Consider the following 144,179-nt stretch of genomic DNA (forward strand, 5'->3'; position numbering starts at 1 on the left):
GTCTAGGAGGTTTTTATTTGTTAAAAAATTCCTATGCAATAAATTTATTCCAGCATCTTTCTTTTTTTTAAATAAATTGGATGAAATATATTTATAAATTTGAAAAAGTTTTTTTTTAAGTATTAAATTTACGCAAGAAACTCGCACACTCACCGATTTTTAATCAGTTTAAACAAAAAACCGGTTATAGTTTATTTAAAACTTTTAATTTCTTATCTCTTTAGCATTAACAAAGAAACTGGCTGCTATATAAATCATTGTTCACTGTTGCTGCACATAAAGCAGACATAAAAATATAGCATTTACATAATTTTCTAATGCTAACAACTTTGGAAAAATAATTGAGAATGATACATTTTATTTGCTGAAACATTTAACATGATAATACACCATTTTTAAATAAAATGTATTTTTAAAACTATGCTTATCAGTCTATTACTTCCACAGACCCACCTGTCTATTTCTCAATTAAAATTTGGGACAAGCAAAACCATCAGAATTATTGGTTGTAGCTGTTCTATTTATTTCAAGCTTAACCAGTTTTTCATTTAAAATTGAAATTGTTACAACATCAGTATATAATATAGAAATAGTAAAATATAAGTAACCTAAGTATTAAGAATGACAATAGCACAATGCTTTGCAATTAAGGCAAATTTTATTTTATTTTGATGTAAATATTGGAAAAAATGGCTTGAATAGCAATCATATGAGAAATATGAAAAAAATTCAAAGGTGAATGACATTCATTATATACAATTAGCCTATTTCTATTCACTTATTTTTTAACAAAAAAGCTCATTTAAACAAATCTTGCTTCCGATATTTCTTAAAATGCTTTACAACTAAAAACTACTTTGAAAAAATATAAATATGGCATTGTACAGGCAATTCGAAAATCTCTGTAAGCTGTCCTTTCACTTTTCTGTACTGGCTGCATCACTAAAAATATTTTATATTACCTAATCAGAAATCAGGTGAAACTAGTAGTTCGCTGTAACTTACAAAGTCATAAGGTTTGCTGCAGAAATGTTATTTTTTGTAATAAAAAAAATTTCTTAGCTATTTTAAGAAAGTTTCTCACATTTAAATTAGATTTAAGGGAGAAGTGTGTATGATAATACAAGGTTCTTGGAAAAGTCTTGACATTGTATAAGTGGCAATGGTAGCAACTAATGTCAACTGCACATGGTGAAATTTCTTACAATGTCGTATAACTTTGTAATTTTTTAGAACTAATTTATTATTATATGTGGTTTAGACCACTTGGTATTTCATTCCAACCTCACATTCACCAATTTTAAAGATGATACTCCCTAAAAAATTCCTAGTGTTTTATAACTGATATAAAATGTAATTTATTGTCTTACCCCAGGACCTTATGGAAAAAAGTTTTAACATTTAAATGCTTAAAAAATGTTAAAACGCTGATGTAAATAATATTTAAGAAAAAAAATTAAAGGTACTGCTTAAAACTGGTCACAGTTGGAGGTAAGGGTGGTTAAGATTAATAATAAAATCAGACATCAGACGTCAAACTGGTCGAGTTCTTTGTACATCAATACATTGTTGAAATATAATGTATTCAATTTTTACAATAATAATAAATTAACCATTACATTAATCTAATTATACAATAAAAATAATTTTAAAAGATAACATAATTGTTTATTAATTAACAGTAACGCTAGCAGATTTATCCTTAATCATTTCTTGTGACTCACCTTCATTATTTGTACAATTATCATTACCACCACCATCACCATCATTGTGATATTCTCTTCTGTTATGTATATCCTCTTCTTCTTGTTCTTCAACAGATTCATCATCCATTTCTGTGTTGTTTATTTCCAATTTCACTTTTTTAATTTCACCATCCAGTTTAGTACAAAGTAATTCATTTGTATTTTCTCGCTTTAAATTTGTTTTTTTCATCTCGCTATCAGACACATTAACATCATTTATATCTGTTTCAGCAGTTTTCTGAAAGGAAAAATAATAAATAAAAAAATGGCACAACAAAACTGCTGTTATAATTATCAAAAAACATTAACATGCTAGTTGTCAAGGCAAGGTGTATAATCAGAAAGTTTACAAACTACTGCTGTATACAATGACATTCCAGTGGTACTAGTAAAGTAATCGCGATTTCTGCCATTTGATTAGATTGCTGTTTTAAACATTACTGTGTGTGCATGCATGTGTTGTTGCGTGCGTGCGTGCATGTGGATACAGATGCATATCATGATAATGTTACATAATATTACCTCATTTGTTAGGCTTTATTTATATTAATTTCATATTAATGAATTAATTGAAGTCATTTTAATTTCAATGTTTAATAAAAAAAAAAAACATCAGTTTTTCTTCTGTAAATTATGGCTATCTCTACAAATAAAGAATTTTAAATTTTGCCCTGTTATTCTGTAATAACAGCAATTGTTTTCTTAGTTAACGTACTTTAAAATAAAAGCATGATGAAAATATATTGTATTAAAAAACATAGACAAGCAAATAAAGTACAAATTTCTTACATCAGTTGTTTAGGTAGTAATAATATTATGATGAACAATGACTTGTGAGTCATAGAATTGCAGGTTAAAAGTTTAAAATAAGCGTGTAGTTATAAGCATTATGTAATTTATAGATGTGTTATTACCAACAAAAGAAAAATATTCTTTGCAACAATTGTTACTTAAAAGTAGTCATTTAAATGTATGATTCCAAGAGTAAAACAGAAAATTATCATAAAGAGATGAATAATGAACAAATTTTGAAGTATGTTGAAAAGCAAGTTATCCCAGGAATACTGACAAATTGTGTTTAATCATAGATAATGCATGACCCTTAATAAAAAAAAAATAAACCTCAATCTTCCAATTCATTGAAAAAAGATATTCAAGAATGGCTACAAAAAAATTAAATTAACTACGATCCATTTCTAACAAAATAAAGAACCTTTAGAAATTGTCAAACTATACCACCCAGAACCACAATATGAATTAGGCAAAATATTAAATAACAAAGGAATTACACTGCTCAGATTGCCACCTTATTACCCAGATTTTAACCTAATTGAATTAGGTTACAAAAAAAAATTTGAGACTGCAATAAGTCCCACGTCATTAAGAACTAAGAACTGAGAGCCATTACAGTAGATGCAATTTTGTCAATTACTGTAAAAGACTATGAAATGCCAATGGTGTTGGAAGGTTCAGGAGATAATGGATTCTTACTGGAAAAAAGATGTGTTAATGGAAGATGCCATTGAAAGCATAATTATAAATATAGGGATGGACAATGATGAGGGATCAAGTAGTGAAGACAAATTGGAGATGAATTCCAGTGGAAGGTAAATGTCTGAGTCAAGCTCAGAAATTGAGAGTTGTTGATGTAGCACAGAAGATAGTTTAATTTCGGTAGTACTGATCATTTAATTATTTAGTAAATTAAATAAAAGTATTATTTCATTTTTTATTCCACAGATATATGCAACTTGTGATTCTGTAGGCCAATATGTCCAAATTATTATCATCAGCTTTGAATATAATGCTGTGAACTATGTTACCATTTAAATAATTAAATTATTATAATCAATTGCAGGTTAGATTTATTTCATTTATGAATACAAAATTAATTATGTAAATTAATATTTCTAATTGTTTTATTACAGTAATCAGAAAGAAATTACAGGTTCCAAAAAATAAATAACCATTTTAAACGGACAACATTTCTTTTAGAAATGTTCAATCCGAACTTTTAGAACGGATTGACAAACATGTCACTTTGTTCAGTAGGACTAAATCCAGACTGTACTGTTGTATTATATCCCCATCTCTCGAGAAACAAAACAACAGTGCTGTGCTCCTCCAGAATATGAACTTCGCCTTGTTTGTAATATGTTACCTAATGTTTTACAATTTCTTAGGGCCATCCATTTATATTCAAAATTTTTAATTTTCTGTAGCATGTTTCTGCCATTTAGTGTACAGCAGATGGCAATTTCGTTTTAATTTAGATTATTAATATAATAATACTTCATTAAGGTTTTATTTTCCTTTTAGCATACGTCACACGTGATTTCCATTTATGCTGTGTTTTTATATTGCCGGGTTTTAGTTTTTAACTGTTAATTTTTAATATTCATTATTTACAATATAAATATCGTGTCAAGGCCCTGATAATGAGACTTTGTTGTGTGCCCAGGAAAAAAAAATATAAAATTGAATTTTCCCCTAGTAACAGTTATTTTCCAAACAATAGTATCTTTTTTGTCTATTTACCTTATCAAAAAAAAATAATTCTAGAATGATTTGTTACATATGTAAAGTTAAAGAAACATTTTAAAAACAATTACTATAGATTTAAAAAATATTTATATTAATTAAAAGGATGATAATTTTTAGATTCTTTTTGAAATTATGACTTATGAGCCACACTGAAATTAAAAGCAACTTACTGAAGCTTAATTTGAAATACTTCAGAAATTCAAATCAAATACAAATTATTTTTAAAGCAATTTTTTGTATAGCAGTTTTATATATACATATATATATATATATATATATATATATATATATATATATATATATATATATATACATTTCTATTTAAATTATGGCTTATAAAAACATCAGTTGCACAAGAAACCCATTTATATAGAAATTATTTCTCACTATTTGGCCACTATGATTTTATCTAAATATGTTTATCACTGTTAGTGTGTACCTTACTACACTAAATTTATTATTTTTATTTTTTGAATATGTAAAATAATTTTACTTTAATACATTTATTTATATAATTTTTAATAAATGTATTTTTTGTCACTGAGAGTTTTAAAATGTTAGACTAAGTCATGGGTAGTAGTAATGCATGTGTTGTAGCTGTAAGCAAGAAACAAAAATACATTTTTGTCTATTTGGTATTTTCAGGTTAATGAAATGATGATAGAAGAAATGTTCTTAAGAATGCCGTAACAGGTGCTGAAATATTAGTGTACAAAACTATAACACAGTCATTGCAGAATAGTAATAATCAATCAAAAAACAGCATTGGTGATTACTATACACCAATACGACAATATCATATTGATTATATTCATAATTGAACTGGTGTTCATCAGGAGTTTATTCTGCAACATTTATGGACAACAAAGAATTTTCATTTAGCAGCATTTAATAGATCTAATGAAAAGGAAAACAGAGGAAGATAGCAAGCAATTCATGAGTATTTCACCCCTATTCAAGTGTCATTCCTTATTAACAACTTTTTGCTGTTGCAGACATTTATAATAACTAAAATCAACTTTGAAAGGCTGCATTTCAAAATAATTGAAAAGATTTATTACAGGTCTATACTCCACTATACAAAATAAATAAATGAAAAAATGTCAGTAGTAGTGAAAGGAAATAGTTTGAAGATATAAAACCAAAATAGCATGTCAGTTACAAAAAATCTTTTAAAAAATAAAGTTGGTTTCTTTATAAATAGCCCCTGCAAAGCACATACATTAAAGAGAAAAATGAGATTAACGATGTAGAAGACTATAAAGAAGACAATGCACTTTAGAGAAGACAAAGATGAAAATATGTATAAAATACATAAATAAATGATATATTTGTTAAATATTAACAAGTTATTATACAAGTATACAATATATTAGTTGAGGTTATTTCACAGTTCCTAAAATTAATGGCATGGTGAGATATGTGGCAGTCACACAGTTTACTGAGATTATGCATACAAATAAAACATATATATTGGCTTAAATATTTAGTTAAATGTTAACTTGACAATGGGTATAATATTTTAAAATTATTTTTATTAGAACTTCTAGTAGGAATAAGTCTTCTAAATTTTGCTCCAGGAACTTACAAAAAAAAACCAACCACTGGAGATATCTTTGAAGAAATAAGTCAACAGTTTTATTAAATTCTTAAGAATTTAAGACCTCTGTAGATTTTTTCTAAATAAAATCAAACAGAAACAAGAAGAATAGAGAAATATAATTTTCATTAACTTTACGAACATCAAGAAAAAGTAAACCAAAGAAAAAGAGGAGGGAACAATACTTATTGAAATAACTAAAATATAAATTAGCTAATTAAATAAAACACAAACAGAAATTGTTGGATCAAAACATTATGATGGGGAGGGAATAACTTGGAGAGGTGAAGTGCCCCCAACCTAAAAAAAATAAAGTTTTTAATTTGAAATATTCAATATTTAGAAATCTGTAACTACAAGTATTTCAAAGAAAATAAATGACATTGAATAAGTATTGAATCACATCACTATGTATAATTATTTACACAAAAAAAAATTAGTTAAAATAGAATTTTCACAATCTGTTTCAATGAACTGGCCACCAAAAAAAGTGTAATGAACAATAAATTCTTTCAATTACTTATTAAACACATCTTTCAAATACTTTTGTATAAGTTATGTACACGTTTAATAACTACATTTAAAATTATACTAACATAAACCTCATAGTACAGAATATTAAGACATTTCTCTAAAACGCTGGGCCAATTTTGATTTTATTTCATTACACAGGTATCATTTCAAAGGAGGTTCTTAGATTAGTTTTACGGTTATAGACCACCAGGGGGCACTGTAGTAGATGTGTTTCCCTAGAACAGCTAAGGCGATTATGATGCAGTTTTTGCATTAAATAGGTTATCATCTCAGAGCAGGTTCTTAGATTAGTTTTGAGGTTATAAGCAACCAGGGGTGCTGTAGTAGATATGTTTCTTCAAAACAGCTTTAGAATGTTTCTAAGTCTTTCTAACTCCAGTAAGGCTACATTATTGTGTGGATTATTAAATAATTTGTGTTTGTCAAGTATACTGAACTTTCATCATCATTATCAACATCAGCCTATAAACGTCCCACTGTTTATTGGCTGATGATGACAGCCTTACAGGCTCTTTATAGGCACTGGGCACAGGCCTACTGATCTTTAAAAAGTAATAAATAAAAAATAAATTAAAAATCCATGACAAAAAAACTTAAACTAACTGTATTTTTACCTTATAATCCTCTGTGACATTGCGATATGTTTTTAAGAAAACATATAAAAATAAAATTTATGATTTTGATTGATTGTCGTGCATGACCCGTAGATAATCTTAAGTTATCATCACAGTCACACACGACGGGTTAATCAAATCTTAAATTTTCTTGTCTTAAAAACAATATCATAATGTCACAGAAGATTAAAAGGATAAAAATACAGTTATTTCATGTAATTATTAATGTTTAATTAATTAATTATTTCATGTTTTTAAAGGTTTTTTTTTGTTAAGGGTTTTTAAAAATTCTTAATTTTATTTTTTATCTTTATAGTATTACAGTAATGTAATGTATTACAGTAATCTAAATTTAATACTTTTTTTAAAAATGAAGCTTGAACATTCTTTTTTACTATTTTCATGATATGGTCAATAGGTATGCTTGGTTAGTTATGTTAAGTTAGTGAACTAACTATTCTAGAGTCTTTATTTACATTTAAGCTATTTAACTCGTAACCACTTTTTATATTAAATGTATTGGGTACACAATTCTATTCCTAAGAATCTTAGCTATTATTTTGGATAATAATAGATAGGTGGCAGATTTAAAACTGATTAAAGGTTGCAATGGAATGTTTAATTTATGAATTTTTGGCAGTCTAGTTAATTTAGAAGTAATTGGTTCAAAAGGTTATAATCTAGAACAGTATTTTAAATTATTATAATTAAAAATTTGTCTGAATTTTTTTATTAAACTTTTTATCACGTTTAGAAATTTGTTAGTTGGGTCCTCTTTTCTTTTCCTGTTTAGCCTCCGGTAACTACCGTTCAGATAATACTTCAGAGGATGAATGAGGATGATATGTATGAGTGTAAATGAAGTGTAGTCTTGTACAGTCTCAGTTTGACCATTTCTGAGATGTGTGGTTAATCGAAACCCAACCACCAAAGAACACCGGTATCCACGATCTAGTATTCAAGTCCGTGTAAAAATAACTGGCTTTACTAGGACTTGAACCCTGGAACCCTCGACTTCCAAATCAGCTGATTTGGGAAGACGCGTTCACCACTAGACCAACCCGGTGGCTCGGTTAGTTGGGTCCTAAAATTTATTATCTTGTTTAAAAATATATTGTTTCATTAAGTTATCATATTTTTCAACTGGCATGATAACTGTATTTGTTTTATCTGATTTTACTACACATTTAATTCTTCTCTTAATTGGTAAATTATTTGTTTATTGATAAATGGTTTACTAGTAAATTTTGTATTTTTAATTTTTTTTGGATATTGTAGCTGATAATATTATGTAATTTTTCTTTATCTGTAGGATTGATTCTATAGAATTTATTTCAAAATCTACAAAAATGTACTTAGTAATGTTAATTTTATAATTATCTATTAAGTTGAATTTAAATGCATTAGTGATTGTTAATTTTTCATTATTATTAAACTTGTTATGTGTTAAGTTTAAAAATTTTTTACTTACGTTATTATCCATTCTTTCTTGAGAATGTATAAAATTAGGTTTAAATTTATCTAAATTATTATTATTATTAACATATTGTTTCAGGTAAAGAATTTTGCTTCATAATTACTTGTATTTTTATTTTTTATTAAATGATTTCATGAGTCTTTTTTAAGTTTATATAATTTAAATTAAATTTATGTAATCAAAAATAAGTGGTCCTAAGCTTTTTTGGAATTTTAAATATGTATTAATACACAATCAATATTTATAAAATTTCTCTTAGTATCCTTGTTTAATCTCTTGTTTTTATTTGGAAACATTTTGAAAATTCTTTTATTTCTATCATGGCTTTACTGTCCTGGAAATTATTCATTTTTATGACTGTGTATTTAAAAATTACATTTAATTTGAGGAATGATTTATTATTATAAGGAATAATATGAATGATGCTAACCAAGCAGAAACAAGCTTTTATTTCTATAAATTACATATTAATTTTATCTTTACCACTGTGTTCTGTAAGATTAATATAATCACACATGATTCTGGGAATCTTTCCTTGAAACATTCAGGTGTAAAAAATAGAAGAAGTAACAAGGCAGATTAAAATTAATATATTTATAATAAATTTCTAAAAAATTCTATACCTCATGATCAGCAAATTTGTTATAAGCCTTTTTTGGTGAAATTTTTCTCCATTTAGGTTGTTCTCCTTTCGCAAAAGCTCCTGTATTTGATGAAACTTGTTCATTTTTTTCATTTGTCATAAAAACCTGTTAGATAAAGCAACAATACTGAGTTTTAATAAACCATTGTCAAGAATACTTGAAGGCCTATAAATGCACAGTAGATGCGAAAACCTCCCGAACTAAATTTCTGTAGTCGATACAAGTAGCGCCATCTCTCAGATAACCAAGGAACTATGTAATATGATGTCTAACAAGTGTGTGTACAACATTTCATCACGTTTTGACACTCCATTCTCAAGTTATATTTGGCCACATACAATGTGTTCATGTTATCTTGTGTGAGCTCACAACATGAAACAAACTGATTTATTCTTCCACAGGGACCTAATCTCATAGCAATAGCATTTTCTTGGGCTTTTCAAAAATGCTGTGCGTAACAACTATCATTATTAAACCACTGAAGAATTGAAGATCAATGCAAAAGGAATAAAATTAAAATAATACAAGTACTACTCAATATATCCGCAAATATGATTAAGTGGATGAAAACCATGTTGAGGAAGTTTGTGGATATTTTCAAGCTTTATGATAAAATTATACTCAAATTTTAAAAAAAAATGTTTTAAAATTAAAATAGAAAATGTAAAATTAAATAAACGTTTTGTTATATGCCAATTAATTTAGTATATTTGTTCCATGATTTTTGAACAGCTTGATAATAAATAACACTTTATGAAAAAAATTTTTAATAGAGTAGAAATCATCCTTGTTACAACATGAACAGAGAAGCGTGATAAAATTGTGTTCGACTTCAAAAATCTTTTATTGAAACTTATTCTGCAATACAGCAAGCATACGATGATGAAGCTGCATCTTGTAATATAACATACATGTGATGGAAGCAGTTTAAAGATGGCAGAGAGTCATTGGATGACGACAAACAAACTTTAGCAATATTATGGCCCAAAGGGCCATAATATTGCTAAAGACGCAGTATGTACAATTCTAACAGAAAATAAACTGCTAAAAGGTGTGCTCTCATTTCATTCCATATGTCTTGATCAAAGAACAAAAACAGGTGCGTCTTTCTTACAATCAAGACTTCACTGAAACTGCCAACAGCAACCAATTTTTTTGCAAACAACTGTAACTGGGGATAAAAGCTGGTGCTTCATGTATGATCCACAAATGAAGCGTCAATCCACTGCTTGGATGAGTCCTGGAGCACAAAGACCAATGAAAGTCATGCAGCAAACATCAAGAGTGAAAACAATGTTGATTGCATTCTTTGACTCAAAGGGCCTGATTCATCATGAATTTGTCCCAACTGGTCAAACCATGAATTCTATATTCTATTTGGAAGTAATGGAATGTCTGATGCGTCACATTCGTCGAATCAGACCCAAGCACTGGGATCCAGGCACCTGAGCTCTTGCACGACAATGCCCCGGCACACATGTCAACACGTTATTACACCCCAAATCAAATCACAGTCTTAACCCACCCAACTTGGCTCCAGCAGACTATTTTCTGTTCCTGAAACTAAAGTTGAAGATGAAAGGCCACTTTTTTGACAACTTTCTAGCCATTCAAAGGGCTTGCACCGAGCAGTTGAAGGTGACAGCTCTACCAGCATTGCAATGAGTGTATAAATACAGAAGGGTTCTATGAAGAGGGCGGATGTGAGTAAATTCATTTATCTTCAAATCTGTACTTTTATTTAATTTAGTTTGGGAACTTTTCGGACATACTGTGTATAGTAAAATAAATCAAACTAAGCAGGAATCACATTAAAAAAATAATAAATGCATCCTTTAAAAAGTATAATGAACAGTTAAATTTTAATACTGAAAATCTACTGAATAATACTCGGTTCATCTTAACAAAATTAGTTTAATAATAATTTACAGATTAAATTTAAAAATAAATGATTTCACTAATAGCGGGATAACTGAAACATACATTTATCAGTTTTAAATTTCACACCTTTTAAAAATTTTACATAGAAAAATTTTAATAAATCAATTATACTTAAGTAAAGAATGGTTACTGGTGAAATTCTTTATGCTACAAAAATGCTTTGGTAAAAAATATAGTATTATAAATTTTTAATAGTTAAAAGGTTAAAATATCATCTTATTTTGCTACTAAAATTCATTTTAATAAAATACTTTTTATTAGTATACATGTATAAGATATGACAGCCCCATAATGAGAAGACAAAATAGATTTTGAGATCATTACACACTGAATGTTTACTTTGTCTCAAGATACAAAATACATATAAATGAACAAAATCAAACTCAATATCTAAAGGGTAGAAAAAAAAGCAAGTTTCAGATATTTCATTCAATAAAGTTATCCAAATGGTTATTAAGTACTTTAAAACAATATTATAAGAAAATCTTTCATTTACATCACATGAAATATTTAACTGAATGTTAATTTCTGGGGAGGAAGAGTACAGTCTCGCCAATTTTTCTTGATATACAAATCAAACGTGACTAATAAATACTATTCAAAATTTAATAAAATAAAGGGAGTGTTTTTAAGAAGTTTTGGAAATTTCTAGTTTTTACTGATGATTGCTGAATATAAGAAAATCAATATGGTATACACATGGAACAAAGATCAATCAATTAATATTGAACAGATAATTTCAACAAAAAACTGTAAATAAGATTTCCATGATCATAATACTCTAACATGTACTTTATAAATATAAACATAAGAAAACAAGAGATAAACATTAAAAAAAAGACTGCTGAAAAAAAACTTGCTGACAAACATTGCTCTTTTTGTTCTGGTTTGGTTCATTTTTTTTCATGATTTAGATTATACTCACAAATACCCCGTTTGAAGTTTGAAAATTGAGAGATTGGTTGCGAAGACATAACAGTATTTCTGAAAAACCGTGATCTGTTAGATCAAGAGTGTATAGGCTGATGCATGTAAACATTAGCTTTTAACCTACTAACAAATACCCCATTTGAATTTTGAAAATCAAACGATTGTTTGCAGAGATATAAGAGCACCTCCCAAAACAGCACCCCAGAGGAGTACTCAGTTTGTTACCAGTTGATGGTGATGGGGTCTAGCCTCGTATGCAGTCCCCCATGGGATGCTCCCATTATTATTATTAAATAGAAATGTTTTAAATTTAATTAGTATTATTTTATTTTGTTTAATGTAAATTTAATTCTATTATCTTTGTAATATTACTCATTCGATTGATTCAAATCATTCAATTCAAATTCAGCTCACATAGTGATAGAGGCTCACAATTCATAGTTCATTAACTCAATTCATTAAAAATATATTTATTTATATAGCCTATGACACTCCTGGTAATGTAAGGATTCCAATGCAGGGTCATATCTAAATCGATTCAGCTGTACCCTAAATACATTACACTCCTTTTTGGGCAGTCATGTAATAACAGTATCTTTCTCATAAAAAAGGATGGTGGGTTTGTTTGTTTGTTTGTTTGTTGTGTGTGCACACATTTACAATTTAGCTGCTATTGGCACAGAATAGACCACTGGTGGTGCACTGGACGGCTTCACATGATTCCTCCACGACTCTCTCCCACTAGAAGCAGTCTGTTGTCAATTAATTTATAGATTTAATTTAATTTAATTTAATTTCTAAGCATAGATTATTTTTATTTATATTTGTATTTTATTTATTTATTAACAAATAAAAGAAAGGTATTATTAGTTAATATTTAGCAGTAAAAAAAAGTTTCTTTATTTAGTGGGAGAAAGTCATTAGCGCACATCCAGCTGGTGCATCACGTGGTTCATTCTGTGCAGATAGCAGCAGCTGGACTAGCAATTAACACAACCTCACACGAACACACACAAACCAACTCCCTATCATCAATATGGCTAGCATTAAACATTATATTTCTATTAAAAACTATTAAATTCTATATCTACTCACTCCTTGAGTCTATTTTAAAATGAAAACACAAAGATGTTCAGAAAAATATTCTCCACTCACTAATATTTCTTTTATTTAAATATTTCTGTAAAATACTTAATATTCTCAAAAAAATGAGGATACCAATGTGTCAAGGGTCCAGGGGCCAGAGCCCCCTGGCTAGATGGTCAGACGAGCAAAGCAAGCCCTGATTGGTGAATAATGCGAACAAGAATAAAGAACATGCTTACATGATCAAACATACGCCTGTCAAAAAAATCAAAGAATTATTTTCTTAAATGTTTATAAACAATAAATAACAGTAATAATAATTACAATAAATTAATAAATTTTATTACTGTAATTCATTCATTCAATATCATAACAGATCTTAAAACACAACTACTTTTGATACAAATAAATTGATACTGAAAATACTACTGATTATCGATTTAGAATCATATATATGATTTTTTGTGGTTTTTTAGTAACAATTAAACATACATAAATACATATGTGTATATAGCCTATGACACTCCCCATAACAGAAAGATTTCAACACAGGGTCATACATCTAAATCTGTTTGTTCTTTGAGCTGCTATGGTGGAACAAACATATATTCTTTTTGGGCAGTTGTGTAAAAAAATTAAATTTTAATTTCTTTTATTGGCATCAATTGAGAACAAAGTTTGATCAGATTAATATTTTATTATTTTTTTTTAAGAGATCCATTCAATAAATAAAGAGAAAGTAACTGTAAAAAAATTATTTATTCATTGACACTGAAACTTGAACAACTTTTCAACATACTCCCGGCTATATTTAGGTACTTGTCCCATCTTTCTGTGAGCTTTTTTATTCCAGTAATTAAGAATTTTTCACCTTGGTGTCTGAGCCATTCTTGTACTAAAACTAGAATGTTTCATCCTTACTGTGACTGTATACTGTTCTTCCAAATAATCACAATACAATGGATCATTATAATTCCAAAATATCATTAGCATCACTTTACCTGCTGACACATAAGTTTTGTTTTTAAGACAAACTCAGTATTTCCATTCCATACTCTGATGTTCAGATTTCAGCTCAAAATGAAGAGTTCAAGTTGCATCACAAGTTATTTTGCAATAAAAAAAAAAGCATTACCTTCCATTAAAAAGTGTGGTTTAAGTTCTATATAACTGTGAATTCAGGTATTTGTGATTTTGAATTGACTCTCTCAGAACTCACATTCAACATAGTTTGTAGTAATTCAGCTTATCATAATAATGAAATGGGCAGAGTTTATACTTTTGTCATCGAATGGCTTCAACGGTTCATATTTCATAACCTTGTGGTGGCCCTGAAAAAAGCTGTTTTTTGCGTTAGCTCTGAGAAGAGCTGTTGGGTTCGGAAGCTGGTCACTGGCGAGGTCAGAGAGTTGCGGCTCATCTATTATTATATCTATCTACGTCCAACTGGGCTTTCCCTCAGTGGCAGTTGGGTCCCACTACAGCATGGCAGTGGTGGCCCCCAGAGCCCCGCAGTATCGGGCTGGTGTCAGTCATCCTTCACCAGCGCGGCCAAGGCAGTTCTCCCCAAGCGATCCCATGCTGGGCCGGCTCCTGCAACTGAGTCCACCAGCCAGGGCGATTGAAGCTTAGCAAGTTGGAGCTGGAGCGTGAAGGTAATGTCTGCATCCAGCAACTCCCTTGGCAGGCCAGCCAGGCTCTGCTGCTCCGGCGGGGATGTTGGCATTCGCCAGGAGGTCCCACGTTGAGCTGGCCAGGGAACTCCTTCTTTCTTCCTCTTCTTGGTCTTCTCCAGGTGGTGGTGGACGATGAATTGTCTTCACTCTCATGATGAACGCTCTTTTATTGGTAACTGAGAATGGTGGGGCTGCTGTGGTGGGAGTGATGCTGAAGGTAAGTATTTCACCATTAATATTATTTATGGTAAAACTACTAACATATACCTACATATAAAAAAATAATTCAAACTGTACATGCCATCTCCTCTTGAAAAAATTACCAAAAATGAAATTTTTCATGTTCAAATTTATGGGTAATTTTCTCATAAAAAGAAGAGAGATAGGTAAATAAACCAGTGGACCAATCTTTTACCTTGAGAAAATATGGATATGAAACTCCTTTTGCTTCATCCTTCCAGGACCAGTAGTTTTTTAATTATGATTTTTTCTATAAACCCTTACAATCACAAAAATAGATATGCACACCATAACAAAAATGGCCACCACATGTAAACTGCTTAAATAAAAATTAAAAAAAATAAATAGCTTTAAGGTCCTGAGACATGTAGGAAACAAGTTGGTAAGTTTCAATTTTTTTGAATTTGTCAAGCAACCACCCTTGGGTTACTTCAAATGGATTGACCCTACACAGAATTTACTTTCTCTTATTGTTTGCATTATTAGGAAGCTTGAATTTACCAAATAAAATCCGGATTTTGTACACAAAAAAAAATCCTTAGTAAAGATCCAGTAGTCTAGTAGGTATTTAGTCAAAACATATACAAACAACACCAATAGGAAAGAAGGTATCAAGGAAAAGGTAAGAAATGAGGCACTATCCATTAGAGTCTACAAAATGGATCCGACCAATGGCCTCTCTATATAATCAAGTAAATATTTTTTTTTTTTACCTTCACTAATGTTAACTCATCGATGTTAGAGGATGAATGTCCATTATTATTTGTATTACTACCATCATTATTACTACCAGGTGTTAATCTATTTCTAAGTTTTAGATTTTTTCTAATTCGTGCTTCTTTTGGGCTATAATAATAACCGGGGTACTTCTTTTTATGATCTTCATCAGCTTTTCTTGATGCTTTATAATAATTCTCTTTGGCATCTACAGTTAAATTCTTCCACATCATGCCCAGTCTAACAGATATATCTTTATTACTTTCCACTGAAAAAAGTTTAATTACAATTTTTTAATAATTATGTAACAGAAAAAAGTAAAATAATACATTAAACAATGATGATGAACAAACAAAACTTAATAGTTTAAACTCATCAAACATTTCTTGACATTGAGATCCAAGATCTCAATGCTAGATTGCATCTACACTAGATCCATGTTAAGATTGTGGAGACCAGATTGGGTTAACTTCATCCTTGGTATTTGTCCAGTTTAGTGGATGATCTGCCCATACATAGACCCAGAGACCTTTTTCCTATGTGTAGATTATACAAGAACCTAAACTAGGGTGTAATATGCTAAGTGTAAAATATAAAACTGGACCGTCTCATCTCTGTAATACATTCATGAGACTACTCTCAAGCTGCATCAAAACATACTCTAAGAACGTTGAGACTACTTGAAAAGTTACATTACATTTTTAAAACCTATAATTTTTTTTTTTAGGGAGTAACACATTCTATGAAAAATAGCATCTAACCTATCGCTAAAAATTTTAAAGTAATAAAATTTTCTATTAAATAGCACTGCCTCTAAAATAGTTGAAGAAATGAAAATTGTTATATATTTGTGAATGTCATCCCATAATCATAAAGGCATGCACCCTCTGATATAAGTCAAGTCACTCCTGAAATTGATAGCCATTCTCAAAAGTTACAAGCTTCTCATTCCAAGATTACAAGGGAATATAAGGAGTTAACCGATTTCCTGTTGTTTCTTCTCTGAGACAAATCTTCAGTTGCATACCAGCATGCTAATTCCACTAAATACATGTGTTACACAGTCCTGATACTGACACCTTCACTGTTCATTACCAGAAACTCACTGTATAGTAAACATCATTCTCTCATAGAAAGCATTTCTGATTGGTGCCTTTTGCACGTCAAATGCTTTATATGCATCATAGACACACAAAAATTGACTCGACCCTGTAAGCAACAAATTAACACTTAGTTATACAAGGTCTGTTCAGAAAATAACCGAACTTAATGCTTTAATCTTTATTAACAATTTTACAGATTATTGGTCTTTATCCCCTTCAAAGAACTCCCCACACCTATTCACAAATCCCTTCAAGAACTCCCTTCCCCTTTTCACAGCAGTATTTCCACGCAAAGCAGAGGTCTGAATAGCTTCATTTGAAATGGCCTTTAAGGTTCGTGATGAATTTGCTTTAATGTCATCAATATTCTCAAAAGGCATCCTTCATCACTGATTTTAATTTTGGAAATAAGAAAAAAAAAATCACAAGGAGCCAGATCTGGCGAGTAGGGAGAACTTATTTTTGGCACAAAACTGATGAATTGACAAAGCTGAGTGTGCGGGCGTGTTGTTGTGGTGAAGGAACCATGAATTGCCTCGCCGCAAGTCTGATCTCTTTTTGCAGATTTTTTTCAAGTAACAGTTGTAAAACGCCTTGATAGAATGCACGGTTCACTATTTCACCTCAAGGCAAGAATTTAAAATGCACAACTCAATTAAAATAAAAAAAACAGAGAGCATCGCTTTGACATTGGATTGATACTGATGAGCTTTCTTGGAGCAAGGAGATCCTTTGCCGATCCATTATGATGACTGAACTTCTGTCTCAATATCATAGCTGTAAACCCAGCTTTCATCTCCTGTTATGATCCTTTGCATGAATCTTTAATCTTCATCGGCTTGCTTGTTACTGACAAACGCCCAATCGATGTTCTTTCTGCTGTTCGGTCATCAAACGAGGAACAAACTTTGGTGCAACGTGATGCATGTTCAATTTTTCAGTCAAAATGATGGCATAGCACGATCCGATTGAAATGCTAACCTCTCAAGTTCTCTAACAGTCAATCGGCAATTTGCACACACCAGATTATTGATTTTCTAAAGTGGTGTCATCAGTTGAAAGTTCAACGGCCTTCGTGGTCGAGGGTCATCTTCAATCAACTGACGACCACTTTTAAATCGTTAAAACCATTTATAACATGAAAATTTGTGAATGAAAAAAACATGGAGCATGTTGATTAACTGTAAAGGAAATAGTGTCAATAATTAGGATCAGTCGGAAATACTCTCCATAATGATCTGAACATGCATTGCGTTTGTCACACTCAGTTCCAAGAATATTGTCTACAGAGCAGAGAGAAATTTTCATGATATTGGCAGACTTCATCACAATGGCTGATCAAGATCAAAGTTTTCTGGGGAAGATCACAACAGGAGATGAAATTGGAGTTTTTTGTATAATCCACAGACAAAATGGCAGTTGCCAATGAAAATCAATGCAATCTCTGCTGTCATAGAAATTTTGTTTGGTTAGAAGTGAAAGAAAGTTAAGCAGAAAGTATTTTTTTCACTAGGCACTGTTCACTGATGGGCAGACAGTAAACAAGGAAATTAAAATTGATATTCTTCATGGCTTTTGGGATGCATAAAAAGGAAGCAGCTTGAAAATGGAAAAGGAATTGAATTCTTTTGCATGCAAATGCAAAGGCACATCAATCCACGCTTGTCAAAGAGTACCACCTGAATTTCCGAAACACTGAACCTATCTTGTACATACACAAATAATGTTTTTATAAATGCTGTTAAGATTGTAATTTTATTTTATTTTATTCTGCACTAATTGCATTATTTCATAGTTATTATAATGCGTTTTATAGATATATTTTATATTTATATGCATTTATTCTACTTTATTTGTATTTATGTTTAACACTTTTTCTTTTCTAATAATCAATTTTGTATTTTCTGCTATAATCAAAGGTTTTGCACAGTTTTTCTCAATTCTCCAGCGAGCAATATACCAACCATCTCTTCCTGATGTGATCTACGTATGAATACTGTACAATTTTACACAATGATCTTCTTAAAATATCTCTTTTATTTACAAAGTAATTAATTATAAATCATGCTTACAAGGATGCTGATATGCTAATTTTCTTCTCCACTCATTAGCGAATATCATAAATGCGTTAGGTGGACGAGGTATTTTGCCACTACGCAACCAACTGTATTGTCTCTTATAAGATGAATACTTATGATTACTAGAATCATCTTTTATGGATGACTTTAAATCTGAAAATGTAAAATGTTACTTTCAAAATTTACTTAAACTTAATCTTTAAAAGAATTACAAAACAATATTTCTTCATATAATAGCATTTATATTCCTGCATATAATTTCAGTTAAATGACACTTTGATATTAAAATGAATGGGGTGTGCATAGATTAACCATATAATACTCTAACAATTGCTTCTATGAAAGTTAAATTTTTATTCTATACAAAAGAGTAATTTTAAGCAGAAAGAATCAAGGTCAAAGAATGAAATATTACTGGCAGGTGCTAAGTATAGTTGCTTTATTTAATGCAATTCATACATAATCCAAATGAAAAAAAAGAGTAATTTTCTCAGTGACATTAGTTCTATTAGTTAATTTTAAAAGAGATAAAATGTAAAGAACGATTTAATTTCATTGACCTCATTTAATACATTTATGAAAATAGGTCTTCTGCAACTTAAGCAGGTACTACTTTCATTCATCTCTGAAATATTTTATGTAGAAAAATTTATAAAACCAGAATCATATAAAAATTCATCTTTCTTGATTGTATACTTTTTCAAGTTTATAAAAAATGTAGAAAATATAAATAAAAAAAATAATATATGATTTTAATAATAATATAAATTTAATAAATAATATATATTTTTTAATATATATTAAAAAATAGCTTACTAGTTTGGAATGTACACTGCAAGTCTTTAATGTGTAAAGTTTATTTTAATAATTACGAGTAATATAACCACTTTAAATTTAACATCAAAATAATATTCCTGGTATAAAATTAAACATAAACGTTTACTTTATTTTATTACTCATCAAAGTTTAGAAAGCATAAACAGACAGATGTGGAATAGTTCTAGTTGGAGTGTCTGAAACAGTATTGGCAATGCTAATCATACAGTGGAAAATGGTGTACTGTGACAGGACATCTTAGTAACAAGAAGCCAGCCCCGGTCCAACAATCTATCCCCATCCTGGATATGTCAACTAAGCTTTCTAAACTTAAGTAATACATACTATTATTATTTCTATAATTACAATAAACCAATATGTTTAACAAATTAATATTTTAATATCTGTCTAACTTCATCAGATGAATATTGTTCAGGTTATCACCAAACTAAGGGTTCTATTCTATGCAATATGGAAAGGTACAGGAATAAAGCAAATCAAGAACATTTTGAGATCATTTGTATACCGGGGAGATCTGGTGCTAGTATCATACCCAGCTACCTTTTAAATTTCTCTTTTATCAGTGGAGAGACAAGGTACCCATTATTAATTTATACCAAATGAGCCAACATCTACTGTATTAGAAAAGCCAAAATTTTAATAATTGAGTTACAGTTAAACCTGAAATTAAAATATAGAAATAATTTTAATTTTTTTTTAACTTTTTTATTAATTTCCTGGGTCAATACTAAAGTTCTAAGTCGAAAAAATATGAAAGGATTTTTAGCCAGACTTCATGCTAACCTACTGCAGGATGTGAGCAGCTCACAATGTACTCAAACTGATATTCAATCATCCTTTTACTAATCATGCTGTATATTATTTAACATGTTAATCACTATCTTGTTATGTTATATTAATATAGCTACTAAGGCCATTGATATATTAAAATATTTGTATGATAAAATATATGACAAATTTATGTTTGATAATGTTTAAACAGTATCAGTAAATATATTTTATTTCTTAATATTCAATACATTCAATGTAAAATTACATCTACACCTTCTACAAACATAGGAAAGTTAAAAAGATTTTATTATGATGGCTGTCGATTTCTCCCTCAACAATGATCCATTGAGGAACAAAGATGTAGATGTTTAAATCATAACAAAAAGGAAATAAAAAATATCAATATAGTTTTTGAACTAGAATCACACTGAACACATTAATAATTAAATTTACAGAATGTTTACAACTGCACAGAATAATTTACTACTGCAATCATCACATGTGTATTATTATTATTATTACACTGTAATAGAACCCATTCTCTAACATCTCTGTAAATTATATTGTAAATAACATATTACTGCAAAAAAACTTTTGAATAAAGCCTAAGATTCTCAGTGTTCTTAATGGAACTTATGACTGATAAAAAGTTGACCCAAATGGGAAGGGAAATTCTTGAATAAATTAGTTTCATATTACTTTTTGGATTGAATAATTCTAATTTTAAGCATTATCTATAATTACGATGATTCCCTAAAACAAACTGAAAAAAATTCTCCAAAAAACACAGAGATATATCTAAAATGCTTTGTTTTTTCTTTCTTTTCAAAATTAGCTTATTAAGATATTAAGACCAAATTTGATATCAGTACACAAAAAATTCAATTTTTAGTGTTTAATACAATGAAAGATCAAGCTGTTATCATCTAGTTTTATTTTGTGAAACCAAAACTAGATAAGTATGTTTTATAATGTTGAAAGTGTGTTACAGATGCTGAAAGTGTGATTTTATACCTAAAAATAATTATAAGAATAATTAAAATTTCAAATACACAGGCAGTTCAAAAAGTAACATCTGTTTGGCTATAAATAGAAAACCTGAATAGATAAAAATATTTTACTATATACAACTTAAAACTACAGCTTTTAACTACTTTTCAACATAGTCGCCATTTAAATTCAAGCATTTTTCACAATGTTTTACTAATTCTAGCTACCTAGCCAACCTGTCACAGCATTTTGAAGTTTGTCGTCATCATTGAAGTGCTGTGACACAACAGCTACATCAGCAGTCTACTGTGAAACTTTTAAGAAACTTAGGTGAACTAGTCAGAACAAACATTGTAGTATACTGTCATCCAGTGTTTTTTTTTTTGCACGACAATGCTTGTCCTCATAGTGCTCGGAGAACTCAAGAACTTCTGAATCAATTCCAATGGGATATTTTTAATCATCCCTCTTACAGTCCAAACTTGCGCCAAGTGATTTTCATCTCCACAGTCACATGAAGAAATGGCTTGCACTCCAGCACTTCGATGATGACGACTAACTCCAAAATGCCATGAAAGGTTGGCTAGGCACCCAGGCGGCTGAATTTTAATGATCAAAACATTTTTAAAATAATTTTAAACAAATGAGAAACAAATTAATTTTTTTTTTTTCAATTTGGGAACTCCCCATCAGAGAAGAGGTAATAAGATATTTTACCGACTTTATTGTTTTAAAAAATTCTTTTTGAGCATTAAAAATTTGAAAAAACAAAAAAAATTGTTTTTTCCATTTTGGAAGCTGCTATCATTAAGGGAAAGCATTCAGGTAAAAGTTGTTTTAAGAAAGTAATCCTTAAGTGGTGATAATAAATTTTTAAAAAATACTTTTAAAACACAAAGTTACAGCCATAGTTCTAAGTAAACAAAGTTGTAATTTTCTAAGAAATGGGGTAAAATGTTTTGGTTAATTTTTTTCAAGAAATACTAGAATAAGGACTACCAAAAAATTAAGATTTTTACATTTTAAATACAATACTTACAAGATGGACTTAAATTTAAGGCCTACCAATTACAATAAAAAAAACTTCCAATTTTGTAAGAAAAAGTTTTTTCCTAAAGTGACGCAATAAAGATCTTAAATTTTATTTCAGTCAAAACATCCCTATTTCTTTTCCCAATTTTTTGGAAAAATTTAATACATGCATCTTCTCCCTACCTCCCCCCCCCCACCCACCAATGTAGTAACTGCCTACAAAGTTTGAAGAAAATTGGTCAGTAGTGTCCATAGTTATAAGATCAAATACTTACATTCGCATAAATATGTATCTGAGAAGAATTGATTTTTTGGACTAGTGAGCATTGGAATAAAAACGTTTTTCACAGATTATCTACAATCTATTTAAATTATTTTTTTTTAATACCTCCTTAAGACACAAAACTTAAAAAAATATGAATTTAAAAAAAATTTTTTTACTGATCTAAATTCTTTCCCATTACAGCTATAGCAGCGCACATATTCCTACAGCTGGGAAAATAAATATTCAATGTTTCTAGTTAAAAAAATAGGCATTAAAAGTTTTAAATGGCCAACATTTCAAAAATTATTTTTTTTTCATTTCTGGACTACTAGAAGGCTACATACTAGAAGGCTTACATACAAAGTTGCACACCAAAATTGGATTCAATATGTTATCTAGATGAGAAAAAATAAAAAAGTATATGTACGTATATATACATAAACCAACAAAAAACATTTTAGATATTAAATTTATGTTTCCTGGAGAGTCTTCTTCATGAAAGTTCAGCATGATCTATAAACACCCTGAATAAAAAATTAATTTAAATAAGATTTATTTACCACTGGGAGGAATTGACTGCAACTGTGGTTTAATTACTTTTTTTACTTTTGTCGCTGAACTGATCAGATTTCCATTAGAATGGTCTTCTGGCTGAAAAAAAGAAAGAACAACCTAGATAAAAAAAAATGAGCTAATTACTTTAATAAATATTATATTCTGGGTAGAATAAAATAGAAACATTACATAGTACATATCATGAATAAGTAAATATGCTACTCCATGGTTGAATAAAGAAGCTAACCTGGCTGGGAAGATTATTAAAGCAATGTTAAAGCTGGATCAGAGCAGCATCACAAAACACACATTAATCAAAAAATAAAATATAATTATAAGATTACTAATTATTTAAATACAAATACAATTATTTAATATTCTTTGGAATTATATGAAATAATATAGGTAAATAATTAAATATTAAAAAAATTACTACAAAATAACACAATTCAGAAGGTATTACTAAAAATTATTTTAGCACATACTTACATACACATTGAATTGAATGCAAAAAGATAGATTTTATTTTTTAAATTAGTATTATTTAAAAATTCATCAACAGAATACTATTGTTTCTGTAAATGAAAAACTTTTAATTGATGTAAAAAAATCAATAAAATTTTAAAAAATTGGTGTAAAATTCAATAATTTATTAACTATGGTAATAAAAGGCACTTTTTTTGTAAGCTTAACTATTATTGTGTTGAGTTACAAAAAAAAAAAAAAAAGAACAGTTATCTGGTTTGGTAGAGGAAGATATTGTGATTTCTAAACAATAAATTATGATTATTCTTTTCAACAAAGATAGCACATTCATAAATATAAACACAAGTATAAGTTAACATTTTTAATTCTTAATTATCAGTCTACACGATTCAAACATATAGACACCAAAAAATGATACCTATATTTAATATAATTTGAAATATAAACCACCAAAACATAGTAATTAGATAAGTTAAACTTGTGAAAAGATTAAATTTATTCCAGTACTGAACAGCAAAATTACATGTATGCCTATAATATCATTCAAAATTTCAGAACAGAAAACATTAAAATTTCAAAAAAAAAAATGGCAAATCATTAAAAGAATATGTTTTAATGTAATAAATATATGATTTAATACCAACTGAAGATGTAGGATACTGAGAAAACCAGTCATTGGAGATTAATACAGTATATTTAACTTGTCTATTTATTGTGTTTTGGTGGTTTATACTTCATATAATATTAAACTTTATTAACAAAGCGGTCAAAATGTTAATAAATTATCTGAATATTAAAAAAAATATATGTACACAAATCACACTTTAAAAAGAAACTTACCACATCAATCACCAATTTTGGTGATGATGAATTTTCATAATCCTCATTATTTAATGGTTCACCATCAATATCCCTTATATCTGGAGGCTCTACTTTTATCTGTAAAATGAAAAATAATTAACAAATAATACAATCCGCTGGCTCATCTGAAGAATTGTGCAGTAGTAAAGTCTGAACTACTCAATCATTAGACTGAAAACTTTTCATATTCAACCTTCATATTATACTTTTAAAGCAGAAGACTATAATCAACTGTGTAGAACTATGTGTAATTTTGTATGGTATGATTAAACTTTAATGATAGAACAAAATGAACTTTGTTCAGAAAAAGTGCTAAAAATGAACTATTATTATACTTCACAATTTTTATTAATGAAATTATTTCTTAAATATGTTTAATAAAGCATTTAAAACTTCTCAGAAATTGTTTGTTCGTTAAGTTTCCTTACCTTCCTGTGGAAATCTAACTAAACAGTTAATATATTTCAATCAGACAAATTCACTCACCACACAATTTTAAGGATAAACAAGGATTTTCCTTAAGAAAATCTGGCCTTACTCTCAAGTAACTCTAAGGAACTAGAGAAAAAGTAATGTGCTGCAGCATGTACCTTTAAACTAATCTATGAGGTTCATTAAATAATAAAAAATCAAATGACTATATATAAAAAAAAATATATTATTTATTCAATTACAATGAAACTAGCATTACTTTTCAACATAATTCCCAATTAGATCTGGGCATTCATCTCACCTTTCTGTGAACTTTCTTATTCCAGTAGTAAAGAATTGTTCATCTTAATGTCTGAGCCATTATGAATCATTGATCCCAGATAAAAATTCTTTGAGGACCAAATAAAAAAAACCATCTGATGGCAAGAGATCAGGACTGTAAGGTTGATATAATATAATCTGTTGAGTGATATAGAGTAAGAAATATCATGTAGAAGAATTATGCCTTTTGAGAGAGAACCAGCACATTTTCTTCTTATTGTGGAGTTCGCTTTATTTTCTCACATGTCATAATAATATTCATTGTTGATTGTACGTTTTTCTTCCAAATAATCGCAATAAATTAGGCTAAAGTTCCAAAACCATTAGCATCACTTTACTGGCTGATGGATAGATTTAAAATTTTTTCCTGGTGGGCAAGCTTGGAAGTTTCCACTCCATACTTTGATACGTTTATAATAGTGATTCCAGCTCAAAACATGAATCAAAGTTTGATCACATGTTATTAAGCAATCTAAAAATGCATTGCTTTCCACTAAGTATTGTAGTTTAAATTTCGTATAAATGTGAATTCAGGTAATTTTCAGTCAACTGTCTAAGGCGCAATCTTGAACATATCACCTTTAGCAGTAATTTGCTTAACATGGATAATGGAATGGACAGTGCAGTGGAATGGACTCGCTACAAAATTTCAGTAATTTTCAAATTTTTATGCATCTGTTTTTGCAAATAAGATTCATTAGTGCAATTTTTCAAAATATTAGTCAGAATTTCCACTGGTCTTCTGCTACGATGAAACTCTAACACCTGTTCTATCCGATTCAAACAGTTTGATCCACTTATAAAGATTTTTACAGTTGATACACTTTTTACGACATTATTTTAATTTCTGCAAGTGAATTTCAGTCAGTTTTACACCTTCAGAAAATAAAAATCTTATCATAGCACTTTTGGTACAAGTTTCAAGTGGAGCCAACATTTTGAAATAAACAAAAGTAGTTATAATAATGGAAATCTTTTCAAGCAGTTGATATTTTCTAAGTCAGAGGTGACAGATAGTCAACAACAGTTTCAGTCTATTCAATTAAATAGTTTTTCTGCTGTTTCCATTTATTTCTTTAATTAACAAATTTAGTACATAAATTGTTGTTCAGGAATGTGCTGTTATCATCATGGATAAAGATACTCTTACCTGCTGAAGAATTATGAGCAGGATAGAGAGCACTTTCTGGCTATCTAGGTAGTGGTGGTATTAATTTGAATTGGGCTTTTTTATCTTAATTTGTGGTCCATTACCTTTTTATTTCTGTATACCTTTTTTTATTTAATCCAAATTCTTTCCACCTCAATGGTCAGTTATGATTTTTGGCTACCAAAACCATGGTAAGGACTGAAGCTATATGAGTCATTACACCTTTGGTATTTTATGATTTAATGTTGTGATCATCATTTACCTATCCAAGGCCATTTCATATTTTATGACTGTACAAAGAAAATTACTATAAATACAGCAAGATGAAATATTTACAAAAATAATATTTAAATATTACAAGTATAAAGAAACATTCAGTGAAAAAGATTCATATTGAAAGCTTGAATAGAAATGAAAAATTCAACAAAATAATTTTTGAAATCTGCAAATTAAACTATACGAACTGCAAAATATTTTTTTAAATTGTAAATATATTAAAAAATAAAATAAAAATTATAAGAAGTTCAGACTAAACACATTTAAAAACATGGTTTTCACTGGTCATATTTTTTTAACTACATTTGAACAAATCCAAAACAAATTGGTAATAAAACAACAAACAGTAATCAATTTCTAATTGATTACTGTTACTAATATTACTTCTAAATATTACTTCTAATCAGATTACTCTAATAATACTAAAATATTTGGCAAAAAAAAAGATTCATGAAGACTTTAAAATGCTGTGGAGAAATCTTTAAAATGGCCTTTAACATGGTAATGTAATAAAGACTCTGCCAAAAAGGCAATCTCCATGATAGGTATTTTGCATACGTTACAAAATTTCATTTCCGTCTACCACATTCAAGCTTCAAAGGTTCTTTGTTAATTCATCACCCAAAAAATAAGTCAATAGAATTTAAAAAAATTTTTACTTTACAAGAATATATGAGAAAGGTTAACAAGTAAACATAACATAAGCAACAAATACCAAGGCATAAAATTAGAAACTACTACTTGTGCTACAACTTTCATGAGGTTTTTCGGATTTGAAATGTTTCAGCATGCTATAAAGAAAGTGGTAAGTTTTTAATAAAATAAACTTACCATTAGAAAATTTACATTCAAGATTTTTCTGTATATTGTAAACTTTGTAAACATATACTACCAAGTTTCTCTAGGTTTCACAACCCGAATATGTAATAATTACTTCTCACTTTTTGGACCCGCAAGGATGCAGAACAAGAAATGCATCAATCTTATTCTAAACATGTTTTACTTGAAACCTAATGAAATTAATCATTAAAACAATATATTATTAAATTACAATAAAAAATAAAGCAATCACATTACCATAGCTGGAAGATCATCGTCATCATCGTCTCCATCATTATTATCATCACTACTTCCATTTCGATCATCACTGTTATTATCATTAGCATTATTTTCATTATTACCATTATCATTGTTACAAATACTATCATCTTCATCAGTTACTTTCTTTGAAGGTAAATTACCACCAGTCGTCATCAGTTGAGTCGCATTGGATAAACGTACACAGGCTGGTGAAACTAAATTATTATCAGTGTCAAATTTTTTCTGTGACGATAATGACGCTAACAGTAGTGATTTTTCCACAGTTTGTTTTTTATTGTTAGAATCATTTTTTAGAATATTCTGTGATAATGAATCAATCCTTTTCTCTTTCTGTAACAAATGTTTTATACCATACATAAATTATGGATGAAAATATACAGACCCAAATAGTGGTTTAAACTTTATCTGTGTCACCATTAGCATTAATGAAGATGTATCATAATAATAAAAAGATTAAATCTTGTTTTTATGTTGTTTTTTTTATAAATGTGTGTGTTTCAGAAGTATCTTCATTACCAGTTTTTATTTTCATCATTTCACCAAATAAGTTAAAGCTTGCAATCTGAGAATATTATATATCTGAGAAATTTTATAGCTTAATAAAAATCCCATATCTGACCAGAATTTGAACCTCAGACTCTCTGGATAAAAGAATGTTTTTTATTTAATTTGATTATATTTAATGATACTTGATATAAACAGTTCAGCCAGTAGGGTAAAGGATTAATTAATCAATGATAAACTTAATTGAAATAAAATATTGCTGCCACATCCACTAGTAGATTTAAAGGATTTATTTTATTTAAATTATCAAAGGAAAAATAACTTAACTTATCATTGATTGATTAATATAAATTTAGATTTTCATACTGGCTACACTGTTTAAAACAAATATCAATCAATTACATGAAAGAATTCAACAAATAATACTTATTTTTATTAATTTAATTTATGTTAATTAATTATTTAATTTATGTTCAATATATTTATATGTTGTTAAAGAAATTTTATTATTTGAGGAATTGTCAAATACGAGGGCTATTCAGAAAGTAAGGAACGTTTTGGAATTTTAAAAAACCAAGCACAAGAAAAACTTTTTATTATATACATGTGAAAGAGGGACTAAAATACTACTTTACAACATAATCACCATACAAATTCAGGCACTTATCATAGCGGTGGACAAGCTTTGAAATTCCTGTGTCATAGAATTCTGCCACCTGTGATCTCAACCACTCAGTGACGCACCCATCTTGCACAAAATTTGTGGTAGCCTAGCTTCTGTAAAACAATTTCAAACAATAAAGTCCGTGAAACTTGTGGGAAACATTGAGAAAGCTCAGTTATTGTGAAACGGCGGTTTTCACGAATCTTTTCGTCAACTTTGGAGACCAGATCGTCAGTCACAATGCTCGGACATCTACTCTTCTCTTTATCGTGAACGTTTGTTCGACCATTTAAACTGAATGTACCACTTCCTGACAGAACTTTCACTCATTACATTGTTCTCGTACACTTCACACAGTTCCCGATGAATTTCTATTGGTTTTAAGTTTTTTGCCAACAAAAAACGAATCACAGACCGCACCTCACAACTGGCGGGATTTTCGATTGCAGCACACATTTCGAATTTGTATATAAAAAAACGGGCAGTGCGGAGATGTTCCCGTTGTCACGGCTGGACGCTGACTGAGGTGCCGAGCACGAGCACAAGCACACCAATATATACGTGATTGGTGTGCGCCTGGCAGCATCAGGTGGAAACGTTCCTTACTTTCTGAATAGCCCTCGTATATTCAAAGTTGGGAAAACAGCATTATATGGAGCTGTACATATCATTCAAACTTTAATCTTTTTCATGAGCAATAGAATACTATCTCTATAATTTTTGTATGTTTATATTTTTCATATGGTAATGAGGGTCATATAACGAACAAGCGAATATCTGACTACATTACTAAATGGGCTGTTTAGGATATGTAAGAATTCTGGAGAGGTTGAACCAATTTTTAAAGTAGTAATTTCATGTTTTTTTTTTATTCAATGTATGAAAGTTACAGTCTCAGAACCCATAAGCAAGAGAGGCAATTTTGCCTACTTTTCTTTAAAAATAAAGTCATATTTTATTTAATCTGTTTTAAGTAGTGCAATGTTTTTTGTTGGCTTATGATTTATATAAAAAATGTATATTACATTTTGGAAGTATAAACAGGTATTATTATAAAAGTCTAGCACATTTGCCTTTCATCTAGTAGGTCATAAGATTGAATCCCAATTAAGATACAGACATTTTTACACACTACTAAAATGCATTTATAATCAGTGGCTGTAACTGGGTAATTAGCCAGTAGTTTCTTGAAAAAGGAAATAAATAAATTATTATTTTTGGCAATGATATGCACATACTTCAATTTATTTCACAATTAAATCAATTGAAAGCAAGCTTCATCTGTCTACTAATAAATTGATTAATGATGAATATAGTCATTTAACTGTAACTCATACAATACAAATAAGTATTTGTTACTTTTTTCTACGATTTCCACGATTTATTATTTGAACATGCTATTATCCAAATTACAAAAAAAAATAAATAAATAAAAATGAAACTATGGCTATAGAATAAATAAAATAACAAAAAATAAGACTAAAAGATAAAATATGAGATAAATACAACCAGACACAAATCCATAGACTATATATATTTTAGTATATGCAATTAATTACTAAAACATTTACCAATGAGAGGATCTAGGAAAATTATAAATATATTAAAAGGAAAATGAACTTGTTCATACATAGGTAAGAGACTGGATAGGAAACTGGTACTGACATCTGAAAAAATCCAAAATATTTATATTAATAAACAATATAAAAACAAAAACACATGCAAGATAGTATTAAAATTTACATTACTGAACAGCATATTTTCCTACTGTTGTGACACTTCAGCTCACAATCTGATAACTTATATTCAGATTTAATTACAAGCTTTAATTGTTTTGACTGAACTGTCATAAAAGCTCCTTTCAGTTATTGCACTCGCACGTTAAAAGAATTCTGCCTACAGTTTGTGTGCCTTAACAAATGCAGGTCAAATTATCGCATTTTAATAGATAAGTATATCCTGCAACATATTCAGTAGTTTTTCTAAAGAGTACAGTGTGAAGGTTCTTTGTTTACACTACCTGTATGAACATATAGAGTACACAGTCTGTACAAAAAGTTGCAGGAGTAAGGCTATGAAAACGGAAGGGTGGCACAATTTTATAGGCTAGATTATAACTTGAAAAGAAAAACCTTGTGAACAACGTAACCAAAACTCATTCAATTTATATTATTAGCAGTTTATGTTGTATGTCAGTTTTTGTGAAGATATTTTTATCCTTCAGATTTTCCGTTAGATTTTTAAATAACTGGAACAACATGGAAACATAGAATGTTGTTTCTTGTTCAGAAAAAGTGCTTTAGAAATCTTAGAAATGTTAAAACAAGTGCATGACAATAAAACTATGACTTGTTCACAGATGTTCAAGTAGGTTGCTCATTTTCATGATGGTCACATGTCATTAGAACATGATGAGAAGGGGAGATCAGTAACCAGCTGTAGCAATGAAAGCGTTGAACATGTGTAAATTACTGGATGTTCTTTACTGTGTGTGAATTTCTGTTGCTGTCTACAAAGATCTCCTGAAATATTTATGAACCACATTTGACCAGTAAACCGCATTTCCATAAAACCAATCATTGGTTCTGCTTCATAAAATACAGCCTACATTGTACAACAGGTTTTGGCTAAATGAGAGGTAACAGTGCTGGACCAACCTCCACACCCTCCAGATATATATAATATTTTCTATTTCCTAAAGTCAAACATACCCATAAGGGAGAGGGGTATAAGCAAACAGTGCCATAGAAGAAAATGTTACAAGAAATCTAAAGGTGATTCTAAAAGAAAACTTCTTTTCTTCGGCCTTTTATAACAGATCAAAACATTGTATTGCATTATAGGGAGGAGACTATATAGAAGCTTAAATACAAATTTTCTCAATTTTGTTTTGTTTTCACAAACTTATCCTCCAACTTTTTTACAGACTGTTTACTTTACAATCTTACATATCATTTAAGTCCATGCTTGATTTAATCATTGTTTTCTATATTAAAATTTAATTATTTTAAACATTATTTATTGTTTTATTAAATATAAATAGTTATATTATGTTTTTAATGTTTTATAGTAAGAGCGTAGAAAAGAAATGACATTTTTAGATTGTTTTTCAAACAATCTATAAATATAATTAATTTTGTTTTTAAATGAAAACCACAATTCATTTATTTTAACTAGAGATCAAATTTCAGTGACTGTATTTAATTCAGTGGCCAAAAAGTAAAACGTAAAAATGAATTTTACATGATTACGTCTCCCTGGTTTAAAACTGGTTGGGTTGGAAACCCAGACTATGTTTTGTAAAATATTACATACCTAAAAATAAAATGTAAAGGGCATAATAAAATAAAGGCTGAATATTATATTGCAATTACATTATAATTTTGTAATAAATTAAATTATATTTTAAAAACACTTTTTTTTAAATGTACTGTAAATAAGTATAATAAAACACTGATTTAATAATCTAATAAATAACAATATTTATAATACATATTTCACAGTACAAGAACTAAAAAGTAGTAAATTATTAAAGCATGCATAAAGAAATAAAGTGTAATATCACAGTAAAATAATTGTAATCTTTATACTTTGAAAACATATTTATTTCTTTATTTTTTGAAAACATTTGCACATTTATTATTTATTTAAGTATGCTTGCATTGTTTGTATAAATAAACAAAGGTAACCAAAAGAGAATTAGATGTTGTGACACAAATATACCTAAATGAAAAGAAAAACAGTTGCAGCAATAAATTTATAATAAATGAGAAAATTCTGATAAACTGTTAGATTAATCCATCATAATAAGTTAGTAGTTTCCTGTTATGTCCAGATTATTAGTGAAAATTATTCGTTTCTACTGTTATTATTTGAAATTAATTACTTGTTTCAAACCTACTTCGAGAAAATAAAAATCCAACCACATACCATAACAAAAATATGTTTTTGCTAAAGTAGGTAGATGTTGTGAATAACAGGCAATACTGTTCAACTTGAACAACCTGAAGCCTGATACCTAAAGCTTTATTCAAAGTGAACTTTTAAAAACTCTTGCACAGTTCTGCACAAGAAGACAGTAAAGTAAAATCATCATTACTTTCTGAGAGAGCAACTCTGACCAAAACAGTTGTACTTCAGATACCTTACATATATTACAATTATACAAATACTGTCAGATAATTTTAAGCTCCCCAATTTGGGAACTTAAACTCTTTGAAGGAATCAAACCATTATATATATACTGTCATCATTCAACAAGGGAATTGCCTATCATTATTGCTATCTCAAACAGAAGAATTAACTTTTTTAAGCTACCTTATTTAAGACCAAATTTTAAAAATATTAGTGACATTCATGCAGCATTATAAAATATAGTACAAATAGAAATAAGATGGGATACATAACATGGAATATCATTATTATAGCAACATCCAAAAGCTAAAAAAGAAAATATTTAAATACAAGATTTTCAATATCACAACTACATGCCTGTACAATTTTATGAAGACGGGTTCTTGTTTTAAATGGATCTGTAACTGGTTTAATTGTTTTTGCAAAATGTGATAAACCAGATCCAACATCGGTGCAACTAGGATTAGCAGAAGCAGCAACAGCACTATTTCCATTAGTATTATTGGATACTGTAGTTGTATTTGAGTTTGTATTGCTACAATCAACATTGGAAGACACTACTTTAAATAACTGCTGTTGCTGTTGAAGCTGCTGTTGTTGATGCTGACTAATAGCTGCTGCTGCAGCAGCTTCATCATATTTATTACGAACAGTAGATAAACCTTTAACTTGCAATGCTTCTGCAGTTTGTAATACAGTTTGCAAATCACTTTCTAGTACCTGAAAATTCAAATGATCTGATGAACAGGTTTTTTAAACAAATTAAAGAAACATTAATATTACACAGATGTTTTTTTATTTTTTTATTTAAAAAAAAATAATTAAATTGAATTTGACCTCCAAAGAAGAGCAAAGAGACAAGTTGGCCAAGGTGGTAATTTGTAAAGTATGAGATGAAGTGGTTTTCAGCATGCCAGCATACACTTTTGAAAGCACATTTTACAAACCAACTTTGAGAATTTTTTTATCATTTTAAATCTTATTTTGAAGTGACACTTTACTTATTGAGCTGTAAGAATGGAATCTATAGATTAAGAATTTTGGGGTTGAAATTACCAGAGAAAGGATAAAACAATAATAATAATATACTTGTGTAATAAACATAAGAATATAAAATGAGAGATTAATTATGTTCAAAACTAGAATAAAAGAGAGAATTTTGAGGGATTTTGCATTCCTGTTATGGTAAGAATATTTACAGAAGATAGAAAAAGTAAGAGAGAAATGAAACAGGAGTCCAGCAGTGTGGAGAGAAATCCAAGAAGAGAACAACATTATATTTTGTTGGAACAGTTTGGAAAATGTAAATAATACATTCATATGCTTGGTAAATGTGCATTCTCGTAGAATTAATAATTTTATACATATATTTTTTTCTATATAGTAATCACTGTTTTTTAAGCATTTCTTGTATAAAGGATAAAGGGTTTCATACCACCTACAATACCCTCCCCCTAAGAGGTTCAACCATTTCAGCATTGTTATTTTCAGCTTTTCTCCTTGAATAAGGCTACCTTTTGTCATGAAGAAAGACATAAGGTAAAAGGATAAACTGTAATGGGGTCAATAACACTGGTCAACATGATTGGTTGTCTCTAGTACCAATAGATCTACTTAATGCAGTTTTTATCCTGTTTTCAAATATGTAATCGGAATTTCTCCATCACCCATAGTTTTTTATTTTAATTTTTTTAAATACTTAAAACGTTTTTTCATCAATCTGTCCATTGTCAAGTAAAAGCTCCAAGCACATTGTAAATATGATGGAACCAAATGACCTAACTCAAAGGGTAGCGTTGCTACTGTTGTGCAGGTTCAGACATGTATAGACATGTACAAACGTGATCTAGTGTAGCAGACATTCATCAGAACGATGCCAGTTATGAGATAGTAGTCAACCAGTAAACATGTCATTGTGAGTGCTTTGTGTGACTGAATTATTGTGTATTACATATTACAAAATACCAAGAATTTGTTTAAATCATGCTAACAATTTTTTTTATGTATGTGGTGAAGTGAAACTCAGGTCCCAAAGGCAAAACCTTACTCCACTAGTAAAAACGTGTTATGAACTTTAATTTTAGGTGTAAAGTCGGAGACCAAATAAGGGCCTGGGCCCACATTCTGTTGTTTATCGTGTTCTATGCTGTTGTTTATCGTGTTCTAGGCTACTCACTGCATGGAAAGATGGTACAATGCCATTTGCTATCCCTATGATTTGGGGAAACCCAAAGATCGCTCTTCTGACTGATATTTCTGCTTAACAAACATTAAAGAGATTACATCAAAATCAAAACATACAGTGGTATACCCTAACTTGCAACCTGCAATGAGACTAGTTCCACACTGAGTAGAATTACCATGCCAAAGCTTCCAGAACATGTGACATTAGATGAAGAGAGCTCAGAGTCTGATGGAAGTAAGGAAGAAAAAGAAACAGATTCTGGTGATACAACTTTTGAACAAAGCAGTTCATCTGAGCCTCATTTAGTGACTCAAAAAAATCTTACCAATCTCATATGACATTTAAAGTTATTAAAAAACCAGTTTGAAATGCTTGCTTCCTGGCTAAAAGGACAGAATCTTCTTCAAAAGAATACAAAGATATGACTTGATCATAATCATCATTCTGAATTTAAAGACTATTTTTCTGAAGAAAATGGCTTAGTGTTTTGTAATGACATTACTTCTCTTATGGAGACGCTTTGTAATGCACATAACCCAAAAGAATGGTGTTGTTCATTGATTCCTCTGAAGTTAGTTTAAAAGCTGTGCTTCTGCAAAATGGCAATAAATTCCCATCAGTACCTCTGCTATTATAAAAGAAACATATGAAAACTTTAAATTTATACTGGAAAGGTTTCAGGCTTCAATATGCAGTGTATGAATGGAATATTTGTGGTGATTTGAAGGTAACTGCACTTATTCTTGGTCTGCAGCTTGGTTACACTAAGTACTGTTGCTTTTTGTGTGAACAGGATAGTAGGGACAGAAAAAACCATTTCATTAGAAAAGAATGTCATAAACGCGAATCACTCATTCCTGAACAGAAAATGCCTGTCTCTCAGAAACCTTGCATGATGAGAAAAAACTGATATCAAATTTGAATACAGAAGAAAAAATACTGTCGGAATCACATATTTTTCTTTTAAAAATATAATCTTTTTTGTTCCCCAGTGTAATCACTGCTCAACATTATTGCAAAATTTCTCAATCATGAGGGCATTATGCACAATATGTGTATTTTGTGGCTATGGCATTATCATGTACCCAAATCTACAACTAAGTCAGCAAGTTTAAAGGATTATGTGAAGCTGTAAAAAATGAGTCACAAAAGGCATTCAAGGAAAGTGTGATGGATGAAATTTCAATGATTCACAATCTCATTAAAGATGATCGATTCTTAAGGCTGATGAAATATTTGTAGAAGTGGGTATCAGTCACGGAGTTCTCATTCCATTACCACAAAGCACTTAAGTTCTGAAAAGTCTGTGCAAGATGGTCAAGACTTTTGACCAAAATCAGAAACAGACCCGACAGGAAATTTATGAAAGCCTCCTAAGCTCTTGGACAAAGTGAAAACCACGAGTGAAACAAAAGTTGCTAACTTGCATACAGAAATGCGATTCTCCTTCAAAATAATGCTGGGCCTTACAGAGCTGTTAGTACTTAGATAAACTGGACAAAATTTACTGGAAAATCTTAGAACATCACCTGTACAGAACAGATTTATTCCCTTGTAACTTCTCTTTGTTTAGGCTACTGATGGTGGAGCTTGGAAAACATCAATTCAAGAGTGACAATGAAGTACAGGAGTTCATCTGCAACTGACTCATGGCACATCCAGATGTTTTATGAAGAAAAAATCCACAAGCTCCCCATATGTTGGGAAAACATCAAGAAATAACAAACGGAGTAAACTTTAAATTGTCACAATCATCTCTTAATTACAAACATCAATCACAACACAAAATTGTAGGAATACTAATAGCAGAAAGGTGACAAAATAGTCAAAACAGCAATCTAATGAAGCACTACAGCTATAAGGTAAGCATAATCTGATTCACTGTTACTAAATTATTTCCATTAGCAACTAATCTTTTTTTTTTACATATGCCTCATATCTGATAGCCATTACACATTAAACAATCATAAATTGTGAAATAAATAGCATCAATCATTTTGAAACTGCTATTGCTGTATAAAATATTTTGCAATTAACATTTATTTTATAAATGGATAATCCAAATGGATTCAAACTGAGCTGTAATGGATTTTGCCCAATACACATCAGCATTTGGTCATATTGTAAATATTGTTTACAATATTTCCCATTAATTGTTACCTTAATCTCTCCTCTGTACATGAATTCGACAACCAATTTTAATTCACTGAAACCAATTCCATTAAATATAATTACAGGATGGGGTAACTGATGCAACTTGAATAATTCCTGAAAACACAACAGAAAAGTTAGTTTTACAGAGAAAGTAAATAAATAAAAACTTTATTAAAATACTTACATTATTATACAATTATCACACCAGAAATGATAGAAACATTATAACAAAAACAGAACAAAAATCAACTACTGCAGCATTCATCTAGAATGACCAAGAGAAAACCTTGATCAGCGCATTATTAAAAAGGATAAAAATTAATAAATTAAAAAAATATATGGTTATAGTCCAAATTAACAAACAATAATTATTTTAAGAAATAAAATATTAATACAGTAACAGAAAAACTTGATATCTTTTTAAAAACTTCTTGCTTACTAAAAATAAAAAAAAACAACATATCACAAGTGCTTAAACAAATGAAGAAAAAAATTAGATACAGTACCTGAAAATAAGGGCTGCAAGCAGATAAAACCATTTTGTGTGCTTTTAAGAATTTTCCTTCACAAGATAATGATACATCAACGAGTAATTCACTGTTCAAATGTTCCATAAAAACCTATAAAATAATTTTATAAATAAATAAAAATTCAGAATTTAAATATTTCAGAGGATGAAGTGAAAAAACTTCTTGCAGTTAGTTACTTGAAACAACTCTCCTAAAAATTATACAAAAATTGTTTGACTAGAAATCCTTTATAAACTTATATTGCTTTTTGTTGCACTCCATTAGTGCAGTTACTAATTTACTAATCATGTCCAAAAACTCTTCTAGAAAAATTACTATAAAAAAAATTTGAAGGTGGTTCATAATTTTTAATACTTTATAAAAAATATTACTGTTTCATCCTGCATATTATAAAATAATAATTATTATTTTATTTTTTTAATTTTAATTTAATTGCTATGAAAAATTTGCAAATTTTCATTAAGAGATAAAAATTAAATCTTACATATTTACCTAATTATCAGGTAAGACTAAACAACAATAGTGAGGAAAGAAACACTGGTACAAGGTTATTAAGGAACTACAGCTAGTCCTGGGGTATGACCTAAGACAACAGAGGAAAAGGGGTTAGTGAGGAAAAGCTGTTGAAATGATGTTAGAGTAAGGGTGAAGAGTACGAAACAGAGAGTAAGAGTCAGGAGTATTACTGATGAGCAATGATGCAATGCAAATTTTGAGGAAAACTGAATAAACATAATGAAAACAAATCAACTTTCAAGTATAACGTATTTAGCATTATAAAAGGTTCACTCCTCATTCATAAACAGAAACAATTAACCAAAGATGAATACTATCCATTAATCAAAAAAAATAATATCCATCAAAAAAACAAAGAAAACAATTAAAACTGATAATGTTCATATATTTATATATGTATACCTACATAAACTTACATGTGTGTGTTTACACATGTGCGCACACATGCACACACACACAAAATAATTTATAACACATCCTAGCAGTAAAATAATATCAGAGACTAACATGTCACTGCATTTCCAATTTTTCTTCACTCACAAGTACGTTTTATAGTAATCACAACTTTATCAAATAAGTGTTATTTATTAAAAAATTAATTTTTAAAATATGAAACAAAAGATGCAATCACTTTCAGTCATTTAATAATATTCATTATCTTTTATTAGCACTAAATGAATTGTGGAGTCTAAAACAATAATGAGGTTTATTTACAATACTATCAATAGGTAATCAATTTTATTAAATAACTAGAAGAAAATAACATTTTTCCTTTATATATTCACATTTAATGATTTTTAGTAAACATATACTCATCTGATGAAACAATGATTGCTACAAAAATACTTATGAGCGTATAAAAATCAAAATGTAATGATGAGGTGATTAACAAAAATTACATAATTATACTTTCTAAACGAGGTAGGAATGTAGTATTCCCAGCAAAATCAATCACTAACTAAAAATATATGAAAGATCCAGTAGATTGCGGAATTGAAAATAATTGTTCAAAGGAATTTTAATGTTACAGAATGAACATTTAAGACAAAAGTAATAAAAAAAAGTACTAAGTGGTTTATATTATAAACATTATGTTGCGTTCAATGAAGGATTGTAAAATTAAGAAAATTTATTGTGACATAACATGGTGTTAAATGTCATAGTGCTGATGTGAGTATGGAGTAATCATGTTGGTTACAGATGGATGGTAAAATACTAAATAGCACACAACCAATTCGTCAATGGATTTTTTAAATGAATGTTTTGATGATAATGTAATTTCCTGCTGATTATGAGCCCCACAGTTCCTGGATCTCTCACAATCTGATTTTTATTTATGGATCAACTGAAAACTACTTTTCAAGAACGACCTGCACACTTTGGATGAATTGAAAGAAAAATCAAAAGCACTATCTCTAACTTCAGTATAGTACCTCTATGGAAAATTGCATTAATCATTAAAAAACATGTTGAAACCTGTATCAACACTCAAGATGGCATTTTGAACGATTATTGTGACATGTACGTAGAAAGAATTAATAACAGTCTTAATTTCCTGTATCATAATTAAATTATTCTTGTTATTAAATAAATATTTTTTTTTTTACATGTTGGTTGCATGTCTTTATTAACTCTATGCAGAAAGAAAGCTAAATAGGGTAGACATATTTTAAGAAGAGATTGCTTAAAGAAGCAATATCAGAGAATGAATCAAGAGGAAGAAAGAATGATGTAAAATACAGGATGCTAAAAGTATAAATGGAAAGTTAAAAGAAATAACAAGGAAAGGAAAAAGACCTTCTGGAAAAAGTAATAAGATAATCAGTTATAAGGAACTAGCTTCATCTCAATTGTTCATCTAAGATTCAACTAGCCTCATCTAAGGTTCAAATCCTAGTAAACTGTTACTTTTATATGGATTTGAATACTAGATCATGGATAATGGTGTTCTTTGGTGGTTGGGTTTCAATTAACCACACATCTCATCTCAGGAATGGTCTACCAGAGACTGTACAAGACTACACTTCACTTACATTCATACATATCATCCTCATTCATTCTCTGAAGTAATACCTTACGGTAATTCCAGAGGCTAAACAGAAAAAAGAAAAGAGCTTAATCTCAATTGTAGATAATGCACAACAAATATTTATTCTTATTCAATCTTATGGAAACTATAAACTTTACACACTTCATGATAAAATTATGAAAAATATTCATCTTACCTGCAATATATTGTTTGTGTGATTGTTCCAGCGTAGATTAAATTGCTGTCCAGAACCCATCTTGACCAAAGAAGTACTGATACAAAAGAGCTGTAAACAAAACACATTTACATATTTTAAACACCCGATAAAAAAATACAAAATCTGGATTTCAAATTAACAGGTAAATAAATACTTATCTTAAATTTTTAGAGGGTTAATGATATGCTAATTATGCTACTTAAAAAAAAATTCAAAATCAGCAGTTTTATAGTATTTTTAATTTGACTGTATAATATATATAATTTTAAATAAAAGTAGAAAATATTCTATTTTTTTTTTTTAGAACAAACTCTTCATCCACAAGATAAATAATATAAAATTATAAACAATGACTACAATTAGAAAATTCTGCACTTAATGTTGTAGTGCACAATTTATTTGTTCTTCGACTTGTGGATATTTACATGTGGCCTCAAAAAAGTAAAAGGGCAATGCACAATGCACAAGATAAAGAAAACCGCAACAGCCAATCAATTAAGAACAGTAAGCAAACATAAGTACATCAAATTTTCATACATACATTTTGTTTATGTTAGTTCACCATAGCAGAAAGCAATAAACTGAACTAGACTTATTTGTTTTCATATACATATATATATATATTTTTTTTTATAATTATAATAAAAACAAAAGAAACAATTTTTTATAATTATAAAGATTAATCAATTAAAAATCAATTAAGTTAAAATTAAAATGTAAAAATATAATTAAAACAAAGATAAAAATTAAAACTTTTAAAGCAACAACAAAAACATGTGCCAGCCATTTCACTGACTTTACTCGACTCAAAGAGTGAAATGGTTGGCACATGATTTTGCTTTGCTTACGTTTTTTGTTTTTGCTTTAAAATTTTTAATGATTTAATTTTTATCTTTTTTTTTATTTATATTTTTACACTTTAATTTTAATTTAATTGATTTTAATCAATTAATCTTTATAATTTTAAACATTTTATATCTCTTGTTTTTATTATAATTTTAACAAAAATTTAATTAAAATAAAAGTTTTAACAATTTTTGTCATAAGATTTTAAAGTATGATAAGTTAAATTTAATCTAAAGATTTTTAATAAAATTTAATTGGTTTAAAAATATTTTTAACATAAAATTGTAAGTGAAAAAGTGATATGTTATCATGGATGGCAAGTTTATGATGGTTTTTTCCATATATATATATATATATATAAATGTATGCAGCTGATGATGCAAAAAAAGTTTGCGAAATCGCTTCTGTTTGTGTAATGAAATAAGGTAAGTCAGCCTATTTCAATTATTTTGTACTTAGGGTTAATTTGTTAAATATAAATTAATTTGTAATGGTACAGAGGAGTATGGGTATTAAAAGAATTTCTTTTAAAAAAATAAACAAATATGCACCCACCAACACACATGCACGCACATACACGGAGAGAGAGAGAGAGAGAGAGAGAGAGAGAGAGAGAGAGAGAGAGAGAGAGAGTGCTCAAAAGTATCTTTAACTTAGACAGATACTAATCATTAAAATAATTCTTTTAATTTATATCCTTAATTTTGAATCAGTTTAAGATGAAAAATGTTGCACCTACTAGTGCTTAATTATTATTTTTTATCCAAAATCTAACTCCCTGGACACTGCTGGAGTGATAGGAGTAAAACGTTTTTAATATAAGAATAGAACATGTGAAGAAAAAAATGGTATGAACCAGTGCTGAGAAAAAAAAATTACAGCTGGTCAAATTCTTAAGGAACACAATATATTTTTTTAAATTTAAAAAAGATAATAAGTTATTAATGTAATAAGTAAAAAATAATTCCTTTTTTAAAAAAGGATTAATATTTAATGAAAAGCTAATAAAATTATTTTAACAATTTCTGAAAATTATTTATTTAAATAAAGTGTATTTCAACATTGCATTGAAGGGCCTGTTCATTTTTATCTTAACTTCTTTTTTTGCTAAATCTCTGTACACACTAGTAAAATGTACAGTGCGAATTTCTTATCACAAAAAAAGAACAGCTTTAATTAAGATAAAATAGGAATGATCTTCCTGTATAGTCAAGCTCTGAGAAATTATTCTCATGCAGTCTGATTATTCAACAAAATGCATCAAGGCAGGCTGATACAGATTGCTTAGTTGTTTGGCTTGGTCAAGAAACAGACAAACATTTTAAGTATCAAGCATATCCCTTGAAGTGATAGGCCCTTAAAGGCAATGAACAAAGTCTTTTGCAGATAAAAGTGGTACATAGTGAGTTAATACATAAAATACACAACTAAATTCCACCCATACAATACAATTACTTCAAGACCTCAATTGAACCATAACCCAGACAAGAGGCTTGCAAATTATTATTACAGTTTCAGTAATAGAAATTAATACAGTTTTATGAAACTATGGTAAATGTGATTGATTGTAATTATAAGTACTATCTTCAGAACATGTGATTTGGAGATTAAAGAACATTTTCTTCATAACAGTTGCTACCTGTCAAATATAAACCCTCACTGATTTCACTAAGGTCAAACTCATTATTCATACACTCTAGATGTTTGGAGAATAATTTATAAGAATTATATCATTGGTCTATTTTATCAATGGGTCACTAGACCCAAATATTTTGACATTTTACAGGAGCTTACTCTCACAGCAATCATAGATCTAATCAAACCTAAACTGAAAAAACTGGCCAACTTTTCAATGAGATGGGGAACTGCAACATAATTAATCTCTTGTTTATTATTTTTGAATTTCCAATTAGAAGGATGATATGTAGGTGAACAAGTAATCATTAAACAACCAGCTTGTCTCCTTGAGACTTTTTCTTTGATATGAAAGAGTGAAGTCTACACATCTAAAGGAACTGAAATAAAAGATTGTACACGGAACTAGATGTCCTTGCAACAAAACCATAAGCGTGTGTAATTATAGCTCTCATCATCTCAACCACTGTCAGAAAACATGCAAGCACAGCTAATCTGCACATTTACTTCTAGAGGGATAAACATACATTTATACAGCAATATTTTTTCAGATTTTTTTTTAACAGCGATTTAAATATTAAATAAGTGATTTTTTTTATTTTTGGGTGGCTTTTTTTTATACAAATAATAAAGTGTTTCATTTTAATATCAGCTGATTATCAAAACATCCAAATTAATACTGCAACTGCAAGTAATTTCCTAACATAGTTTTTCTTTTTACTTTTTTTTTAACTATGGTAAAAAGGTTAGGTTAAGCATAATTTTAGTAGCAAAAATTTTTTTAATTTCCATCTTTAACAATTACAAAGGGAGGAGGTTAAAGAAGCTTTTGGGGTTGACATTGTGTGTATGTTTGTATCTCCAAACATCATTAGAGTTCTTTTCAAGTAAATAAATGTTAATTATATCAAATTACAGACGCTCTTGTAGCTCGGATGTCAAAATAATTATTCATATTTACTAATAAATAAAAATAATTTAGATAAAATTAAATAGAAAATCAAAGAGGAAGGGAAAATGATAGTACAATCATTAAACAAAAATTGTCTTAAAGCTAAACTAGTAACACCAAACACTTATTTCAAATAGGAAAAATGACAAAATAAAAAATCATATTAGTTCCCATTTTAATTCCATTCAAGGGCTCAGGTTAGAAGAGATGGCCTAACCATTTTATAAAAAATCACATTAGTTCTTATTTTAATTACATTCTGGGGCATAAGTAGTAGCCATTGTTATATTATTCAGTATGAATCGTTAACATCTTACAGCAGGAATTTTATATGTTATCAAAGTAGTGTTCGGTAAACTGCCAACACAGATAATACAGTTTCTACACATGTAGAAAGCACTGTACAGTTTCTACCAATCTAAAAATTTATATATTTGTCAGAATATGATGTCAAGTTGAAAGTTTTATGTTACGGGGTACATCTTGCCAATAGATTGGCTTTATTACTGGGAATACTAGTGAAATTACTAGCCTCTAAAAATAAATTTGTCTAAAAACAGATAATGCTTTTGTTTGTATTCAATCTATATCGGAAAGTAACTAATTAAAATGATCGCTTAATCCTAACTGCAAGATGTTTTAGCAAAAACTAATATACGTTGCCTCGCTGTTTACATGAAAGCAACAATGACATTTCCAATTTAACAAATAGTTAGCATATATGTGCAGTACATATATATTATATTCTACCTAAAATTCTTTGCTAGAAGAAAATTGGTTGAAGTACAATACACGATCAATATATCCAAAAATTAATAACAATAGAACAAAATTACAGCAGTAACTGTGCATGGTAATAAATTTAGCAATCGGTTTTATTATTTGTCATGTTATCACGGCAATCATTATCATTCAATTCGTATAACAAAATCACCGACAAAACGAACGCTAGTCTCGGACAACTACTTGAAGTATAGGAACTGAAAATATTACACAGGTTAACAAAAACATAACCTGTTACTCAAAACATTAACCGCCGAAAACATGACGTTACAAACTACGGGAGGGGATGACTACGAATGAGCGGGGCAACTTAAGTGTACTGACCTTTACACAATGGCTATTTTAATTAAATGTAATTAAAACAATGGAAACAGGGACGAGTTCCTAAATGTAGTATCAACAATCAATCCTATTTAGGCGTGCCCTAAGATGCGTATCGCCATATTGATATGAACAATCGAACTGATACGTTCGTGCGTTATTCTAACAATAGCATCTGATAGCCCACTTTTAAATGCGTTATTTAATACTTTATGCGACCCACGCACGTATAAAACACAAAAGTTTCAATCTTATTGATTTAAACACATTAATTGCAGGGCAAAAAATAACAACAAAACACCATCACAATAAAAATACAGAATTAAACCAATTCACCGTCAAGTTAACAATCACCGATACTTACACACTCTATTGCAAAGAAAATAAACTAATAACAGTGTTGCAAAGCAGCTTTAAATAACATACTTGATACTAGAAATTGTGATAATCAAAACGAATTATTGTCGTATAAAAGAAGATAAAATTTATCATTAGCATCACATTCCTATAAACTTCATTGCGTATTGTTCTGAAACTTATTTCTCAACAATACCAGAAGTACAAATAGAAGTATTGATCTGTCATCGAGCAGCCCGACCGTAACTATGACAACAATGTCAGGACATACGTAGTGCTACAGAAATCTGTAGAACTATGTGTATGTTACGGGTACACCAATACCATTACAGTAGATGTAAATTTATAGCTCTCATCATTTAAGAAAACGTATATTAAAGCTTCTTTTTAAAAAAAGTTACTTTGGTTTCAATGGTATAATCCAAAATTATGCTTAGAAGAACCTGTATTAATCGCCACAGACGGTAGAAACGTTTTTCTTCAGATATAAACAACGTTTATTATACTGTAGATCTTTGATCCAAATACATTTAAAATTAAGAAAAATGCAAGATCTCGTACGAAACTAGAAAAAGGTTCGGCAAATCAATATTGTAATTAAATCAAAACTCATTTAGAGTTAAAAATAGTTCAAATTATGATTGCTATTTTTACCTTTAATATCTAAATATTTGTTTGTCCACTGTAACCTCAAGATCATTAAACCAATAGAACTTCTCAAAAAAAAAAAAAATTATAACCATAATTTTGTCCTCACAAAAAGTTTAAATAAAAGTAGATATCCAATTTTTAATAAATATTGCCTTCTTCCTACCAAAAAGCTCTAGCCCCTAGCCACCCTATTAAAATTTCAGCTCTCCAAAAGTAACAGAGCATAACGCAGAACAATATTAGAAACTGTTCTTATTCAGAAAGAACCTGACCTGAAAAAAAATGTCCTAAAACCTTTTAATTTAGATATTCAGTTACATATTTTTCAAAGTGTTATGTGTCGGGAAGGGGACAATAAGCATTTTACAATAATAAAACTGAGCCTCATGACCCAGTCTGTTACTTTTAAGTTGCTTAATAAAAATGTATCCCAGCATACCAATTATGGAAACTATAGATATACTAAAAGATACCTTGTTGAAAACTGAAACAGAAGATTTTGTTTATACGCTCATCATTATTGTTTGGAATGCCAACAAAACTATTTTGAATTTGATAATAAATATTATTCACAGGAGGGTTCTTTACCTATAGGTATACCACTGACTGCCATCATGTTAGAAATATATCTAAAAATCTTCAAGAAGATCAGTTTACTTGATATATTATACACTCATAATGTTCTTTTATGGGTGAGATATGTAGATGACATACTTGTGATACATACCTTTAATGTAACATTGGAACTTTAATTAATATTGGACAAGCTAAACTTATTCTATGATAAGCTCAAATTTACTATGGAGGCGAGTAATAACAAGACCATACAATTTTTAGAAAAAAACATAGAAATTAATAACAATAACCAGCCAGCCTCTGTGGCACAAGTGGTAGCATCTCGGCCTTTCATCCAGAGGTCCTGGGTTCAAATCTTGGTCAGGCATGGCATTTTCACATACTACAAAAATTTTCATTCATCTCATCCTCTGAAGTTAAACCTAACTGTGATCCCAGAGGTAAAAAAAAAAAAAAAAAAAAAATTGAAACGAGTGTATAAGGGAAACCCACCAGCAATAATACAACTATACATAAGAACTCGAATAACCCATGGTTGCATAAAAGAACACTTATTACTCTATGATACATACAACTGTAATGTATTCACATGATAATAAAGTGGTGTTGTATAATGAACTGGGATATATAAAATATATAGCTTTGCAGAATGGCTACAATGAATCTTTTGATCTTTTGTTTACAGTGTTTAAATAGGAAATATGGTAACAAGAACACTACCCTTGTTCCAATGAATCAATCTAAAAATTATGATAAAAGGTATATTTTATACAGTCATATAATCAAACACATATAGAATAATGAACATTTACAGTAAAGGGAGATATGCAACTGCATATAAACTGGTGAATTTTAAGGAAATTATTTAGTTATGTCTCTGACAAATTCAATTTAAGTGGTATATATAGTATTATATGTGCAGACTGTGATGCCATGTATATTGGTAAAACCGATAGATCATTGAAAGTGAGATTCTTAGAACATCTGAGGACATTTAAAAATAATAAGAAATGTTTTTCAAATATGGCGGATCACTTAATTTCAAATGAACATAGAATTACAAGCTTAGTGGATAATTTAAAAATATTAGAAGTTTGTAACATTAAAAACAAACTAAAACATTTGGAGAAATATTACATTTATAAATATAAAAACTTCAATTTATGAACCACCAAATAAATTTAGAACATGATCTATTTAAGTTGGCTTTAACATCTACATGTTGACATCTGTTTTAATATCTGATTAACGGTTTTAATTAATCTTAGCCTTGGTTACCAGTTACCTCAACATTTCATTGATTATTCTATCTTATTAAATGATAATGGATCTGAAAAAGCCTTATTGAGTGAGAAAGGATTTTTAACATTTGACTCAAAGGTGAGATCAATCTTACTTTATATAGGTGTGTATCTGGTGATTTGTAAACTACAAATAATTAATTATAATTTAACACACAGGACAACATGTTTAAAATATATATATATTAATTTATTTAAATCATTTATTTTTGGAGTCCATATCTCCTCTGTACGTAAAATCTAGCTAATTATATAAAACTTATTCAGCCACTCCATAAAGTACAGAATTCAAGTACATTCTTACCTTACTTTTTTTTTTCATTAAAGTGCTTTCGAGCATAAGCCCATCTTCAGTAACATTTTTTTTAATTTTACTTTTTTGCATTTATACAATAGATAACATGATATGTTAAAATTTATAGAATAAATATTCTTTCAGTCAATAAGAAAAAAAAATTATTTAAATTTAAAACATTATAATATTAATATTTCCTTTAATATATGTTATTATTATACCGAGTGATCCCTATGTAAAAAGTTGCTACCAAAAAACATCTGATAAAAGTTATACAAAACTGCAAGAAAAATGGTAATGAAATTACTGTAATGTTTATGAAAAGGCTCTTCTATGGAATGTGGTAATATGAATTACTACCGTATTTATTCGAGTTTTTTCTTGGAATTGGAGTGAAAAAATAAGGGTGCGGGGCTTACTTGAAACATAGCTTTTAGCCAGGATAATTTATGTAAAGTAAACGTTTTCTTAGAAGTACCTAAATTGAATCACATACATTTAGTTACATTATGCTTTCGTTTATCAATATCGGATGCCACATATACAGAATACATCCTTAATTATTAACACTCTGTACATATTATCGATAGGAACGAAGTTACGGTATTTTTATAAAACTGATTCATTCTGTATCCGGTTCTAATAACACTACAGTTACAGTATCAGTTACCCATCGTCGTCTTGTCTATTCGCCATAATCATTGTACTGTTTATATATGTGGACGGTTATGTGCATTTTATCTGTTTAGTTTATCTTGTAAAGTTTAATACGGTGATTTATTTTAATTACGACATTAAAATGAGTACAAAAGGACAGCGTCTACGATCTTTTACAGTAAATGAAAAACTGTGCGTTATAAGAGGCTGAAAAAATTTGAAGTCGGGCGGCAGGAAGAAAATTTAACGTAGATGAAAGCTGCATTCTAGACTGGCGTAAGAAGAAATAACTTCTGGTGAAAGGCATCGGTAATAAAAAGGCTTTTCATGGCTTAAAACCAAAATACACAGACAGAAAAAATATTGTATGACTTTGTTATGGAAAACAGGAAATGCGGCTATGCTGTCACGACAGAAATGTGTCGATCATATGCTCGTGAAATCGCTAAATCATTGAATAAAGTTGATTTTAAAGCATGCCGTGGATGGATAACACGATTTTTTGCACGAAATGATTTGTCAATAAGATGAAAAACGACCGTTTCTCAACGACTTCCAGACGGTTATGAACAAAAAATATTACATTTTCACAAATACATAGTAAATCTTAGAAAAGATAAAGGCTATTTGCCTTCTCAAATAGGAAACGCTGATCAAACCCCCGTATATTTTGAAATGCCATTTGACAAAACCGTAAACAAAAAAGGTGAAAAAAGTGTTACGATTCGCACTGGTGGTAATGAAAAACAAAGGTGTAGTGTTATGTTTTGCATTACTTCTGATGGATGAAAATTACTTCCGTACATTGTTTTTAAAAGAAAAACTCTTCCTACCGTACAGGTAAATGGAGTTATTATCGGATCACAGGAATCAGGTTGGATGGACGAAACCTTGTAATGCTAGTAATGGATAGTTATCGGGGGCATACGACTGATAATGTGAAAGACATTTTAAAAAAGGGTATGACAGACCAAGTAATAATTCCAGGCGGATTGATATCTCTATTGCAACCACTAGATGTCTGCATTAAAACAACTGTACAGTAAATTGATGGCTGATGAAAATTTCTTTCTCGCGCCTACAGGAAGAATCAAACGCCCAGATTTTAACCGGATAAACTCGAATAAATACGGTATTTTCTCTTAGTTTCTAAATTCAGTTTCCTTGAATTTTTGTAAAAAATACTTAGAATATCAGAATACATCAGGTCTATTTATTACAATGCTATAACAGCACAATGATGACAAAAATATACACTAAGCAATGATAACAAAAAACAAATTTCAAATTTTTTTCTAAAATAAACATTAAAGTTATTTTCACCTCAGACATAAGGAATAGAATACAGCACTATTTCAAAGTAGAGTAATCTCAATATGATTTAGGAAAGGCTATAGACATAAAACAAAATTTGGTGAAAGTATAGTAAGTCACAATTTTTTAAATATATAAGTAACAATGAATCAGATATCCTCAAGTACCTTTCTATAGTGCAGTGCATGAACTAGACTACACAAGGAAAGACTACAAAAGTAATTGTAATTGACTTGCACTAATGAGAAAATTGTTGAGAGCTGAGAAAATTCATCCCTCATAAATTACACAGGATATGGTCATGAAAAAATAAAACAATATATGAATCCTCTCTTACACAATGTAAGAGAACCATGCCAAAAAAATAAAATTAAACAAAAATTGAGATAAATGTTAAACTGATTTCAATAATTTGAAAAGTTTTTCAATTTCAACCTTATCAATTCTGCGTGCAGTTTAAATCTGATACAATGTCCCATAGCACATATTATTCTCAATTACATGAGTTATTTTAGGGATATATTCTAAAAACACCAGTGGCATAAAAAATCCATTTGTTTTAAGTCTCCAAAGACAACAATTGGAATACACCAAAGGAAAACTTTTTCACAATGACTTTCTAATACTAATGACTTTGAGGTAAACCATAAGATTTAAAATGACACAGTTCAATATCAGTGACTGTCATCCACTCATTGCGTCAAATTGCCCTCAACCAACATTTGATACAGCATGTACAGTGAGAATAAACAATATTATTCTCAAAAACTGGCTGACCACAAGCTTCTACCAGCCATAATAACTTATTGACATGGTCTAATAAATATATAAGTGGACCAAATGCTCATGAAGTGCAATAGATGATGAGAATAAAAAAATCCAAATTTTGAAAAAATTTGATTACGTATGACATCTCCAGACAAATGTAATGAAATTTGTCACTGATTTATGTGCATTTTCTGAGCCCTATACTTGACATTTTGGTGATTCTTGACTCTATGATCATAAAATGTTGCTTCATAAAAAAATAAAATATGCTGCAAGTAGTTTTCATCAGCAGAAATGAAGTCTAGTATGGTTATTAGAAATTGAACACTTTGTGTCTTTATCATTCGGTTTAATTTCATGGAGTAGCTGCAGTTTATTAATAGTAAGTTTCAATCACCTGCAAACATCATGGACAGTGCTTTAGAAATGTTTAGTTAACGGCTATCATTATGAACTGAAAACTTTGGAGTTTATTGAAAAGTCAGCAGTGGCAGCTTGCATATAGGCACTGTGGAACTGCAGCACTCCTATTTCCAATTGGTGTTATAGATATCATTTAATATGAGTCCTTTTTTTTAATCCTTTCTTTATACTTTTACAATATATAATCCTTAATATCAGTAGTCATCCCCCAGTTTATGAAAAAAAATACAAAAATCTTTATATGGAACTGTACGCTTCACAGTTCCAGCAGTGTGGTGTTTGGCTGTTGTGCGCATGCGCACATAGGAAGCTGCAAGAGGGAGAGAGAGCACTATTGCTTCTGCAGTGCTGAACCTAGTTTGTTTTTACTCCACATGTGTATGGAACATTCCTTGTTCGTTTCCTTTTCTAGTTTAGTCAGCGGAAGGAATATGAAAGTGGTTTATCTGTTTTTTCAGTAGTGATCAGAAGATGGAGGAAAGCAAAGGCTCTTTGATTGCAAAATCTGTTCAAAAACACGCTGGAGGAGCAAAAGAGAAGGTTAATTAGCAAAAAAATAATTATGTATTTTTTTCTGTGTATGTAGAAATTTAAATTAAGCACCATTGGACTATAGCGTTTTTAAGCAGACTTTTTTTAAGTTATTATCTAATAATAATAAAAAAATATTATCTATATTGACATTTTTTTACTTACTCGGTTAAACCAAATATGGTTTTTAAGCACAATGTGCTTAAAAAGCGTGTACCATATTCTTAAATGTGATGAAGTGTAGAATTAGATTATTATACTGCTTCCAGCTATTTTATTTGATTCATTTTTTCTTTTTGTTCTTTTATTTTACAGAAAACTTTAACCATGGCTTGAAAAGGCCCAGAAAAAATTTTTCCAGAGCAGCACACCCACTAATTTTAGCTACAAGTCACCACTGAAAGTCAGTCAAATTCTTTCTGTTTTCAGCATTTGTTTTAAGCCTATCTGGTAAGTATCCTTTCAAAATACTTCCAGTTTTCTCATTCAAAGAATTTCTACAATACACTTGCACATTATTTCTTTGAATGACCATCACTGATTTTGTTTCTGTGAACCAATACTGTACTTTATCTTATAGTGATGCCATGTAACTGAAGCCCAGGCTCAGTGTAACAGTCTTAACACAACTGCTCCTATCTGATGGAGAATGAGCAAACTAAGACTTAATTGTTGTTGGTTCAAGATTACGCAAAAAAGACTAATGAGTGCTACAAAATAAATACTATACTTGTCCTTAAAACCCTGGATTTCTTTTTCAGACAACCGGTTTGTCATATCTGTGAATTCTATTAACTTTTCTTACTTTGTTATTATATGACTGAAGATGATAAATTATTATTATAAATCTATAAAAAATTAATCTTTAAATAATAAATTTAGATTTTTTCTAAACATTTATCTCACTACGTTAACTCGAGATAAATTTTAATAAAAAAAATAAATAAATAAAAAAAATATATTGGAGCTATATATGTTATAATAAATAACAAAAACTGAGGCACAAAATATTTCCAAAAATATGTGTAAACTCACAGAAACGGTTATACTAGTATAACTGTTTATACAATGTAATAGATTTTAGATTTAATTATTTATAAAACACATATTCTTTACTCAGAGAATATGTAAAGCAGCGTTGCTTTAAATTATTAAAACATTTAATAACTTTTTAAGTAAAGCATGTAAAAAACAAATTTTCAAATAAATAAAAATAGGAGTCATTAAAATATACAAACAATAATGAAGCAGATACTTTAAAATATGTTTGTATGGTGCAATGCATACATTATACTACAAATAAAGAAATAATAGTTGGTAATGAATGCCTGCCTACTAACAAGAAAATTTTGAAACCTAAACAAATGTGAAAATCCATAATACCAGCTAACCAACTTAAAACCGAACCGAGCTGCCTCGAACTGAAATTATTTTAGTGTCACCTTTAATATTGCTGCTACGAGTAGCACCACTGTTGGTTTTAAATGTGACTACTCTTGTCAACTGTAACTTGTTCATGGTTTAGTGCAATATTGTTTCATTCTTTGCAGTTATGTTTTTCTAAAATGTGTTATTCAACTGAGAAAAGGATTGCTACAATGAAAGCTTGTGCGTTCTGGATCCTTTCAATAAACACATCAAATATTTATTTATAGAAAAATTTCCAAATGCCAAGGTGATCCGAAGATAAAAACAGGCAACTTCTAAAGCATTTACTGTCAGTACATTACCTCTTATTTCAAATGAATCATTATTACTAGTTATATCACCTGATTATAAATTTATTGATTAGGTTCAACAATGAAAAGAAAATTAATTAAATTTATACTTTTGGATAATTATAATTTTTAATAATATTTATTAACAATTTCATTACAGTTACTTTTTAATAAGAAAGGAATAATTACGTAATTGTTGTGATATAGTAAAAATGAAAGAGAATTAAAAGAAACATATATGGAAGAACTGTATTAAAAAATATAGTGATTTTAAATTATAAAAACAATTAATTAATACAATTATCTGTTAAATTATTTATATTTCTAACATGTTGGTATAAAATTTCTTTATTTGATTAAATAAAAAAATACTAAATAGAATATCACAATTTTCTTTTTGTAACTGTTTAAAACTGAAAGGAATGTTTTAAAATATTAAACAAGCATAAATATTACAATACAGCATTTATGTAATTATAAAACTAAAACTTAAGTGACTAACCATGATACGAAAGATTAAATTCGTTGTAATATTAAAAAGTAAATTTCTTCTTTAATTCAAATAAAAAAATTTTCACAGAAATTTAAAGATAAAATTTTCAACAGTAAAACAAAAAATAAATTTATAGATTTTAAAATGATTAATACTACATTAAAAAAACAAAAATACAATATATCGTATAAAAGCATAACATGCTGCTATTTTCCTTACACAAATTATCATTAGGAAAACTTAATAACTAATAATCAAACAGGAAAAAACATAATCCTTTACTGAATATAATTTTAAAAAAACTTTCACACCAAATGTACAATTTATAAATTTATATTATTTATACATTATAAATAGATTTTGCTCATTGTGATCAAAACAATAAAATGATCATGGAAAGGAATAAAAACAAATTAAATGGTTGCTGAAAAAAGTATTCCATATACAATCAAAACCAAAATTAGTAATGAAATTGAAGATGAAATCAATAACTGAATGAACTTCATACAAAAGAAATAACATAAAAAAAAAGTAAATAATAATCTATAAAAATGAGTACGGATACTGAAAATTTTAATTAAAATTAAAAGAAAAATTGAACCGTCTCTCAAGCCTTATACAGAAATTTATGTGGTTATAAAAAATCACTTTTTCAACCCAGAAACTAATAAACTTTGTTTTCATAAATATTAAATAATTTTATCAATACTAAGTAGGATTATTTATTATAAAATTAAAGAAGAAGCAGCATTATAGAAGTAAGCAATTTGTGAAAACAAGATATATACATTTTTTCATATACGTTAAAATTATTGCAATGCCATATAATTTTTTATTAATAACAAAGTTGATAGCAGCAGTAATTTACCAAGTGATTATGTATTTTTTTTTTTTTTTTAAAGTATATTCTATTAACTGTAAGCAATAATTAAAATAAAATATGGAATAATCATACAAAAACTTGACAACATAGAAGCTAATATAAAAACTCCCACATACTTTCAATATTGGACTTTTTTATAACTTCAAAACATTCAAACTATTAACAACCTTTTTTTGGAGTGAAAGAATTGACCAAATGAGTAATTGACATATGTAAAAGAAAGAAATGCAAAAAGAAATTAAAACTTAATATTGTTCTAAGTATATTATTTTTAATTCAAAGTGTATTATTTACTAAACGAATACTACATATATAGACAAGGTGTTTTCAAAAAGTAATGAGAATTTTTAAATTTCACGGGTTGTATTAGTCCGATTCTCAGGGTTTTTTCATTGTATTGGTAAACACGTCTGAAAAGTATCTGTACATTTTTAGCCATATTGGATGTTTAGTCTGCTGTCAGCTATCATGTTTTGATACAATCTGTAATTTTTTATTGATAAAATCTGCATTTTTTTCTGCTGTCATGTTTTGATACTATCAGCAATTTTTTATTTGTATAAATATGGATCAGAGAATTTGTATTAAATTTTGCTATAAGAATGGAATAAAGTGTTTTTAAAAATGTTAAATACTGCTTTTGTTAAGTCTGCCATGAGTAAAGCAAGGGTTTATGAGTGGTATAAGTGTTTCCAAGAAGGTGATAAAGACGTTGAAGATAACAAGCGCCCCAGCATATCAACTACTGATGAAAACGTGGGAAAATTGAAAGAAATGATTATGAATAATCGCCGAATCACAATCAGAGAAGTTGCTGATGATATTGGGATATAACTGGCTCATGCCATGAAATTTTTTCAGATGTTGTGGGTATGAAACATGTGACGGCAAAATTTGTTCCAAAATGAATTTTGAACAAAAACAGCGGGGAATGGAAGTTTCTCAGGAGTCGCTAAATGAAGTCAACGATGCAGAACTACTAAAACGTGTCAAAACAAGTGATGAAACATGGGTTTACGGATATGATGTCAAAACTAAGGCTCAATTGTCCCAGTAGAGGCATTCTGGATCATTAAGACCGAAAAAAGCTTGACAAGTACAGTCGAATGTGAATGTTATGCTTACTGTGCTCTTCGATTTTAATGGCATAGTGCATCATGAGTTCTTACCACAAGGTCAAACAATCAATAAGGAGTATTATCTCCAAGTTCAACACCGTTTGTGTGAAGCAATCCAAAAAACGCCCAGATTTATAGCGAAACAATTCATGGCTTTTGCACCACAATAATGTGTCTGCTCATACTTCATTGCTTGTTCATCAATTTTTAGCCAAAAACAACACTGTAATGATGATACCCCAGCCATCATATTCCACAGACATGGCCCTGTGTGACTTTTTTCTAATCCCAAAAATAAAGAGAACCTTTATTTTTGGGCCTTAGTGAAACGATGGCCCTTTAATAAAGGGCCATCGTTTCACAAACGTAGATGAGATTAAAAGCAAATAGCTGACAGAGCTAAACACTATTCCAAAGATCAAGTTCCAGAAGTGTTTCGGGGATTGGAAAATATGCTTGCATAAGTGTATAGCTAATGGGGGACTATTTTGAAGGAGATAACATTAATGCCAACGAATAAGTAACATTTTTTTCCAAAAAACAAAAAGTCTCATTATTTTTTAACACACCTTGTGTATATATATATATATATATATATATATATATATATACACACACACATAGAGGGTAATTAATTTCAACCTTAACTGTTAATTTACACTTGAATTTGTAGGCAGAAACTGTAGCAAAGGTTAGAATATCAGTTAAATATGTTAGGCTTAAGTTTCATACAATGTATTTATAAATTGAAGAGCAATGAAGTAGTATATCACATTACTTCTTATGCTCAGTGGATGAATGAATTTACCAAGACATTAGGTGATGCAGCACCGACAAAAAAAAAATTGAAAAGTTGATAAAACTGTTTTGTTTGTGGCCAAAATCAAAATCAGGAAAAAGGCTAATTTTAAAGGAAATAATGAATAAAACTGTTATACTTTAATAGAGATCTCTCATAACTGAGAATAGCTAATTTAATTTGCCAAGTTGATAGAACAAATTTAAAACTATACCCAAATCTATTCAAGTTTTCTATTCATATATTAACTAAAGAGAATTAACAAAAAAAGAATTGATTACCATCAGTGGTTCAAAATTTTTATTTATGAAAGCATATCAGTTTTAGACAAGGGGTTTTTCTGATGTTTGATTTCAAATTGGAAGATACCAAATTATCATGTGCAACAGGAAAATGCCAGTACTGTAGTGCTCACTTACACGGAGGATTATGAATAAAGTCTGGATTTTTTTAAGTAGTAACTATAGAAAAAGATTACTGTTTTTCATACGCTAAAATTTTCATTTCCATATCCCCAGCACAAGGTTCAAGTTTATGTGGCGATATCAAGCAAAAAAAAAAAAATTCTTATACTCGGCGCTAAGAAAAATAATATTGTTGTATTTTGAACTATCATATCTTGAGAAAAGTATCCCACTCAATTATAAACAAGGTGGATAAGTATACAGAAATAAGAAAATATAAAACATTTTAATACAATATAAAAAAATATGTACAAAAAAATGTGATCAAGTAAATAAATGTGAGTAAAATTAACATTGTAAAAAAATGATGCAACTTTAATTAAACCTTTTTTAAATTAGAATTAGCTTCTATTACTTTTCTACTGATCAATTTGTTGTTACTTTAAATATCTGCATAGGAACCTGACTGTAACATAGACAAAATTTTAATATTGCTTATAATAAATACAGAAATATACTTGTTTATTAATTTTAACAAATTGATTTCCATACTATTAAGTTAGTGTCTATGTCTTTCATCCACAAGTTCAGAGCTGGAGTCCAAGTGAGGCGTGGTATTTTTTCCACTCAATAAAATTCATCTATCATAGTAATTATTGTTAGGCATCAGCATGTTGCTGCTATCATTCAAATAAATAAATAAGCTTCTTTAACATATAAAACTTTTAACATTTATTTGTACATTAAAATTTTAATAATAATATAAAGATTTATAAAGAAATCATGGCACAATGGATATCACATTTATATATATATATATATTCATTTAAACCCTAAAAGTAACAGGTATTATTTTTAATAATTTAGCAGCTGAGAAAAAAACAATTGCCAATTATCTCTAGTTGCATGCATATTAGTTTTAGTTTTTTATCTAAAAATCAAACCATTTTTTTTTTTAATATTTACATGTATCAATCAATAACATAAAGAATTAATTATAAGCAAAATAAAATTTTTGAAAACATCAATGAATGAAAGACATCAAGTAAAGAGCACTTGAAAATTCAATGATGACTGAATTTATATGTTATTAATAAATAGATAAAAATCTAAGTGAAAATATAACAGACAATAAGGCTTATTCTATAAACCTTAATCATGTTAACCTTTACATCCTTTTTGCCGTACTACTGTGGCAGTGAAAATTCAGTCCCACAGTGTTTTGCTGTAATAGTGCGCTTCATGTACTGCTATCAGCCACTGCTGTGTAAAATGACTTGGACTCAATTTATTTAGTAATATAGGGGAATATTATCATTAGGCTATAAAATGTTACTCATAAGCCTAATTTCTGTAAGAACTGCTAAGAGAAGCAGCTGTTTTGAACATTCCTTTACTGTAGCCTATCCTCCCACCACACAGCTGTCATTTTGATTTCAACCACATCATTCAATGTTGTTATTCAGTTAACACTTACATTTTCACAATTTTGTTATAGAAACATTTGTGTTTACAGTATGTTGTTTCTTTAATAAAATTTAATTTGTTTTTTTAGTAATGTGTTTATGTAACATTTTATTTTTCCAAATGTGGTTATAAAAACACTGTGTTTATGAGTTTTCTTTGTTTACTGTATTTTTTTGAATTTGTATGCTCTTGATTTCTTGTTTTCAATTTGTTTTAAGGATATATTTGTAGAATGTAAGCAGTTCAAACATGGTAGAAAATAGTACTTATGTGATTGATAATGAATTAGCAAGGTTATTAGATGACTTAGCATCAGACTCGGATTTCTCTGATGCTGAACAGTTAGATATTGTTAAATTAGATGAGATTATGATGAATTTGGTAGTATAATGCATAATGGTTTGGTGATGCAGTAGACCTACCTACAAAATGAATTTTTAATAGAATGACTAATTTATTTTCTTGGGATGCATTACAAGTCACTGATAGTAATAACTTGGGGTTTAAAATTGATTGCTTGTATAACTGTGAAGCTGGCTTGTGCACCAATCCATGTTTTAAGATTTATCACACTAACAAAACCTTTTAAGCTAACTTAACTGTATACCTCCTTTTTCATGCTATAACATTTATTAATCAGTATTCTGTAATGTTTACTATTTAAGTTTGAAATATTATATACATATCTTAAGCAGAAGTTGTAAATTCAACTAACATGCCCGTTTCTGTACTTTTATTTAAAAAATCCCACACAGTTAGGAGTCACAGTTACCAGCATAACTAATACATTAAAGAGCTAAATCTGTGTCCATTAATATAAAATAGAATTAAAGCTAAATAAAACAGTTTTTAGACCAGTAATTACAGTGAATAATAAATGTTAACATATTTAATGTTTAAATGCCTTAAATGCTTTTAAAAGAAAACAAAAAAAATTATGAGTTGAGTAAGATTAAATTAGGACAGAATACCCATGAAGTTTTTGGTGTCGGAAGTAGTTGATTCCAGTACATACTGAAGAACAGAGATCCATTGTTAAGGGAAACCAAGGTACACACTGACCTATTGCATTGTAAAGAACACTAACAGAAAAAATTAAAATTAGGAAAGTTTGTATTAATTGTTCAGTTCTGTTTACACAAACTTAAATATTAGGTACTTATTTATTATTTTTTCACAATAAGCAAGTGTGTATTTACTAAAATAATATTTTTCTAATGACAACAAGATTAATTATAATACTAGATACCATTCTAAGAGTTCAAAGGATGAAAAAAATTACATTTTTACGATACATTTTTGTGGTAAACCAGCATTTATAATTTTATGTTTAACATGCAAGCAAAACAACATATTTTAAGTAATCTATATTTTAATAAATAAATTACAGAAAATAAACTCCTGATCAAGAAGATGAACAAAAATTCCTGAATGCTAATATGAAAACTTAAGAGCGGTTCAAGACATTAGGAAAGCAGTATAGAACTGTGTAAATACTTATTTATAGATTTTCATAAAAAAAACCTCTTTTCTTTGCAGTTTTTTATTTTTACCTATTAAAAATTTTAAATATAATAATTTAGCATAAAAAGTTTTAACTTTGATTGTTGGTAGATCACTCATAATTTCAATAAATACTTTTTAAGAAATCCTATTTATGATACTCAACATTTTAGTGTTACCCACTTTACGATCAGAATAAAACATTTATTTTCCAATCAGAGTATAAGGCAAGTTCGTTTGGTAGAATAGCGATACGAATGTAAACCATTCACAGTTGAAAAACATAATCAACACAGAATGTTGATGTGGATTCTGTTCCAGAAATAAATTCAGATATTTTTTCTAGATCATATATGATCTACAAACAATTCACAAAGTGAAATGTCCTGTGCAATTTTATTAAAACCCATATCTGTATCACTAACGCAATAAAACAAAAACTATGATTAGCACTACTGTAGTACCTTACCTTTTTAAAATTATTGAGATTGATGCACCAGTTAACTGTAGCAAGGGCTGCTTCATTTATAACTATGAAAGTCTATACAGACTACCACGTATAGCAAAGATCACTATACAAAGCACAATGCATGTTATGATATGATGCAGTTATATTTTCAACCATTTCTAAAACGATACTACTAATTAAATCACAATGCTAAAATAATTATAACATAGAAATTAAACCCAATTAACAATATTATTATATTAAACTGAACTTTAATCAGAGACCTGCCTGCAGCATCACAGAATACTAATATAAAATAATCAATGATGAAGCAACTCATTCAACTATGAGTATAAAACTGTATTTTATTTTATAAATAAAAAAAAAAATTCCAATAGAAGTAATAAAATACATGTCACAATTTTTAAAATATTAATATTTAAGTCTGAAAGTAGTGAACATACAGATTGCTGGTTTAGAAATATGTCACTTCTAGGGTTAAAAATACAAAATATTAATATTTTTCTATATGACTAGCAGTAATAAAATTTTAAATTTAAAACAATACATCAATATTAATTATTCAAGATAAATTTTAAAAATGACTATAAATACAGATTTTCATAACATTGGTTAGTCATAAAATGTAACCTATGAGAATGAATAGTAGGATAAAAGTAACACCAAAAACTCTGAAAAATTTAATAATAATAATAAAAAAAAAAAGCTAAAAATCATATATTTTTAAAATTATATAACAATAATTAACAAAAAAAAAAAAACAATAATGTTTCTAAAAATTAAAATAACAGAAATTAATTCATTTATAATTATAATATATTGGCAAATACAATTATATTATTACTGTTCGTTTATTTATTTAATAATGTATAAATATAAAATACAAAAATGTTTTTATTCAGCCATTAGTAAAAGTGAATTAACAGCGCCAGTCTTATTGTATCTATTTGCTTCATAAACAGATTTAATCACCTCTTTATCCATATTTGGAAACATTTCTTCAATCTGAAACAAAAATATTTATCATTTCATGCTTTTAGTAAAAAATTTGAATATGAAGCCAGTAAAGAAAAGAAGAAAACAAATTTGTTAAAAATTACATTTTTTATAATTTACATTTAATTTCAGCCAAGGTAAACTACGATTACTACAAATATAATACAAAAACATTCCCTAGTATATTTAGAACCTTAATTTATAAGTAAGTTCAAGAGGTATTTGCAGGCACTATAAATGCTAGACAAACTTAGCATCTCCTTCTTAATTTTTAATTTATTAAAAAATAAGTTGAAAATTATTAACCAATTAACTACTTGCTTTCAAATTAATAGAATTTTTTCTTCCACAGGATCTTTAAAGCAAATTATTAGCACTTACTTCAAGCAGCATTACTGGTACCAATAACGATGGCCTCAATCTTAAAAAGGTTACTTAAACTCCATAAATATACAACTGAGTGACATATTTAATCTAGAGGTGCTAATTATAGATTAACCTCTGGTCAGGTATTACAAACCAATCGTTTCCATAGCAACATGATATCAAATGCACACGACATCAGGTAAACTTTAGTACTGCCGCACATACCCTCAGCTGCCACTTTGTTTTGTACCACGACTGTAATACATGGGAAAACATAGAGGTGACTGTTGCAGCTCTACCTAGCTGCGAGGTACAGAGAGCATCTTCCATTTTATGCAAGCTTCTGCTTGCATAGATTTCTTCTGAAATATCTGCAGCCAAGATCCACTGTTAGTGGATAGCTTACAGTAATAATGAGCGATGGCTCTGCGAGAGAATGGTACAGGAAACAGTGAACTTATGTGCACAATAATTTACAGTAATAACTCCCATTTCAGCTAGTGGAGTGCTAAGTACCGGGTGTGGTATCGGCAAGCCATTATGTAGTGGATCTCTTGCCATTTCAGTTAAAACAAAAATGGTGATTCTGTTATCAACACACACAGATTATTTCACTCCCACTTTTGGCTAGGTCAACACACTGCAGTACATAAGAAAACATTTCAGTTATGGGTGTCCAATTTTAGACTACCGGTTCAGCTTTGATGAAGAAACCATCAGGAAGAACACGAAGCATCTGACAATATTGAAGCAATTAGACAAACAGTTACACAATTTCCACATCGCTCCTCCATCATGGAGATTGACTTCACCTGCATAGATAGTGAAGATCAGCATATGAGCAACATAATTTTTAAAAATTAATAAAAGGTATGTGAAAATAAATGGCAGACACTATTCTTTAAGAATATATTTAATTTTTTTTTAATAATTTTGTTGTATTGTCTATTTTATTTATATTTCAAATCTGGGAGTTATTTCTGTCAGATCCTGTATAATGAGTAATGGTTCTTTAAAAAACGGTATAAGAAATGGCAAACTAATTTGCATGACAAGGAAGGAAGAGCAACATTCCACTATGAATTATAAACTTGAACATGCTGTTAGTGATAATCTCCACTTTACATTTACTGAACTTGGTGAAAATTATCTTTAAATTTCAAAGTCCATTCTTTACATAACTGTTACACATAGATTAGGTTTACATTAAGTACTGTGAACGATGGGTACCAAAACAACTTACAGATGTACACAATACAAAAAAATTGAGATGCACTGACCTTTTATCAGCAAAACCAGAATAAAGTGATTTCTTGATAGTACTGTTACCAGGGGACAAGACGTGGATTCAGCCCATAAATACTAAGATGAAAACAACAATTCAAACAGAGGTGCCCTCTGTTCATGCATGTGCCATGCATGCACATCTGTGCGCGCGTGCACACACACTTCCCATAGAAGTCCAAAAATTCAAATAAACCAATTTTGAACAACAGACATAATTTCTACCATGTTTTGGGACCATAAAGGAATTATGTTGGCAGAATTTATGAAGTCTAGTATAACAGTTATTGCAGACATTTATTGTGAAACATTAACAAAATTTACGAGGAACTATATAATAAACAGTGAGGGTTGCTAATGAAGGGAATAATTTTGTTAGCATTAAAATGAAAGGCCTCAAACTGTTACTAGCAGGAGTGTGTAGAATGTGCAAAAGGGATGTTGCGGGTGTAATAAACAAGTTTAAGTAGCAGATTTTTTACCATTCCCTAACAGCCCTGGTTTGGCACAGACTGATTTTCATCAGTTCACAAAATTGAAGAATTAGCCAGTTAATTTAAGTCTTCAAAAACAATGATGAATTCATGAATGGAGTCAAAGGAAAGGATGAATAATTTGGTGGCACCATTCTTTTAAGAGGGAATAAACAAGCTAGTAACATGATATGACTGACAAGTGCTTGAATTTAGACAAGTGTTTAGATGAAGTAAGTATGTATGTAATTTTTGTATTAACTAAATTTTTATCACTTTATTAATAGCCCTGGTACAGTGAATATGTTTTTACCAAATCAAATTTTTTGTATGTGTAAATTTGTTTATTAATAAAAAAGTATTAAAATTTTGTGTTTACACACACACTGAGAAACACTGTGACCTGGGAGTATACAAATTGAACTGCAGCGACTACAATAAATACTACACTGGACAGCCTGGATGCACACTGATCCACAGAAACAAATTTAGCAAAAACACCTATGGAAATAGAACACTTGCAAAGAAAATAACTACAATATGAACATTTTACATGCAGCATATAAAAACCAAGATCTCAATACACTTCAGTGATATAAAGTTCATAAACATGCTAAATTTAGAAAAAACAAAATAATACATTAAATAAGCCGATGTAGCATAATTCAAACACATTATTTTATTATAAATGAGGGACAGAAGAAATGTAATGGGAGAACAAAATATCACAAAAATCAACAGATACTATCATCTTGTAGTTTCAATCCTCTACTGTTAAGATTCCATGAGTAACTGAACCATGCCCACGTTTTCTATCAGTTGCCATTGATATGGAGTAAGTATAGTATGTCGATGAGTTTAAAACAATGTGCAATATAGAATTTTTAACAGTAGAAAAAGTGAATACTAGTGTCAATCATGTCACTAGTGTCTAAAAGCAATTTATGGTGATGAAATTGTTGATTAAAGTACCGTGAGTCAGTGGGCTATAATATAAAACCTTTTATGAGGTTTTACAGAAAACCTCATAGAGGTCACAGAAAGTGAATGTTGAAAATGAACCTCGCAGCAGTCAATTAGAAACAAGAAACGGAAGCGGATGAATTAACTGAATAGGACCAACATATAGCCAACCAGATTGGCATATTGAAACAATGAATAGAACACATTACTGCACAACTGGGCTACCATACACTCAGTTTTCGGTAGGTGCCATGCAAAGTCATAAAAAAGAACAAACAACAAAGGAATGTTGTGAACAGCTTCTGGAATGTTATGGTGACAACAAACTTCTTTTTCAATACAACAGGTGACAAAACTTATGTGCATCATTATGAGCCAGAAGAAAAACAGCAGAGCATGGAATACCAGAAATACGATTTGTCACAAATCAAAAGAATTCAAAACATGACTCTCTGAAGAAGAGATTTATTTTAAAATGTTCTCATGTTTCATCATGCTGTTATGTAATGAAAACTTTTCTTGTAAATAAGTTCCTATAATTTTGAATGGAATATTGTTCAAGAATGTGAGCGTGAAGAAGTAAAATAAGGAACTAAATGAAAACTTTTTAATTTTTTAAATAAATAATACTTGATGATGATGTTCCTATTTTGGTAAAAGTAGGAATGAGATAGAAGTAATGAAATTACTTCATTAATATTTCATGGCCAAGCAAAAAATTCAATATAAAAGTAAAGAAAGTAATGCAATTTGATAGAAGTAGGGTAATGAGTTAAATATTAGGAAAAGAATACAGAGCTGAATGGCGACAGACATGGAACAAAAAATCTGCCTCTGGCAGATAACTGTTTGTTAATGCTACTGCAATGTAGCAGTGAATTAAATTTTATTATTACAAAAATGAAATGTTAAATGATAGATAATTACATTACCTACTGAATAAAGGCAGCTTGCAAAAGGTATTTTCATTAAAAGCGTTTAAAAAAATCTTCTTCAATGTATTGACAGCTCTGAGAGCTAAACATTTTTATAATCGTACATAAAATTTCTGAAACCCACTCTAAGAAGCTTCCAAGAAATGTTTATTTCTTGTAAATAAGTTCACATTAACAAATCGCACCAGTTTTTTATAAACATATGCCTCAGGATTAGCAAATTCAGTTGTTTTCCCGCAATGCACTTAACATATGTATTTAGACTGGTAGTGGCATTTTTCAGAATGGCTTGAGTCTTGTATCGCATTAGACTTCCTTACAATTATGGTATACACCATACCTGACAACTGTGACATAACAAGCGGACATTGATCCCACAACTACACTACACCTTTGGAGAGATAATTTCCTTACTTACCACTAACATATATTCAAAGATATCATTTTCAATATCACTTAAAATATATCAGCCCCAAATTTAAAGGGATATACAGTTCAATGACCTTAAACAGATTATTTTAAATGAAAAATTTATATTTACTAACCTGTTTCAGGTCTTGTTCACTAAATTGTGCACCATTAGCCTCTGGTTGTGGAGGCTGTGTATATACTTGTACCGGTGCACATGAGCGAATTCCAAACATTGTGTTATTGACAGAAGGTACCATCATAACTGGTGCTACAGCTCCAGCAGGGTAAAAGTATGGATTAACAGGAGCAGTCTGTAAAAAATAAAATCCTTTACTATTCACCTTAAGTCCTTTGCTTAATAGGATAATTACCAGCTATTAAAAATATATGTAATTTATAGACTGAGCATATAACTATCTTATTGATGAACAGTGAAGTACAAGAACAGATTATATTTTATTAAATAAAACAATCTGAAAAAAGGTAAGCAGCAATGTTGTTGTGCCTTACTGACAACTGTATAAAGTTTAAAATTAATCCTTTTCTCAGAGATAAGGTCAAACATTATTATTACCCTTATAACTTAACTTATTTATTTACTTACCTGCTTAAATAAAATAATATAATAAAAACATAAGATGTTTTATTAAAAAAAGACATCTAAAAAAAGACAAAAAATCAATATGCATTCAAGTGTAGTTTTAAGTATCACAAAACATAATTAAAAAGAACTCAACTACACAGGCATTTTGGACAATTTCCACATTATAAAAAAGCATTAGTTATGGTTTTTTGTTTTTGTTCTATTAAACAGGTTAGTTATGGCATTTTTTTTTATATTTTAGATATTTCTGTCAATTAGTAAACCGTATGCAACAAACAAAAGAGCTTCACAGCACCACTCACTTGTACGATATACTATTTACACAAACTTCATTGAAAATGATTGTTTTTAACAATATACATAAAAGTATCATGAAGTTCTTTCATAATATAATCTATTCGTGAAAATAATGAAATAGTTCTGTAAATATATCTCCTAAAATGCCACGTTTGTGAGTTACGGCCAATGAAAGATTTCACCTGGATTTCAGCTACCCCAGTGAAATGAGGTCATACTGAAATTTTTACGACATTAATTAAGGGGCAGAATGATTTCTTATGGTTTTTGATTTGAAAAATCAAATAAAATATAGCCCAGAACCCTACCTGCAGTAGTTTTTGAGAAATCTGAGGTGAAATTCAATAAATTGGAGTAAAGAACCCTGTTTTTTGTTTGACTTACAATAATGTTTTGGTCAAATGGAATTTTAAATCTTTACTGGGGCACTTACACAAAAAAAAAATTCTCTAACAAAAGTTGAATGTTTTTTATCACAAATTACAAAAAAAAACCTTTTATTAAATATTCTCTAAATATTATCTTGCTTCAGAAAAGGAATTAATGAAGTTTTTTGCTTTATATTTTCTATATCAATAGAAGCCTTCAAACCACTACTAAAACATTTTGCCTATCCCACTCCAATGATCTGTGGCAGCAAAAAAAAATTTTTTTTTAAATTAAATTCATTTCACAAGTTACCTATTGCATACAAAATGTAAAAGAATTAATTTTTTATAACACTTTACTGTTTAATATGTCCTGTAAAAAAAATAGACAAAGGTTTTCATCCCCTTACTAGAAAGTTACAGCTTTGATTATTTAGAATTCTGACAGTATCTTTATATTTTTTAAACACTATTAAAAAAGCTGAAAACACAGTTGTAGGAATTTTCCCATTAAATAGCTAAAGTTGCGTTCCAGGAAAAGTCGTACAACTGTGGGTTTTCTCTGATGAACACACACACACAAACTTAATTAAAAATATTTATCATTTTATTTTTTGTTTATTTAATTCAATGATTTTAATTAAAGCGTGCGTGCATACTGTATTTAATTCACGCGGGTGTGACGATACTATTGGCAACAGTCGGCACTAACTAAACTAATGCAATTTCACAACTTACACAGAACAAATTTATCTTGTACAGTTGGTATGGCAGACTGGTGTAGCTGTGAGGCTTAACACATCAGGTACCAAGTCAACTAGGCAATCAAGTTCAGAGTCCCAGCCAGACCAAATTATTTTTTTACACTTTAAATATTATTCATTTACTTAATTCTACCACTCACCTGCAACTTGACAATATGGCAGATGACTACAACAGCTGTACGTCAAAGCTACTAACCTTTGAAATATTAAATAAATTAAATAATTAATATTTAAAGTATAAAAATAATTTGGTTGGCAACCTTGTGGAATTTTAAATTTCCTGGTCCAAGAGGATGAGGGGAAAGGGGATTTTCCACAGGAAAAAAATAATAGATTCTAAGATTGTGAACTTTGACACTAGCACTCCTTGTGGTAACATGTTGTACTATTGATGCAGTATGCCCACTTAGCTACTAGTTTAAGCATTTTTTAGGGTGGGAATGCGATATTCCAATATTTTTTTGCAATTATTGTTATTTTTTAATTGTTAACAAATGTGCCTTAGAAAAATCTGGCCTTAATTCGGCAAACTCTTGAGATACTGAGGGTGTGGGTGTCCTTGCTCCTCTTGACCTTTTAAGTTGAAAATTTAAAGGCATCAATGCCCGATATATAGAAGTAATCTGACCAAAGTATGGTCAAAATCAGTTCAGTAGTTCTGGAGATGTAAGATCATTTAGGGAACAACACTGAACACACATACATATAATCATTATCATCTGGAAAATTTCCATCTGGTTTTTTGGGTTCCTTAGATATCAAAACGTCAAGAACCGGTGAAAACTGTACATATCCAAATTGGACCGACAGTAATTTCCATTCTAGAGCTATAGCACTACCTTAATGAGAAAGTAAGTCCTTTATTTTAATTTACTATCACCACTTAGAGATTATTTTAAGAATGAAAAATAAATTTTACCCGAACGCTAGTGTATGGGTAAATATATAAAAATACAAACAGAGCTTAAAATGATGCCAGAAAGTTTTTTTTCAAAAATGAACTGCATAACTTGATCAGAATAGCTGGGAAATTTAAACAATTTAATTTAGAAATAACAATTATTTAATTCAATAATAAAAACAACATAAGATCTGATTACGGTAGTAAACTGCATACCCCATACAAATGACAGTTTTGTAACACTGGAATAACTCAGGGAACATCATCTGATAGATTGAAAGGTATAAAATAAAGATAAAATGGCTTCCATATCTCATGAAGACACCTCACACCAATCTCCTGCGTGGTATTTGCATTTATTAGTGGCTAATGATTATAACCCTAGTAGATGTCATTTAATATTAAAAATATAATAATAATATTAATAAAAATAACATACCGAGAAGCTTAAAACAAGGTTGATCATTCCCTCAAGCCCATCGCCTTGTTTACCAGAAAGAGGATACCAATCTTCATGTGTTTCACCACTCAAAACAGCTTGAGGTATGGGAACTTTTGCCCATGCAATCAATTCATCCATTGTGAATGAGCACTCATCATAAATTTCTAAATAAATACTTGACACACCTTGAGGTAGAAGACACTGTATAACTTTATTCCAACGAGGATTTTTTCCACCATTAGGATCTGTATGAGTTTCATAAACACAATGACCGACACGAAGTCGAACATATGGGTCCATGCGTGTCATACCATAATTCTTAACAAGTTTTGCCTGAAAAAAAAACATTTTTATAAATTAAAATTTAATACAAGGAGATATGGATCTAATTTTTTCAAAGACAATAATATGCTAAAAAATTTTATTATAATATTTTTATCAAATGTCACTTACTTGACATATCTTACTTATAATGCACAAGGGTTACTTTTTTTTCAAGGTCCGATCGGTCGCGAAATAAAAACCCGTGCAAAAATCGAATGAACCTTTGCGCATATGTGTTGCGCAGCATCTCTAGTATGGCCTTCAATCATGGCGCGTCACTTCATTTAGTTCTGAACACGCCCGTAAACATGTCTGCAACAACAGCATCTCCCGCCAAGTGTGAAGTGTGTGCAGTAATTCGATTTCTTCAGACTGAGGGGTGTAATGCAGCTGAAATTCATCGACGAATAAGTAATGTGTACGGTGAAACTTCAATGAGTGACAGCTCATTCATTCAAAGTGCGACAATGGTGCAGGAACTTTAAAGCAGGACGTACAGATGTTCATGATGCAGGCGGTCAGGGAAGGAAACGAATGTCAACTGATGATCTCGTTGACCGAGTGGATGAGGCAATTCGAGAAAATATTTGGTTCACAATTTCTGTATTGAGTGATTCTTTTCCTGAAATTTCAAGGTCAGCTCTCTACACCATTGTGAGTGAGAGACTTCAGACCGCAAACTGTGTGCGAGATGGGTTCCCAAGATGCTGTCCAACCATCACAAAATAATGAGAATAGACGCCTCCCTAACGTTTCTCCAGCGCTACCAGTATGAAGGAGAAGATTTTTCAACAAAATTGTCACAGGGGACGAGACATGGGTCCATTTCGAAACTGAAGAAACAAAAGAACAATCCAAACAGTGGATGCATTCTCATTCTCCCAGTAAACCAAAAAAGTTCAAGCAAATCTTCTCCGACAGAAAATTTATGGCTACAGTGTTCTGGGACCAGATGGAGTACTCTTGGTGGAATTCATTGAACGTGGCAAGACCATCACTGCAGCCTCATACTGCGTGACTCTTCAACGTCTACGAAGGGCAATTCAGAATAAGCAGAGAGGAATGTTGTCATCAGGCATTGTCTTTCTCCATCACAATGCTCGGCCGCACACTGCAGCTGTAACAAAGAAGCCCCTGCAGCGTTTTTGTTGGGAATTGTTTGATCACCCACCATACAGCCCGGACTAGGCTCCATCCGATTTTCAACGCTGGCTAGGAGGACAACATTTTGGCACAGACATCGAGCTGCAGACCAGTGTAGAAACATAGCTCAAAACACAGGCAGCTCTGTTCTATGACGAGGGTATTGGAAAGTTGGTACCACGCTACGACAAATGTCTAAATCGGAGTGGCGACTATGTAGAGAAAAAGTGTAACTATGTAAGTACTTGTTTCAAATAAAAAATTTTTTATTTTCACTGTGGTTTTAATTTCGTGACCGATCGGACCTTGAAAAAAAAATAACCCTTGTATATTTTTCCCCTGTGAATTAGTTTTAATTACTTTTAAATGTTTTAAAAGTATAAAGGTAACATTTTAATAAATTAATTTAGATTAATAATTTTTTTTTGTAGCCAATTATCAAAAATTGAAATAGAGGTATTTAATATGGTCGAATTTTTGCTTATCACAGCAGCAAGCCTTATTTGATTGAAGAAAAGGGTTGCTAAAGTAGAAACTTAAATGCGTTTTGGATCCTTTCATGATATCAAATATTTATTGAAAAATTTCCAAATGCCAATATTTCAGCAGAGTAGCGTATACAATTCAAGGGTCAGTTTCAAATGCAAAGTGAATAGGCAACCTTCCATTAGGGCTCCAGAGGGCATAACTGATATTGAAAGAAAACTTCTGCTGATCGGAAAAAAATATATGTGTAAATTATCACAACAAAACAGTATAAAATACATTTCTTGTTGTAAGATTCTTCATGATTTAAATTTGAGAAATTTTTTTATTGCGACTAGCTTCTCAAAAATATTTGATGGACAGACAGACCCGATGCTGTATTTTATTTTAGACAAAGCACAGTATCATTTAACAGGCCAATGCTTATTCATTACATATATATACACATTTAACAATGATATATCACGGCATTGATTATACCATCAAAATCCTCCACTAAAGAACAGAATTCATACCCTTGTAATAAAGAAAATATACTAACTTGGCCTATAGTAATATTGAGACGACCTGCTGCATTCTGTACAAATGGGCTACCATACATTTGCTGCTGTAAAGCGATTGCAGCTTGCTGATCAGCTGATTCTTGCTGTTGCTGTGAAGTATCTGATATCCTCAAAAAATCTTGTGGTAAAGTACCAATCAGCACCTAAAACATAAATAATTAATAACAGTTTTACAATATATTATTTTGTAAAATAAATTGGGAGGCATTAGCAAGTATATTTAAAACATATAAATCACTCAATTATTAATACACTTTTTCCCAAATCTGTACTCCTACTTTAAATAAATATAACAAGAGAGGAAGATAATGAAATAATGAAAGAAAGTGGGCAAAATTTAAATTGTAATTTTAATTTTAAGAAATTTCTTCTTTCACAAAACTAGAACTCATTTTAACTCCTCAGGTTTATACATAGAAGTAATCAGTAAAAACACAAATTTAAATACTCTTAACGTTATAGTTAGGTAATATGAAGTCTTACTAATGAAATAAAACAGAGATTCCTTCTTTCACAGCATTTAATAAGTGCTAACAGGATGATACTTTACCTTTTGTTCAGAATCAGGGACAAGATAATCAATTCAATATTATATTATGTCAAAATACTGAGAGTCGTCAGAGGAACAATATCAACCCTATGTGGCAAAGTTTCAACCATTACTAAGCACATTACATAAACATGTAATAACATATGTGATGTTAAATTAACTAATAAAATATGTGAACATTTTTAAACTGATTAGTGAATCTGTTTAGATAAATAGGTTATTGAATTCTCAGTCTTTGCTACATAATCTTAAAATCCTCTTTAATGATCCCTTATTAATGCTCCTTAAAACCTTAAGTTCCTTACTAATCAAAACTGTAAGGATAATATAAATATACCAGATTACTAATCACATCAAACATTACCAATTATCAGGGGTGGTATAACATATGTACTTAAACTACAACAAAAGCACACAATTACGCACTTAACAACTATTAAATTTACTATTTATCTTGCTATTCTTTTACCCAAATTAACTAAAAGCAGCCAACTAAGAATCATACCTTAAAGATTTATTAAGTAAAAACGAGCTTACATAAAATTAACAATTTCTTTATAACAAATAATAATGTATGAACACAAATACCTTCATTATTTTATAGCTTTAGATTTCTAAAAAGATAATGCACAACAAAATAATTGCTCAAGTTGCAGCGATTTTTTTTTTAATAGTAGATATTAAATTATTTTTTAAGTAGAAAGATAGAATATTTTTATTACTAAAGGGCCTAATTATTTTCATAATAATCATAACCTACAAAATTATTTCCCACATTTAACTAAGTTGGTGCATCTGAGAAATTTTTCAACCAGTACTTGAATTTTCTGACTTTTTAATATTTACTATTTATATAATTAAACTTTTAAAATTCCGTTAAATCAAAGTTAACATAAACTCATTTTTATTTTTAATAACGAGAACATACGCTATTATGTTAGTCTACATTCCGAATATTCTCTATTATTGATTAGTTGTATTTATTACCTTATTGAAACTATAAAAATAATATTAAAATGATAAACATAACAACAAATAAATCTAAACAAAATGTTTATTTATGTACAATGGATTATCAATATGGATGTAGCATTAATGGAGTTAAACAGTTACGGTAAAGGTTTATCAAAAATGCTACGTAGAAAACAACTTCGTAAGATGAATAAAGCAAGCAAACCTTACTGCCTACGTATGATTAAACTTTAGTCTAGAAGTTGTCTTTACACAACGAAAGAACATTAAAAAATTTTATTTCGAAAACATTTTTTAAAACTTTTTTGGGTAATAAAAAAAAATACAGTCCGAAGCTAGAAGTAACCTTAATTTTAATCTAGAAAAGTCTAATAACAGCAGTTAGATTCAGAAAAGTCATAATTACTACAATAAATGAATAAAATTAACTACGTACACGTTTTCTACGATCTTCATTAATTTTTTCTGGAGAAGAAGCTGCTGCCATGATCAACGAATACTAATTAACATTGATAAAACACACCTGCAATTTGCTAAAACTTCCAGATACTACCACAAACGGTTAACAGCTGGTGATTACACAACAGTTGAGTAAATGTAGTAGGGGAAGGGAATCAGTCACGAGAGATTGAGCAAAATATTTTACCCAACGTGTTTGTTTCTGCTTTGTAATTTCTTGTTTTATGAAATGTCAACAGAGCGCAGAACAATCGAATTCATAATACTATTCGCGACGCGACTGTATCCGAACATGTAAGGGTTGTTTGCAGTAAACAAACATGGATATTTTTTAATTAAAAGCTCAGAGAAAAAAGTATTATGGTATCGTTTTACAGTAAAACATGAATCTAACAAATGTTTCTATACTATATTTATCGTTCTAAAAAAATAAATTCAATAAAACTAAAAAGAAAACCAATTCCAATCATTTAATGCAACTTAAGAGTTATCGTTGAGAAATGTAAATATTTTTGACATAATAAAATTAACAAACAAGTTTCCCAAAGAAAAAGAAAATTAAAGGTTCTGATCACTGATGTAAATTTAAGAAATAAAGTATTATGATTTTCCGATGAAAGTAACGTTACTTTCCGTCGCACAAGGGATTACGGAAAATTAATCTTTGAATTTTGAGATATAAGGAGTACAAAAACACCATTCATACTTAAAATTATGTTTCCTCGCACACACACACATACATATATATATGTCCATGTATAAATTTTGTGGATCGAAAATTTCCAAAAATACTAGATATATTTCATTATAATTTAGATATGTAGTAGTGTATTTCAAAATGTGCATGTAAAAATTTTATGAAATAGTAATTTTTCTACATCATGTGCATAAATAATTTTCATTAAATTCTTTATTTTATTACCTTTACGTATTTAATTTAATATTATTTCCTAAATTTTAAAGAAAAACATTATCATGAGTATTTTTGTACATATTTTGTGATACTGTCTTCATCAAGATTTTACCAGTTTCCTGGCAAATGCAAAGGCAGTTCCGTGTTTTTTATGTAGTGGCACAATCTGCTCATACCTGACATTATCAGTTATGATGTTGTACCTTGTACTATGTTTATTACAGTAAACTTTTATTTCTAATTACAAAGACAAACCTCTGGTCTGCTGGTTAATTTCCTACAAATGGTAATGTAGTGGCTAATGCTGTTGATAACAAAGTGACACATAGATTTTCTCCCAAAACTGAGATGAGAACCGTTGTATAGAGTAAATCGCGAAGAGAAAAACCCCTTTTGAAAAAAGATTTTATCGGATCGCGTTAATTAGTTATTAACGATTACAGTTAAAAATTGTTTGACTGTCAACCATATGATTTTTTGATATGTGTATTGGAAATTTTATACAGAATATGAATTTCTGAAAATTATATAAAAAAAAGAATATTGATGTCTGAAAAATAAATCAATCGAGAAAAGGTGAAATACCTTCAAACAAGTGTTAACGATAAGCTATAAGGGTAATAAACAGTGGTTTGCCGTAATCGGGAAATACCTTCAAACAAGTGATCCTGTTTGAAGGTATTTCCCGATTTCACCTTTTCTGGATTGATTTATTTATTTTTCAGATATCAATATTCTTCTTGTTTTCTTTTTTTTATATAATTTTCAGAAATTCATATTCTGTATAAAATTTCCAATACACACATCAAAAAATTGTTAACTTTAATCGTTAATAACTAATTAATGCGATCCGATAAAACCTTTTTTCAAACGGGGTTTTTCTCTTCGCAATTTACTCTATACAACTGTTTTCTTCTCATTCTTAGGAGAAATTTGTTTTTTTTTGTTCTACTGTGTAATGGTTAATTAATTAAACTTATTAATCATATTTTTGAAAATTACATTCTCATAAATACCATGAAAACTCATTCTTTGCACAGGTAAGTTTTAAACTGTTTTATGCTTATTTCCTCTAGTTATAATTACAATTTTTGTTAAAACGTTATAGTTATTCAAGAATGGAACTACTGCTCACAATACGAGGTTAAATATTTGTAGTATATGGCATGGATAACTCTATTCAGTTCCTTTATTGTAAATCTGGTTGACAGAGAAATGCATGAGGGGTAGGAACAGCAGGAGTGGTGTGGTGACTAGTATCATCACAAGGTGGTCTTCCCATTAGTCAGGTTGTCAGAGAAATCAAGAAAGGTGTTTTCATAGAATTTAATATCTGTCCCAAATTTTAACTTTCTTTTCAATGTTAGAAATATTACATTTAGACAGTTAGGAAATCCATGGTTATTCTATTTTATTCTTTTAGGAATGGTTACAGTTCACACCACCTGTGTTCAGCAGTAATCCAACAAAAATATATTTAATGTATTACAAATATCTGATTTAAAAATTAAATATATATTTTATTTATAATAAAATATAATGAATATATTTATAATGTACTTAATAAACCTTTCTGAAAAGTATCAGTATAGTTATGAATGTAATTTTATTTTGTTTAAATATTAATAATCTTCATGCCCTGAGGTAGATATTCCCCACGTCCGGAAGACAACATCTACGTTCCACGTCCAGGGCGGCAACAGCTGTACTCAAGTACATTACATATAGCTGGCTAACGGGGTTCCGAGTGTTGTTTCTCGGATATGCTTTTTTCGGTCGATTTACATCTATAGGCCGAATTACAGGACTGGACTTTACGGCCACCTGCAGATACGACATTCTTAACGATTACGGAAATGGATTAATACCGCCTTTAGAGCTGGCAATGTGGCGGCCACGGTCAAAGTTATTTGCAGGTGTAACGGAGACCTTTCGTCGTCCACATGCCCCCCGCGATGGCAAGCATGTAGTTAAGGTGCCCATGTTCGGAGCATGGGAGCCCTGAAAGCTTCGGTGTGTAGGGGCCTGGAGTCAGTGCAGAGACTGCGCATCCGCTCTCTGCCAGGACATATGCCGGTTCCACCGGAGTACCGGAACGGACCTCCAGGGTTGGTAGCCCTGGAGTGGGGGTGTACCCCGGCGGCTAGCCTTACTACAGAAGGGATTATTTGTTCATGGAAACTGAACAATTAAACGTGGCAGAGGGCTCACGCAAACACCCTCGTTTAGAACCGGCTGTTTCACGTGAAGCGAAACGCCGAAAGAGTACGGAGATTAAGAGGATTGAGATTGAGGCTAGGAAAAGCTTGCAGAAAGCTTTTTTCAAGAGCAGCATCCCAAAACCTAAGTATTTGGTTATTACGAAGAAAGAAGGTAATTTCTCGAAGGTGAGTCCTTTCCTCATCGCTCGAGAAATAAACAAATGTGCTGGAGGCCCTGTTAAAGAAATAAGAAAAACTTTCACGGGACTTCATGTAGAGACTGTTAATGATATACAGTCTCAGAAGATTCTAGGACTGAAGAAAATTGGAGAATTAGCTGTACGTGTTGATCCCCACGGCACGCTCTCAACACCTCAAGGGGTGTTGTGGTCTGTCGGGATCTTTTAAATTGTTCGGAGCAAGAGATTGTAGAGGAACTGGCAGCACAAGGAGTAATAGAGTGCCGTCGATTGAACATGAGAAGGAACGGTGAGGTCTTACCCTCAGCTTCTCATGTCGTCACTTTCAACCGGCCTACTTTGCCAGAAAAGATAAGAGCGGGAATTCACCGTTTAGATGTGCGGGCATTTGTCCCACAGCCAATGAGGTGCTTCAAGTGCCAACGCTTTGGCCACACCGCTCTTAGATGCGAAAGACCGCAAATATGCGTGTGCGGTGAAGAGGTGCATGAGGGAGAGCCGTGTAAAGAGCCTCCTACATGTATTAATTGCAAAGGAGCGCATTCTTGTAGATCAAGGAATTGTCCTGTCTACAAAGATGAAGTAGCTGTGCAGGAAGTAAAAACCCTGCAAAAGGTCAGCTACTTCGATGCAAAGAAGATAGTTAACGCCCGTAAGCCTAGAGCAACAACAACTTACGCTCAGGCTGCGGCTGCCGCTCCTGTCACTGGTCCAGTTGCTGTCGATGAGGGTCAACTCATAAGTAAACTTGCTCCGACCTTGGCTAATATGATTGAAAGAATTATAGACAATAAAATGAAACCTTTCAATAGTAAAGAGCCAATAAAGCCAAAGATATTAGTACAGCCTCCTGAAGATAAAACACAGAAAGTTGCTCTTTACTCTCAAGAAAACGGACGCCCAAGCAGAATGTCAAGTCCGTCTCAGTGAGATTCTTGATGAAAAGAAAAAGGTGACTCCTACAGAGACTGTTATGGAGGCTCCAAAGCCTCCAGCAACTGAGTTGGCCTCTAAACCCCAGAGGCCACAAAAAATCACACAAGGGGGGCGAGTGTCCCCCCTCCCACAGGCGGTGACCGGTGCTATCCCCGTGTCGGGGAGTGGCCAGGTTGCCGCCTCTCAACCGGCGCCGATCCATGTCCGTCGTCGTCGGCGGCTTCGGTGGTCTCCGACACGGAGACCAACGAAGCCTTACAGGCGACGACCTTCTCCGCGAACATGCTGCTGTTCGCAACATGGAGAAGAAGCGAAAAAAAGGATGGCCGAAAGGAAAACCCAGACAATAATTTAATTAAAAATTAGTGAGTCGATAGTACAGTGGAACATCAATGGATGTTTTTCAAACATCCATGAGCTCCAACGCTTGGTACATGATGTAGACCCGATCTGTATATGTCTGCAAGAAACACATTTCCGCCGAAATGAAAATTTTTAATTAAAAGAATTCAATATATTTCGGCGAGATCAACCGCCAAATAAGAGTTAGAGGTGGAGTAGCTATATTAACATCGACTAGAGCTACCACCGAAGCGGTTGTTCTAAACACAAACCTACAAGCGGTCGCCGTTAGAATGAAGCGTCCGCTACAGGTCACTGTCTGCAGCATATACTTGCCGTATTTTTATTGGAATAAGGATGACATAGCAAGACTAATTTCCGAGCTTCCCCCGCCTGTTTTATGGTGGGTGACTTTAATGCTCATAATTCTCTTTGGGGATCAGATCGAGTAGATCCCCGTGGAAGAGAACTGGAAGGGTTCCTGATGAATTCAGAACTTATTATTTTAAACGACGGATCAGGAACCTTTTTCAATGCCAGATATGGATCGACGTCCTGTATAGATCTTGCACTTATAAGCGGATCGATAGCACCGAGGTACAGCTTCCATGTCATAGACGATCTGCATGGAAGCGATCATTTCCCGGTGCAAATTGTAACTGATGTTACAAGAACAATATATCCCATCCCTAAAAGATGGTTATTTGAAAAGGCAGACTGGACGAGCTTCACAGCTAGAATGATACTCCCGGAAACAGCTGGAGTTATCGGAGACGATGTCGACGCCATAACAAATGCAATAATTGAGTCGGCATCGAGATATATTCCCAAAAGATCTGGGAAACTTACGAAAAAAACCCGTTCCATGGTGGAACGATGAAATAAGTGAAGCTATAAAAAAAAGAAAGAAAAGGGCGTATAACGCCTTTAAGAAGCGTCCTAGCATAGAAAATCTTGTTGCCTTTAAGAAATACAGGGCGTATGCAAAACGTCTTATGATAGACTCGAAAAAACGATCCTGGCAGCAATACCTGTCATCCATCGACAAAACTACTACTGCATCAGATGTTTGGAGGAAAGTGAAGGCGATTTGTGGGCGTAATGATTTTGCTTCCATAACAAGCCTTCAAGATGAAGATGAAATAAAAGACACTCCATATGAAATTGCAGAGCTGTAATCCAATCACTTCGAAAAGGCCAGCAGAACGGCCAACTACGAGGAAGGTTTTCGAACCAAAAAAGAAGAACTCGAAGGTCTACTAAATTTTAGAACTGACTATAATTAAACATATAATGTACCATTTAAAATGGAAGAATTCGCGAAAGCGTTGGAAAAAGCAGGTAACACAGCTGCTGGTCCGGATGAAATCCATTATAATATGATCAGGCAGCTGAATACCACTGCAAAACGTAGATTATTAGAACTTTATAATAAAATATGGCGGGATGGAACGTACCCGCGGCAGTGGAAAAAAGCTCATATTGTTCCAGTACCAAAGAAAAATAAAAATTTAACAGACCCCAATAGCTATCGTCCTATTTCTTTGACGTGTGCTATGGGAAAAATACTGGGAAAAATGATTAATAATCGACTCGTCTGGGTTTTGGAAAAAGAAAACCTGATATCACCGTATCAAGCAGGTTTTCGGCAATACCATTCTACCACTGATCAAATGATCAGCTTAGAGGACATTATATATAACAGCTTTATTAAAAGGAAACATTGTGTCGGAGTCTTCTTTGATCTTCAGAAGGCTTTCGATATGACCTGGCGTCATGGTATAATGCTCCAGATACATGAATGGGGCATTCGTGGCAATCTGCCTATACTGCTCAGCAACTACATGAATGACCGTACCTTCCAAGTACGTGTCAACAATTAATATTCATGTGAAAGAATCTTGGAAAATGGCATACCGCAGGGTTCGCCGTTGAGCGGTATCTTGTTTACCATTGCCATTAATAAATTGATACTTGCCATTCCAGTAGAAATCAGCAAAAGCGTCTATGTTGATGATCTGGCAATTGTGTATGCCAGCAACAACACTGCTATGGTGAGGTACAAATTGCAACGAGCGATCAATGCTCTAAATGAAGTTGCAAGGAATAACGGATTCTAATTCTCACCAGAGAAAACGTGCTGTGTACACTTTTGTAGGAAGAGAATTCCTCATCAAAGTCCTGCGTTGACCATTGACGATAATCCAATACAATATAAAGATAGCGTAAGATATTTAGGACTAGTATTGGATAAATCCCTTACATGGGGATTACATATACAGGACTTGAGTGATAGATGCAAAAGAGCCCTAAACATTATAAAATGTTTATCGAATTTAAATTGGGGCTCAGACAAAGAGACATTATTGAGACTGTATAAAGCATTGGTTTAATCTAAACTAGACTACGGATGTATCGTATATTCATCCGCTAGAAAGTCGCACTTAAGAAAGTTAGACGTAGTTCATAATAGCGGAATAAGATATGCAACAGGCGCTTTCCGCACAAGTCCGGCGACTAGTCTGATGTCTGAAGCCGGAATAATGCCACTACATTATAGAAGAGAGATCCTTTTGTTAAGATATGCAGCAAATGTATGGGCTTTCCCTGCTCATATAAATAATAAATTGTTTACGAATCATCCTATGGCTGCAGTATATGAACATCGTGCTACCTATTCCAGACCAACCGGAATTAGGTACCACGAATTAAGAAGAAAATATGAAATTGCTATACCAGAGACACTAGCAATTTCTACTAGAGAAATACCGCCATGGCTCTTGCCAGCGGTAAATACAAATTTGGATCTCTCTCAAGGAGAAATAAAAAAGAAACCAGCAGTGATCAGCCAGCAGGAATTTTTAGCAACCGTCAGTAATTACGAAGAACATATTAGAATTTACACTGACGGTACTAAAACCGAACATGGTGTTGGATGCTCGATATATGTAAATGAAGAAGCCCACTTTTGGAGACTGCCAGATGTGGCCAGTGTCTACACGGCAGAACTCACTGCAATTCAGCAAGCTCTTCGCTACACTGAACACTATTGCGAAGAGAGAGTGCTAATATGTTCAGATTCATTAAGTGCACTCGTCGCAATTCGGAACAAGAACATTAAGGATGTCTTAATTGCAAACATCCTGTCCATTTTATACGTACTAAAACAACGAGGACAGCGATGCGTATTTGTATGGACTCCAGGGCATGCTGGTATTACAGGTAATGAAATCGCAGACGAAGCTGCCAGAAAGGCAACAGTCTGCGATGATTTGGATACATTTCCTGTAAGAGTGGCAGATGTTAAAAACCGTCTAACAAACATAGTAAAAAACAAGTGGAACGCTGAATGGAGGAGTTTAGCGGTGACCAGACTTAGAATCGGTCACACGCGATTAACAAATTTATATATGTTAACCGGCGAAGTGAGACCAATGTGCGGTGTTTGTAATAAAACACTGACAATCAAGCATCTAATAGAAGAGTGTACCATATATGAGGACCTCAGAAAGAGGTTCCGTCTTACAAATAATATTAGTGCTGATCTGGATAATGGAAATGCAAGTCTATAAAATGGAAGTTTAAAGCTGTGGTAAAAGATACTCTAAGCATATAAGGGAGTCTCGAAGCGTGGCACGTATAGTGACGGGAGGTAGCCCTCTTGCCTAGGCCATTTTGACTCACCCGCATTCAAGAGCAGTGATTCGGGGTGTGTCCGATGATGGCATGGGGGACCCTCAAGGGTGGATTGAGGGCGCGAGGCTATGGGTGTACGCCGTGCATGCCTATGGCCTGATATAAGAAGGATTCAACTGCCACGACTGATATACTGCTCAACAGCGGTTCTGGTCGCCCTGAGGGTGCTTAAACAAACTATAAATGAAACTTCGTAGAAGAAAGAAAGAAAGATATGGTATTGATAAGTTTAATTTTAATTTCATGGTCTTTTGAGAACCTATCTCAAATTTTAATATTGGGGCCCTTTACACCCCGTAAGTGTTTGTGATTGTCCTTGTCTTTTATGTTTTAATGTTTATTGTGAAGTTTGTGTTTTTAAATAAAATGTAAGGGCCCTTTACACCCTTACATATGACGATCCTGATGGAGATAATAATTTCTTTTAAAGAATGTGACGAGGGCTAATGACCTTAGCAGTCGATGCCCGTAAAAATTCAGTTAAAAAAAAAAAATAATCTTCATAAAACGTCAACTATTGTTAATATATATATATATATAAAAACATATTTGAAAATTTAATTTCTTCCCAATTCTAATTTTATCCCTAGTGTGTACATTGCAACTGTTCCAACTAGTGAACAATAAGCAACCCCGTCATACTCCAGTTAGATAAGTATATGTATGACATAAATAAGGTGTAATCTTGTACAGACCCAGGCCAACTATTCCTGAAATGTATAGTTTTAATTGAACCCTAACCACCAAAGTACACAGGTATCCACAGATTACCATTCAAATTCGTATAAAAGCAATAAACCTTTACTAGAATTTGAATTTCAGAACCTTTGACTTCAAAAATCAAATGTTAAACAACTGATTTGCAACAAGTTTTTAACATCAGACCAGCCCAGTGGACAAATTTATAACAGGTATTTTAATTATTGGTTGATTTTAGAATTCATAATATTAAAGATTATACTTGGGATTTTCTTTACGCACCACATATTATAAAATGTTATGTAAAAAAAAAAAATACATAATAAATAAAATACAACTCACTCACTCTACTTGTGTATATTTTGAAAGTATGAATTTATATAAATAAAGACTACATGTGAAATTAATTAAAATTATTCCAGGTAAGCAGAGCAATTTGTATTACTTATTACTATAAAATGATTAAGTTTTTATTTAATAATTGATAGCATAAAATCACAACCAAATTACTGAAAGGAAAGAATATTTCAAACTGGCATTACATAGTTGATGAATGACTGATCTTTTAAATATATTTAAAAATACCCAATAATCCAACAAAATTATGTAATAAAATCTCTTATCAAACTAATTATGTTTATTTAACTATTAAAAATAATATAATACTATCTTGCCTATTTTTGTTTTTAATATCAGCTAAGGCAATGAATATTTAACTACTTTTTAATACCTTTTTAAAATACTGAAACTTTTTTCTTTATGACGTAATATATATTATTTTTTACAACTGAAGCAAATACATAGAACAGATTGGTGTGTACATACACCTGCATTTCATCTAAGTAAACAGGCTAAGTTTTTAATTTTACTCCTGCAACTTACTGAAAAAGCTCCTTTTATATAACAGTTCATACATACATTAAAATGTAATTCTAACACAGGAGTAAACAAGGGGGATAAAACAGAAGCAAATCTATCAGGATTAACGTGTAGCTAGCCAGCCAGCCACATAAAGTGATACTTATATGCTTTGACATATATGGTTGTCCTAGCCAGTTCTGAAAGGGGTAATATAATATGTAAAGATAATCTACTTGACTATGTTCATTTAACAGATCCGTTGAGTACCATGTTTTTTTGTACTGATAAATAATTAATACAAGTAGTCAATTCCCTACAGCATCTGTTAGTTACTGCAGTTTAATTTATATACATTGGGATATTAGTTCTACTTATATGCAGTATACTTTAGATGTTAGTTGTAGAAGGTTCATTTTATGGGTTTAGCATTCCAGCCACTAAGTGGGTTTTTATGCAACTCTCCATTTAGGAATATAATATCTGCAGCAGAATGCTATACTACCAGAAAAAAAAATGCTACAACTCTGTCCATCTTTAGGTTATAGCCAGTGCAATAGTAACAACCCCGATTCACAAGATACGTATCTTAGGGAAGAAGGAGGAATAATCTACAGATTCTGGAAGCCCTTTGAGAGACTGAGCTAGTTTACATCAATCCCCTGGATGTTCCTAGGACCGAGATGTTATTTCATACTACTGATATTGGTTATCTACAACACAAATAATTCCATATTAAATTGACTAAACTGTGACATTTTTATTATCTAGGATCCCCATGACATTTTGTAAGATTAGAGATTATACATTTATCACTTTTAGGCCTGACTTTATTCAGTAAGCACTTCAGCAACTACTCTCGCTGTTTGTGTGATCTCAAAATAACAAACACGAGACCTAGGTCAATCACATAGGCACTGAGACTGCCATCCCATTGTCCAACAAAGAAATGGATGCCCAACTGGTTACTAAAAAGTCTCGGCATAATGCTATAAATTAAGTCAGTGTGAAGAGACTGACCCTATCCTCAAATGGATTCATCCAAGAAAGAAGGAATAAAGGATATACAAAGGGAACAAAGAGGAAGGATACAATCAACTCGTATAGAAGTAGATTCAGGTATATATGTATATAGTTTTTGCCCAGAACTCTGTGGAAAATTTAAGATCTGGGAGGAAAAGTAATTAGAAAACCTAAAATACAGGTAAAGAAATGAAACAATATTTACTCTAGTTTTTATTCTTAAAAATTAAATATGAGTTACATCCTTTGCACAGGTTTAATTCCAACAATATCAAAACATTTTGCTAAGACAATGGCTGTTACTTCACATAATAATAATCGTCCCATATGAATGGTTTTAATCTCTCCTGAAAAAAAAAAGAAATACAATATACAATTATAACAAATTTAATTATATAATAATTTTGTTTTTTCAATGTACCAAATTTTCAAAAAGGTTATGATTTTAAATTTATTTTACAGTATTTCCTACTACAACAGCTGATCATAACAGTTTTAATTTTACCAATTTCTCAAAATTGTGGATTTTTTACGCAAAGAATAAAAAAATATAATTTCAATATTTTTAGATTAAATCATAGTCATTGGATGTATATTTGAAGAAAATCACCAAGCCAGAATGCTATCAGAATGTATTTGGTTTGATACAAGCTGGCATACTTCAGGTTTATTACTAAAAGAGAAAAGCAAATTTGAATTGTGCACATTCAAAATATTCAACATCCACATAGGAGGAGATCAAAGGATCTCTATTTTATGGAGCTTCAAAAAAATGACCTAAAATAACATTAAAATAAGAACAGTATTGTTGAATAATCATGTAATTTTCACCATATTGAAATCAGTAATCTGTAAACAGAATCCATAATAACACCTACTGTTGTAAAAATGCTAATGTTACTGCAAAGAAGTTTCCAATAAGGAACATATCACGCCATAGAATTAAACATAATTTATTCGCTGATTTTACTCCTTTTAAGAATACATTTTGTGATTAATCTTAAGGTTACATTTGAATTTGCTGTGCGTAATAATTATCATTATTCAATATTCAATTATCACTGAAGAATTGAAGATCAATGTAAAAGGAATAAAATTAAAATAATGCAAGTACTACTCAAGATATCCACAAATACGATTAACATGGATGAAAACTACGTAAACGAAGTTTGTGGGCATTTTCAAGATTTATGATAAAATTATACTTGAATTTAAAATAAAAATTGTAAAATTAAATAAATGTTTTGTTATATACCAATTAATTTAGTATATTTCAAGGTTCTATGATTTTTGAACAGCTTGATAATAACTATATGAAAAAAAAAACTTTAATAGAGAAGAAATCACCCATGTTATTTGTTAAATAACAATTTTCTTTTGTACAAGTACATTTGTACTTGTACAAAAGAAAATAATAAACATCTCCTTATAAAAAAAGATGGTAACTTTTAAAAATGTATTAATCCTTCACACAAAAAAAAACAAAACAATTACCGGTTTTATGATCCTTTTCAATACAATAACATGAATCATAAAATTCACTAAAAGTTGTAGACACTTCATAAATAAATTCACAAATACGATGCAAAAGGAAATCTTCAGTTACTTTTAGAAACACATCTTCAAATTTTAGTAACACCTGAAACAACAGATATAAAATGAATTTAAAAACAATATATAGCTTTGTAAATTAACACTCAAACATAGAAAAAAGAAAAATAAGGAAATTAAAACTAAGAGTCCAAATGAAAAATACAGATAGTTTTTTTAATATATCAATAAAAATATCTGAAGTGTTTCTATGTATCAATGTTCACTTGAATTTAAAGAACAATGGGAATGATCTGAATCACTTTTTACCAGCATTCTTATTAAATTTTGATTAAAATAACAACTAGTTATCCTGAACACTTATTTACTGGGTTAGCAGTAAACCTTAAACAAAGGGTATATTATATTTTAAAGATCATTTTTCATGTATTAATATTTTGAGTCCAACTAAATCACATTCTGTGAGACTAACATTATTAAAATTTAGAAAATGTTTGAATTTTATTTTTGTGGTGGGATTTAATTATCAAAATTAGGTAAACTATTATTGAGGTATCAACCGTTTAATAAAACCTTTTATTGTACAACAATTTTCACAAGTTGGTGAGTCCAGTAATTTTTGTTGGAAATACTATATACTTACTGCATAAGTAAATAAAATTATGTTGATAAATAATAGATGAATTCTATTTTCGTGTTTTTTTAAAATGAAGCAAACTAACTTCATGCCCATGTCACAGAGAGCGAACTGCTCTGTATATAATACACCACGTATGCATCAAGGGTAAGGCATATTCTTCTACCATCTTTCCCCTCTTTTCCAACAACTGATAAGTTTCATTATTGTGTATTAGCACAGAGAAAGGATTCTTCAGTTTGGTTGAGTAGCAAGTTGTTACTTTTTTTGTTGTGTTATACTTGTACAACTAAAAATATTTTTTCCATTTTTAAAAATTCTTTGTAAATAAAGGAAACTAAAAAATTACTTATTGGAATAGTATCACAGTTTTGTTTTATGAAATTTTTTTTTGGCGAGATTTTTTTTTAGGCTCTTATTCATAACTAACTTTTCATTTTATCTTGTAGAAAATTTTGCAAAGTATAATACAATATGCCTTCATTTTATATATATATATATATATATTTTATTTAAATTTTCATTTCATATTGAATTATGCATAATTATATTATAATTGGTTTAGTTTTTTCTTTACATTTAAAACTTTAAAATTAAATTAAATTTTACTAAAAAATGGAATGCGATATTATTGGCACGCTAAAAATACTCATCATTCTGTAACAACAGTATTGCAACTCTTTACTTTAGTTTTGATTTTTATTTGTTTCAGAATGGAATCGCAGCCTTTCACTTCTGGAACCACCAGCTTGCGCAAAAGTAAACTAGAAAAAATTGAATCTGAGGAAGAACTGGCGCATATATTAGATTGTTAAATAATTCAATTACGTAATTAATGTATGACCCATTTCTTAAAATTCAAAATTTTAAAATAATAGTCTTTTAAAAATTAAATGCTATATTTTTTGACAACCTGAAGGATAATTATTAGAATATAGAAAATTAATTTACCATTATTAAAATAAAATACAAGCTACTAGTGACAAATTTTATTGGTTAGTATAATTTTTGTCAATTGTTCTAATTTTCAGGAATTGTAATCATTATAAACATAGTTACATATTCTAATGAAAGCTAATTTATCATAATTAATGGTAGGCCTATATATATTATAAAAGATCAAAATTAATTACTAATCTTCTAACATTTTTTAAAACCTTTTACTGAACATCAGAAAACTGTTACTAAGAAAATAAAAAATCTCAATGCAAATATATAGAAAATTTTTTATTTGGGAAATTATAATTTCAGTAAATTACAACCTAAAAAGACTGCTTAACATTTCTCTTACAGAATATTAAACCATACATTTTAAAAATCATTGAATAATATCAAAGAACAAATGGAAAAATAAATGTGAAGAAGCAATGTAACAGGCAGGTTGCATAACTGTAGGAGTTATTTACGACGTCTGTTCAGAAAATAATCTAACTTTATTTTTAAAATTTTTATTATTAATTTGACAGATTATTGGTCTTGTCCTCTTCAAAGTACTCCCCTCCCCAATTCACACACTTTTCCCAGAGGAGAAGCAGTCCTGAATGGTTTTTAAAGGAGAAGCTTTATTTGAAATGGTTTTTAAGATCCGTGATGAATTTGGTTTAATATCATCAGTAGTCTCAAAACGGCATTCCTTCCATCACTGATTTTAATTTTGGAAATAATAAAAAATCACAAGGAGTCAAGTCTGCCAAGTCAAGGGAGAACAGTCATCTGATTTTTGGCACAACACTGATGAATTGACAAAGCTCAGTGTGCGGGCGCATTGACGTGTGACGTGGTGAAAGAACCATGAGTTTTCTTGCCACAACTCTGGTCTCTTTTTGCAGATTTTTTTTTCATGTAACCATTTTAACACGCCTTGATAGTATGCACAATTCATTGTTTCACCTTGAGGCAAGAATTCAAAATTCACAATCAATCAAAATCAAAAAACACAGACAGCATCACTTCAACATTGGATTGTGACTGACACATGCTTTCTTGGGACGTGGAGATCCTTTGCTAATCCAGTGTGATGACTTATCTTTTGTCTCGATGTCTGCTAACATAACTAATCTCATGACAAGGCAAAAGCTGTAAACCCAGCTTTTGGCTCCTGTTGATTCTTTGCATAATGTTTCATCATCATCGGCTCATTTAAAAATTTGCCAACAAATGTCCACCTGATTTGTCCACGACGAACGAATGTCCACGACGAACAAATTTTGCTGAGTATATGCATATTCAATTTTTCAGCCACAATGTCAGAGCATCCAATTCAGATGCTAACCTCTTCTGCAAGTTCTCTGACCATCAATTGGCAACTTGCACGCACCAGATTGTTGATTTTCTGAACGCGGGTGTCATCAGTTGAAGTCGAAGGCCTTCTTGGTCGAGGGTCATCTTCAGTTGACTGACAACTACTTTTAAATTGTGAAAACCAATCATAACATTGCTTTCAGAGCGTCATCTTCATAAGCTAGTTTCAAAAGTTGAAATGTTTCTATGAAAGTTTCCCCAGTTTCATACAAAATTTTACGTTGTACCATTGCTCCTGAAAATTGAACATTACAAAAATCACTTCAACGTGTTGCACTCAAATAACAATAAGACGAAAAATAAACGACACATCAACAATCAAGGAAAATGTGGTACAGAGGAGGTTATGCGGAATAGAATGCTGTCAACTGCAATAACACTAAACATCTCCATTGGTGTGTAATTTAAATGTTCGGTTATTTTCTGAACAGACCTCATGCTGTTTTCTGATGATGAAATGCAGTGTCAGCACATATTTTCAAGGTTAGGAAAATCATAGACTTAAAAAACTAACTATATATGCTGGTGTTATACAATTGTTACAATTGTGTTAATACAATTTATTAAAAAAAAAAATCAGCACATCAAGTAAGTAGAGAAAGGAAATTTGGCAGTGATTGTGTAAATCGATGACACATGAATGACATAATGGCCTGTTTCAACAAAATTTTAAGAATAAAATTACTTTACCAAGAAAGCAATTTACATTACTGAATTTCAGTTATTTCTTCACTTAAAATATTTGCAAATGTACTAATTTCCATATACTAACGTAGATGTTGTTATCTGCTCACTCAGGATGCACTTAAAAATTATAAAGGGTATCCCTTTAGTATAAGTTATTTAATTTATACCCTCAGGATTTATTTCAGAAAAACATTTTCAGAATTTTATAAAACTTTTAGAAACATTTTTAAAATGTCAAATGATAGTTTCTTTCCCCATCTAAAGAGACAGTATTTTATATTTAAATGCTGTGGATAATTTTAGTAAAAGATATCAGGGGGGCAAGAATTATAGCAAATAAAATTAAAAGCAATTTTTGAATTTTAAAATTGCTTTTTCAAATTTTATTTATTTTTTTTTTTACTTTTAAATGAGGATTCCTTTTTCTTATACAGGAGAAGCAGCAGGTGGTTAAGATTTTTCTTATATAAACAAGACCTGGAGGTAAATTATATTCACAACTCTTAAATCTTTAAAATCACACCACTATTGTGGATTTCAACACATTATATCTTCAGAAAACTGCTTTTTCTGATGACCTGAACACCCTGGTTAACATTTGCAGTCTCAGTAGTAAAGCAATGGTAGTAAGCAACATTTAGAGGTAAAATGAACACTGATTACAGATCATTCATTAATGGATATATAATGGATATATTTGTTACCTTTAAAATCTTAGCGGCACAAATCGTTTTAGGTCAATACTAGACTCAACGCAAATACTAGTCATTTTTCATGAAATCCTGAAATCTGAATCATTTTTCCCTGATCAATTGAATAAATTATAACAAGCTACATACTGTCAAACTATAACTATAATTTATAAAATTATAAATTACTAACTTCAAATATTACTATAATATACGAGAGATATCTCTAAAGTAAAGCCCGCTGGGAAATTTCTCTCCTCAAGGTTGGTGAACCTGTGTCATTCATGGCCATGCTAGTAATGTACACACTGCATTGTTGTCTGTAAGTTGTTGCGTTGTGTCTTTGTTTACGTGTGAATTATTATGTTATAAAATGAATAAGAAAATCGATATTGCTGCAGACTGTAAAATATGTGGAGTCATATGTTTTTTAAAACATCAAAGCGTTAAGCCGGCTGAAATAAATAGGCAGATGGTTGCTGTGTACGGTGATAATGTAATGAATCAAAGAAACATCCAAAAATGGTGTGAAAGGTTTAGAAATAACAGAATTAATATGTATGATGAAAAACGTTTGGGGAGGCCCTTCACAATCGCCAAGGACTTGTTGAAACGTGTCGATGATGAAATCAGAAAAGATTGTCACTCAACGATTTCCAACCTGGCCCTTCTTTTTCCTGATGTTTCAAGAGCAGTAATTAGTCACATTGTTCATGACCATTTAGGCTTCATAAAGGTTTGTACACATTGGGTGCCGCACGTCTTAATGGAATGTCACAAAAAAATCCAAATGGGATCTGCTTTGAAATCTTTGATGTGCTACACAGAAAAAGGTGATGAGTTCCTTAATTCAACTGTTACTGACGATGAAATGTGGATTTCATATTATATGCAAAAGAGAAAACAGCAGTGAATGGAGTCATCCTTGATCACCAACCAGATCGACAAAGGTCAGGCCACAGCCATTTGGATGCAAACGTATGGCCACAGTCTTTTGAGATTGGTTTGGCATAATGCTGACTGATTTCATGCCACATGGAACGGCTGACTATAAATGCAGAAGCCTACTGCAAAACTCTATGTAAGTTGTGACACACCATTCAAAATCGACGATGTGGGGAGCAGACTGACGGTGTCGTCCTGCTGCACGATAATGCATGTTCACATGTTGAGGGTCCAACACATGATTTACTGGGAACATTTGGATGGGAAATTTACAGTCACCCACCACATAGTCCAGACTCAGCTCCTTCTGATTACCAGTTGTATGAAAAATTCAAAGAATATTTGAGTGGTAAAAACAATTGGTGGGTAACAAACTTAAAAATGCTGTTAATCAGTGGCTAAATGGACTGACAACAGAAGAATATGACGAGAGTATATTGAAGCTAGTGTACCGCTACAATAAATGTTTTAATTCACGTGGCGATTACTTAGAGAAGTAATGTAAGATGTAACACGTAATGTAAGATGTAGTTTAGGAGAAGTAAAATATATTTATTAATTTTTCAGAAAACATTTTTTATGGTGAAATAGTAAACTTTAGAGAAAATCTCTTGTACTTCTCAATATTTATATATAGTGAGAAAGACAACAAATTTTAACCACAAGCTTATTAAATAAGGAATCTTACCTTAACTAATTTCCATTCCTTTTCATGTTCCACTGATATAGGAACATTTGAATTAACAGCCTGTTGAATCTGCTCTGGACTAACATTGGCATTTCGTGCAATTGAACATATTCTAGTATAAGCATATAACAAGTATACAGCTGTATTTCCCTTATCTTCAAGCATCTAAAAAAATAAATAATAAAATTATAATTCAGAACATATAATTCAGTCAGTAATTATGCAATTGATCCAAGTATCTAATAATGTGTTATTTAGAAAGGTAAACAACTGGCAGTTTATATTTTAAACTAGAAGAGCTAGTAAAGTTCAGTTCTAGTAGGGCTATTTACTAAATTTTAGAGTTTTTTTTTAATTAACTTTGGTTATTTTGGATGTAAACAGAAGTTAGCAAGTAATATATCATTTAAAAGTTAATTTCTTGAATTTTTAATTAATTAATAATAATTACTAGGACCCTTGCATTAAAAACTAAGTTTTTTTTTCAATCTTTTAGTGGGATTAGTTTAAGTGCTATAGTACATTATCTATTTATAATAGGCATAATAAGCTTTCATCATGAAAAGTAATTTGTCAGACTGCTACAACAATGTAACTGTATAAAGTATTAATCTTCTACTAATTTAGTATTCTCATGGATACATATTAGAAGAATATATGGGTTGATAAGCACCTTACACTGATTCTTTCAGAAAGGTCACTAGACAGGCAGTATGTAGACAGTGTTACTTTCTTCAAACTAAATAAATATCAGAGATGCAGTGCAGTAACATTATAGGTCCAGACATTCTTTTTTTTGGATCCAATGGGTATTAAGTAAAATCCGTATTAAGTAAAATCCAAAGAACACCCCAAGAAAAAGCAATCTCAAGGAAAATGGAAAAGTTTATATAATATTAAAGACTAAACTTACCAAAGAAGAATTACAGAATGAGATGCAAAGAAGTGTTATATGTTTAACATGATACTTATAGACAACTTGACACAACACATCAGACACTTCTAAGAATGATAATGCTATTTCCAAGCATCGCATGAAATGCTTATTAAGATAATTGAGGAGTGAAGTGGTTTCACGGTGTCTTCTTCAGTAAGTTGACTCATATTCAACATATGAGTGAAAAATCTTCACTGTTCATTACAGGGAATGATGATAATAATGTACAATATTACTCTGAAAGAAAACAATTTCTCCCTAGTGCCATTTATAACTAAGATGCTCAATATGCATCACAGCTGTAAAAAAGTCATGAAAAATTATTTAAAAAGTGGAGATCCACCTTACCAGCAAATTAATATGTCTCTCTAGATCTTTCAGTCCTTAGATCATTGTCAGGAGAAAATAATATAAAATAAAGTCAGAAAGTTCAAATGATTAAGCAGTCATGACTGCTAGTTATTGGTATACTGAATTGAAATGTGAAGCGTAATCTGGTGGAATAAAATGAAATTTTTGAAAACCAAGTTGTAAAAATATTTTATTTATTTAAATTAAATTATCTTTTTATATCTATATTCAGGACATGTTTAAACAATTTATCATCTTTAAAAGAGTCTTGCTCATTAATTAGGTTTTTATGATTACTGTAAACGTGATATTTTTATAAATCAGATTTATTAACCAATCACAAACAATTGAGGGCTTGAAAAATGCTATTCAAAATAATTTTGAAGAAATATATTTTAATACATGACTGTGCAAACAACAGAGTGTATCACAAAGTTCTCCCGGGACTTTCATAACCTATTCTAGTCATGAAAATAATGGAAAAAGTACATGTCCTAAAATGCTTTGTTTACGAGTTATGGCTAGTGAAAACTTTCACTCAGATTTCAGCTGCCCTAGTGAAATGAGGTTGTGCTGAAATTTTTAGGATGTTAATTAAGGTATAGAATTAGTGATTTCTTACGGTTTTTGATTTGAAAAATCAAATAAAATAGGTCCCAGAACCATATCAGCAGTAGTTTTTGAGAAATCTGGGATGAAAACTAATAAATTGGGGTTAAAAACCCCTATTTATGTTTAAATAAAGTACAATAACTTTGTTAAATGGGTAATAAACTCATAAAACGTTCAAACAAAACTTGTAGAAAATTTAATTCTGAACAAAATGGGCTAAGATAAGTTGAATAAAACAAAGTTAGAAAAATTTCAGTAAAGTACTTTACTTTTTTAACGTAAATAAAAACCAAATTCTTTTTTGATGTGAAAAATTTATAGAAACAAAATTTACTGTTAAAAGTTAAAAAAAAAAAAAAATGGAAATTACACAATTGTAAAGAAATAAATAAATAAAAATTACTTTTAATAATAATTTTTTATATAATAAAAATTATCTTTTAGATAATTTTTTTATTGACAGAAATACAATAGATTTAAAAAATTATTATTTCAAAGTTGGCAATAAAATAACAATATTGTATTAGTATTTAAATCATTCTGTAAGGTACATTAAATATATTGGATACTATGAACTGTTCTGTCGTTAGCGAAGGTTTTCTGTAAATTTTATTTTGAAAGTGATCAGTATGTCATTGAACTAATGCCGTACTTATTTACAACAGAAGAATAAGTTATTATGGTATTCATTTTGGATGTATGGAATGGTAATGCTACAACTGCTGCAGTAGAATATTAAATTATAAAATACATTTTATAAATCGCATGATTCCGGATCCCAAAACAAATAATGTGACTTTTCACAATCTTCAGTAAATATGTTCACTACCTAGTATTCATACCAGCTACAAGTGATCTGCCTAACATGACGCTGTTATTGATGAGATTTTTATTGATGCAATTCAACGCATTCCAAGCATCAGTACACGATGTCTTTCTAAGCAGTTTGGAGTTTCATATTTAATGGTTTGGAGAACACTTAAACAAAACACGTTTTATCTTTAACATAAACAGCCAGTTCAACATCTACATCCAGGAGATGTTCTGCTAAGCTTGGAGTTCTGCAAAAATTCTAGAAGTATTTTTGTTTATTGACAAGGCAAATTTCACTCGAGACTGTGTCAACAACTTATGCAATGAGCATACATGTGTATAAGTATATCCTCATGAAACAGTGGAAGGCAATTTTCAACACCAATTTAACGTTAATCTATGGTGCAGCCTTCTTCACAATCATTCCTTCTGTTTGGAGCATCCATAATATTACCTGGCCGCTTAAATGCTGGGGTCTACTTGCACTTTCCTCAAGAAGAATTACCACAGTTGCTTGAAGACATTCCACTAGTGCTGAGGTGCAATGATTTTCTGCACGATAATGCACCTCCCCACTTCTCTTGTGCCATTTTCAATCGCTTAAATCATCATTTCCCTGAAGAAATGGATTGATCGTGGAGGTCCACATTCCTGGCCACCAAGATCGCCTGATATAACACATCTAGATTTTTGCGCCTGGGTTTGGATGAAAAACATGATATATAAAAAAAAAATACATTCTCGTGAGGGATTAATTGTGTGCAATATGGATGCAGCTCCGCAACTTAAGGATAGCCCTGAAGAACTAAAAAGAGCAACAAAAGCATGCCAAGAAATGTGTTGAAAGTGGTGGGCTCATTTTTGAATATTTATTATAAATTGATACATAAAATGCACTTTGATCTAGTGTACTGTTAGTAAATAAATTGAAATTTTCTAACTTTTCTTTGTTTTATTCAACTTACCTTAACCATCTCGTTCAGAATTAAATTCTCTTTTGTTTTTAAGTTTTATGTGTTAATTACCCATTTAACAAATTTATTGTAAATCAAACATACAAAAACAGGATTTTTTACCCCAATTTACTGTTTTTCACCCTAGAGTTCTCAAAAACTACTGCAAATATGGTTCTGGGTACTATTTTATTTGAATTTTCAGGTCAAAAACCATAAGAAATCACTAATTCTGCCTCTTAATTAACGTCCCAAAAATGTTAGTATGACCTCATTTTACTGGGATAGCTGAAATCCAAGCAAAATCTTTTACTAGCTGTAACTCGCAAACAAAGCATTTTAGGATGTATATTTATATGAACTTTTTCCATTACTTTCACGAATAGAATAGGTTACGAAAGTCCCAAGAGAACTTAAATGTGTACATTTAGTCCCAAGATGTCTTAAATGTGTACATGCACATGTGCGTGTGCACATGTGCATGTACACAAACACACATTTAATAAACTTATCTGCTCTCTGCTAATGCACATAAAACATTACTTTTATAGTCTTGCCAATAAATTCATTTACCTGCGCTTACTTTGTAATCATTGTGATAGTCTAATTGTGCTGTCATGAAATGTAATTATTTATTTATTTATAGAATTTACATAGTCTATATATTATTATTTATATATGTTCTCTTAGGATGTTACAGAATTAGGTACTTCCATATTTATATGCTTAAAAATATTTTTTTAAATGATTAATTAGTGTTAAAGTAAATTGTTTTCACATGGGTCACATTTTATTTTATTAATACAAACACAGTACAATAATAATTTTATTTATTATTCATAGACTTCGATTTGTTTTTTTAACAATTAAGGAACTATTATTAATATGCCATTAACATTTTAAATACTAACCATTGAAAAATTAGTATTGCACTATTATTGCAATCAAGCATCATTAAAAGCATTCTCTAAATTGTTTTATATATATATATATAATAAAATATAATAAAATACACGATCAAAATAAATTAACAGCATACACCTACTCACCTTATCAAATGAGAAAACATAATCATGCAAACGATTATGGGCAAGATCAGAATATTTAATACAACCATATGCAACAGAATTCTGAGCCGCTTCTAAATCGGCATCACTCAATACAGAATGTCTTTCTTTTAATACTAATGTTTCTCGGGCCCTTCTGACACCTTAAACAAAAAATTAATAATGTAAATTTTAAGTAGTTGAATTATCCAACATTCATTAGTTCTCATGAATAATAAAAAGAAAATCTAATCAAAAATATCAAAAAATATTTCCCAAAAAAAATCATATTTTCATTTAACCCTAATGTCCAATATGTTATGATATATCCTAAAAGACAAACATTAAATTCCTTCTTATCAAGAAATTCAAATATACCTACTTTACAAAATTAAACACCATTTTGCTAGAGTAACTGTCACATAACAATGTAAGAACTATATCTGATATTTCTTTTTTACGTGAAACAAAATCTTTTAAGATGTATATATATTGTAGAATAAAGGAGGATGGAAATAATAAAGATTATAAATAATAAATTTAACGATTATGTAAGATAGATTTTAAGATTGAAAGTATTATTTACTTAAGATATTTTTCATATAAAATTATGATCTGTATGGAAACTCTGGAAAAGAAAGTAGCAATTCTTAATAATCTGCATTTATAAACAACTTTTTACAAAAATATATATAAAATTGGAGAAATATTTAGATGAATTTTTTTTTCTATATGTATGTTATAACTAGCATTTAGCTTACACCTACGCATTTCATTTTTTCTAATGATATGAAATGTTAATCTTCTGCAGCTATCCATTGTGTATAACCGACCAACATTTACACCAAAAAGAAATTTGATAATTTTATGTTCCCCCTTGACATGCACGCAGTAACATATAAAAAAATATAGCAGTAAGAAATTTACTATTTATAATTACAAGTTAAATTAGTTTAATGTTCAATTTAACACTGAACTACAAATGAAGCAAACAAAATGGCTCTTCCACACCTCTATAAGTTGAAGATCTTTATAAAACTATGCAGAGATTGCAATATTACACATGCAAAGGTATGTCTTTATAAAAAAAACAGAAATAGAAAAAGTTAATAATATGGTAATTTACAAAGAACCAATTAAAAAAGATATTTGTAACTAATAATTAACAGATTGGGAGCAGTACTGGTTAGTTATGTCCTATATGAAAATTTACAGTAAGATACCCTATTCTCTCCTTGATTTCCCTTCTGTGCAGCAGGTGTATATTTTAACTTCATTTATTTTTTTATATAACACAGAGTAGTTCTAAAGATTAAATTCAGATGTTAATAGTACCACACCATTTGAATATAAAATTCACAAATAGTTCTATCAATGACTGACAGAAGAGGTGAAAGCTAACAAAGAAACAGATGTTCTGTAATGCACCAGTGGAAAGACAAAAACTGGGCAATGGGGACTTGTAACGCATGAAAATTACATGTATTAAAAAAATACTGCAGCCAACGTGTTAACTACAATAACAATCAGAGATAGATAGATACCTTTGACTCTTTTCTCAGACTGACAAAAAATGTTTGAAACTCATAAATTTGAAAAATTTTAAGATATTCTACTTAAGAGAAAACTGAATAGGCTAAAATTTTCTGTATATTTATGCCAATATGTAGTGAAAATTATCATTAGACGATTACAATAAAACTTCCATAATCAATTATAAACATAACAGAAGAGTTTTCAAAATATAACAATTTATATTTACCTGTCACAGGTAAATATAGAATACAAAATTGTGTCAGAGTTGTACATATTGTTCTCAAACTTTACTGTAACAAGTACTAGACTGATTTTCATTCGTTTTGATCATTCAGAGATTAATTGTATTGCTTTCCAGTGTACAGGTTTTATATCATGTATGAGTCCTGATTATCCAGCCAGGAAAAATCCAAAAATTACTTAAAAAATCTGAAATAATTACCACATAATTCCCTTTCACCAGTAATTTTATAATTTTTCAAACCTATCAAATTCTATAAGGTATCTTTTATAGTCTTAGGCTAAAAAGTAAATTTTATTAATATATTTAGAGCTATTCTATTTTCACAACAGAATCCTACATCTATTCTTCTAATCAGTTCAAATAACATTAAAACATTTCCTACACTTTTTCTTGCTTAAAAATGTATTTTATACTTTGCTACTTTCCTTAATTCAATTGTATATTGTAATAATTGCTTAATCAAATTTCTAATTCTTGTAATCTACAAATACGTTTAGATCTTACTAAGGAAGATAGTTACACTAATTTGTATAATTAGAGCTGAAGTGCTTATCAAATAAAATTAGGCATCCTACTCAGTTTCAATACAATAAAATACAACATTCAAATAATTTTGTATTTATTGCTTATTAATGAAATGGCTAAATTTTGGCAGTGTTTGCTAATCTGGGCACCCAGTTTGGAAAAAAATTAATGCTTTGCTGATGACTGAACATTTATACGTGTCTCCTACTGGTAAGCAGTTTATTTATACTCACTACTCCAATATTTTATATACATTTGTAAACATGCCTTCATCAAGAAGCTCCACCAGTCGAATACTTTCACCAGATCGTGTCTTAAACTTTTTCTTATCTTCACCAAGAACCAAACCAAATCCAACAAAATCAACTCTAATGTTATTTGTAAGAAAACCAACACGTTTTGCACAGCTCTTTAAAACTTGAAAATGGGTTGCCTACAACAGAAATAAAAATAACCAGGGTAGTATAATTCATTTATATGGATAAAATGATTCCTCATATTCTCTCTTAAAATGTTATTTTGTGTGATTATTTAGTCACTTAGTTTTGTTATTAATAAACAGCTCGTAAGAATTGCTCAGTATAAATTATTGATTTACTCATTTACATATTCTATTTTCCTAGTGTATTATATGTTATGCACAATAGAAGACATCAGAATAAAAACTGAAAATACATTGTATAACAGTGTCAGCAAAATAATCAGTTTTGCCATGTAAAAATACTAAACACAGTAAACAAAATCAATCATGAAGTAATGGATGCAGTACACCTAATGGACAAATAGTATTATAATTTATACCCAATATTTAATCTAGTAAGACAACAAAACCAGCTAATATCTATTTACTATACATTCATACTTTAAATAGTCTACTAGAATTAGTTTTTTAAGTTACAAGACTTTAAATTTAAATTTTGGGACTTTCTTTAAATGGCAAGTTGTTTAGCACTGCTGGAAGAATACTTCTTTCTAAGCAATGTAATGCTGGCATCTCATTCCTTTTTGTTTAATTAAAGTCTGCTCTATTCATATTTAATTATTATACATCAATATTTAGAAAGCTTAGTTAATGCACAGGAAGGGGATAGTTGCAACTGATTTTTTGCTATCTACAACATCCCTCTCACAGGTCCTTATCCTCTCCATTGTACTCTTAGCACTATTACACATCTATGTTTATACTTTCCAAATTCTGATGAGTAATACAGTTAGAGCAATTTATACTGTACGTTACAAAATTAATTTCAGTATATGTATTTTCAAAAGATGTATTTAAGCATTTCTTAAAATTATTATTTATTTTAAGAGCTATGTAATTCCCTTAAAATAAATAAATATATATATATATATATATATATATATATATCACTGAAATTGAATATTAAACAGTTAATTTTTCTTTAGTTTTATAGTTTATATTAAATTTATTAGCTTTTTCACTTATCAAATACACTACTTTTTATTTTGGCTACAGGAAATAGCTCTATTTAAAAAGCTGACAACAAAGTTGTGGGACTTTTCTATCGCACAGCTAACGCTGTGTTCTGGGTAAGTCCTACAAATATGGGTTGTTTCTGATGCACGGCTTATACACACACATACATACATAACTTAAAATATTTATCATTTTCTTTAAATATATTTTTTTGTTTATTTAATTCAATGATTCTAACTAAAGCGTGTGTGCATACTGTATTTAATACAGACAGGTATGGCAGTCCTAGTGGGACTCCATGATAAGAGCCCCATTTTTTGTACTCCATCAAGTTGTATACTAACTGCTGAGTGCTGTTTATGATTTCATGAATTCAAATCGGTTACTACCATTCAGAGACAATTCATGACTAAACATTGAAAGCAACCACCTTAACAGACTGTTATTACACGGTACAATCACTTCATTGAAACATGTTATCACATAGGACTACAGGTGTCAGGGTAGACCTTCAGTTTCTGAAGCGGCAATCGAACAAGTGCAGCAGAAAATCACTTGTAGTCCAGGTAAATCAACAGAACTTGCCAACTTACAATTGAATATTCTTAGGGTTGCAGTATGGATGATATTGCATAATCGACTGTCATTTAAACCCTATAAATTACAAACTGATACAAACTTTGAATGAAGGTGATAAAAAAAAAAAATTTTGTGTAAACATGTTAAACAAAGTTGAAACTGAAGATAATTATCTTAATAAAGTTAAGTTCAGTGATGCCAGTAGTGAAGTGAATACCTTCCATACCAGTAGTGAAGTGAATCAACATAATGTTCGACATGGAATGAGCAGAATCCATGTGACCAACCAAACATATACCCAACTCGCCAAGGTAAATGGTTTTTGTGCTGTACGCTGTCACATAATGTAGTCCTTTCACTTTTCCTGAGTAAACTGTAACTGGCATATTGTACCTGGACATCCTTGAACATTATCTAATAACACAATTACAGCAGGATATAGGTATAGAATTCTTCTTCCAGCAAGATGGCGTGCCACCACATTATCATCGTGTATCTCAATAGCAAAGTGTTGACTTGAATTGGACATGGTGGAACAATTTCCTGGCCACCACTATCGTCTGATTTAACTCTAATGGACTTCTCTGTATGGGATTATGTTAAAGACAGAGTGTTTGTTCCTCCACTTCCATGAACAAGCATCTGATTGGTGTAATTCAGAAGTAAATTTTGTCCAGACTGTCCCTATAAACCGGATGCAAGACAGCAAATCTATTAATTTATTCCCAACAACTGAAATGTGTTGAATTCAGATCCAATTAAAGGTAATAATACTTTTACCCAGTCTTATAGAATCCATAGATATCTAGCATGGCTGATTAGGGAAAATTCTAAACATCAACAGTCATTAACACACCTTTTGCCTTGATATGCTCTCTACATTGTAGAGGCTTTGCAACACAAAAGTATAAATATAGCCATTACTAAAAAAGTTAATCATACTTGTAACAGAAAAAAAGTTTAGCAAATAAAATACGACTTACATAAAATAAACACAAAACCTACCTGCCCATTATCAACAACATATATCACCCAATCTGCATGTTCTTCTTCTATACGTTGTTTTAATGCAGCTAAATCAGATGTATCATAAGTGAATCCTCCATCAGATTTCACTATAGTAAATGGTATCTGGCCTTCTTCCACACCAAACAAAACTTTTCTTCCTTCATCTTCTTCTAAAAGACCTAATCAAAAAATCCAAATGTGATATAAAAATGAATCTAAATGTTACTAGGTATACCACACTATGTATACATTTCATTTTACTGCTAATCTATTGCAGCCATCAATTGTTTACTGGCAAGTTGAAATTAGTTTCTTATTCTTAATGAAATAAAGTCACAATGAGAACTATTTACATACTGCTTTTAAATAACATAGCTATTTTTTAAAAAAATCTGTTTACAGATTGAAAATGCAGATTCTTGCTCAGGAAAAGACTCAGGATATTTGGTTTTAACAGTAAGAGTATCAACTAAGTCTTCAAGGCACTGTTCTATAGTACAAGGGATGGATGAAACACAATGTAGTCTCTAATAAAATGCAACTAAAACAAATATGGCAATAAGTACATTTTATTGCTACAGAAACTACCATTTATCTTTCCACATAGTCACCAGTTACAGCTACAGATTTCTTATTTCTTTCAACCGTGAACCAGTTTTCTCATTTCATTAATGAAGAATTGTGGCAGTTAATTATTGATCTAGGACCTCACTGCAACCTTCAGTTCATCATCCGTAGCGAAATTAATACCTTTAATACCCTATTTAATTGTGAAAAGAATAAAATGCCCTACTCGTTCTTTCAACATGCCTATCTAAGTAGCAATGCATTATTGTGTGGTATGACTGACATTCTGAATCGCATTCACCTTCCTTTGGTGTTTCTCATCACTCATAGAAACCAACCAGTCAATCACTGAAAGCTTCAACAATATTCACTTTACCAGCTTCTGATGCATAAAATTTTACTGCAAACCAATTCACAGTACTTTGATTAACAGCTTCATCAACATAAACAGCTTTTACACGGCAATTATTGTAATTAGCATTCACTTTTTCCACTGTTAACATTCAATTGCTGTTTGAATCACTGTTTTAGATGCATTGACATAGCAGGCATTGACATAACAATAGTGACTGACAGAAAGTGAGTGTGTGGATCAGTAACAATAGAAATGTTAGTAGTAAGGGGAATGAAAGCACAAGATGTCAGCACCTGTTGTTTTGTACAACATTTTGTTCTATTAAATTTCATAATATTTCAGCCACCCCTTGTAATAAAAACTATATAATTACTGAAACCTACCTTTTTTCTCTAAATAGTCAACAATATCTTCCATGTATTTCTGATAAAATGATTCACCTCTTTCAACTAGTTTCACATCTAATCGGTCATAAACTTTTTGAAATTCTGAAAAAATGAAAAATTATTTCTAAAATGTCTAATATATAAATAAGAATAAAAATAAAGCCATTACACTTACCAACAACAGAGTTATAACATTCATTATTAATGCTATTAACAAATAACAAATTTCTTCTTCAATATTTTATGGTTTTTTATTTTTTATTTTTAGATATAAGTTTCCTTCACAATGAAGAATTATCTGTTAGAAATAGTTTTCCTTATCATAAAGTTGAGGATAATACACCCCACTACAAATTTAAATACAGCAATACAAATTTTTCTTTTTGTTTTGTAAGCAAGGTATCTAGTATTGAAATAGTTTTTAATATTTACCATGCAGTAAATATAATTATTTAAGTAACTAAATATTATTATACATTTTTAACTACAACTGAAAATCCCCTTAAAAGATTTTCTTTTACTATTTGTTGTTCACACCTAATCTGCTATATTATTTCATACAATTCAATATTTCTGTAAAAGGTTTGCTAATGTATGAATACCATCAATATTAGTATAGTTTGATTTATTAAAACAAAACAAAAAATCTGTGTAAAACTTTAAAAGCTATTTTGTTTGTAATAAAAACTGCAACAATAAACAATTTTGTCAATTATATAAACTCTATTAAAAAATGCTGATAACACAGTTGTAAGACTTTCCCATCACACAGCTAATGCCACATTCTGCAAGTTATACAACTGTGGGTTGTTTCTGATGCACGGCTTATACACACAACTTAATTAAAAATATTTATAATTTTATTTAAATATTTTTTCATTTATTTAATTCAATGATTCTAACTAAAACATGCATGCAAAACATATTTAATTTCTGTTGGTGTAGTGACAATTGGTACTAAGTAAACTAATGTAATTTCATAACTTACATAAAACAAATTTCACTTATACAGTCAGCAGACTGATAAGCCGCGAAGCTTAACGGAGTAGGTATTTAGTCAACCGGGCGATCGAGTTCGAGACCCAGCCAAACCAAGCCACATTTTTACACTTTAAATATTATTCATTTATTTAATTCTACTGCTCACCTGTGCTGTCATGACGTAGCAGTAGTTTAGAGCATTTTTTTTGGAGGGGTGTACTTTTGCAAAAAGATATTTTTGCAAATATTGTTATTTTTTTAATTAACGAATGTGCCTAAGAAAAATAAAATATGTCCTTAATTAGGTGAAATCGTGAGATATTGAGTGACCTGCTTTACAGCCTCACTCTCTTGACCTTTTAAGTTGAAAATTTAATGGTATTAATGCCCTATACATAGAAGTAATCCGACCAAGTTTGGTAAAAATATGGTTCAGTAGTTCTGGAGATATAAGGTGATTTAGAGGCTAACAACAAGCACACGTACATATGAGCATTAACATCCGGAAAATTTTTATGTGGTTCTTTGGGTTCCTTATGTGTCAAAATGTCAAGATCTGGTGAAAACTGCATTAGCTCAAATTGGACCATTTACAATACTTTATCTTCTACAGCTATAGCAATAGACGGGAAAGTAAAATTTGGAATAATCATAAAGACTGTTAAAATCTTGTACCTGCATTTGATTCCTGGATTTCCAATAAAAGGAATTTTTAGGGTGTAACTGACCATCCCTGAGCCAAATCCATCTTATTTTACTGAAGATTTGGTTACATCAACACTGTCAAAAGGAAAAATAATATCCTTATCACCATCCTTTTCAATAAAAATTTCACTAATGTGTCAGTTTAGTCATCAATTAATAGATTTACATCAATATATATTAATTATGTGCTAATTAAAAAAAAAATCATAATAAAACAAGTTGAAACCTATCATATAATCTTCAAAATGGTTGGAATGGCCTAAATAAGTTTGTTGCTGTAAACTGTTACTAATGAATATACAAACCAAAGGTTTAATATATCAGTTCAATAATGTACTGGATAGTCTGCATCTAAAATTTTCAAATAAAACTAACATTAAATGATACTGAATTTCAGACTATTAGCTGTATTAACCATGGTTAGTAATGTGATATTTGATGGAATTTACCTTCATCTATTACAGTCATCAAAACTGTGAAGCATTAGATCAGAGAACCTCTACAAAGGATTGAATTTGGATAAATTTTTACAATATTTTACTGGTTTTGAAAAATTATTGTAAAAATATATATATTTTTTTTTTAATTATGAAATATGATTATTTATGAAAATAAAAAATCAAATGGGCAATAATTCTATTTTCTACTTTAGAAATGGGAAAAGGAATTTTTAATCTATTGTAAATAACAATAGTCAGCAAATTGTTACAAACTTTTCTTAGGAACACTACACATATGTGTTCCAGAATTTCCTGAGGCTCAGAGAAGGGAAATTTTAAACAGTAAAAAATTTCATACCATATTGTCTACTTTTAGCTGTGAGCTTCAAGCAAGAATAATCTCCACTTATAAAGTAGCCAGCAATTAAATAAAAAAAATCTTCTGAATTCCTTACAGAGGCCACAATGACTAGGTTAATTTTAAACTTAAGTTTTTTGATTTTTATTTCTATCTGTCTAATGCACTAATCTAACGTCACAGTTTGTTAAATCAAACCTCTCTATCACTTCCTGGCAAGGGTCTGGCATTTTTCACCTACCATATCATTTTCCTTGTTAATGTACAAGTAAAAGCATGGCTGTATCATAATTATAAAAATAATAATCAATAATAATAATAATGAAAAATAAAAAATCATTAATCAACGGAAATGGAAGAAGTAGCCTGGTATATTCTCATTCTTAATTTGGTACACCACACAGCTGTGATCTATCCTTTATGACACTGCTAATAGCACCAATTGTCAGAAATAATAATTGATAGTAGATAAATAATAATTGACAGTAGCATCAAATGACGCTTGAAGTAGCGTCAAATCATTATTTTTCACAGATTGATAACTGTGTGCATATTTCTTCTAAACATCACTAATCTTGGAGGTCACCTTGAGAAAGTCTATTCTCCTACAGGTACTTCTCTTTTACTTGATTATAAATTTATTATACGCTCATACGATAAACAGCAAGTACATAAATTAAACTGAAGTGAATAGACCAAGTGCTATATTTCAAACAGAATGGACCAACATTCACACAAATCAAAAGAAACGTGTGAGCAGAACACAAAAAAACAGAATAAATTGGTTTATAAAAAATGATACAAGCATAAAAAAAATCAATCAAAATATGAAAATGATATAGGAAGCATACATATTAAACTCACCTTGTTTAACAAAATGATTTCTACAAATACCCTAAATTTGAAGGAAAAAACACAACATATCAGATTAACAACACAGGACAATTTAAATACACAATCCAACCACATACTAGAAGAGTGAAAGGGTTTCTAAACCATTCAAAGACAATATTCAATAACTAGTTAGATTACTCATAACCTAACAAACTACAAAAAAAAGTTCCAGAAGTAAAAAAAATAGTATTTAGAAAGTGTGATAAAAAAATTATAACAATTTGAAAAATTAAATTAAATATACCTGTACGTGAAACATCACATATGAGTTTCCATGCTTTAATGTAATCTGGATCAAATTTTTGAAGTTTAACAACACATTCATAGGCACGTTTTTTAAATTCTTCATCTTCAGTGAATCTTACTCTTGATTCTTTATAAAATTCTTGCAGATCAGATAATGGTGGTGATGCTGTTAAATAATCTGGAAATTTGTCCTTACATTAACAGGAAAAGAATACAAAACAAAATAAATATAAGATCTAATAAAAAATACAAATCTTTAAATGAATAAAAAATTACTTTTAATGAAATACATATAACAATTCAAGTTATTTTTTTGTAAAAAAAAACCTGCCAATTTTTATAGAAATATTTAGTAAAATCCCAGATTAACAGGTTGACACCCAAGAATGTTTTTCATATTTTGTTCATTATGCTTAAAAGAGCACATAGATAAGATAGTTGAATAATTTTAAATTTTCTTAGGCCTAGACCGAATACTGTAGACATTTATGAAAACACTTGATTGGACTGTTTTAAATTTTCAGACAGATTAGTTCCTCAACTGTCAGTTATTCAAATTCATGTGTTCAGTGCTCTTGTGGGAAGATTAGTCCCATGCTTTCTTGACAAAAGGTAGATTCTAAAAATCTATATATTATACATAGATTAAGAATTATAATACTGAAATCATATATGTAAGAAATATTTTTAAAAAAACAACGCAATATCTGATAATCATTTTACTGTACTTAAAATTAATTAAAAAACCAAGTCAATATACATCTAAAAATTATTGTTGCAAATAACATAACAGTGCTCAGTTATCATATTTACTTACAAAACTATGTCTATTTATTTAAAGAATATTCTTACAAAGAATGAAAGCTATAACAGTACCTGATATAATTACAAATCCAATATTTTATAACTCCAAAATAAAAAACTAATGCTAAAAAATAATCTCATTGAATACTATGCATGTAATTTTGAAATATGTTTCAAAAAACATAACAGGCAATAATGTTTATCATACACTGAACATTTTAGGGCAGGCTTTGGGTATTTAGCTACTGTTGCTTTGTGTCGAATTTCAAATATTAATTTTCAGTAGCATATATTTTATACTCCTTTTTGTTTAAATAAGAACATGATTGTTCTCAACCATGACAGGAACAATAGCTAGCTTATACATCAAAAACTTCATTTTGCTTTCCTTGAAATCGGTAATGGAAATTTTATTGCCAGTAACTGTTTGAAATATTGAAAAAGGATTAGTAGTAACATAATACACAATAGTGGATCCCTATCTAAATCACAAAAACTTTCTATTTCATACCAAAATTCACTGGACATCTTGTCCAGTGAAGCATTTGCACCATTATCATTATTATTGTTATTTAACACTTCATTACAGATGGTAGTTAGATGTACTGCTACAATCATTATAAAAAAATTAGTACTTAATAAAAAATAAAAAAAACATTAAAATCAATTACCTGTAAATGAGCAATAAGCATTCCAAATTGAGTTCCCCAGTCACCAACATGATTTATCCTCAAAACATCATGACCTAAAAACTCCAGTAGTTTAGATACACTATCACCAATGATTGTAGACCTGTTAAGAATTCAACAGCCAACTAATTATATGTTGAAGCAGAACATACACATACTTTTTTTATCAAAATATTTATATTTTTTAAGTAAAAGTGAATTTTAAACTCTTGTGAAGTATAGAAAAAATATTTTCATAACCTTACCTTAACAGCAAAATGTAAACAAGTTTTAGTAAGTCTATTTTCAAAAATGGATGAAAAATAATTTTTTTAATAAGTGTGATGGTACAACTAAACTTTTCATTACACTGTGTAATACACAAATATCACACACAACATTGGTACCATAACAAGTGACAAGGTAATTTACATACACACACAGACAAAATTCAATGAATGATAATTGATTTGTCCTTGCAGAATAAATTCATAACCTTTACCATTAAAAATAAATAAAAAGCAAACATATTTTGGTTTATTATTAAAATAAACAAAAGAAAACCCGATATACACACATGGCAAACAGAGATGTTATGAAAGCAGATTATAATTTTAAAAATTTGATATATTAAAACAGAAGCTATTCAAAGTCATCATACACAATGATGTATTTTAGATTAAAATTTTTCTGAATTCATCAATTGTTCCTACTTCCATATTGCAATTAATTCAGCAGCAAATGATAGTATAGTAAATGTTCAAAAAATTATACTAGCAATCAAAGTGATAAAGAAAAACATCATAGTTTTATAAAATATGATTTATAATTTTTTTAATAAAATTATTATACTACGTAAGTATTACAATAGCATACTTAATTATAATTGTCATTGGCAATTCCCCCACTGAATAAAGAAAAACAATTTTTTTTTCTTTATTCAAAATAACTAAAAAAAATGTAAAAAATTTGGAGGCAAACAATCAATAATCTAGAACATGTGAGGATGCTGGGACATCAACATTCTCCTTTTTCAAAATCCACTGCACAAATGATATAAGCAACTCTATGCCTCTCTCTATAGAAGTGGATAGGTGAAAATTCAAGTAAGTTAAGTTTTTCAATAACTTTCTTAACTCAAATACTTTTGAAAGTGAATAATATTACTGAAAAACTATTCAAAGCACATGTATCTGATACACAAAGCCTACATCAGTAAAAGATTTATAACTAAAAAATTTAATAAAAAATGTTTACCTAAGATGTCCAACATGCATTTCTTTTGCGATGTTTGGAGATGAAAAATCAACAACAATTTTCAACTTTTTTTTCAGCGGTGGAGGTTTTATACCTTCTTTTAGTATATTAGTCAATAATTTTAAACCAAAATTCTTATCCAGCCATATATTTATAAATCCTGGTCCAGCTATTTCAGTTTTATTAATTACTTCATTCGATGGCAAATTACCAATTATTAACCGAGCAACATCATTTGGTGATTTCTTTATACCTAAAAAAAAAAGAAAGTATAACGTGATCATTAAAGATACAAATTTCCAAACTGGTTTTCCAGAGAATTTATAAATGCCATTAATAACAAAAAGAAATTTCATAAGATTTATAAATCAAATTTTTATTATAGTTTATTTACTATGAAATGTACTTTACGTAAGTTACTAAATCAACATGATAAGAAATTATGTTTAAGTAAGGTTGAAGAATCTGTTATCAAAGAAATAAATAAATTTCTTCAAATATGTAAATAACATTGATAATTAGATCTATTCTGTCTACCTTATAGTATAATAATGAATCTGCTACTGACAACGGTCGATATTAAGTTTTTTAAGAAATTTAAAAGTTTCTACTGTTCTAATGAATTGATTTCACCAATAGTAGATTTTCATTATAATAATTGTCTCGGTGACATAACTCAATGAGGTTACTTCAGTGGTTTTAATGATAAGTATGGTGGTAGTCCAGATAATATCCATCTGAAATGTTGGAAAGTTTCATTTATAACTCCAATGCAAAAAAAGTTGATGTCTCTTTTTTTTAATAATTATCATCCCATACACAGTGGTGAACAAATTAATCTGAACACAATATTTTTAAAAGAAAAAAATATTTAATAATCAAAATACTCAAATTTAATAGTTTATGTGTCCTCCTTTGTTTCTGATTATTTCATTAATACTCTTTAGCATTGATTTCACCACTAAGGTAGAACAATGATTTTTGATTTCATCTCAAAACCACACCTGTATCACTGAACTAATAAGGTTAGTTTTTGTGCTACAATTCATTTTCCCAAGTCTTCTTTTTAGTATGGCACACAAATTTTCAATGAAATTCAGGTCAGGGGAGTTCTCTGGCCACAAAAGCACTCAATTTTTTTATTTTTGAAGAACTCTTTTGCTTTCTTTGACGTGTGACATGGGGCAAGGTTCTGTTGGAATATGAGTTCTGGGTTCTTCTGCATAAGGGACTTTTTCTTTGGCATATAATAATGTATTGGTTCAATTTCATCATCCCATCCACAGGCATAAGTGCTCCTGACCTTTCATGTGTAAAACATCCCCAACATCTTTTTGGCTGGGCGTTTGGGAGTTTATTGTAGGTGTATTGGCGTAGTAGTATTATCATCTGCTGACTTATGAATGTAGGCTACTCTCTCTCCTTGGACAAAGAAATGAGTTTCATCTGAAAAAATAACTTTTTTCCACATCTCAATAGTCCATTCTTTATGTTCCTTTGCCCATTGTCTTTTTGTCTTTATAACCTATGTCAGTAACTGCTTCTTTTTAGGTTTCCGAACAATCCTTCCCACTGCCAACATCGTCTATCAACTGTCATATCAGAAACATTTAGTCCCACTGGATCTCAAGTTCCTATTAAGGTCAACAGCTGACAATCTTGGATTCATTTTGCTTTTTCTTATTAGTAATCGATTCTGTGTAAGCATGATTTTCTTTTTCCCTCCAAATTTTCCTTTTCTCTTTGGAGAGACAGAACCTGTTTCCTTAAACCTTTTCACAATTTTATTTACAGCACCTAACCCCACACTACACTCACTGGCAATCTGTCTTTGACTCATTTGTGTTTGTTGGAACAGAGCAACAATTTTTTCATGGGCGTTATATCCATTGTATTAACTAGAAATGATTAACAAACTTACAATAGAAACTCACAAGATCACCAAAAACTAACTGACAATGAATTACTAATTATGTTTGCATATCAACTAACAACATATTCTGAAATACCAAACAACAAGCAGTCTGCCAGAATAAAAATTGCCTACAACAGAACAAAAATTCCCATTGTTTGGATTAATTTGTTCGTTACTGTATATTGAAGTTATTGTTAACTCGTACAAATGGTTGTAATTTGGATTCAATTTAAACTGACTTTAAATATGCCTTTGATATGGTTAATAATGATTTACTTAAAAGTTAACATGCTTATGGTATACATATGGATTTACACAACTAGTTTTCAAGCCAGTTCTTTTTTTTGGTACACTTCAATATGTTAAAATAATTTTATTTCTGATCCAATAAAAGTTACTTCAAATGTTGGTCCAGATGCACGCACGCACGCACACACACACACACCCACCCACACACCTTGGTCTAATCTTTTTCATTATTTATATAAAAGATTCTTTTCAAAAATTAAAACACTAAATGTTTATTATTTGCCAATAACAAGAAAATTAATAAGCAGATTGCTAATCTTATTGATAGTCCGTTGTTACAAACTAATTTAAATTCTTTAATTTATGGTATATATAAAATTGCTTTTATTGAACTTTAATAAATGTTTTTACATCATGTAATAGGACCAATATAACAACAGACCAGGGTAACGGATTTCTTCCAATTAAGAAGAAAGAAAGAAAGAAAGAAAGAAAGAAAGAAAGAAAGAAAGAAAAAATAATAATGAAAAGAAGAATTCAGAAGGAAGTAAAAGGGATTCTTTTTTCAGAATAACAGGTCTGTTTCAACAATCTGTTCTTTGTAAAACAGACATTGGCACCCCCTGTTGTTCGACCAAAACGGTTACCAGACCAGAATAAGAATTTACAGAAAAACATAAAGAAGTGGACGATGAAAATTATTGTGCTTCATCAATTAAAGGGATGAGATGGGTACTGATTCTGGAGGCCAGGGGATATAAATACTGCTAGGGAGCAATGGGGAGAGTCAGTAGTTCAGCAAGGCTGTGATCGGTGTAGTCATTACAACAAGCGATAACACAGTCGTTTTGCAAGCCCAAGTTTGACACAGTTGTAGTAATGGTAATAACAGTAAGTAGGTGGTAACGAGAGAAGAATAAGTCACATGCATTTCATTTGGGACAGTCGGTGAATACAGGAAGTTGTTTGGTGAGTTATTGGTAAGCAGTAGTGAAAGAGACAATATTCTACTCAGTTAGACTTTTCTAGTGTTATCTTGCTGTTAGTGCAACATCCGGTTTTAGTGGTCATTATAACGTTTTTAGTAAATTACACTGTACTCTGATTTTTATAATTTAACTGTTTTTGAACAAATCTCATCCTTATCTGAATTACTATTTTGTATGTCATACATTCATTATTATTATTATTATTATTATTATTATTATTATTGTTGTAACTAGTTTTTTTTCATATGTCTTTAGAGTAAAGATGTATAAACAGTATAGACACATATATAAGCACTTCCTTAAACCATTCCACGCTGTCATCTCCCAGCACATTGCTAGTTTGCTGGCCTTCGTATTAGAAAAAACTCCAGCACGTTTCAACCTTCAGTCACTCTTATTCATCTTGTATTCTTCCCATTACACAAACAATCAGTCACTTCAAACTGATGTCATCAACAAATATTATTGTTATTTAGAGGAACATAATTAAACTTTCTATGGAACCCACACAGAACTGTAACTACATTCACATTTGGCAAATTACAAAACAAAGAAAACTGTTTTTGGGAGTCGCCATCTTTGCTAATAGCACAGTGAAGTTGGGAAAATAAGAAATCAACATACAGCCGTGCATTCAACTAGGACTCTCCTTTTTGCTCTTTGATTCTAACTTTAAATCAACAATGTACACCTCATCCAAGAGATTTAAGAAATTAAAACCCTGTTATGCTTTTTGCACACCAGTAAATACAAAAAAAGTATCAATCAGTGTATCAATGTCTGTCAGCGTTTTGTGTTTTTGAATTAAGTCCTTTTGAACATTTTCTTAGACATAACAACAATCCAATTAAAAATATTGGGGAAGTCATTATGAGTAATCTTATGAATGCCAATAAGCTTGCTTTTGCTGTTAAACAGTGTAATGGAACAAAGTAAGCATAAAAAAACAAATGAAAATCTTTAACTTGAATAAACATTTTTCTTAATTTAAAAGGTAATTATTAATTTCTTTTAACAATGAAATCAGCCAATAAAAATAAAACATTACAAACGGGCTAGGGTCCAATGAAGTAACATCGGTAGAGGGATTCACATTAAAATAAGTAAAACACATCATCGTGAAAAACATATAACAAAAATTATAAATATCATTAATGATTACCTTGTGATTTTAAAATCTGTGAGATTGGCATAGCAGCATTACACTGATAATCACCAAATTTTTCAAAATTTGTAAGGGTTAACGGAACTGGATAGTCCGGTAAATCAGGAAAAGTTTTCTTAGTTGCCTCCACAAATATACTCCTTAATCGATTTTCCAAACTAGTACCGCCACAATCATCAATCATCTTCTTAAAAACTTTTTTATTATTATCTTTAGATGTACTTTTTTTCTTTTCTTCTTCAATTGCCTTCAAAAATAAAACAATAAAAAATTATGAAGATACATACACAAACTCGAACACTTAAATTAACAATCTTCATTATATGATGAGTCATATAATGGCTATATAGTGGCTTATCATTATATGATAAGCCACAAAAATAAGTAATTACATGAAATCAATTATGGCTGTAATTCTCAACACACTGGCCACTAAAAGAGAAATAAAAAAAATACATGGGAGTTTTCTTTTACGTTAGTTTAAAAAAACTGGCTTAAAATTAATGACAAACTGAGAAAACTAAAACAATAAATTTACTTTGCATCCCATTTCTTGCAGAAAGCAGTTTTTTTAATTATTATAACTCTTTTAAAAAACAAATACTGATACACCTCATTGTGCCAAGGATATTTGAGTTTAAACCAACCAACTGTAATGATGTATTACTTCTATTACACCACAGTAATGAACACGTTAATAACAATAATTTGCTACTATTATTAAGAACAAGTAATGAACACTGTTAATAACAATTTTATGTTCTGACTTTATGTTAACTATTTCAGTTTTAGTGTATGTTGTCTTTTTATAATCAAATTTGATGTTTTTTATCAGTAAAAATTACATATGAGAATTATACTGATAGACAAATTTTTTTTAACGTTTCTCTATGTGTGATGCACAATTTCTTAAATTGATTTTTTGTGTACATCACAGATCTGTAAATACAATTTTTCTATCACCCTTAGTTTTAAATAAATTACTCTTAAAAAAAGAAAAATTAAGGGAAAATATAGTTAAAATCTGTAAAATTTATAATTTTACATGGCCATACCTGTGTTAAAATGATTTTCCTGATGCTTTTCTTTTATACATAGCCTCAGGCACATCCCAAATTAATGTCAAACAGTAATCCACTAGCATGTAAGTATTCTATTCCCCTTTATAGTGGCTTTCCATCACCAAAATGTCTTGGTGGAAACGTCACTGTGTTCGTCACTTACATCTCCGAGGTTATCCAGGAAAAAACCCAGATGAGAGTGGAAGAAATGTATTTTCAAAGACATATTACATCCCTTAGCTCTGTATGAAGTAAGAAGTTGATAACAATATTGTGGTAATTGTCAGATTTTTGTTTGCTGAGAAAATTTTTACAAACATCTTTAAATGAAGCCCAAGCTGCACTTTCTACATTATTTAACATTGAATTAAATACCATCACCTTTGACCAACGCTCTTATTTGAGGACCAACAAATATTCTTTCTTTAACTTTTCCTTCACTTACATTCAGAAATTTCTGCCTGATGTACAAAACTCCAGGACTATCCTACATCACTTTTACAAAATTTTTCATTAGACCTAACGTGATATTGAGAGGGGGCAAAAATATTTTTTTGGGTTCAACTAAGGCCTCATGAATATTTTTCCCATTTGGGATTAGGTTGTCTTGTTTCTTCCACTCTTTCATAACATAATGTATATCCCTAGCTCAGCTGTCCCATTCACAAAGAAAACACATGTACTTAGTATAGCCCAACTGAATGGTTAACAAAATAGCTATAACTTTCAAATCACCACATATGTTCCAGCTATATTTTTTATAATTTATTTTTACAAGAATGCCTTTCATCAAATCGTATGTATGTTTCAAATTAATACCATAAGCAATTAGTAGAATCATTTTTAAACTATACTTGGACAAATCTATGAAAAGGCACCAGTCCTCAGGTTTATAGATGTGTCCTAAGTGCAAAATAAGCTCATCAATATTTGTGCAATAAACCAAATTATTTTTATCAATAAAGTACTGAGAAAGTTATTTTTGTTGGCTTCAAAAGCCCAAAATTTTTGTATTTTTTTAAAGTAAACTCCAACCTTGCAATCCTGACTGCAGCTTGATTTTGATATAATATGTGGCTTATTGGAAGATAATTCAAAATTAAAATCATTATTGTCTTCAGTACTGGCTGATAAAATTAAAATTTTTTTTAGAAATTGTTACATGATCCTTTGGTTCACGTCAAACCATAGGTACACCAAATGGCAAAGCCTCCTGCCTGTCACCCACCCTCTTAAGTAAATAGAACAAATTAGTGCATACTATATGAGGAGCCCACATCTTATCCTGATCAATTTTACAATCAAAGTAACATATGATATGCTTTTTTTAATTAAAGGTGTAATGTTTTTGCTATTTGATTTTACAGTAAACTCACCACATTCATAACAAAAGGAATCCACATCATTTACACAATTTTGAGGTATTATGACACTGCACTGTTAATAAACTTAAGACAGCAATAAGAATGAACAAAATTAATTCATTCCTAAATCCAGTGCTTAATACAAACAACACACCTGTGTTTTCAGTTACATGTTTTGACCTGTACAGTCATGATTAATCTTGTTCATGAATGCTCACTCTTCAGTATTAGATATATCATAAGTGAATAGTCACTTATATGATTTAATTCTTTGTCTAGTATTGTTTATTTACAGCTTACAAATTATGTTAACAAAGTTAACAATAAAAAATGAGCTAACAAAATACAATATAGGAGCTTAAAATGTTAACTATACGTTGAAAAATGAAAAATCCTTTAATTAAAATATACATTTTTTTCAAAAATGTGGGTTATAGAAAGATTCTGAGTTCATAACCATTTTCAGCATCAAAAAACGGATTAAAATCATGTATCGCATGTTAGGAAACAAAAATTATGTTTATCAATGTTATTTGTCCTTGGATTTTACTAAATTATCAGGAATAGAGATGAAGAGTCTCAATGCATAATTTGGTTGCATATTTTATTTTAAAATGTACATAATAAATTAAAAAGGCATCTACAAACAAAATCATGCAGTTTTTTATGCAAAAACTGAAAAATTTAAAGCACACATCAAACATTTTCTACAATGACAAACATGCCTTCAAATGCTTTGTCTGGTCATATCAGGTTTCTCATTGGATTGTTAATAACAAAAAAAATCTAAAAAGTTGTTTTACTGGTAGCAACTGATATAGTTTCATCAGTGTTTAGGAAATATATCACAACAGTTAAAAGCTAATGTCATGTGTAATAACAATGTCTTTAGACAAATATTACATATTTCAGAAGATTTATATGAGCACATTAGTTTAAATAAGGAACAATTATTTTCTACTTCACATCAATGAAACGCACATTATTACATACTAGATTTGTTCAGAAAATAACCAAACATTTTTAATACATACCAAGAGAGATATACAGTGATGAGTGATTAGCAGCACTGTGTTCCACATAACATTTTCTGTAACCATATGTTCTAGGATTGTTGATATCTCATTTAGTTTTTGCATTATTTTTATTTGAATACAACATGTTTAAGTGTTAGTAGCAATTTTTGGGAGCAACAATACAACACAATAAAATTTTGTGTGAAACTGGGGAAAACTTTCACAGAAACATTACAACTTTTGAAACAAGCTTATGGAAGATGATGCTCTGGGTAGTATGTAATATTCTAAATGGTTTTGATGATTTAAAAGTGGTCGATTTAAAACTGGTACATGCAAATCACCAACTGAGTATAAGAGAACTTGCAGAAGAGGTTAGAATCTTAACTGGGTCATCATTTTGACTGAAAAATTGATTGAACATGCAATGAATTGCAGCAAAGTTTGTTCCTTGTTTGATGGCTGAACAGCAGAAAGAATATCGAGTGGACATTTGTCGGCAACTTCTTGAATTTTTTATAAAAAGTGAACAGCAAAGTGTAAGACACACTTTGCTGTTCAATCAAACACATTTTTGCTGTAATCAAACAACATAACACAATAGACATAAAAAGTGTAGCTATTAATACTTTTAAAATGCTTTGTTAAATTTTGACTTTATAATTTAATAAAACGCCTTTGTAAAATAAGATTATGCTCCAAAAGCTGTTTAAAAAGATTTTTCCTTAAAATCTAAACGGTCATTTCAATTGTTAAAAACAATGACCGTCAACAGATTCTATGAAAAAGTACCAGGCATGTTTTTTAAGTAAGGGCCGTTTTCAATTTACTGCCATTAGATGCGGTGGAAACTGATAGCACTAGTATAGCATGTTTATTTATATCAACGATCATCTGTTTGCAACAATAGGTTAATGTTATCTACGTTAGTTGCTGTGTATAGCCTGGCTGAAATGGTTACTACAATAAATAATCCCATGAGTTCTTAAGTGCAGTCATTAATTCATTATCTATTGGGGAAAAAAAAATCTGCTGCTGATATTCAAAGAGAAATTGTGGATGTTTACAGAAAAAAAGTATCAGAAGTCAAATAAAATATTTTAATAACAGTATAGTGGACAAAGGATTAATACTTTTGTAGTTTTACTTTTCAATTTTGCCAAGTTTTAATGACAGCTGATGATTTTGAAAAATGCAATCTGAGATTATATAAATGCTGAATACTCAGTTTGGTTTTTCCTGTTTGTCATATTGTCATACAACATAATTGATTTTTGTACATTGTGTGCCTATTCTATAAGTTATAAAAGTTTAAAATCAATTCAACATAAAAGTCAGTGCAGTGTATCCTTTGTTACAACAAATAGATAACTAATATTTTTTAATAATAGTAATATCTGCTATTATCCGTTTATAAGTGGTGCATTACAAGCACATGGTCTTGACCTCTTATGTATGACTTGCGTACAATGATTCCTGATAATGCTATTGTTTTATATGAACAAATATTTATACATTTTAGGATTATGAGCATTTCTGAATTAATGTGGAACCATGGCATATAATATGGTTTAGTAGTAGAAAATAATTTTTTGCAGTTCTGACTAATAAGTTTTATGTTTGCAGAATAGCTTTATTAGGTAGATGTTCTTAATATTTTTATTTGAATGTTTTAACATTTTCAATAATTAAATTTTAAAATGGTCAGGAACAGTCCAAACCTAACAGACCTGTTATTCAATAATTTGGTATCACCTACCTCAAATATTTAAGAAATAAGACATTTAGATTACAAATGTTTAGACATAAATATTTGTACTTTTAGTTGAAAATAATTCTGATCTCTATGAAAATACAAACTTGTAATTCGGTAGTAGTGATTCTGGAGCTGGGTAGGATAGTTCAGCTATTTAAATACTAGATCCTGGATACTGGTGTTCTTTGGTGGTTGGGTTTCAATTAACCACACATCTCAGGAATGGTCGAACTGAGATTGTACAAGACTACAACACTTCATTTACACTCATACATATCATTTTCATTCATCCTCTGAAGTATCATCTGAAAGGTAATTACTGGAAGCTAAACAGAAAAAGAAAGAAAGAAGGATAGTTTAGCTAACCCACCAGGTTGCTCTAGTGGTGAACGCATCTTCCCAAATCAGCTGATTTGGAAGTCAAGAATTCCAGCGTTCAAGTCCTAGTAAAGTCAGTTATTTTTACACGGATTTAAATACTAGATCATGGATACCAGTGTTCTTTGGTGGTTGGGTTTCAATTAACCACACATCTCAGGAATGGTCGAACTGAGACTATACAAGACTACACTTCATTTATACTCATACATATCATCCTCATTCCTCCTCTGAAAGGTAATTACAGGAGGCTAAACAGGAAAAAGAAAAGAGGATAGTTCAGCTGCTGGTCATTTCTATACTAGTGAAGTTATAAAAAAAACAAAATGTACTTTTTTATAATTTTTAATTTTGTTAAAAAGTTTCAGTAATTTATTAGAATTTAAAAAGAACTGATTTTAAAGATAAGGTGTACTAATTGGAAAATTCTGTGTAAAAACACAGACTGAGTACAGCAACTTGTGAAGAAATAACACTCTGTAGGGTAGACATGTTAACTGCAAAAATACCATCCTTAAGTAATCTGTTAGTTCATTACGGGTCATGTTTTGCTTATATAATTAACATAGTCCTATATAAAACCATCCCATACACACACAAAAGGCTTTTCATTCTAATATAATCTTATATATATTCAGTATCAGTTTAAAAACAACATTTCCTATTGGAAATAGTTTTAATGTTATACTGATAAAATTTGAATTATCTGCATCCTTTGTAGCAACCAACTAGGTCCAGCATTAGATTGAATATTTCAACTGGAAACAATAAATGAATGCACACGTAACCTTTTTGTATTACAAAGGCTGTATATGATAGCTTTAGTAATATACAGCCTTTAGATATGACTCATATTGTAAATCTTTATTATTTTTTAAAAGGTATTTTAAGAAATTAATCTTGCTGTTTAAGAAAACATAAAAAATGTTTTCACTTCTTTCACTAATTAAATTAATAAAAAATTTTATTATTAGAAATAATAAAACAGGCACAAAAAAATAATAAAACAGACATAATAAATTGTCAGACTCCATAATTTGTACAATCCACTGTAAAAATTTCAACCATATCAAAGCTGTTTATCAACAGATTTGAATAAATGAGTGACATCTTATTTGCAATAAAAGGCTTAACATTTTATCTAATAACATATAATTTGATAAAACTAATATTTGTGGAGTTAATATATTATCATTAAACTTAACTTATATTATCATTACTCTTAATGGTAGCTATAAAAGGTAAAATTTTCAAATTTATTTATTTTGCAAATGATGTTGGGTGTATGTATATGAAATTTCATTAAAATATCTCATTCCATTCTTAAAATATACATTTTTTATTGAATAAGATAGAAAATGGTGGACAGAGGAAAAGTGAAACAATATAGGGCATTTGTCTATATGAACTGTTTGTTTATTTTGATGTTATAAAAGACCCTAAAGGATTGACCAACATTTACCAGGGCACCCAAAATACACTTGTGCATAAAAAATTCAAAATATATAATGATAAAGTAATTCATTAAGTTACCTTGTGTCTGTCACCAAATAAGTTCCCTTAAAGAGAATTTTTATAAAATCATGTCAAATAATAAAATGTCTAATAATAATAATAATAGTAATAAGAATATAAATAATACTTACAACAGAATATAAACAAGCTTACTTTGTTTGATGACACTAATAAATCTGTTACAATAATTGATAACAAAGTACATATAAAAATTAAAAAACTCATATTTAATAACAAATAAAATATAATTTATCATATTACAGATACAAGAATGGAAAAAGAGTTATAATACATAGAAACCCTATATTTACAGACAATTAATAAACGCAATCTCTTATATAATGATTTGATGGTGTGTGTGTGTGTGTGTGTGTGTGTGTGTGTGTGTGTGTGTGTGTGTGTGTGTGTGTGTGTGTGTGTGTGTGTGTGTGTGTGTGTGTGTGTGTGTGTGTGTGTGTGTGTGTGTGTGTGTGTGTGTGTGTGTGTGTGTGTGTGTGTGTGTGTGTGTGTGTATGTATGCAGAAGTAGAGGAGAGGTAGGAGAAATAGTGATAACTTGAATTTACATTTTCTCATTCTTTCTACCAGTATATCAGTACTACTGAACTATTAAAGTATATTTATTTGTGTAAACTGAACATTATTTCATTACTTATTCATAATAATTAAACTAAAACGCATTTTTAAAAAAAATATTTATTTATTGCCTAATTTTTTTTTAGAAGTGAAATTAAAATTAATTTCACAGCATGTGAATTAATTTTTATTCGCATTCCTGACTACAATTCAAACCCAGAACCTTTCAGGCACTAACATTTCATTGTGGAAATAGTTCTTAATTGATAATGTAAGTAGAAATACAAGTTCCAAATGTTTGTTTTTATACACTGATAATTTTACCTGTTCATTTTCACAATAAGTTAGCAAATGTAATTTTTTTAAATGATCTCTACGCTTTGTGACATTTTGGGTAAAAAAATCATTTTATTATGTTTATTCTTGACAATTTCACTTCAAACCCAACAAGTACTAAAGCACTTTAAGCAATTAAAGAAATAATGTTTTATACCATTTTGAAAAATGTTTTTAAATAATTTCTATCCTTTATTGAATTTATGGGTAGAACAATTCATTTTTAGACCTTTTTTTACTTCTGTTTATTTCTAAATGCAATAACACAACAGATGCTACATTCAACTAAGCCGGTAAAATTCAATTAGCATTGATTAAGTCCCATAATTGTAATTAAAATTACCTACAATGTTTTAGGTTTTTAAATTGTAACATATACAGGGTGTCCCATATAAAACGCAACCCAACCTTATATTGGTAGGTATTGAAATAATAAAAAGGCAATGTGTAAATGTAATTTTTATTATTACCATCCATTACCTTACATTTAGAGTAAATGTTGGAAGTGGCCGCCATCTTCTTGAATACAAGCTTCAATACTTTTTACAGCGTTTCTTGCAACTTTTTTCAAAGTTTGTGGCTGGATATTTAATACAGCTTGTTCAATATTGACTTTCAATCGTTCAAGTGTTCGTGGTCTGTTGCTGTAGGCTTTTTCTTTGAGGTAACCCCGTAGAAAAAATCCTCAGCAGTCAAATCTGGAGATCTTGGTGGCCATAAGCCTCGGCCGATAACACGATTACCAAAGAATTCCTTAACGAAATCAGAAATTGAACCTGCGTAGTGTGATGTCGCACTGTCATGTTGTAGCCAGCAGTGTCTGTCTTCCTCTTCCAAGAGTGCGATGAACTGTAATAAAATATCCTGATATCGTTCTGCATTAATGGTGTACTCAAAAAAAATAGAACCGATTATTTTCTTCCACGATATTGCGCACCACACGCCCAACTTTTGCGGGTGTAATTGTTTTTCGTGATAAACGTGGGGATTTTCAGCACTCCAAATTCTACTGTTTTCACTGTTTACGTAGCCATCCAAATGAAACCATGCTTCGTCTGTGAAAAATAACAAATCCATAACATTAATTTCCTCACGCAGAAATCGACGGAACCGTTGAAAATATTGTAGCCGTTTTTATTTGTCGGGCTCAAGAAGTCGATGAACCGTTTGAACAAGATAAGGTCGTAATTGTAATTGTAATTGTTTGGTTGCCCGATGAACAGTTGATTTAGACAATTAAATTCAGCAGACAAACGTCTGATCGATTTATTTGGAGAGGCGAGTAATCGGTTTTTGATTTCAGTAACTGTATCTGTATTCAACACTGACGCAGATCTTTTGTGTTCCTTTTTATTAACAGAACCAGTCTCTCTAAATTTTTCAACTAACCTTAATACTGATGTTTTGTTAGGAGCTGGTTTATCTGGGTACTTATGGCGAAACAAATCTTGCACTGTAACCACTGATTTCGTACTGAAGTACGACTCAACAATGAAAACACGTTCATCTAGCGAAAACACCAACTTGTCTCTAGCAATACACTGAACGTTATGATTGCATTGTTGTTACCATCGGTAGTGTTCTACTGCATCGCCGCGATGTTCAGATGTTTGACGAGTCCATTTCAGTAACGAGTAAGCTTGACTTTTGAAATTTCATGGATGAGTGATTGACGGGTTGCGTTTTATATGGGGCACCCTGTATAATTCTGCTTTGTGTATATTTTTCTTACCAAGATTTCTGTTAATTTATTAATGAATTTATATTTTAATACATCTTTTATTTTTCATTTTTCCCTTGGCAAGTAATATTTTTATATTGTGTGTTAATGTTTTTATATATAATATTAGTACAAACTTATTCTTCATTACTGTATATGATGAATAAGTAATGTATAAGATGTTATTAATGTAATATAAGATGTTATAAAAATAATGTATAAGATGTCGTACTTATGTATGTACGAAGCATATTCATAAAGTAAGGGCCATCAGCTTATATTTAAATATTAGCAGGTCTGAACACAGTTTCACACATCCAGAGTCATATATCAGCTATTTACAAAACCACTGCAGTTGTTTTGATTCAGTTGTCATTTGCCTGCCAGTGAATACATCCCAACGCTGTAGGGAAAGGCCTTATGATGCTTCTGGTTGCTACCCCCCCTTTATAGCCTTGATGGGCTTTTAACAGGAGTCGTCTTTTGCTCTCTAACGTTATATATCTCATAGTAATAAGCCAGGCCTCGTTGGGATGCCACTGATGTAAATGCCTCAGTAGACATTTACATCTGTGATTTTCAAACTCAGCTTTTGCCTTTGTTGTAGGCCTCATCCAGACATCTTGAATGTCCTCTGAACTAGCTAACCAAGTTCGTGGAAGCACGAACCCCGAGCCTAGTTCTACCTTTAATTTGAGCCAATTTCTAGTTATTGTCTCAAAATATAAGGCAATTTAACAAAAACATACCACCAGAAATGTTGTACGCAACAACAAAATTTAGTCCTAGTTCCCTTAGTGAACTCAACTTCAGTTCATACCCCTGACTTTATCATTGCCGGTGAATACATATCTCAATGTCTGTAACAATCGTTTCTCCCCCAAGTTGCAAAGTGTATGCTGTGATTCGAATTTTATGTGCAAAAGGATCCTTCAGCTGATGAAATTCATTGGGAGTTGTGCCTAGTGTATAGACTTATATCACTCTCCCACACTCCACCAAAGTGCGGAGATGAAGGAGGAATGAATTTATTTCATGTGCAGTTGAAAATGATTGAATATTGGATTGGAAATTTTGTAAAATTAAATAATGTAAATAATTCATGAAGAGAACTGGCATAAGCACTCTTGTGGAACGCTGGGCTAAGTGTAGAGACCTTAATGGTGGATATATTGAAAAATAAATAAAGATGTATCCAGAAAAATGTTGTTTCTTATCCAGCCTTGGGAGCTTTCCACCTTACCCTCATTGATATATATGTATATTATATCAAAGACAAAAGTAAAACTTAGTTTTCCACTAGCAGTACAGAATTTAATAATATTTCTTACCTTATCTTATAAAGTAAGAATTGGTAAGAAACTAAATTTTTACATTAAAAGGGCTTTCAAGCATTTCCCTCATCATCAGTTAATCAAACATTTTTTTAAAATTACACTTAAAAATTGTTACATATATTGTAAAATATGTAGTCAAAAATTAAAATTAAAAAAAAAAAAATATTGCATCTGGCCAGCCACACATACAGTACTGTACTAATATTATCTGAATTTTACTTAATTTATACAAATGTGAAACCTGTGGCGGTTTTGATAAGAAAATCATTATCAAACTCTGTCTGCATATTAATAAAATTTAACTTTTGTCTATATTTGTATATATAATACTTTTCTAAAATGTCTAATTTTTTATTATTATTATTATTATCATCACATTCTTTTGTAATTTCAATTATTTTTAAATTTGTAACTAAGTTGATAATGAAATGTTTTTTAACTATTAAATGGTAAGCAAGATTAGAGAAACTTATTGTTTTTATAAAATCTAAAGTTTTCTGCAAATCTTGCCCTAAATGATCTATTAGTTTTCCCAATATAAATTTTATTACAATTATTACATGTCATCTTATAGACCCCATACAAATCATTATCATCATTATGGAATTTCAAATGTTTCATTACATGGTTGTATTGGTTCATTGATGGTTTATATTTTTCAGAATTATAAACATTAATTAAATGTTCAATATTATTAGTATTGTAATATTTTATAAAAATATTGTCATTGCCATGTTTATTATTTATTGTTTGTTTTATTTTTAAGTTAATATAACATGTTATATTACTAGATTTCAAATTTTGTTTTTTATAATTATCAATTAATGAGGTGCTATACCCATTTTTACTGCAATTCTTCTTATAATATCTATTACTGTAACTAATCTTTCCTTATTATTCTATGTGTAATGTATTAATCTATTCAACATGCTTGTAAATAAATTAATTTTGTGTGTCCAAGGATGATTCAATCTTCTATTAATAGTTATTTTATTTGCTGATGATTTCTTTACACGGATGGTATAATAATTTGTATGTTAACATCTAAAAAACTTATTTTTCTGCATTTATCTGTTTCAAACGTAAACTTTAAATTATTATGATGTTCATTAAGTTTCTTCAAAATTATAAGATGTTCAATATTTATAACAGATTACCAAAATATTATCAACATAACGAACCCATATTGAACTTTGTATATGTGGGTAATACCATAAACTATTTTATTTTCAAATTCTTGTAAATAAATATTCAACATAATAGCTGATAAAGGGTAAAGTATTCTCTTGTGTGTAAAATACATTATTAAATTTGAAATAATTTTGTTGACATATATTCTTAATGATGGTTATAATATTATTGATAAATTTTGGGTCCTCATTATTTTTCAGTTTATTTTTAACAAAAAAAATAGTTTGATCTATAGGGATATTAAACCATCTGCCTTCAAACTTACTGGTCTTCCTAAAATACATAAGCAAGGTAACCCAATAGGTCCATTAATTACTTTCAAATCCGCACCTTGTTATTTTATTACTAAAATAATCGATAAAATACTCAGATCTAAAATAAATTTGCTAAACAAGTATAATGTAAAAAATGGGTACGATTTGGTTAACATATTAAATAATTTAACAATAAATGAAAACTAGATTGATAAGTTTGACATAACCAACATGTACCCTAATAACCCTTTCTTTTTCCTGTTTAGCCTCCGGCAACTACCGTTTAGATAATTCTTCAGAGGATGAATGAGGATGATATATATGAGTGTAAATGAAGTGTAGTCTTGTACATTCTCAGTTCGACCATTCCTGAGATATGTGGTTAATTGAAACCCAACCACCAAAGAACACCGGTATCCACGATCTAGTATTCAAATCCACGTAAAAATATCTGGCTTTACTAGGACTTGAACGCTGTAACTCTCAACTTCTAAATCAGCTGATTTGGGAAGATGCGTTAACCACTAGACCAACCCGGTGGGTACCCTAATAACCCTATAGTTTAGTAGATATTTTTATTTTATTTTGAAGTTACTGTGTTCTATAATACTGTAATATTTTATTGCATTCTGTTATTACTACTACGACTATATTTCACTTTGTTTATGATTTTAATATTTGTGTGCATGTGTAATAAATATTTTAAAAAATTGTGCTTGCCATAACAAATATAATTATTTGAAACTGTCTCCTCTGCACTCAATAGGAGGAGGCAAGGTACAGTTAATACAATTCACAACACGCACCAAAACGGATGATATTACTTTAAAAAAATTACTTTCTACTAGAGAATATTCATTTAATGCATAAACATTACTGAAAACTTGCTCCCTGCATGAAAGATGCAATATCTTTCAACTGTTTTTTCTGCCACATAAACTACTGGTCAAAAAACAAACTGCATGGACTTTGTAGAATTATATAATTTAAATTTTAAAATACATTGAATAACAGTTAACTTACAACTAAAAAGAAACTTCTTAATAAAGATAACATTAACAAACAACGTAAGTAAACAATTCAACAACTGGAAAATATAAATATTGATTGGTCACAGAAATCTCAGTAGCAAAGAAGTTAGTAGCATATGTTTATATATTACTCTTAGAAATTAAACAAAAACTAAAATTGTATTTATACAATAACCATAATTTCATTCTGCTATTTGGTATGTGTTGTACTTCCAAACTCAAATTCTTTTTAAAACCTTAGCTTCTACTGCATGCTCACATTTTGAGAAAAAAACTACTGTCCTCTTCTCATACAGAGAAATAAAATAGAATTTAAAAAAGACTGTAAAAACTTACTCTATGTAATATTGCCAATCGATGTTTTAATTTATTATTTTTTAAAAGTATCGCAGCAACTTCAGGAGAACAATTTTCATCTTCATCTATAACTTCAAAATTCTTAACATTAATGGTACCATTTATCATAAGTTGATTTTTCAATAAATTTAACTTATCAGTCAGTGATTTTACTTCTGCTTCCTAAATTTGAAAAAAGTAAATAACATATTCAACAGCACAAACATTATTATTATTATTATTACTAAAAAGGATAACATAATTTTAAAAAGAAAATTATAATTCTTCTAACATATCAACCATACAATTCTTTTTCTCATTTTGTGGGAGTAAAATAAACATTGCAAACTGATATTTCAGTAAGTATTACAGAAAATCTCCAAGTCAACTTAATTACAAAAAAAAGTTGGCCAATTCATAAGAAGAATTATAAATTTATAAAAGTTTAAAATTAAACACTAGCCCAGTCAGAATTACATCATCACTTTCTAATATTTTTTAAAAAATTGTTACCTAAATAAACATAATATCCTGGGTAATGAAATTAGCATCAGGGTTTTAGAAAATGTGAAATCTGAAGCATTCGTCTACATTGTAGAAAATATAATTAAAAAGTTTGGACAACAAAGAAAGAATAGTTTTAGTATTTTTCTGAGCTTAGTAAGCATTTGGCTATTTAAATTTTTAAATTAAAAATGAGATTAGTAAAAGATACTTTACATGTCTTTTTATCAGGAAACTAGAAACAGTATATTGGGGGTATGAAAAAACGTGTTAAAGGTAAAATAAGAATGCAGCTTTCATGGTATCTTAAATCAAAATTACACAATACACAGACTCAATCCATGTTCCAATTATCTTTCCTTTCAGAAGGGCTTTTTTCTAGCATCCTTTTAACACGTAAAATAAGTCTTTACATAAAAAGAAAAGTGCAAGGATTACTAAAAGAATTTTAAAATTTAGCACTGAGCTAAGGAATCATTTAAAAATTTCAAAATTAATTTGTCAATAATTACCAAAATTATAAACCAATTCATCTGAATGTTATTTGAAATACCAAAGGATTATATTATAATTTAATTCAAATTATAAATTTAAAACTGTATGGGCAGGATCGAAAATTACATATTTAAAACTTCCACATAGTTCCGACTTTTATATATTTATTTTTTTCATGTTTAAATTTAATACAGATTTTGGTACTTACGTATTAACGCCACTGCAGCTACAGCTTTACTTAAAAATAAAATAGTCAATCGGATTTCAGTGGAAAATGAACAGTCTCTTTATTAATTTTAATAAATGGTTATTTATATTTATTTATTTTATAAAGATAATTTAACCAAACTTAACCTACGCTCGCTAACCTTGACTAATTAACAGGAGTGTTTTGATTATTTAAATAATAAATAATTGAATAATTACTGAATTAAATAAATACTATTAAAAAATTACGGTGTTAATTAGTCAAGGTTAGCGAGCAAAGGTGAAGTTTGGTTAAATTATATTTGTAAAATAAATAAATATAAATAACCATTTATTAAAATTAATAAAGAGACTGTTCATTTTCCACTGAAATCCAATTGACTACTTTGTTTTTAAATAAAGCTGTAGCTGCGGTGGCGTTAATACATAAGTACCCAGATTTCTATCACATCTATATTTTATCTCACAATTAATTATATACTTTGTGATGCTGCTCTCATCACAGTTTTACCATGGTTTCCCTTGACCCATCCAGGGAAATCTTGGGTCAGTTCCTTTATCTATGAAGCAGCATACCTATACTTTTTTTTTCAGGATCTGTATAATGTACAATAAAATTTACATTCACTTATTTACAAACTGTCATACAGATTATACTCAGAACAAATGCATAAGTAGAAATGGGCTCTCATAAGAAATTAATAATAAGTAATTTTTTTTTAATTTAAGAATAAAATAACTCAAATTATTCATTTAAATTAACCACAGTGCACTAAATGAATATGTTAGCTGTTAATTAGGGGATAGCAAATACTGAACATATAAGTAGATCCCATGACCTCTGTAGTAACATAGTAAGTGGAATATATGCTTTAAGGAAGATTGCTAGTTAACAATGAAAAATTAAAATACAGCAGTTCATTATAGTGTGTATTAATATATAAAATACTTTACAATATGTTGTTAGTCATATTGTTTTGTATCATTCTATAGGCTGTTATTAAATACTTTTCATCTGTTTGTTTCTTTTGATTTCTCTACTATAATAACCCTCTCTTTATTGTACTTATACAAAATTAAAATTTTCAGGATTTATTAACTTCTAAAAATTAATTCTAAATTAAAATAATTTAAATTCTTAATTATATACAAGGCAGTGTAGTTTAAAAAGAATTTTAAAAATATTACATGACTCTTAACATTTAAAAAAATGAATTTCATTCTGAACAAATTAGAGGAAACAAATTACTAATCATAATATGGGATGATTAGCATCTTTTGAAAACCAATTAATTTAATTAAACTTTTCCTGAAATGTTAAATAAACTTGATGACATCAAATTTGGGTCATCTGCTAAATATTAAAACCACCCTGAAAATTTGATTCTACAGATTAAAACATCTGCCTAAAATTCATCAATAATAATGCATCATGTTTATAACATAATATTTATGAAATTACATTATTCCGATGAACCACGAAGTATAATTTGTGTAATATTAAAAAGCCGCAAGGGATGTGTATTACTGCACAACCATACGTAAAGTAATTAATTCAATTTTAACAAAAACTATGTTTAAATTTAACTCCACTCTCGCTAATTATGACCAAATTAAATCAGATTCAACACTTAATATTAAAATAGAATATCTGTACTAAGTAACACACCTAAAATACGTAACCAATCACATATTAATGAATTATGAACAAATAATTAAAATAACACAAATGAGAAACATACCGCTTCAGCAGTCCGTTTCTTAATTAATTCTAATTCCTTTGTCATAATAAAATCCAAAATTAAATACTGTAATCAATGTTATAACCTATAATAAATACCACACATCACCACACGTATTGTGCAAAAAATGGCGGTGTGAAGCTATAAAAGCCAACACTTTTTGAACGACTCTGGTAGAATAAGTTGGCAAAATGAATGAATGAGCTATCAATGAATTAGATGTACCGCGAGTGTGATGATTGAGGTACTTGAGTTATATAAGGAACTGCTAGAGGCAGACTGTTCTGTTTGATGTTAGTAATTTTTATTGAGAAAAAGAAAATATTTTCGTACCGCATGTACAAAAATATCAAATCAGGAGTGAAAATTGCATTTTATACTTTTGGTTTACATATCCAGAATTATAGAGTGCTACTGACAACAAATTAAAATATTCTGACCCCATGTATCATAGAATTAGTGTCAGAGCTGCATCAAAGTCATTGGTACATGACTTGTGATGGGTGTGAATGCTAATAAACCCCAATTCAAGTCTCTGGAAAGAAGTTGACTTTCGATTTAGTAAAACATCTTAGTAATCGAATATGTATAGAGAATGTCTTCGCTATGCAAAACTGGCTAATGATATCTACTAAGACAAAGCTAAATTCTCAGGATTAATTACGATCAAGCATAAACAGCCACACGAATGAAAGATCGGATTCAATGCACACTGCAAACGGAGTGTCTATCGTCAACACTGATTAAACATTGATTTTATAATTTGACGTTCTGTCATCCATTATAAATATAGAAATAGTTCTTCAATATTCATTTGTATTTGTAAACAATGAAACAGTCTGCCTCTGGAAATTTCTTACATAAGCCAAGGCACTTCAATCACGCAGTTCATTTATTTGCGTAGTCTTCATGCAACCCAATATACCTACACTCAACAGAAGCCGTTCTCTCTAAAGAGTCTGTTAGACGAGTTATTGCATAATGTAAGCAGAGTTTACTGCATTGCATTTAATTGAACATCTGTACCCAGTGTTGATATTTAATCGTCAATATAACACCAAGCTTATTACTGACCGACCCAGCCGGTCGGTCAGATTTTACAATTTCTTTGACCAATTTTACAATATTTATTATTATTCAGTTTTTTACAATATCTACTACGATTTTAAAATTACAAATCGTGCAAAAAACTCGTTAGCAATAACTTCACTAAAAACCGCAGTGAAAAATATCACCTTGATATTGTCTGGTGTCAATATCAATGAATACAACAAAAACTAGTCACAGAAAAATTATCCATATTGATAAATAATTAAAAATCTATATAGATACTATTGCAAAGATTATTTTGACAGACGCAAAATGAGGTAGCTCAGAAAATAAATTTGGGCTACACTGCCAGATTGGGCTCATGAATGCATCAAAAGTGTGCAATAGCAACTTGTACCTAAGACCGCTGTATTTTTTTAGGATAAACATACCGTAACAAACTCGCTCTAATTAAATGTCTGCTCGCAAGTAGCATTTGCGACCTTTTGTCTCTCTCTGATAAGATTTTAAGGTTAGCCTAATAGTTCAGCGTAAAATAATTATTTTATTACAATGACCAACAGTATATATATATATATATATAGGTTTATATATATAGGTAGACAAAGGTTTATTTTTGGAATTTCTCAATATTATTTTTATCTAATACAATTTTTCAGAGACAATTATATAAAAATTATTACTAATTAAATGTGAATACTAATAAATTTCTGTCGAAGTAATTAAAAAAAAAGAAAAGAGTAATTCCACGATTTGATAAAATATTACCAAATTACTCGATTAATCAACTAAATTTTATAGATTTCGGCCACAGTTATTATTTACGAATTTTCATTGTAGACATGATCAACTGAAATACATAAGTGGTGAAAAGTCAACTGGATGTTTGAGGATGAAGTTAGTTTCTCTAAAAACAGCGGACCATCTTCAGAATGGCTGAGACATACTGACTAAACATAATGAAGGCATATATGTAATTTTTTTATTTTTTCACTAACGGAAACAATGTGAAGTACAGGTAATCTCTAAATCAGAGACTTAAACTGGTATATGGAAAATTTAGCTGTGAGTTTAATCACCCACGATTATTAATGTTCAAGCATGTTATAAACATCAGTTTCTCTCAATCTTATGTAATTTTTTTTAGGAATTGCTGGTTTCAAATATATATATATTTTATGCAGTCTGTACGCATATTTATTTGACAGATATCTTTTTCTTCTTTTTTTAACAATTGATATTCTCATATTGCATTATTGTCGTGTCAAGAAGTAATTCAGTTTCATTTTTTTATGAAAGGTTTTATGAAGATAAAACAGTGTCTTTTTAATTTGAGTAATGATTTTTTAAAGATGCCGCTCAGTTAGTACGTGAATGGAGAGCGTTTCTTATGCGCCTTCTTGACCGGCGTTCGAAAAAATGTTGAAGAAGAGGGGTTTTAGTAGTGTTATGTGTAACTATTTATTATTTAAAAATAAATGTTACAGAATAGTACCTCAAGGTATGTATTTCGATATTAATTTAAAGTGTTATACTATTTTATCCTCGTACTTATTTTGGTGGTATTTCCGTTGCCCGTTATTGTAATCAATTTAGGTTATGTTCCATGTAAAACCTCACGTAGGCCATGCTTTATTTATTATTGCCTGTATTGAAGATTGTTTCCTAATTTTACGCCTTACAACATACTATATTTTGTCATATCATTCGCAATAATACTTTTTCTATACATAATTGTTAACATTTGATTATGATTTTATCATTAATTATCTGAAAACTAAATATATTTCAGCTTTGAAAAGATTGGTAAACTAATATTTCTTAGCAGAGAAAATAAGAAATTAATACTTTATAATAAATTTGTAATGTCGAATTTTTATGAGCACTTTCATCTTGACTTTTTGCATAATCAACAAATTTGATTGACAAATAATATAATGTTAAAAAAATGATTTTACATTGACAGTCCCCTTCAATATAACCTCTCTATCCCTACAACGTTCCATGCGAATTTTCCGTTGTTCGAAACTATGCTGGAAGTTGTCTTATGTTAGCTCTTTCATGATGTGTGCCGCCTTTTCTTTCACAGCTTCAATATTCTGAAATCTTGTTCCTTTTAATGCAGATTTGATTTTGGGAAACAGATAAGTCACATGGTGCCAGGTCAGGTGATTAAGGAAGATGGTTTAACACCGGGATGTTGTACTCTGCTTGAAATGTCTTGACAGGCATTGCGATGCGAGTCTGTGCGTTGTCCTGATGAAGAACCCATGACTGACTTGTTCTCCTCCACAATTCCAGGTGGTTTATTCTTTTTTTTTCATGGAGTTCAGCAAGCACCTCAAGGTAGTAATGTTTTAATAGTTTGACCTTCAGGAACCCAGTGAAGGTACACAATCCCGTTCGTGCTTTTTTAGCTCTAGCTGAAGTATTTGGGGCCTTCCAGTGCATGGATTGATGCTTAGTTAAATAGATAAATCTTAAACCAAGATTTATCACATGTTATTATCACTCTATCCAAGACATTTTGGTCATTTTCAGTGACATTCAAAGTGTCAGAACAAACATTTTAATAAGCTTCTTTTTGTTCAATTGTGAGAATTTTAGGCACTATATATACATGCACTTTTTGCATGTTAAAATTATGCAAAATTTGCCTTGCGCATTTTTTGTCAATTTCTACAGTTTCAGCAATCACATGAATAGTTAACTATCAGATCTGGGTGAAGCTGGGTGAACATAGTCTTCTTAGCAATCTTGGAAATTCTTAAACCAGTGCATGTGATTCATTGCCATATTCTTTTTTTTTTTACTAAAAGATTTCAGTAGCAGTTTTTCCAAGTTTCATATGAAATTTACGACAATTCTTTGCTGTAATAAAACACTTTTTTATATGAATGACAATTCAAATGCTTTTTCTGTAGCAGCATTAGTCTTGTTATCTAATAGCTACACCTTGTATAATGAATTTTTATGCTCCAATTGGAGTTATTTATATATATTTTTTTTTTTTTACAAATGTACAGGGCAAACTTTCACTGATATTTAACACTCATGCAAATAAAAAAATAAAAAAAATTAGAAGAATGAAATTTTATTGTGAGGATCATTAAGAGTTCTGCTACTTAATAAATCAGACTTCATTCTGTATGTATAATTTAGGTAACTGCAGTGTGTCCATATGCTTACTGATTGTGTGTTATATGACATTAACTTGTAGAATTTGTTGTACTGGGTTTGGGTAACATTTGATTGAATTCAGAAAACTTTAGTTTTGAGGTCTCTTAAACATTGAGCCGAGTTTTATTTCCTGTGTAAGGAGCTCTTTATACTCCTTCCGAAAATATTATCAGTTGCTATAAGTAATTTATTTCTTTTCCCATGTGTTTTATGTTTGTGAGATTGATTTTAATATCTTTACCTTATTAAATTTTTTTTTTGATGGGTGTTTTTACGACATGAATATTTTGCATATTTAAACATAACCATTTTGAAACAGATTGACACTCAACCTCTGTTATCTCTGACAATAACCTCTGGTTGTTTGTTTTAAAAAATCTTTTGGAGGTCAAATTTTTTAGCTACATTAGCCAGAAATGTAGGATGAATTGGAATTGTTTATATAATCTCCATTCAGACTTGTAAAAGATTACTACTAGTAAAATTGAGAGTAAAGAATATGCAGGAGTTTGATTTGATTATTAGGAAGTGTTAATTCCTCCTTAAGTATTAAGTATTTTTTGTTAATTTTATCTTTTTCTTTTATTATGTTTGTTAATTCCTCCTTTAACAATTGAAGTTTGTGTGACTCTTAATATAATATCTTTAATAATTAAAAATAATCTTGATTATAATGAATTACAATATAGAAAGAAAATTGTGTAAAGTCTGTTTAGTTTAATTTTGTTGTTTTAGAACTTTTTAATATATTTTCATTAAAAAGTCATAAGATTTTTGAGTGTTTAAATGCTGAAATACTTTGAAATAGCTGCATCACTGCATAGTGGTGCTTATTTCTTTTTCCTGTATGCTGATTGTTTAACCTAGTGTAAGGCAGTTTCAGGAGTACAAAATTTGGCTTAATAATAATGATAAAATTACTTTTTTGTTACAGAATTAAAATTTCAGTTTCGATTGTTAGCAACATCAGATAAGGGTGGCAAAAAGGAATGTCCCCCAGACCAGTCAAAGAGTGATGGACAAACTCGCCCGACCGGTCCAGCCAGAGGAGCAGAAGAAGATATTGAGCCTCTTGCACAGACACCCATTTGTAAAGTGGGTGCAGGTCCAAAATTAAGTGGGAAGCCATCCATGATGGATCAGCTGCCAATACCACAATGTAACTATGAAGAGGAAGATAAAAAAAAGAGTGGAAAAAGAAATGCTTTACTCCTTACTGGAATTATTTTGTTTGCTTTGTCAGCCTTTACTGCGGTAAGTTTAAAAAAATTTTATTCAGTATATTCATAATAAACTATTTGTTCTGTTCCAGAATGTAATTGACTGATCTTTAGCGAGTGAGATCATTCCTTCCTTTTAATTTCTATTTTTATTTATCATGTTTACCTTTCTATAATCCTTTTTTTAAATATTCTTTCTGAAAATGATTTAAGCCCATTACCATTCTTTATTGGGAATGTGTGTTCCATTCCAGTTCACTGTGTAATACTGGTGTAGGTTGAAAGCACAACATAAAGACATAGTTGGCAGTTGTAGATATGTTGTGACATAGTTAAAAATGGTGAGATTGCATTCAAATTTTGTCTGTGCAAGACAGTTTGTATGAATAAGTCATGCACACCAAATGAATGGATTTATGTTTTGTTAAGTGATAGCTTAACTGAGGGTGTCTCTAATGATTGATTAAGCTTGCATATTTTGAATTAGTCTGTGTATTCAGTATATCTATTGCAGAAAAGAACTTTTAAAAAATGCAACATGAAGCAATGATTAATTCATTTATATGTTATACAAATAAAACTTACCAATGGACATGCCCAGTATATTGACAGGTGTTGTCTGAAATTTTTATTCAGTATTCTGAATACCTAGCATAAGTACCTAGTATAGTGTTACCCATAAACACAATTATTTGACAAGGTATGCAGATGATATTTTAGTAATATTTGAAGGTACTTATGTATTAACACCACCGCATTTAAAAACAAATAACACCATCGCAACAAAACAAAGTAGTCAATCTGATTTCGGTGGAAAATGAACAGTCTCTTTATTAATTTTAATAAATGGTTATTTATTTTATAAATATAATTTAACCCAACTTAACCTACGCTTGCTAACCTTGACTAATATTGTCCGTAATTGAGTAATATTTTGAGTATTTAATAAATTCAGTAATTATTACTATTATTTATTTAAATAATCAAAACACTCCTGTTAATTAGTTAAGGTTAGCGAGCGTAGGTTAAGTTATATTTATAAAATATAAATAACCATTTATTAAAATTAATAGAGACTGTTTTGAATCTTTGTTAAACTCTATATCAGCCCATTTTCTACCGAAATCCGATTTAAATCCGTTATTATGCAAGTACCTATTTAAACATAAAAAATGAACATTAGACATAAATGAATTACATTCACAATAAATTAAAATTTACTGTAGTATCTGATAAGAAAACATATTACAAAACATCACAATCTATAAAAAAAAATAGAATCATCCTTGATCACTCAAAATAAAATACATTTTATGTTGTGATACTAAAGCGTAAAAATTGTGAAACTGAATTAGGCAAGTAATTAAAGCAAATCAAAAGTGATATAAAATGTATTTTTAGAGTATATATATCTTAAAACAGTTGGCTCACTGGTTAATTGGGACAGCTGGTTTCTTGGGGGCGGTTTTTTAAACAACAATAACAAAATGAGGTTTTACACTAAGTATTTTGTTTATTCGGTTCATAATGTCGCTTATTTGGGCCAATATCCAATGTGTATTTCTTATATAAAAACGAATATAGGCCAGTGGTGAACAAAAAACGTTGTGATTCTGAGAATTATGTTGCGATTCATTCTGACATTCAGACAGATAAACTACAGTAATGATGCTTCATTCCATTAATCATAACAAAAGTAATTGTAACAAAATCATAACAAAGGAGTTTGTCTTTGCACATGACATTTTATTGTGATTGATGTTTAACAAATCCATTCTAAATTATGGTTTCTACAAATTTCATTGAATGCATTAGCTCCTTGTTGAAAGCATTAGCTCCTTTGCAATTTATGGTTAGTTGTCAGTTGTCTTTCGGGGTATCGTGCACATTGAATGTTACTTTCATGCTTCTCTAGTTTTTTTATTTCAAGATAACTGTAATACCCGCTTTTGTTACTGGTTGTTTTGTTATCTGCACTCATAGTGCAGATTTACAGTTACACACATTTTATTTACAGTCTGCCTACAATGCATTATGGTGTAGGCCTGTATCAACGTCTTTAAACTGTCAATTTTTGTTAATCTACCTGTTAAGTTAATTAAAATTATGAGTTAAAATGCTGCATAACAATATGAAAATTGGTGAAAGAAAAGCTTTTGCCAGCGGGCTTTAAAAATCATGGAACATCTGAGAAAACGGGATGGAAAGGAACCACTTGTTGAGGAAGCTCTGAATGAATGGTGGTTTGCCTCTGTTATTGGTGAAAAATTGAGTTCTGATGGAAAATGCTGCTTCATGGAAATCTTAAATATAATATAATAATAATAATAATATTTACAGTGCCAACAAAACTGAAATTTATTATCATGATGCACCAGATGGGTTGTTGTGCTACAAGCATGAAGTTTTCTGGATCCAAAAAGTCTATTGACTTTGTTACTGAGCTTTGTTGTGCTAATATATTGGGTAGTGACACATGAAAACTCGCAATTGGGAAGGTTATCAAGCCTTGTTTAAGTAGGTTAGAATGGACAATTTGCCAATACTTGGATGGCAAGTGCAGTCTTTTTAGAATGGCTTAGCAATTGGGATGTTGAGTTGCAGAAAAATTAAGAAAAATCATACTACTGATTGACAATTCCACTGCTCATCTGCAACCAAATTGTTTAAAAACATCTATTGAATTTTTACTGCCCAATATAATGAGCCTCGTCCAACTTTCGAACATGGAAATTTGAAGTCTGTTTATAGATATAAGTTGGTGAACCACCACATCCTTCTAGAAATAGAAGAAAATTGACTGAATTTGGGCTCTACAGTCAGAGAAGTGCAAGAGTCAACTTGTTGCAAACAATTCATTTCATAGCAGACAGCTGGTAGAAGTAAAACAACAAAGAATTGTGTTTTGCTCATATTGTGGTATTTGTAACCCAGAGGAAGAGCCAGAAAATTAAGTAGGAACATGATGGTAACACACATCACTGCAGCAAGTTGAAAATAAGAATTCGTTCAGATCGACAAAAATATTGAATGTGTACAAAATGAAGAATGTGACATATCGCTGTTTTAGAAAAACTCCTGCCCACATGCAGCACAATAGATGAAACCAGTGATGATGATGATGAACCAGAAATACAAGTTACAATTCAAGATGCAACATTTTTTCAATTGTTTTTTATGAAGAAGGAAGTGAAGGCAGTTGAGTTGAGAATCTGTTCAAATTTTGTTGACTGTGTCATTAAAATGAAAATGGCAGCGCAGGTTGGATGAATTTTTTAAAAGAAAATAATCAGGTGAGACTTATGTTGTGTATGATTGGCTATCTTTAAAAGTTTCACAAAAAAAATGTTTAATTTTAATTTAAGATCTGAAGGGCCTATAAAATAATGATCCTTCTAGTTAGTTTTCATTACTACATGTGTAGTCTACTTAAACAGATATTTTGAACTACATTAACTGATCTAGAATTTGGTTTTCTTATATACTGTACCTTGTATGTGTATCAATAGAACTTAGTTGTAGAATGTGGTGCAATACAGTATTGTAATACACTATAATTTATGAATTCGTATTAGGGCCAACCGTTTAATTGGGCCAAAATGCTCTGGTACTGTTGTATCCCCATAAACTGAAATCAAGTGGAATTTGCTAATATTTGAAAAAAAAATGCATAGAAAAATCTAAAGGAAATACATTACTAAAAGTTAATATATCTTCTCAGATTTAATATTTCTTCAGGCTAATTTTTAGATAAAGGTATTCATCCTATTTTAAGATTAGTAGTTAAATCTGTGGCAAAATTTTTCATTATGAAAATGTTTGATTATTAGACTTTTTCATGTAATTTGTGTTTGTTTTAAACAATGTTTTTTTCACTAATATTTTTTGGTTTCCATTTTATGAGGCATTAATTTACAACCTTGAATTTTATTTTTTACACTTTTATTGTGTATGGACTTCTTTACATTACTTTTGCTGGTTTATTCTTTTCTGATATTGCAAGCAAAATTAAATACACATTTCAGCTAGCTTGTAAGTTCTCTGTCCATTAATTTTATCATTTCTTTGTGGCAATTTTCTATTTCCTTCATTGTTTGATCATTTATCTAAATCCACTCTATTCTTTTTTCTGATACCAAATACCTGAACTTAGAGCTGCTGCTAAGCTGTATTAAATATTTGATTAATAACTCACAACACAGCTGATCATAGTGTTGATTTTATTGAAGTGGCAGCTGTCCCAAAAGATTTAGATTTAGTTGTAATAGGAAATTTGGATTTATCTGATAGGCACTTTAATCATTAATTTAGCATTTTGTTCAACCCTCTCTTGTTATTGTTAACTGCTCAGACAGGTCAACAGAGAGTTCTCATTATCTTCTCCTGTAAGTGGTGATATTTTATATTACCTGCTGTCATGGTGCCAGGCCACTTGCTGACATTGTATGTTGTACCTATCCAAGGAAATTTAAGGATAATGAAAGGAAAGTGATAAAGATGTGTATATAATACTGATTGATTTCAGTAACTTATTGCCCAAGACCAGCTCCTTTTTGGATGGAATTACATTTTATGTTCTGTATCACTTATACTAGGAAAAAAGTTGTGGAATGTCTTCATAGGTTACTATATATTATGTAATTGTCTGACTGTGTATGTGCCATTTTGTTTCTTTACTTATACTTTCCTTGTACCATCATAAATGGTTAATTGAATTTTTTTTTTCAGTATAAAACAGTGAACCCAAAAATTGATATACCTGAAAAAGGTCCTAAATTGAAAAAGGCATCACGTAAGAGTAAGTTAGCAAATCATTTGTGTATGAATTATTTTATTTGAAGAAAAATGAGTACAGTAGGTGCTTATGAAAGTAGAAATTAAGATGCTGTTAATTATAAGGAATTTTTACGTATTAGATTTTTTTTGAAACCTTAACTGCAGCAGACTAGACAACAAAAATCCATAGTCTGTGGATGCTGTGTAAATATTATGCTTGAATCATGTTTGCAAGAAGGGTGATTGTATGATATATAATATTGTAAAGCATCATTGTTCATATTGGTTGGTGGCTGGCTTAGGCTCATTATTACCTTGTATTTTTATTGTGCATTATTACCATAAATTTATACCTGAATTAGTGCAAAGATTAATGAACAAAAATGGTTAATTGTTAGAATAAAGGATTAAATTAATAAAAATTATTTCATTAAAATCTTAATTTCAAAATTTTTTTAATCTAACCTTAAAGTTTCAATTCTGTGGTAGTTAAGTTAGATTTAAAAAAATTTTAAATGCAGTTTTATAAGAAAATTACTACCAGATTAGAGAAAAGTTGTATAAAAATTATGGTAAATCTAAGAATTCAGTTTTTAATATTAATAAATTTTGAAGTTTGGTTGACTATTGGAACTGTCATTTTGAATTTTAAAATTTCAACATAAGATACCAATTGACTTCAAAACCCCTTACACCACTAATTTATATTTTATAATACCTTGTATATAAATTTTCAGTTTGTTTTGGCTTTGTTGGTGCTGCCATTTTGAATTTAAATGCTTTATCAGATTATTATTCTATAACAGAAACCACTACATGAATTTTTTAAGCATTAATTGCATTTTTAAGGTACTGAATTTGATACTCTATTCATGCTTTTCCAATAGGTTAATTTTTTTTATTGTTAAAAATTTTTATGTAGAATTCTGAAGTTTTGTCATTATCTCAGTTGATGAGTTTGTAGGATGTAGTGAATAACTCTGGACAGAAACTAATAGAAAGTAGCATCAAACCAGTTAAATGGTTGTTGAAAAAGTAAATAAAATAGTGTAGTGTAAAGAAAAAGGTTAACATTGCTTTGCAATGTTGGTGGAAAAAAATACTGGTATTTTGAGTTTTTATTTGTAATAATATATATCAGATTTATGTGAGTATACACCACTCTTCCATGGACTGATCTACAGTCCTAAGAACTTTCTGTAATGAATTGCTTGATTATGCACATTTATTAAAATCCAAATATTATAAATTTTTAAATATTTGTTCTACTTGTTTTTTCATAAAGGGAATAATTGAAAACTTGCAATGTTCTATTGAATGAGTATGATCTCTATATATTATTGCCAGCTGTACTATCATTGTTTGAATGCTGGGTGTGAAAGCTTATTTGGCATCCACTCCTACCTGTCAATGTACAGTCTTAATTCTATTTGTTCACATACGTAGTAAGTAATGTTGTAGTTTTGTGTATTACTAAAACTGCCTTTTTTATATCCATAGTCTTAATCTATTACCTTACTGTGTTTTATTTTAAATTACAGGCAGAAGACCATGGGTTATACATAAGAATCCACAATCTTCAAGAGATATTCCAAATGAAATACCATACCTGTTAATAGGTGGCGGTACTGCATCTTTTTCTGCTTTTCGTGCAATTAAATCTAGAGATCCCAAAGCAAAGGTAAATAAAATAATTTAATTCATCTTGCATACATAGTTATTGATGAATACAACAAAAAATTTGTACAGTTGATTTTTCGTAATACAATTTATGGTTAAGGAACAGTAATTCTGGTCTTTAAAAATAATTTTAGAATTACTACTTTAGTGGTCCTCCACTAGTTTGGTGGAATACCATTCAGAAGTTATATGCTAAATTGATTCAACTTTGAGTATCTAGGGTTCAGGAAAGAGAGGGAAAATTATAGCTATAGAAGAGTTGAAAGGAATCTAAAGGAAAGTGTCCTAAATTATGAGTAGTTTAGTCCTTTCTCTAACAGTTAAGAGTATATAGACAAGAGTATATTGGATAAGTTCAGAGGAGATTACTACAAAATAAGCAGTTAACTAGGGATAGCCTATTACATTGATAAGAAATTTTTGTTACACATTAGATACAAAATTTTAACCTGTTTTTTAATGCTGAAAACGAATATGAATGAATATAAAACTATAATAGTGTTTTAAGCTCCTGTATTGTAGTTTGTTAACTCATTTTTTATTGTTAACTTTAACATAATTCTG

The 144,179-nt window shown here is 29.9% G+C and overlaps 5 protein-coding genes across 6 annotated transcripts in view; 1 reads left to right on the plus strand and 4 right to left on the minus strand.

Annotated features, from left to right (window-relative positions):
- Nucleotides 1-715: 715 nt before the first annotated feature.
- On the minus strand, nucleotides 716-31,736 carry LOC142331945 (uncharacterized). Its single transcript, XM_075377997.1, has 8 exons — nucleotides 31,647-31,736; nucleotides 27,983-28,336; nucleotides 24,706-24,804; nucleotides 23,385-23,475; nucleotides 18,924-19,082; nucleotides 15,745-16,016; nucleotides 9,138-9,263; nucleotides 716-1,983 (listed from the first exon to the last, which is right to left on the minus strand). The coding sequence occupies exons 1-8, from the start codon at nucleotides 31,734-31,736 to the stop codon at nucleotides 1,672-1,674; spliced, it is 1,503 nt and encodes a 500-aa protein (XP_075234112.1). The 3' UTR covers nucleotides 716-1,671.
- Nucleotides 31,737-33,492: 1,756 nt separating this feature from the next.
- Nucleotides 33,493-45,798, minus strand: LOC142332373 (longitudinals lacking protein-like). Its single transcript, XM_075378783.1, has 5 exons — nucleotides 45,480-45,798; nucleotides 40,919-41,008; nucleotides 38,154-38,267; nucleotides 37,654-37,761; nucleotides 33,493-34,028 (listed from the first exon to the last, which is right to left on the minus strand). The coding sequence occupies exons 2-5, from the start codon at nucleotides 40,976-40,978 to the stop codon at nucleotides 33,615-33,617; spliced, it is 696 nt and encodes a 231-aa protein (XP_075234898.1). The 5' UTR covers nucleotides 40,979-41,008; nucleotides 45,480-45,798; the 3' UTR covers nucleotides 33,493-33,614.
- A 16,105-nt stretch (nucleotides 45,799-61,903) lies between these two features.
- LOC142332552 (toll-interacting protein-like) lies at nucleotides 61,904-74,668 on the minus strand. The gene is made up of 5 exons (XM_075379006.1): nucleotides 74,482-74,668; nucleotides 72,502-72,666; nucleotides 70,005-70,340; nucleotides 66,766-66,942; nucleotides 61,904-62,208 (listed from the first exon to the last, which is right to left on the minus strand). Exons 1-5 carry the CDS (start codon nucleotides 74,530-74,532, stop codon nucleotides 62,098-62,100), a joined length of 840 nt encoding a protein of 279 aa, XP_075235121.1. The 5' UTR covers nucleotides 74,533-74,668; the 3' UTR covers nucleotides 61,904-62,097.
- Nucleotides 74,669-85,548: 10,880 nt separating this feature from the next.
- ArgRS (arginine--tRNA ligase-like protein) lies at nucleotides 85,549-131,864 on the minus strand. 2 transcript variants are annotated; one of them, XM_075378459.1, is made up of 13 exons: nucleotides 131,710-131,864; nucleotides 128,762-128,944; nucleotides 114,889-115,138; nucleotides 110,574-110,826; nucleotides 109,320-109,440; nucleotides 107,843-108,035; nucleotides 104,218-104,322; nucleotides 102,910-103,091; nucleotides 100,155-100,320; nucleotides 97,586-97,746; nucleotides 92,871-93,035; nucleotides 86,867-87,011; nucleotides 85,549-85,719 (listed from the first exon to the last, which is right to left on the minus strand). In XM_075378459.1, the coding sequence occupies exons 1-13, from the start codon at nucleotides 131,752-131,754 to the stop codon at nucleotides 85,610-85,612; spliced, it is 2,079 nt and encodes a 692-aa protein (XP_075234574.1). In that variant the 5' UTR covers nucleotides 131,755-131,864; the 3' UTR covers nucleotides 85,549-85,609. The 2 variants fall into 2 exon arrangements, with proteins under 2 accessions (XP_075234574.1, XP_075234575.1); XM_075378460.1 differs by lacking the exon at nucleotides 131,710-131,864 and adding an exon at nucleotides 122,113-122,157 and having other exon boundaries at nucleotides 128,762-128,847.
- A 2,245-nt stretch (nucleotides 131,865-134,109) lies between these two features.
- AIF (Apoptosis inducing factor) overlaps nucleotides 134,110-144,179 on the plus strand; it is a 29,564-nt gene continuing 19,494 nt past the window's right edge. Inside the window, exons 1-4 of the mRNA XM_075378462.1 lie at nucleotides 134,110-134,260; nucleotides 136,874-137,193; nucleotides 141,888-141,957; nucleotides 143,477-143,616. Coding sequence (XP_075234577.1) covers nucleotides 134,179-134,260; nucleotides 136,874-137,193; nucleotides 141,888-141,957; nucleotides 143,477-143,616 — 612 coding nt within the window. The 5' untranslated portion in view covers nucleotides 134,110-134,178. The remainder of the gene's footprint in view (nucleotides 134,261-136,873; nucleotides 137,194-141,887; nucleotides 141,958-143,476; nucleotides 143,617-144,179) is intronic.

Source organism: Lycorma delicatula, chromosome 11 (genome assembly GCF_047948215.1).
Source record: "Lycorma delicatula isolate Av1 chromosome 11, ASM4794821v1, whole genome shotgun sequence".
Lineage (NCBI taxonomy): Eukaryota > Metazoa > Arthropoda > Insecta > Hemiptera > Fulgoridae > Lycorma > Lycorma delicatula.

Bases quoted from the DNA above. Each gene is read 5' to 3' on its own strand.
- LOC142332552 (XM_075379006.1), bottom strand. From the start codon at position 74,532: ATGGCAGCAGCTTCTTCTCCAGAAAAAATTAATGAAGATCGTAGAAAA. The intron at 70,341-72,501 runs GTTAGTATATTT...TTTTTTTTTCAG, and splicing joins TCAATATTACTATAGGCCAA to GCAAAACTTGTTAAGAATTA. The intron at 62,209-66,765 runs GTTAGTAAATAT...TTTTTGTTTCAG, and splicing joins GTGAACAAGACCTGAAACAG to ATTGAAGAAATGTTTCCAAA.
- LOC142331945 (XM_075377997.1), bottom strand. From the start codon at position 31,736: ATGCGGTTTACTGGTCAAATGTGGTTCATAAATATTTCAGGAGATCTT. The intron at 24,805-27,982 runs GTAATGTGATTG...TTCATTTTACAG, and splicing joins ACGATGATCTTCCAGCTATG to ATAAAAGTAGAGCCTCCAGA. The intron at 19,083-23,384 runs GTAAATAAATCT...TTACATTTTCAG, and splicing joins GCAGTCAATTCCTCCCAGTG to ATTTAAAGTCATCCATAAAA.
- LOC142332373 (XM_075378783.1), bottom strand. From the start codon at position 40,978: ATGGGTTCTGGACAGCAATTTAATCTACGCTGGAACAATCACACAAAC. The intron at 38,268-40,918 runs GTAAGATGAATA...ATTATTTTATAG, and splicing joins ACACAAACAATATATTGCAG to GTTTTTATGGAACATTTGAA. The intron at 37,762-38,153 runs GTACTGTATCTA...TTGTGTTTTCAG, and splicing joins CTTGCAGCCCTTATTTTCAG to GAATTATTCAAGTTGCATCA.
- ArgRS (XM_075378459.1), bottom strand. From the start codon at position 131,754: ATGACAAAGGAATTAGAATTAATTAAGAAACGGACTGCTGAAGCG. The intron at 109,441-110,573 runs GTAAACATTTTT...AATTCTTAACAG, and splicing joins ATGCATGTTGGACATCTTAG to GTCTACAATCATTGGTGATA. The intron at 93,036-97,585 runs GTGAGTAGGTGT...TTATTTTTTTAG, and splicing joins ATGTTTTCTCATTTGATAAG to ATGCTTGAAGATAAGGGAAA.